The sequence below is a fragment of the Peromyscus maniculatus genome, chromosome 5 (assembly GCF_049852395.1).
Source record: "Peromyscus maniculatus bairdii isolate BWxNUB_F1_BW_parent chromosome 5, HU_Pman_BW_mat_3.1, whole genome shotgun sequence".
NCBI lineage: Eukaryota > Metazoa > Chordata > Mammalia > Rodentia > Cricetidae > Peromyscus > Peromyscus maniculatus.
In genome coordinates this window covers 79529222-79670949 of record NC_134856.1, presented here as the reverse complement: position 1 = coordinate 79670949, position 141728 = coordinate 79529222, and the positions used below count along the sequence as shown (strand labels likewise).

Sequence of the window (141728 nt, the reverse complement as noted above, 5' to 3'; positions counted from 1 at the left end):
ATTTGAAAATCAGCCTAGTTATTTTAAGATAAATTATTCAGAAGAATATATTAAAAGCAACACCAACTTCTAGCAAAGTAAACAATGTATATTATGAAAAACAACGAACAGAAAAGAGCATTACTGAGACACGTTTCTAAGGTTATATAGAAATACAAGGGCTTTGTTGCTTTTCTTTAAAAACGAAAATGGATCAGGGGCTGGTTAAGAGCACTTGCTGCTCTTGCAGGGAATCCAAGGTTGGTTCCCATCACCCATATTAGGTGGCTCACAAACACCTAAAACTCCAACCCCAGGGTTTCCAATACCCGCTTCTGGCCTCTGCGGTCACCTGCATATGTATGACATATACACAGACACACAGAGATACACACACAAAAATAAATAAATTAAATAAATAAATAAATAAATAAATAAAATAAAAAAATGAAAATTAAATCAAACTATTCTGTGTGTCTTGCTTTTTCTTTTCTTTCTGGTATTTCTCTTTGTTTGCTTTTATTTTTGTTTGTTTTGTTTTAAAGATGAGTCTCACTAAGTAGCCCTGGCTGGCATGGAACTCACTAGATAAACCAGGCTGGCCTCAAACTCACAGAGATGCACCTTCTCTCCTGCTTCTGCTCACCGGTATTGGGATTTAAGACATGCGCTACCACACTCAGTCAATGTGGCTTTCTTTGTAACTTATAAATATATCATAGAGATCTTTTTCCAATTGGTATTGATAAATCTACATCATTTTTAATTGCTGTATAAAATAACCATCAACTGATATTCTATAATTTTTAAGCCAATTACCTACCAGAAGATATTTAAGTTACTATTTAATATTAATATGCGGGGCAAGCTTATTGCCTAGTAGAAATTGCACAGCCCACGAGCCTTTGCAATGTATTTATAGCTGCCCCGTGACTAAGAAGCCAACATTTGATCTGTTCTTTCCAAAATGGGTTTTTAAAAATTCAAAAGGAAAAAGAGCAGGAGCCCGGTGAACAAGGTCTTCTGCAGCTGGTTGTACACAGTGCAGCCCAAAAGAATAACCGACAGACCGGAGACACCTTCTTATGAAGAGAGTGACGTTCTAAGGCTGCAAGAAGTGAGAGTGACTGCCCCCTCGGGCTTCTCGGATCTCGTGACCTACACAAAAAGCCATAGCTGATGTAGAGGCTGGGGACGGGAAAGTGACTCAGTGAGTGTGTTTCCTCTGTAACTATCGATGCTTAAACTTCTCAGAGTGCCATGAAAATCAGTGGCCAAAAGGACAGGACAGGCACCCTAATCCCTGGTTTTCTGGTGGTCCCAAGTACTTTTCAGCTCCTAGAAGCCTATGGGAAATGGGAAGTGGAGGTGCCCAATATGATACTTAATGATTGAGACCCACCCAGTTCAGAGTGACCATAAAAATGTTCTCTGTCACCCACAATCTTTTATCCAAGTCCCCTAGTCCAAACAGTTCTGATAATAGTAAGGTTCGTCCTGGCTGTCAATTGACAGCAAGCCTGAGCTGATCTGAATTCTTGTAGTGACACTATCTGGCCTAGATTTAAGGACGGTGTCACAGGGTGCTGCTTCCAGCCCCTAAGGGCGGGGAAATTATCAATATTAGTATATGTGCCAGGGCTGTACTATTTACCTAGCCTCTGAGTTCCATCTCTAGAAGTGGAAAAATATTATCACTACTTATGTGAAACATATCCTTTCTAAACTTAAAGAATATTTTTGAGTTTCTAGAACATGTTTCTGCAGAGTTTGGTAATGGGCTGTGGGACTGTGTGTTGTCTATGTGTGCTTTTTCATCCTGGGTCTAATGGGGGTTTATCTATCTATTATCCAGAGCGATCATTAATCTTTCATTGTCGCCTTGACTTGGTACCACCATGGAAAGACACCTCTGGGTGTGTCTGTGAGGGACTTTCCAGAAAGGCTTACAGAACAGAGACCCACCTTGAACTTGAGTAGAACCATCCTATGGGCTAGGGTCTCAGATGGAAGAAGAAGGAACAAGCGAGCTGAGCGCCACCTCCATCTCTCTCTGCTCTCAGACAGCGGATGCAATGTGACCAGTCGCCCCCGTTCCTTCCGCCATGCCTTCCCCTTCGCGATGGACTGCACCCTTAGACCACAGCCAAACGAAACTACCTTAAGTTGTCTTTGCCAGGTATCTTGGCGCAGCTATGAGATGAGAAACTGATGCTCCCAGTATAGACAACTAAACCACGTCTCTCAATGAGCGGGTGTTTGTCCACCGGCAATGCATCCCATATTTGTCAGCTTTCAAGGTCAACCATGAAACCTTGGGAGAGCCAAGCCACCCAGAGGAGCGTCACATACCAGGTCTCCTCCCTCCGAAGCAGCTGCCACAGTTCTGGGCAGAGTACTAAGGACAACGACTCCCCCAAGCTTAGCTTCACATTGAAAACACCTGGGAGGCTATACCAACTCTTGACACTTAAGATTCTCTCTTCATCCAAAGACTGAAAGGAACTGCTCGAAGGCACAGCCTGGCCTTGCAGATTATTAAATTATCTCCAGGTGCCTCTAATAGATAGCAGACAATTTTAAAAATCCACATTTAGAGCACATGCCTTAAGTAGATACCTTTCACCAACAACTAATGGTCTGCCATTGTCAACTACCATGTTCATTTCTTTTCCATTTTCATGTGTGTGTGTGTGTGTTGTGCATGTGTGTATATGCTCATTAACATGTGTGTGGGCATATGTGTGTAACAAGAATCTTAAAAGTTCTTATTAATAAAAAACTTGGGAGCCAGGTACTGGGGTGAACGCTGAAAGATCAGAGAGACAGAACAAGCCACAGCTAACCTCACCTTGCCAACTTCTCAGCTGATCTTGTTTCTTCAAACTGGAAGCCTCTGTGTCCTCATCTGAATGGATCTCAGCTGAACTGCTGCTCAAAAACCTAAAAGCTTAACCAGCTCTAGTTCCTGGTCTTCACGCCTTATATACCTTTCTGCTTCCTGCCATCTCTTCCTGGGATTAAAGGCATGAGTAACCCTACCTGGCTGTTTCCAGTGTAACTTTGAACTCACAGAGATTCAGACGGATCTCTGCCCTCGGAATGCTAGGATTAAAGGTGTGTGTGTGTGTGTGTGTGTGCCACCATTTTCTGGCCTCTATATCTAGTGGCTGTTCTGTTCTCTGACCCCAGATAAGTTTATTAGTGTTCACAATATATTGGGGAACACAATATCACCACATATGTGCATGTATAGGGGCATACATGTGGACACCCAAGTCGATGTCAAGAATCATCTTCAGCCAGGTGGTGGTGGTGCACACCTTTAATCTCAGCACTCAGGAGGCAAAGGCAGGTGGATCTCTGTGAGTTCGAGGCCAGCCTAGTCTACAGAGTGAATTCCAGAATAGCCAGGACTGTTTAACACAGAAACTTTGTCAAAAAAAATCATCTTCAATCTTTCTTCTACCTTATTGATTGAGACAGTCTAGTCTGGCTACCCAGCTTGCTCTAGACTTCCCTATACTTGCCTTCTGAGGACATACTTACAGGAGGGCCCACACTCGTGCCCCATATTTACATGGGTTCTGGGGAACCTGCACTGTAAACACTTTAACTAGTGAGCCATCTCCTCAGCCCCAGCCACCATATTTAAAATGTTATTTTATCAGTCCCATAATCCACTAGAGAGAGTGGTAAATTCAGGCCCAGCCAGTCCTGCCCAATCACAATTCCCCACATTTTTATCAGTGGAAAGAATAGCAAACACCTTCTAACAGCATCTACTGTCTTAACTGGGTTTCTATTGCTATAGAAAAAAATGCTGACCAAGAGTAACGTGGAGAGGAAAGGGTTTATTTTGACTTACAGATTATAGTTATCATTGAGGGAAAGTCAAGGCAGGAACTCAAGGGAGGAACTGAAGCAGAGACATGGAGCGGTGCCACTTACTGCTTGTTCCCTCTGGCTTGCTCAGCCTGCTTTCTTGTATACTCCAGGACCACCTGCTCAGGGGTGGTGCCAGCTACATTGGGTTGGACCCTCTCATATTAATCAAGAAAATGCCCCATAGTCTTGTCTACAGCCCAATCTTATGTAGGCATTTTCTCAATTGAGGTTCCCTCTTCTCAGATGACCCTAGTTCACGTCAAGTTGATAAGAAAAAAAACACAGCCGGGCGGTGGTGGCGCACGCCTTTAATCCCAGCACTCGGGAGGCAGAGCCAGGCGGATCGCTGTGAGTTCGAGGCCAGCCTAGGCTACCAAGTGAGTTCCAGGAAAGGCGCAAAACTACACAGAGAAACCCTGTCTCGAAAAGCCAAAAAAAAAAGAAAAAGAAGAAAAAAAACCACAGCATATCTATATATTCCCCTTTCTACTGACCTTTATGTTGCCAGGAAATATATATATGTGTATATATTTATATTTACATTTACATTTATATTTATATTTATATTCTTAGGAGAATAACTTAATGCAACTAATTTCCTAATTTCAGTATTTTTTGATACTACAAATTTAAGAAGCCCACACTGTAACAAAAAGGAAAAAAATGATAGCTAGTAAGAAAAAATATGTTTCTATATTCAAAATGATCATATGCCCAAGATTTTTCTTAGGTGGAATTTTTTTTTCAAATATATTTTGAGAGAACAGCCACCAACTACCCTTTCTTTCTGATGGGTGTCTTGAGAAGTCACTTGGGTGTCTGTCCTTGCCTCTTACCTTGATTTTGAGGCAAAGTCCCTTCATTGTTCATCACTGTGTACTCCAGGTTATCTGTGGCAGGAGTTTCCCAGAATTCTCCTGTTTTCAGCTCCCATCTCATCAGAGAGGAGCTAGAATTACAGATATGCACCCTGCCATGTCTGGGGTTTTTGTGTGGGTTCTGGGGATCCAAGCTCAGGGCCTCACATTTGTAGGGCAAGTGTTTCACCCACAGAGCCAACTTCCCTGGCCCCAACTCATTTTTATCACCTTTTTTTCAGATTGTGTAACTTTCACATATTCTGTGCTCACAGATTTTTTTCATGGAAAATGCACACACAAACACATGTGCAATGAGAGAAGCAGCAAGTTAAAATGAAGATAAAGGAGAAAAAGAATACTTCTTAAGCCAAAAACAATAAAAGGGAAAATATTACCACTTACATGCATGAATGATTGAAATACCTAGGAGAAGGGTTATTTAGAGTAAACAACCAGGAATTACAGCCTGAGAGGCATGGCCAGAGAGAATTTATACTGCTCCATGGAGATGGTTTGTGGACTCAGGGTTAGCAATGAAACCATCATTAGGATAGGAAGCAAAAAGTTTAGAGCTGAGTCTCTGGGACCATTGTAGCCACCAAATCCACCCTGAATTTCTGTCTACTTGACTTCTTCTCTGTAAAAGAATAAACTTTCTTCCTTCCTAATGTTACTGATATATTTAAATTCTATTTAAAACCTACCTGATTGAGGACTAGTGGATAGTTCAGTCAGTAAAGGTCTTGAGGGCCTGAGTTCAAATCTCCAGAACTCACATCAAAGCCAAGCATGGCTATGCATGCTTACAATTCCTGGACTGGAAAGAAGAGGTACGCAGACCCCCAGGGCTTGCCAGCCAGCCAGCCTAGCTGCAAAGTATAAGCTTGAGGTTCAGTGAGAAACTCTGACTCAAGGGGGTAAGGTGGAGGGAGACAGAGCAGGACGTTTGATACCCTCCAACCACTGCAGACATGAGCAACAGCATCCATGTGTACATATGCAATGCACATGCACATACACACACACACACACACATACACACACACACACACACAGCAGGTAACTGAGGTTCTGTCCCAGACTCACGGGGTATGAATATGCAGTGTAGTACACTTCCCCACTACTCTGTAGGAACAAACTTCAGAAGTCTGCAAAGCATTTGTGTAAAAACCTCTTTGAGAAAAAACAGACCATGGCTAGCACTGGGGGAAAAAAAGAAGACAACATCAGTGATCTGAATGGCCTACTAAATAATGTTCCTATTACCTAGATTCCTGGGGGGCGGGAGTGACACAGAAATATGACCTGATTTTGAAATCAGAGAGCTAAGCTTATTTCCAAATGATAAGTTTTATAAGTTCAAGTGCAAAATAGAAACACTGTAGTAATTTGAATAAGAATGTCCCCCTAGGCTGATATATTTGAATGCTTATTCACCAGGGAGTGGCACTATTTGAGAAGGATTAGGGGGTGTGGACTCTTGGAGGAAGTATATCACTAGGGGTAGACTTTGAGGTTTTAAAATCGCACGCTAGGCCCAGTATCTCATCTTCCTGCTGCCTGTAGATCTGGATATAGAATTCTCAGCTACTTCTCCAGCACCGCGTCTGCCTGCCTGCTGCTGTGCTTCCTACCATGATGATAAAAAACTAAACCTCTGAAACTGTAAATAAGCCACCAATTAAATGTTTCATTTTATAAGAGTTGCCATGGTCATGTTGTCTTTTCACAGCAATAGAACACTGACTAAGACACAGATATGTTTTTAGAAATTTTTTAAGTTTAATTTTGGTATTTTTGTTTTTATTTTCCGTGTATAGTGCCTGCAAGGACATCTTTCTACCACTGAGTGCCTGGTGCCTGTGGGAGCCCCTGGAACTGGTATTACAGACGACTGTGAGCTGCTTTGTGGGTTCAGGGGATGGAATCTGGGTCCTCGGGAAGAGCAGCTAGTTCTCTTAACCACTGAGCCAGTTCTTTAGTTTGCTGTGGATATCATTTTGTATAAATAAACACTGATTGGCCATTGGCCATCAGGAAATATAGGCGGGACAAGGAGAAAGGAGAATTCTGGAAAGTGGAAGGCTGAGGAGAGAGACACTGCCAGCCGCTATGAGGAGAAGCAACATGTTAAGATACCAGTAAGCCACAAGCCACGTGGCAACTTATAAATTAATAGAAATGGGTTAATTTAAGATACAAGAACAGATAGCAAGAAGCCTGCTATGGCCATACAGTTTGTAAGCAATATAAGTGTCTGTGTGTTTATTTTATAAGTGGGCTGTCGGACTTCCAGGGCTTGGCAGGAGCTGGAGAGAAATTCTCCAGCTATACCAATTCAACTTTGGTATTCCTTAAATACAATTCAAAATGAAGGAGGCTATTCCCACACAGTGAGAAAACTGCTAAAGTCCAGAAATAATAACCACCTCAGGACATTCATTACACTACTCCTTTATTCTCGTTTTTTTTTTTTCCAGTTACACAACCTACATATCTCCTTGGGGAGTACAAGCTCACTCATATCCCATTGCTCAGCTGAAAATGCATCATTTGAAAGTGAACAATATTCTGCCGATGTATATTTATTGTCTGAATAAGTTCTTCCACAGGTTACCAGTAAGTTGATTTGATTATTGAAATGAACAGTTGTTTTTAATCAATTAATTTTGGGTAATCCTCAAATAACTTTTTACAACTGTTTATTAGATAGAATTAATGTATGATAAAATATCCACATCTTAATTATACCTCTATATCAATATGATGACCATATCTCTCATCACCTGCCCTGATAAGGGACATTCCCATCACCCCAAAACATTTCAAGGGAATGCTTTCTTGAATATCCATACCCCGACCTATGACACAAAGGCACCCACTTCTACCATGGGGTTCTTAATCTTCTATGGCCGGAAAACGGAGCTGAAAATATTGCTTACTGCTTAAACCTGATAGAACAGCATTAGAAACCACAAGCATCTCTGCTGCCTCATGTGCTGAGCATGCTTCAGTCCGATATGTGACAGTGAAAGAAGACTCTGAGCTTGGGTCACTTGGCAACTCGAAGGTGACTATAACAAGGCCAAACATAGACTTAAACAGGGCAGGACCTTGGAAGCAGGAGCTGATGCGAGACCACAGATGGACGCTGCTTACTGGCTTGTTTCCCATGGCTTGCTCAGCCTGTCTTCTTACAGAACGCAGGACCACCAGCCCAGGGGTGGGCCGGGTGGGCCCTCCCCCATTGATCACTCATTGAGGAAAATGCCTTGCAGCTGGATTTCATGGAGGCGTTTCCTCAACTGAGGCTCCTTCCTCTCGGATGACTCCAGCTTGTGTCAGGTTGACACACAAAACCAGCCAGTGCTGTGCCCCATCGGTTCATTTTTAATGTGTGTTCCCCGGTTAGTGGTGATTAGGGGAGGCTCTGAGGTGAGGTCTAGCTGGCAGAAGTAGATCAGTCGGGCTACACCTTTGAAGGTCACAGCCTTATCCTTATTTGAACATCACTTTCTGCTTCTCAGTCCCCCAAAATGACAACCGCCTCTGCCGAGCGCCCGTGTCCGTGCTCTGAGCTGCTCTGCCATTAGCTACCCTGGCATGATGGGCTGAAACCATGAGCCGAAGTAAATATCCCTCCCCTGACTCACTTCTGCCAGGCACCATTGTCACAGGCATGCAAAGAGAACCACTGCACCTTCCAAAGGAGGGGGAGAAAGGCACTTTGAGGTCTCCGGACTCTGCAAACGTGGGTGACCAGCAGGAAGCATCAGTTAATCGGTTAATCGCAAGCCTAAGCAGTACAACAGTGAGTATGCCACCAGGGCAGTCCCTAGTTAGCCTTAACCAACATCCATGTCTTAGACCGTCGTTTCGCTCTAACTACAGTCCGTGTGCACCGATAGCTGAGGTCAGAGCTCTGTTTGGGGGTGCATCTCCGCATATTTGGGGGCCAGTTCTTTGATGAGGTTGACGTAGTCGTTTTTTTCTGCACAGGCCTTGCACTCTTCCCCCCAGCTGTGCAGGATCTGCTTCAGTTCTGCGACTCTCATCTTCCCCAGGTCCACCGATGCCAAGTCCAATTTCTTCTCTAAAGGTTAAAAAAGAACACACGATTGAACGACAAAACAAAAATTCATGCAACTCTTAGAAGGGCATATGGTGCTGACTTCGTTCTCCTTCAGTGTGAGACAATTCCCCTTCCCTGGAGATCAAGACATGCCCAGTGAAAATGCAGTATCACCAGGTGGCTCTCTACCCCTCTGGGTTCTGTGTCCTTGAATGCTACCAGTCATAGACCAATAATATTCAGGAAGGGAAATATTGAATCTACGTTGAGCACGTACAGAGATTTTCTTGTCATAATGCCCTAACCAATACAGTATAACAACTGTTTGCTGGCCAGCAAGATGGTGTAGTGGATGAAGGCATTTGCTACCAAGCCCAAGGACTTAAGTTTAATCTCCAGTGATCCACACAGTGGAAAGAGGGAACCAACTCCCACGGATTGTTCCCTGACCTTCACATGTGTGCTGGGGCACACATGCACTTACATTTTTATACATTCACTGGAGTGCAAGCACACAAGTGTGTGCACACACAAAGTATGCAACAGAAAACTATTTACATAACATTTACATTGTATGATGTAATATTAGTAATCTGGAGATGACTTAGAGTTAAGAAGAAGACGTGCCTGAATTCTATGCAAATGCTATGCCATTTTATATTAGGAACTTGAGCCCCTGAGGATTTGGTCACCCTCCACTGTATAAAGACACCAGGATAGTCTGCATTCCCACCATCCTCCTAAAGGGCTGTGTGGCTTCAAAACAAGGGCCTGGAAACTTTGCAGAGTTCTCCAATCTGCATTCCTGAAACAAACTTAATTGCTTAATTGCTTCTCCAAAGGTTGAAAAGACAGAAATTTATAAATAAAAGCCAGTGTCTTTGGCATGACTTTCATTGTGGCTAACTAAAAGACACAGGCCATAACTAACCAGAAGGTTATAGTCCAGTTTAAAGAGAAGATACATCTCCAATAATGCATGTGAGCATTATGGAGTCTCCATAATAATGTGAAGAATGAGGGCCGGCAAAATGGCTCTCTGGTTAAGAGCATACTCTGCTCTGCAGAGGGACCAAGGTCAAGTCCCAGAACCCACAGCAGGTACTTCATAACCACCTTAAAGTCCAGTTCCAGGGCATCTGACAGTAGGCTGAAGAGAACTTATAACTACTGATACACTCAAGAGAAGGGGGTGAAGGAGAAGAGAAACTTCAAGTAAACGGCGGCAGCTTCTCTGGCGTTTTTCCAGGGAAAGAAATGGCATCTCCCTAAATTTAAAAGGGAGAATGCACAATACTCTTAAAAGTACAAGAAAGAGGTCAATACAAAAATTAAAATTAGTTTATGGCTTCCCAAGGTTCTCTAATGGCCAGTGTTCACATGCACAAATAAATAGTAATTTTCTCTATAATATTTGATACTTTTTCTAATATTTAAGAAGCCCTTTAAGGTGAAACCACTCATTGAATGTACAAGTCTTCGAAAATGGATTTGTTGTATGAAATACTCAACACACAGCTGTCCCTTGTGTGAACATGTTTTGTATGGACTCAGGGCTTCCTGCCTCTACCCTACTCCTTTGAAATCAATAAAAAGGGAAGCTTACTCATAATAACTACCCTGGAAGTCAGGGCCTGGGCTTGGCAGACTAAGAACGAGGCTGTCCTTGGCACCTTTCAACCCTGAACCTGTTCCATGTTTGCCGTGTAGCTGTGGTACGTGCGCACATTACACAGCTGTGGTGGGAAATGAGGCTAAATGATTCAGGTCTGGATGCTAACTACTTAGGTCATTTACAGTAATACTGTGTGTGTGTGTGTGTGTGTGTGTGTGTGTGTGTGTGTGTGTGTGTGTGTGTGTGACAGAAAACAACTTACGCAAAAAGAAAGTCTCCATCAGTGGAATTTCAGGTGTTAAGGAGCTGAGGGAAAAGTTTTCCCAGCCTTTAATCACACTGACTCCATCTACGCAGAAGGCTGGCCCAGATACAATCCCTCAGTATAAGAATAGATTTAACCATGTGAAATTTATAAGGCCAAGGATAGTTTTAAATAGGACATCCCCTTCCTTTGCTGGCTGTTTATTTTAGGCCCCTCTGATGAGCTATGTCATCATGCAAGACCTGGTTTGATGGGACTAGCCCAGTTCCTGAAAGTGAAAGGTGAGAGAAGGGTGAACACACCTAGGATGAAAATGTAGTCACGTTAGGACTTCAGAGCCCTGCTGCCAGTGAACCCACGAGCTCATGTCTTCAGCGTCCCCCATGCCTGCTTCCTCTATTCATTTTCACACGCTGTCCAGACACACATGGCTGACATCACCTTAGTAAACTTAAACTCTGGGAATGGCAGTTCCAACTTAATGCTGATGATTCATTAGTGTCCAATATTTGCTATTAGGTTATTGTTAGTTCATTTCTTTCTCTTCCTTTATATGAGGTCAGCTGCCATAAAACACCATTCACCAGCTCAGCAACCTGTCAGTGAGTGGAGAATTCCTTCTCTCTAATGCTGGCTTTTTAGATAACCTGGCCCAGTGTTTCAAAGCTGGCCGACACATGGAACATAGTGGGAAAGACAGTTGAGTCTCTCGTACCATACTTTAGCTCACAAATCTGGCTGTCCATCTTCTTCAGCCTCTCACAGATCTTCACTACGGGCATGTGCACACTCATGGGACGTGTAACTTCACCTAGGATCTTGGTGGCTGCGTCGTTGGTGGCTCCCAGATAATAGCACTAGAAAGAGAATGACGGGAAATACGGGGCCGGTGAGATGATCTGGATGGTACAGGTGCCTGCCGCCAAGACTGACAACCTTAGCGTGATCCCCGAGACCCACGTGGTAGGAGGAGAGAACTGACTTCTGCAAGTTGTCCTCTGACCTCTATGTGCAGGCCACACGCATGCATACATAATAGATCAATGAAACATGACTGAAAAGACTTAGCATTCCCAATTATGAATAAAAGCAAGAAAAAACGGTATAAAGAAGGGAGAATGAGGCGGGGCAGTGGTAGTGCATACCTTTAATCCCAGCACTTGGGAGCCAGAGGAGGTGGATCTCTGTGGTGGTATTGTGTTCCCCAAAATATTGTATACCTTAATAAACTTATCTGGGGTCAGAGAACAGAAAAGCCACTAGTTAGGCAGTGATAGCACATGCCTTTAATCCTAGCACTCCAGAGATAGAAATCCATCTGGGATCTCTGTGAGTTCAAGGCCACATTGGAAACAGCCAGGCATGGTGACTCACGCCTTTAATCCCAGGAAGCAAGCCTTTAATCCTAGGGAGTGATGGTAGAAAGCAGAAAGGTATATAAGGCGTGAGAACCAGAAACTAGAAGCATTTGGCTGGTTAAGCATTTGGCTGGTTAAGCATTCAGGCTTTTGAGCAGTAATTCAGCTGAGACCCATTCTGGATGAGGACTCAGAGGCCTCCAGTCTGAGGAGACAAGACCAGCTGAGGATCCGGCGTGGTGAGGTAGCTGTGGCTTGTTCTGTCTCTCTAAGACCTTCCAGTATTCACCCCAATAACTGGCCTCGGGTTTGATTTTATTAATAAGAACTTTTAAGAATCCTGCTACAGGGCTGGAGAGAGGGCTCAAAGGTTAAGAGCACCGACTGCTCTTCCAGAGGTCCTGAGTTCAATTCCCAGCACCCACATGGTGGCTCACAACCATCTGTAATGAGATCTGGCACCCTCTTCTGTATACATAATAAATAAATAAATGTTAAAAAAAAAAAAAGAATCCTGCTACAGATCTCTATGATTTCAAGGCCAGCATAGTCTACAGAGCTAGTTCCAGGACAGCTAGAGCTGTTACACAGAGAAACCCTATCTCAAAAAAACAAAAAAAGGGGGGGGGGAGTCGGGGAGAAAAAGGTTAGATTTGGTTTCATAGTCCAGCTATTAAATTTTAACCCTGGCTGGCTGAGGCACCTGAAGACCAGTGATTCCAGCCTTCATCATCAGGCTGATTAGAGGCACCTGATAATTCCTGTGATGGTGACGGATGGATGAGAAGAGCTCACACTTAGTGTTTGCTCTGTCAGGCACTGCTCTCACTTCTTCAAAGGGATTAACTTATTCACTGCTCACAGTAATCCTGAGAAGCGAGTGCTATTATTATCCCCATGTTGTTTTCAAAACAGTAGAAGATCACCCAGCCCAAAAGTAGAAAAGACAGAGTTATGCAGTCCAGCATTTCAGCTGTCACATATATCACACTGCCTTTCCAGTTACCTGACTTAAAATTCTACAGATACAAATATAAAGTCAGGTGGTGATGGCACATGCCTTTAACCCCAGCACATGAGAGGCAAAAACAGAGACAGGTGAATCTCTGAATTCGAGGCCAGCCTAGTCTACAGAGCACGTTCCAGGACAGCCAGGGCTACACAGAGAAAGCCTGTCTCAAAAAAAAAAAAAAAAAAAAAAAAAAAAAAAAAAAAAAAAAAGGAAAGGAGAGGAGAGGAGAGGAGAGGAGAGGAGAGGAAAGGAAAGGAAAGGAAAGGAAAGGAAAGGAAAGGAAAGGAAAGGAAAGGAAAGGAAAGGAAAGGAAAGGAAAGGAAAGGAAAGGAAAGGAAAGGAAAGGAAAGGAAAGGAAAGGAAAAGAAAGGACTATTCCTAGGTATGGTGGAGGAGAAGGTTTATTGTAGATAAAAGGGAGAGTGTAGTCAGAGGCAGAGATGTCTGGAAGAGTCTAAAGTGGATGTCACCCTGAGCCATGTGAGGAGAGGAGAGAGGGTAAGGGAGAGAGGATAGAGGGGAACAGCCAGGAGGCCCCAAAGAGAAGGGGTAACCAAAATGGCTGGAAGGACATCTGGGGGAAGGAAAGCCCAGCCCCTGGCTGGAAAAGTTTAGGCTAGGGGACAGAGTATGCCAACCAGGAAGACCCTGTAACAAGGAGGGACTGAGGGATTCTGGGAGTACCTGGTGGACAGGTCCACTTTAATTTGTTAAATAGGCACCTCAGCCATCTGTCCCAGGGTTTGAGACTTAACACATAGGACTGTGTTTCCCAGAAGATTGACTTCTGCTTCCATCTACAATAAGCATGTTTGAAGTAGGCACTGAAGTAGGAAGACACCAACTCCAAGTGGAAAAGGGAAACTTAGTAGTTCTTTTGAAGCACACTGGAAAAATGAAATTTACCATACCAGGCGGTTTTCTTTTCCTTTGGCATCCATGCAAAAGTTGATCAACTCTTTCTCTATGGTGTTCACAGAAAAGTCTATTCCTCTGGTTAGCAAGGAGTTGTAGAATCGGTTTAAGAATTCTTTACATACTAGAAGGAAGAGAGACTTGGGTCTGTTACACAATTTTACCTCTGCCGCATCTATGACCATGACCCACCCACCAAGCGAGAAAAATATAGGTATGATTCAGGGCTGGAGAGGTGGCTCAGCAATTAAGAGCACTTGCAGCTCTTACAGAGGACCCAGGTTCAGTACTTGCCACCTACAGCTTACAACCATGTGTAACTTCAGTTCTAAGGATCTGATGCCCTCTTTTGGCCTCCATTGGCACCAGGCACATGTGGTACAAATGCATACATTCAGGCTAACACTTCTGTGCATTCAGTGCATTATGACCATGGATTCAAACCCTAAACATTATTTGGGGGTCTGTTACTAAAGCCATGAATGCAGTAGACAGAATCTACCAGTCAGTCTTTGGAACCAAGTTCCACCTAAAATGAAAACCTTTTGTATAAACTTTGGCAGACCCTAAAAGATAAGATAGCTTTTGTTTAGGATATGGTCTTGGGAATAACTTTGCTTCAGGCATAGAGAAAAATCTGTCCTGTGGATATCGCTCTATATAAATAAAACACTGATTAGCTAGTGACCAGGCAGGAAGTATAGGCAGGACAAGGAGAGAGGAAAATGGGGAAATAGGAAGAAGGAGGGGGAGACACTACCAGCCACCGCCAGGATAAGCAGCATGTAAAGATGCCGGTAAGCCACGAGCCACGTGGCAAGATATAGATTTACAGAAATGGGTTAATTTAAGATATAATAACAGTTAGCAAGAAGCCTGCCACGGCCATACAGTTTATAAATAATATAAGCATCTGAGTGATTATTTTATACGTGGGTTGTGGGACTGCAGGGCTTGGTGGGACCAGGAGAGAAGCCCTCCAGCAACAAATGGCGCCCAACGGCTCGAGTTTCCACCTTAAACCTGAGAATATTTAATAATCAATTCTAAACAGAGCCAAAACCAGGTTCCTGCTTCATGTCTCATACAGCAGCTAGACGCCACAAAACGCGGGTTTGAACTACTGGCGGGTTCCTGGCATGCATGTTTGACCTGCAGTATGGTGGGAATGAGGTGTCTGCCAGGGGCACATTACACTGTGTGGTAGATTTAGTCTTTACTAGTATTTAAAAAAAAAAAAAAAAGGTTTCTGGGCTACATGCTACTTTGATAAAAAGCATAGACCCACTATTTCTGAGACTTGATGACTCCCAGAGCTGGTGGAAAACGTACCACTGCCATGTTGGGAAGCTGAAGTGAGCAGAGCCAGCAGCCACAGCACCGTTTCAGTCTTAGAATGCTGCAGTTTAAAGCAATAGGTTCTCAATAAGACTGATTCAGATAAAAATGGTTTACAATGTGTGAAAAATATACATAGGCTTGAAAGAGACAAAAAAAGGTAAATTAATATAAAAAAGCCACGTAAAGATAAATATTACACAGAGAATCTGGATTGTGTTGTCTTTGGGATTTTAACTACAAAAAAAACATTTGATCAAAAAAGATGTTAAATTAAATCAATATGTATATTTTAAAGGTACCTTGACTTCAAAATTTGGATGCAAGGATATGTTGCTTTGGAAAAGAGGTTCTGCTTTTGTTTCCACAAAAAGCCAGAGGCTATGGATTTGTTCCAGATTAGGATACATCAGGTTTCACCAGCCAAGACACCCTGGAAGGTCTCCGATGACACCATGGCCCAGATAATCTAACATCCAGAACGGTTTCAAGGCAACTGGCTCATACAATACAGCCTCACAGACTACCCCATAAGCCTAAAATTTTCTTTGCATCCCCATAAGATACAGCGCCCCCCTCCAACAAGAAGTAGTAAGAGATGCCACGCCCAAATTCCCAAATATACCAAGCTGGCTTTAGAGGTGGAATTGGCTCACTCCCCCTCTAAACCCAGACACATTGCTTTAAAAAAAAATGATTAAGAGATTCTTGTGTCCCAAATCACAAGAGCCCTCTGGTGTGGGACAGAGAAATACCAATATTTTTATTTAAAACAGGTTGATTATAAATATGATCTCTTTCTAAAAAATAAAAGGGAATATGATATAGATATATAGGATATAGAGATGATAAGATAAAAGGGTAGATTAATAAACCTACTTTTAAAAAACAACTTGTTTAAAATGTTTTACATTGGTATAGATTTTAGTTTATTGATACAAACTTAAAGTTAATTTTGTTATACTGTATATATATTTCTATTCTTGTTTGAGGAATTATGTTTATGTAACTCATTTAAAATTGTAATGGATAATTAAGAAATAGATTAATAATTAGTCATCTATGATAATCATATTTATAGCCATGTTAGTTAAGTCTTCTAGGTAGACATAGATATATTTCAGATAGATAGGTAGTCTTGAAACACTTCAAAGACCTACAGAATATGACATTTAAAATGTTTTAAAAATTTAGACGTTCTGGACAGTGAGACATGTCTGCTCCTGGCAGCACTGGATTTACTTCGGAGAGGAGGATGGACATCAAAGACACTCCATATGGAGTTTATCTTCACCTTGGCAAAGATGGCCATTCGGGCAAGAAACTGTTCTTGCCTGGACTGCTTAATCAACTGGACATGCAAGACCCATGGAAGGATGACCACTGAGCTTTGCTTGACAAGATGGTCCTTCAGGTTCCTGCTTCAAAGAGAAAACTGCCAGACATTCTACAGGACACTGAAAAAAATGACAGAGAGACTCTAGCCCTGTGAGCTAAAGACAGATGCCCCAACTTTACAAAGGAACATTAGGTGACTGTCCAGGCTGTCAGCTGTCTCTGTCTACCCTACAAGACTCCCGAAAGTTGCTTACATCCTTCTCCCATTTTTCAGGTAATATTATATCCTTCTGAGGTCTTCGATGTGATTGAAGACTAGATAGTTGTAATTTCCTCAGTTATGATAAAAGATAAGTTAGATATAAAACCTTAAACTCACAAATATAAGATAGATAAGATATTTTTTTTAATATTGTAACTGTAATTCTTGCTCAATAATTGTTTTGTTATATATAATTTTATTATGTTAAAGCTAAAACCTTCCTTTAAAAAAAACAGGGGGGGGAGTGGATATTGCTCTATATAAATAAAACATTGATTGGCCAGTGACCAGACAGGAAGTATAGGCAGGACAAGGAGAGAGGAAAATTGGGGAAATAGGAAGAAGGAGGGGGAGACACTACCAGCCACCGCCAGGACAAGCAGCATGTAAAGATGCCGGTAAGCCACGAGCCACATGGCAAGGTATAGATTTATAGAAATGGGTTAATTTAAGATATAATAACAGTTAGCAAGAAGCCTGCCACGGCCATACAGTTTATAAGTAATATAAGCATCTGAGTGATTATTTTATATGTGGGTTGTGGGACTGCGGGGCTTGGTGGGACCAGGAGAGAAGCTCTCCAACAACAAATCTGAATAACTATAACACCTTAAATAAAGTTCCTTAGCATGCACAAGTATTTATGTTCCTCCCCATGAATCTGAGATTGGTGGAATTCTAATCTGCTTTTTTATACTTTATGTATAGCATAGTTAAATCCTAACTTGAAGAACATTATTCAATCCCAATTGTCTTGAGCTGTGAGAGATGGGACTCGGAATAGGCACAGCCGTGAGCAACCACCATATTAACGCTTGTCAGGGCTGGCAGGTGCTAGCTCTGATGCAATATTGCATGTATTTTAACTTCTTCAAATGTCCCAACAAAGCTATGGCATAGATACGTCACTACCCTCTTCATAGATAGAGACACTGAGCCAGAGAGACATCCCCTAACTTGCTGGGCAAGTAGTAGAGAGAGCACTTGATCCTCAGTGGCCCCGGCCCTGTGGGAGGAAGAAGAAATCTTTTCTTCTTTGAGATGTCAGGATGTATGTCCCAGCAAGGAGTGACATCACTAATGCACACAGCCTCTCTCCTGATCTTCTGGAAATCCAATGAACATATGCTGGGGTTTTCTTTATCTTTATTATCTCTTTCCCATCATATTCTTTCATCTCTCTGTGATACATTCTTAGCCATCTTTTCCCCCACTACTAGTAAGAGTCTCATGTATCCCAGGCTGGTCTCAAACTCCCTATTTAGCTAAACTTTTGATTCTCCTACTCCATGCCTCAAGAGCTAGGATTACAGGTGAATGCAACCATATTATGCAATATTGAGGCTCAAACTCAGAGTTTCATACATGCCAGGCAAGCACCCTGCCAGCTGAGCTACATCACAGTCCACCTCTTAGATCTTGTTATACACTATTTCTTTTTCTCACTGGTATCTATCTGATCTGCTGTTGGTCTTATCAACTTTATTTACAGAAGTTTAACTGGCTCTTTCCCAAAAGCCTCCTGCTCTATATTTATATTATTAGTCCTTTCACTTCTTTAAACATAAAATGAAATCGATTGAATGATTGATAATAACCAAATCTGAAATCTTTTCAAGTAGACTACTTCTGTCTCTGGTCTCAACTGACCATAACTTATGATACTCTCCTTCCCCATCCTGAATGAGAATGTGATTGGGAAGCCACTCACAGCACCCTGTCAACTTCACAAGGTTAAACACCACACTCTACAGTGTACCGTGTTCCAAACCTATGCTGCTTGGCAGATTAGGTGTACTGAATGCAGCTTGGCTTATGATATTTTCAATTTATGATGGGGATGTAACCTCATTATAAGTCAAAGACTAATACAAACACACACACACACACACACACACACACACACACACACACACACACACATTTGGTATTGGTTCTATTGCTCTGAAGAATTCTGACTAATTCATAATTCAAGTAGAAACAGTGAGGAAACCTCTTGGTACAGTCATGAATCACTTAATGATGGGGATGTGTTGCTTCTGAAATGTGTTGCTAGGTGACTTTATTGTAGGAACATCAAAGAGGGTACTTACAGAAACTTAGATGCTATAACCTGCCACACACCTAAGTCGTAGTGTACAGATCATTGTTCCTGGGCTACATGATTGGCAGGTATGTTCAATTTTTTTTAGCATTATAACACTACATTGTCATCTACAAAGTTTATGCTCAAGAACCATGCAATTGAGCTACAAGAAAACACACACACAACGAAAAAAAAAACCCATACACACACAAAATCTTACAATGTATTATGATTTTATGTTGAACTACATTCATAGCTATCCTGAACTATATGCAGCCTGCAGTCACAAGGTGATCATGCCTGTGTGTAGAACATGTTACATACTGAATGCTGCAGGTAAGTTTTGCTCAATTTTAGGTACATAAACGTAAGAAAGGTGCAGTAAAAACAGAATATTAATAATCAAGGTTGGAACAACGGCTCAGCGGTTAAGAGCACTCACTGCTCCACCAAGAGACCCAAGTTCACTACCCAGCACCCAAATCAGGTGGCTCGCAGCTGCCTGAAACTCCAGTTTCAAGGGATCAGGCGCCCTCTTCTGGCCTCTGAAAGTTTCTGCACACATGCATTCTATAGAAGTTTCTGCACACATGCATTCTACATACAAATAAATAAAAACAAATTTTCAGAAAAGAGAGTTTTAAAATAAGATGGTATGCCTACACGTGGCTCTTACTAGGAAAGAAGCCTGGAGAAGCAGAAGCTGAGCTGGGGGAGCCAGGAAGGGGGGAGCCAACGTGACGGTCCAGGGAGGTAGACACTGAGGTAGACACTATAGGCACCAAACACAGACTACATGAAATTTGGGGGGGAAATAGGTTTTTTTCCCCTTTCATGATAAATGAACCGTAGCTTACTATAAGTTTTTCACCATATAAATGATCTTTAATTTTTAAAGAAACTATTTGACCGTTTTGTTATGACACTTAGCTTGAAACACAAATATTGTACTATATCTTCCTTTTAAAATCTTTATTCTTTAAGTTCTTAATTTATTTATTACCTTTAAAATTTGTTTGTTAGCCGGGCGGTGATGGCGCACGCCTTTAATCCCAGCACTCGGGAGGCAGACAGGCGGATCTCTGTGAGTTCGAGGCCAGCCTGGGCTACCAAGTGAGTTCCAGGAAAGGCACAAAGCTACACAGAGAAACCCTGTCTCGAAAAACAAAAAAAAAAAAAAACTTGTTTGTTAAAAACTAAGACACAAAAACATGCATTAGTCTAAGCCTGCATGGGGTCTGTTTATTCCAGGATCAACACAAACAAATGATTAAAAAAAAAGACAACATCAGTGAGTGATAGAAAATTTTCATAACTCCATAGAACCATTTTTGTACACATGGTCCATTGTTGGCTGAAATGTTGATATGCAGCACATTGTTACAAATCTGAGAACTGGGATATGATCTAGGATGATACATAAATGTGTAATTCATCATATTCAAGCAATATTCTGAAGATGGGATCACAGAGAAAAGGGAGATGAAGAAAGTATAGGCCTGGGTATCACCTTCAAGAAACACCAACGTTTAGAAGTTGAGAATGTAAGACAGAATCAGAAAAGCACTCCTCGGAACAGCCAGCAAAACAGAGAAAGAGAAAGGACCAGTGTTCTCTCTAGAGGCAAATGATGAAAACACATCTAACTGATCAACAATGTTATGAGCCACTGATAGAGTGAAAAATGTCTCCTGACATATCAGCTTAATTATCAAACACATTAAGTCTGCAAAGAAGACAGCTGCTGTCATGATCTTGCTGCCGGTGAGCAGGAATTCATCAGTCTCTAAACAACTTTCCATCTTGTCTTCCTACAAGAGAGATCCAGTCTTGCGAAGTCTCCTATCTCTTCCCCCAACATGTCCTCATATGATTTCTTAACCTCAGCTGTCACCCTGACAAGGTATCCTTTATCCAAATGAGGAAAAGATAGACATTTGGCTCACCAAAACTTGCATGAAATTTTGCCACAGCACATTTATAGCCTTTTGTTCAATAATCTGCCTAGTATGTGCCATAATAGATTTTGAAAACCACAGGATGAGAGACATCATCTAGAAAGACTTTTTAAAGGTACATAGTTGAGCCAGGCGGTGGTGACCCATACCTTTAATCCCAGCACTGAGGAGGAAAAGGCAGAAGGATCTCTGTGAGTTCGAGACCAGCCTGGTCTACAGAGTGATATCCAGGACAGGCACCAAAATTATACAGAGAAACCCTGTCTCAAAAAAAAAAAAAAAAGTACATAGTTGCATGGCAGATAGTGAAATGATTTTTGAATCTTCTGAGAAACACATTAATTAGATGCTGTGGGAAAAGAAAGCAGGAGACACTACCTGGAGGAAACTGCGAAACCACTGATAGACTTTTTTAAACCAAGGAGCAATGTGACAACCCTCACCGGGGACTAGAGATGGGGCAAAGTGCAGGATGGAAGGACACTAGGACAGTAGAAAGTAAAAGCAGTGGAAGTCTGTAGAAAGGCAGAGAACCCAGCAGAAGGGAGAGTCAACAGACAAGCAACTGGTTGACAGAAAGAAGGAAAAAGAAATATGGAACAAACCAGTTAATAACTGACCTCGCAGCATAGGAACAAGCTCTGAAGGAATAAAAAGTGGGAGGATTACTTTTTAACTACGTTGAGTTTTTGAAATGCTAGCCATTCCATAATCACCTACTGGACAATATGTCTGGAACTGTGGGAAGATGGCATCTTGGCTAAAGAGATATAGGATTTACTAGACTGTCAGATAGATTGATTTTTATTGCACTGTATGTAGACTGATAATAAATATGGACAGAGGGCGCAACACTGAAAAATTCCAACATTTAAGTCATGGCTAGGCCAAGCATGGTAGTACATGTCTTTAATCCCAGCACTTGGGTGCTATATAGTGAGACCTTGTGTCAAAAGAAAAAGAGGGGGGGGAGGGGAGGGAAGGGGGAGGGAGGGAGGGAGGGAGGGAGGAAGGAAGGAAGGAAGGAAGGAAGGAAGGAAGGAAGGAAGGAAGGAAGGAAGGAAGGAAGGAAGGAAGGAAGGAAGGAAGGGAAAAGAAGGAAGGGAAGGCAGCCATGGCCAGAGGATTCAAAGCACATGAAGAAATTTGAAAAACGTTTGTAGTGACAAAAGGCAAAGACAAGAGAAATAGCAGCATCAAGGCCATCAGGGCAAGAGTGTCTGAAAGGAAAATAAAATTAACAACAGTGGCACGTGCCACAGAGAAACCCAAGTTTAATCCTTGAACTTACATGAGGTTATTCTCTAATAACTTCAGCAGGGATGATTGAAGCTAGTAGCTTAAGGTTCCTGGCTTGTGTTTGTTAGTGTGCTATCAAATGGCTACCTTTCTTTTATTCATGCTGCAGGGCTTTCTTTGCTTATTAAAGTAATTTCATACATCAGTCTATACTGATTTCAAAATAGTTTAAGTTCCATAATAAAATCCTTTTCAAGTTTTCTCAGAAAACCTCAAATTACCTAAGTCCAAAACTCACAAACTAAACTGTCTACAGGGACTAGTTAAGCAAAGTGAATAAGAAAGGCAATTTGAAAATCTCCCCAAACCAGAACACATCATCAGGTCGAAAGGGGCCCATGACCATATGTTGTTGGTTTGTTTGGGGCTCTTTTCTCTTTTGAGGGGTCCGCCACCCAGCTCCCAAATACATCACACACAGTGGCTTATTCTTAACTATGAATACCAGGCCTTAGCTTGGCTTGTTTCTTGCCAGCTTTTCTTAACTATAAATTATCCCATCTACCTTTTGCCTCTGGGCTTTTCCCATTCTCTTATTTCTGTAAATCTTACTCTTACTCCGTGGTTTGCTGTGTAGCTGGGTGGCTGGCCCCTGGAGTCCTCCTCCTTCTCTGGCTCCTCCTTCTTTTCACTCCTCCATCTGTTTTTCTTCCTCCTCCCAGAGTTCTTCTTCTATATATTCTCTTGGCCTGCCAGCCCCACCTATCTCTCTTCTGCCTTGCTATTGGCTGTTCAGTTCTTTATTAGACTATCAGGTGTTTTAGTCAGGCAAAGTAACACAGCTTCACAGAGTTAAACAAATGCAACATAAGCAAAAGTAGCATGCCTTAAAATAATATTCTACAACAACAGTGTTTTATCATGGCTATATTATATACAATATTATATGCTGTATTATTATATGCAGTATAATACATGCTGTGTTATATGCAATATAATACATTATTTTAATCTGATACACTTATAGGAAATTAAGTAACTAATAAATAAGTGCTCACAAGGGCTGGTGAGATGGCTCAGTGTGTAAAAGAGCCGGCTGCCAAGTCTGATGACCTGAGTTTGAGTCTCAGGACCCACACTGCAAAAGGAAAGGATTCTGTTCTCTGACCTCACACACACTGTGGCATTTGTGCCAGACACACAAAATAAATAAAATAAAAAGGCTAATACGCAGTAATAGAACACAATATAAATTCTAGCTCTTGCTCCATGATAATTCCCACGTGTGTGAGTATGTAGCCTCCTTACTGAATAAATAAGATACATTAGTGGGTTAGCCAGATGTGCAAACTAATAATCACAACAGACTAGTAAATTAGAAAAGATGACAGGCTTCTCCATTAATCCAGATGCACTATCTCTTCTGATATTTTCAGGCCAAAACTACAAAAAATTAATTATGAATGGCTCTTCAAATCGATAGTACATGCCTCACAAATGAAGCTGAAATGTGTTGGGAAATATGAGATCTTTAAAAATTATTACATGTATTTGTTTACTTACCTGTTTATTTACTTATCTACTTATTGATTTATTTCGTGAGTTAGCACACCATGGCTATGTGCGGAGGTCAGGGGACTAGCTGCAAGAGTAGCTTTTCTCCTTCAATCATGTAGGGTCTGGAGATACCAAACTGTAAGGTCTGAGGACCAAACTGAGATTTTCAGGCTTGGGGACAATCACCTTTAGCTGTTGAGCCATCTGGTTGCCCAAAATGAGATCTTTAACCGAAATTATAACTGGGAAACAACTATCTACAGAGTTTTAAAATAACACTTAACCTATTTTAAAATTTCTAGAGAAAGATTTGATAATTGCTGATAGAAAGCTGGACTCCAATTATGAAGGTTTTATTTATTTACAGTAGGACTACACACTCAACCACTCATTCCATGTGAATCTTGTGAGTCTACATTTCCCGTTTAGTGTGTCCACTCTCAAGATCAGAGGACACACATTTAAATTATTTCACTAAAACGAGGATGTTAAGCGCTGCAATGGTCCCAAAGGAAGGGACTATCACAACTCTCATCTTGGTTCTTGTTAACAGCCCTCTAAAATGTATGCTCTTTTTGTGAAACCTAGGTAGTACAACACCCTCAAAGCCAGGGGGTTTGGTGGAATGGATAAAGGTGTTCTGATCGCCAAGTCCATAAAAGAAAAAAGTCATCTTTCTATTTTATCTTTCTCTTCTCAAGGAATTAATGTGCTCCCTTGTAAAGCAACTTCCATCTATAAAAGTGCTAACCAGCGTTAACTTGGTCTTTGATTTCAGCAACCCTAGCATATTATCTTGTTTTACTTTCCTTCTGGGAGTGACAAATTAGTTTGCACCTCAAAACATGTCTCATGCACAAAGAGGCAAATCTCCTCAGTTCAGGAGCAACAGAATTAAGTGGGCAACGAGGTCATTTGCACAAAATCCAATACGAATCCTAACTCACTCCTTTTCCTGCGCCAACTTAATAACAGCAAAAAGCAGAACGTGTCCTCAAGCGTCACTGGACCCAAGTCAAGCTTTTGCTTAGGCTGCGAAAGGTGGGGGTAAATGACTGACTGGGCCGCATTTCTTGGGTGAGATGTTATTTACAGCCTGGGCCGGGAGAAGCTGCTTAGATAACAGCTGGGCTGAGCGTGGTGTCGCCGCCATGCAAGCAGGTCACACACCGCTCACCTTCACAGTCAGCCCCCGGCTGCACACCGGCCTCCAGGCCCTGCGTCAGCACCAGGTCCCAGATCCGAAGCCCGGCGCAAAAGGTCACTAGGGTAGGTAGGCTGGTGCACCGCATGCTGAGCCTGGGACCGGGGACGGCCAGTGCCACCGGCACTACTGTCGCCGTAGGCAACCTCGTGAGCCGGGTAAGAGGCAGGAAACAAGTGACGCGATTTCGCCAAGAGTTCCCATTGGCTCTCAGGAACTGGGCTCAGGAGAGGAAGGAGCTAATGAGCCTCTTCCGGTCCTGTCCTCCCTGCGCGTGCGCGTTACGGCATACACGCCGGGGCTCCAGAGGAGCGCGGAGTGATGCGCCAAGGTTATTGGCTCTCCGCTGTGAAGGGAGGCGGGATCGTTAGGATGATTGGCTGCGACTCGGGAGGCCGGCGCAGCGGACCGGACGCAGTAGGCGGGCGGGAACGTGGAGTCTCCGCAGTGCCTGATGGGCTTACTCCGAGGAAGCTAGCTGTGGCTGCGGCAGGGTCCCTCGTTGAGCTGCCGTGGTCTCCGCCGCCTCATGGCGGCGATCGGCGTGCACTTGGGCTGCACATCGGCCTGTGTGGCTGTCTACAAGGTGAGACTGGGAAGCTGGCTCCGGCTTTCGTGGCGGCAACCCTGTTCTCTGGGCTCCGGGTCAAAAGCCCCCAAACCTTTCGTACGAGCAAGTGGCGATGTTGCGGGTTCTCCGCTCGTCCTCCACGGACGAGCCCGCTGCGTGGAGGGAGGGTGGATACAGAAGGGATCTCGGGCACTCCGGGATTCCCTACTGGGACGTCGGGGCTGCTGTCTCCTTTGAGGCGTTCCGGGCACGGGAAGGCCATGGGATACCCAGAGGAGTCTCCGGCACCTCAAGCCTGCAGGGTGCATTTAGGAGGCCGTGGCCATAGGATGACCAGAAAGGTTCAGAAGATGTCAGGGCTCAGAATGCCTGGAGGAGTCCCCGGGCCATCGTTCTTATAAAGATGCCTAGAACAAGCCTGGATGTCAGGATCCCCTGGATGCCTGAGAGTTCTTAGTGGCTACTGACCGCAGACTCCCCGAGGTCAGGGTGACGTCATGGGCTCGGGATTCCCGCAGGTGGGAGGTCTTCGGAATTTCGGGCTGTAGAACTGCAGCCTAGAGAAGGGTACCCGGAGAGTACTTGGTTAAAAATTGGCACTGCTGTGCACACTTGATGATTCTGGAACTGAGAACTTGACAAGGAGCTGCGGCTTTTTTTCTCCTGAATATCGGGGCAGAAGGAACAATGACAAGGAGTTTACCCACTTCTAGCTCCGGGTTCAAGAGATACGTGATTTATAAGAGAAGTTCTAAGGGATTAGCTACTGCACTGCGTTTATAGGAAAGTAGGGGGGAAAGGTGTATTTGTGGGAGAGGCATGTGTAACAGTGCTTGCTAGTTATTGGGTATAGAATGTTTGATTCGGTTTACTGTGCAGAACTAACCAGGAAAAAAAAATATATGGAGTAGAAGCCTTGAAACTAATAGTGGCAGTTAAAAGATTGTTTTACCAGTTTTTTTTTTTTCTTTCCACATAGATGGCAAAGTAACAGTGGCATAAATGCCAAAGTCACCTGCTGTCGGTGTTCAGAGTTAAGCAGGATGATAGAAGAAAGAGACACTGAAGGATGGAATAAGGTTTTGCACGCAGCAGAGTGGACCGGTCTCTGAGGACTGAACCCAGAGTAGCCTTGCAGAAGCGCTTTTATTGATTGTTACACAAAAGGCCTTTTAGCAAGTCAATTCCGGACTACCAAAACCTCTTATCTGATCTAGGAGTTGTCTGAGGAGCCATGACCTAAGCAGTTCTCAGCCATTGCAAGAATTCCTGGTTTGCCAGGAATGTCTTGTGACTGAGGTCACGCAAAGGCTCTGAATTTCCCAAAGGAAGAGCAACCTCCTAAATCTCAGATAACAATCACTGATTATTTACAAAAGATTACTTCGAGGCCTAAATGACCATCACTCTGACACCGGCTCTTCTAAAATTCTACTACAACCTGCAGATAAGTTCAGTGAGATTGTTTATTCCAGTGTGAGAGAACTAACGCTTCGTATGTCATTTTAGGATGGCCGGGCCGACGTGGTTGCAAATGATGCAGGGGATAGAGTCACACCAGCCATCGTTGCTTACTCGGAAAATGAACAGGTACTCTCTCTTACGCTCATTTTTTGTACTTGAAAATAATGAAGAATTACATGCATTGTAGTTAATACGCTGCTCTTTTTTCAGGTGGTTGGTCTGGCAGCAAAACAAAGTAGAATAAGAAATATTTCAAGCACAGTAGTGAAAGTGAAGCAGATCCTTGGCAGAAGGTATGATGTAAAGTACTTTTTAAGATGCGGTAACCAAAACAATGTGTTTGTAAGTTCTAGGCAGACTGGAACTAGAGACACTACAGAGTGTGTGATGCTTGTCATCTTAGGGAGCACCCCAGTGGGCTTGCTCAGAAATTCCATTCTTGCTAACAGGTCCTAGCATTCATGAACGCCAGCATTCATTTACTTTTGGTCATTTGTGTCGTTCACAAGTGGTACTTCGGGCATTTTGTATGTTTATATGCTTTTGAACGGTGAACTTGAATAATTTTCTTGGAATTTGAAGATTTCTCTGCATGGTGATTGAGTTTTGCAAAATCTCTTATAATTGGTCTTAATTTCTGGAGCTGCTATTGATCCTCCTCCGTGGGGGCCCTTTGTGACTTTCTGGGAACTGACTTTTCCAGTTGACTCACAAATGTAATCATTGGAGAAACAGCTTAATTAATATCTTAAGAAGCAGGTCAATCATCTGTTGTGACTTTAATTAGAAAATTATAGAAGCTTCCTTCCCCAGACTTCTGTCTCCTCAAATTACGGATTACCATAATAACGAGGCCTTTTCATTTTCTCTGGAGTAGTGGTACTCAATGGCGTTTCAAGTGCCTTCACATCTGTGATTCTACTGACTCCTCTCAACACCCTCATAAAAATCTGTCGGGCGGGTACTCTCCTTTGCTGTTTATAGATGAGGAAGTCAAGGCACAAGGATTTGTGGCTTTTCCAAATTAAAGAGGTGAATTAGATGAGCCTGCAGATCGGGACTCAATCCTCAGCTCCACACTCTCTGGTCTACTTCACTTAATTAGAAGGCGAATATTAGACATTTCCTTGGGTTGATTTTAAAATTTAGAGATTGTTAGTTAAATTTAATACTTCATTTACCTATACATATTTATTTATCTAGTTCTTGCCTGTTTAGTACACTGAACTTGATAACAGAATATTTAGGAATGAATTCAGATTGTGTGTGTGTGTGTGTGTGTGTGTGTGTGTGTGTGTGTGTGTGTGTGTGATGATTATACTCCCATGTCCTTTAGCTTTGGTAGTTATTAGTAAGTATGTTAAAATGTCCTGCTAAGCATATTAAAAATAAATTGTCATCAAATGTTTTTGAGTCATAAATGAGGAGTTGTGATAGATCTTGAAGCCAGAGTCCATTGAGGAACCAGTAATTTTTTAGAGACCCCCCCCCTCCCCTTTGGGGATAATTCTAGTTTCATGTGAAAGAAAACAAAGACAACCAGTGTATTACTAGATTTACCATTTCCCCCATGCTACCGTCCCGCAACACTGTAGTTGAGTATCACTGCAGGGCACTAATGCTGACCCAGTCAAGACAGAACATCTCCAGATCTGTCCCCTGGAAGCCAGTGAGGTTCCGATTTGTTTCCTTTATGCTACCCTGACTGTCATTTATCATATTATGTACTTTATACTAGCAGACCAGCTTAAGCTCATTTTTCTGGCCTTGAAAGTTAAATCCATTTAGCCAGAATTCAGTAGTGAGTCAGATGGGTAACACATACACACACCACAGTAAATAAAGCAAAGTAGTAAAAGTCGAATACTATTCAGACATACCACTAGACCACACAGCCCTGGTGGTACTTCTGTAGAGGTAGTTGCCTCATGTTCGGGTTATATTCCTCCTCGGCCTAGCTACTTAACCAGACTGTGGTCATTTTTATACAGCATGGTCATATCAGGCCTTAGCCTTGTGTGCATTTAGCCCTTTGTAAAAGAGTCCATCCTTGTGTTACCAAGATGTTAAGCCCATAGTCCTGTACTTCCCGTGAGTGGGTGAGTTCCCCGAGTCTTGGCCATGTTCCTCGGTGGCTTACACACAGGTAGCACTACTTATCTTGCTGCCAGAATGATCCTCACACCTTCCCTATAACTCTCATTCCCCTGTGGCTTTCCAGCCAGAAGTGTTGTCCTCAGACCTGGCTTCTCAGCAATTAGCCCTGAGAGGAAAGAACCGGCTGGCTCCTCCTGGAAATATGCTGAGAGCATACAGAACTTCCCCACGCCTTCAAAATTGTACCCTGCTGCCCAGGAGCTTGCTTCAGTAGCCTTCCCAGCCCACTATGGCCACCACCACCAATAGCAGTGCGGGCATCCGTTGGTCCAGACAGGAGACCCGAACTCTTCTCTCCATACTAGGCGAGGCAGAGTACATCCAACGCCTCCATACTATGCATCATAATGCAGATGTCTATCAGGCCGTGTCTAAGCGGATGCAGCAGGAGGGCTTCCGCCGCACCGAACGCCAGTGCCGCTCCAAGTTTAAAGTTCTGAAGGCATTGTATTTAAAGGCCTATGTTGCCCATGCCACAAGTATGGGGGATCCACCGCACTGTCCATTTTATGATATGTTGGATCCGCTTCTTCGAAATCAGATAGTGACTGACCCAGACAACTTAATGGAGGCTGGTGCTTGGGCCAAGCACTGTGATCAGAATTTAGTGGCCTCTGACACCCCAGGGCAAGAGGGAAGCAGCATGCGGAAACAAAAAAGGACTCAGGCAGCTGGTCATCAGCGCATTTTGCAAACAGTTAAGGAATCAGATGAGGATTGTCAACTGAGAATCAGTGACCGGATGCCCGAAGCCAGTGACCTTGAGGACTCCTGGGATGACTCCTCGGGTGCAGGTAACTCCCAAGCATGAAAGGGACTGGGGCTTGGAGTCACTTGGTCCCAAATAGTACTAAACGCTTGGATAGCACCCTCTTTTTTTTTTTTTTTTTTTTTTTTTTTTTTTGGTTTTTCGAGACAGGGTTTCTCTGTGTAGCTTTGCGCCTTTCCTGGAACTCACTTGGTAGCCCAGGCTGGCCTCGAACTCACAGAGATCCGCCTGGCTCTGCCTCCCGAGTGCTGGATTAAAGGCGTGCGCCACCACCGCCCGGCTGGATAGCACCCTCTTGACCATAACTGATTTCTGTCTCATTGAACCCCCTTTTCAAGTTCTCCCAAGTTTTTAGCTATGACCTTACGTATGTAGTCAAACTCTTCACACATGAAGACATGTTCTTTCCAAGTATACTAGTTTGGTCATTTGTGCATGCTAGGCAAATGCTCCAACACTCGTAATGTCCAGCTTTGGGCAGTATTTTAATGGGTACTTAAGAATACATGGGGAAAGAGTGGGTTACATAACCACATGGAAAGGGTCTTGGGGAACTCACAGGGTCAGTTTTATAGATGATTAAAACCAAAATATCCACATTACAGAATCATTTCCTTGTATTCCCTTGTGGAAAGAGACCTTCCAAGAACTGCCCCACTTTTGTAACTGTCTCAACTCGGTTGCTGGCTGCAAGCATTCCCTTAGCGGGAATGTCCTCTCTGCAACACTGTGGCTTTGTTTTTCAGGGTGCTCTCAAGGGACCCCCAGCTACAACAGCTCCCACCACCTTTTCAGAGGGTCAGTTGCTCCCTGTCAGAGCAGCCCCTTGACCAGACTGGGTGTGTCGAGGGAATCCAGTCCCTGCACCAGCACCAGCCGAAACCCTCTTGGGGCAGCCTCCACACCACAGCCTCCAGGCTCCTCTTCCAGAGTTGCTTTTATCTCTGGCGGGGATAGACTTCTGACCAGTGAGCCCCCTCCACGGTGGGCAAGGCGAAGAAGGCGCTCAGTGGCCAGGACCATTGCAGCTGAGTTGGCAGAGAACAGGAGGTTGGCGCGAGAACTCTCCAAGCGAGAGGAAGAGAAGCTGGACAGGCTGATTGCTATTGGCGAGGAGGCCAGTGCCCAGCAAGACACTGCCAATGAGCTGCGCAGGGACGCTGTCATCGCCGTCAGACACTTGGCGACGGCGGTGGAAGAAGCAACTGGAGCTTTTCAGCTAGGGCTTGAGAAGTTGCTTCAGAGATTGATTTCAAATACCAAAAGCTAGGAACTGGCTGAAGGGACATGTTTTCCAGACTGTTACAAGCCCACATCGAACAACTACCTTCTGGAACCCTGGCTCCCTTTCTGTCTTCAGAAAAAAAAGAATAGATGAACTGCTGATACGCAGAACGGTAGTGAGTTCCTTTTCCTAAGATTCTCCACTAATGGAAAGGCCTTGAGGAACGGAAGGGTAGCCTAGTAGAAACCAGAAGGAACAAATTTATAGCTAGCTTGTCCTCTAGTGAGGCAATCCTCTTTACCTCTCCAGCACTCTCCTCGTCTGTTGAAGGGGCTCAGTAGTCACCCCTGCCCTGCCTACCTCACAGGGGTGTTGTGAGGATCAGGTGGCTTATAGATGTGAAAGGGTTTTAAAGTTTGGAAGCGCTAGACACGTGCCAGTTATCAATGCATCTGCCCTTGGCTAAGGCGAAGCTGGGGGAGCATACCGTTTACAACATACAGGAGCGTAGGGGTGCCCCACTCCGTTTACAACACACAGGAGTGTAGGGGTGTCCCACTCCGTTTACAACATACAGGAGTGTAGGGGTGTCCCACTCCGTTTACAACATACAGGAGCGTAGGGGTGCCCCACTCCGTTTACAACATACAGGAGCGTAGGGGTGTCCCATGACCTCATTGCTTGAATCTTGATCAGTTTAACTTGTCTGCCTCTCAGCCTGAGATCTTCAGTTCTTACCATCTCCGTGGTCACTAGTCTAGGGAAAACTGTATTTGTGTCTGTGTCTCTTACACTCTCACTGCTGTGTCTTTGACATCCCTACCAGCATGCACTTCAGTCAGACCAGCTCCCCTCCTTCATTTTACTAGTTCCTGGTCTTTGTAGAGGCGAGGATCTGATTGAGCGCTGGGGGGGGGGGGTGGTAAACGGTTCCTATTGGTGGGCTTTGATGTGGTAAAATAGTGACTGTTTTATAAAGCAGAAAGTGTAAGTAAATTCCTTGCATTTGGTGTTATTTGAGCCCCTTTAGATGGGCAGGTTGTATGTTTACATTGTGGTTGCCTTTACACATGGGAACCACCTGGATTATATCCATTGCCAATCCGCTTGTGGCCGATTGCTTTTGTTTCTATCTTTTTTTTTTTTTTTTTCATCTAAGTGATGTAAACAAGAGTTCATAGGGCTAATGGGTGTGGTGGAAGAGAGCAGCTCTGTTTGCCCTGTAGTTTTGAGAATACTCCCTAGAGAGAGTTCTAAGCTCAAGCCCTCGCCCAGACACACATCCCCGAGGGGAGGTTGTGGTGATACACTACTCTGCAAGAGCTGGTTCTTAGTGGGTCTTGTAGTACTTTAGGAAACACAAGGAAAAAGCTTGGATTTAAATGCCCTCCAGCAATTAGGAAGCTTGGGAGGAAATGAGCAGGTAGGTATGTTGAGGTTTGGGGGAGGATGCAGTGCAGCCAGGTGCTTATGTGGAAGCTGGAAATGCAAATTAGTAAAGAAAAGGACAAACCCGGGCCCGGACCTCCCTGGAACCATGACAGGTGACAAAGAGCAAGCTGCCTGAGCGGTGTGTGCTGTGGACAGACGCCACTGGAATCTGCTTAGAGCTCCCTCACTCCAGGCCTGTCACTGCCATTTCCGTTGGGTGGACCACTTACCCTTTTTGTGCCTCAATTTTTTAAATCTCTTAAGTTGAGGAATTATTGGATAATTTTTATAGTACCTGTTAGTTCTAGAATTTTAAATAACATGGTAAAGGTAAAAATGGAGGTGAGCTATTTATAATATTTTCAGTCGGCAGCTATTAATGTATATTTGAAATACTGTTTACAATTGTACTTAAGGACCCCTTCTATGGTATTGATATTTATTGATATGCTGGTGAAAGTTCTGAGCATCATACTGAACATCATAGATGCCTTTCTTTCATTGAAGTGGATATATAAGTGTATGTTGTTTCTTGTTTTAGGCCATGGAAAGATGCATATCTGTTGTAACCCAATAAAGCTAATACTGATAAGTTTTCTGGAAAAAAAAAAAAAAAAAAACCAGAGAAGTACTTTAAGGAGACTTAGACCTGTGCCATATAAATCTAATGGTGACAGTATGTAGATGGGCATGTATTCGATATGAGAGAAATGCTAAAGGACAGAAGTGGAGTTAAATTGGGGTGTTTTGAAAACCCTAGTAAGCAGAGTAACCAAAATAAGAATAAAACTCAAGGTCCTGAGGAGTTAACAAGAAAACCTGCAGAATACTAAGAGACAGTGCAGTGGTGGAGGCCATGTGCAAGAGAGGCCTGAGCTTTGGGCCTACCGTTACCTCCTCCAGCGAGCCTTTCAACGTTCTGTAACTCAGGTTCTTCATCTAGCGTGGGAACTAACACTGTCCGTCCTACCTACCTCACAGGGGTGTTGTGAGGATCCAGCACACAGATGAATGTACATTTAGATGTGTAGGCACTGGAATGTAACAGGGGTGGGGAAGGAGACCCCATAGCGCTTGAGTGCTGGTATTGGCAAACCCAGGGGCCCTGATAACTGTAAGAGATACTTGAGGAGAAAGTGGACATGGCATGTCCGGTAAAAAGTTGGGGTGCGATGGTAGGGTCAACACCTCCTGAAGGCGCAGAGTGATTGAGGTGCTGTCTGTCTGTGCCAACTGCCCACCACCTCTGTCCGTGTTACATACCTGAATCCTGGTGTGGACAAATAAAGTTGTGACTTGTGTGGAGTTGTGGGTCTGTCCACTGCTTTCTGATGCTAGGGATCCTTTGTCACCTCCACCCTGCTTTCTCTGTGTCTACTTGTGAGTCTCTGGTGTCATTGATGTATGTGTTGCTGCGCCGCGCCCCCCCCCCCATGCTACATGAGCATCCTGTCCTCAGATGAAAGAGGCCCTCTTTGCATGACAGTTAGGAGAGAGAGTTTATCAATTCCATAAAACACCCTTCCTTGAAAATAACTTTAACTCCATCTAGTAGATGTTCCTGGCTAACTTGAATTCTGTTCTGAACCCCTGAGAACTATGCAGAACTTAGAACACAGGTACAAAATCCCACTCTGGGGAAACTTTGTCTCTTCTTCTACTTCCTTAAAATATCTGGAATGAGGGTCACATGGTTCAGGAAACAGCAGGGGCAGGCGGTTTCATTTAAAAAAAAAAAAATCCTACCCTGTGGATCTGGTTGCTGGCAGTTACATCATTAATTAGCCGTGACACGTGGAGCTAGCTTACCTCTGGCCTCTACTAATTAATTCTCAGTTGATTTTTCGGTGACAGGAGAAAGGTAAGGTGAACCCACATGTGATTCCAGAGTTCCAGACCAAATTAGCCTATTTGAAACCCTTTTTGTCCCCTCAGATGGCAGAGGTTACGGTTCTCAAGTGACCCCGGGGCCCACCACTGGCCACTATTAATTTTCATCTGTTATTAAGCTTGTAACACATTGTATAGAGAATAGCCACAGCTCTTTAGAAGACTACTAGGAAGGTGCAAACTACTTTGTTGCAATTTCTACTTGAAATTAAGTGAAGGATCAGAGTTCCCATCTATCTTTGAGGGACGGAATTAGAGTGGTCATTTACAATGTTAGCGGAAGGCTGCTGAACTGTAGCTAGGGACAAGTCCTGGAAATAACCACCCCTCTCTGAATGTGTCTCTAAGATAATGCACACCTAACCTGGCCCACTTGGTGTTATGAGGCTGAATGGGTGGTAAGTTTGGAAATAGTGTCAACTGCATACATTGGTGTTAACATCTAGTGACATACCAGTACATTTTTGCCTTCATAGATGCAGTTATTTGTATTTTATGTGGGGTACTAACATAATGTCTATGGTACAACTTTCCATATAGAACATCCAAGCTTTTGCTCAATATTTTGGTTTTGGGTGTTAATTTTCATGTATAGAAACCTAGGAACAAATGTGGGTTCGGTCTTTACCCTGAGGTAACAGTCTTTCTCCTTTTGTCCTTTGTATCTCAGTGGTTGGGTCTTCTGGATCATAGGTGTGAAAGTGTAGGGTATAAGATCATTGATAGTATTCAGACTCATTCAAAAATGTATGGTAAGGTCAGAACAAGAGAGTTAATTACTTTCAAATGCAAAGAATAACAATTATAGCTGTTGTAAATCCTCCATTGAATTCAAGCATCTGTTATTATTGAGCAATTTAATAATTTTGTTGATGTATTTGTGTGTCTACTCAGTGATGTGAAAAGTACAGACTTTTAATTTAAGCCTTATGTGTCTACAATATTAATTTTTTAATGCTGAGGTATCTTTATATCTCTCTTTATGAACAGCCCTGCTGATCCACAAGCCCAGAAATACATCTCGGAAAGTAAATGTTTAGTGAGTATGATTCTCTTACTCTCTCCTCCTTGCCCAATGTAATTAATTGCCAAAGGTCATGACATACAATATTAAACTGAAATTCATTTTAAGTTTTTATTTAATTCTATATTTGGCATAATTGTAATTTTTCAGGTCACTGAGAAAAATGGGAAATTGCGATATGAAATAGATACTGGAGAAGAAACAAAACTTGTTAATCCGGAAGATGTTGCCAGACTGATATTCAGAAAAATGAAAGGTACTGCACAAAAGTTAACTGTTAAATTATTTTATTTTGCAACTTCTTTTATATAACTTATTTACATGTACGAGTGTATATGCCTACATATGTGCATATGCCTGAGGTTAGAGGCATCCCCTGGAGCCGGAATTAGAAGCACTTGTAAGCTGCTTGAGGTGGGTGCTGGGAATTGAACTTAGGACCTCTGCAAGAGCAATGTATGTTCTTAACTACTGAGCCATCTGCGTCCCCTAACTGTTAATTTAAATGGTTCCTTAACATTAAAGCATTTGGGATGGTGGTTCCCAGAGCGAGGGGTTGGAGACAGGTGCATGCTTGGGACTCGCTGGCTGGCCTTCCTAGCAAGTTAAAGCCATCTTAGCATACACACACACACACACACACACACACACACACACACACAAACACACACACACACACACACACACACACACACACACATACACACACACACACACACACACACACACACACACACACACACACACTTTGAAGGGGAAAACAGTGAGTGACTCCACAAACCAGCAGTTAGAGCTAAACTAGATTTTGTTTGGCTGCCAATTGGCTCTAGCCATAACCTTCCCTGTAAGAACAGGTTGAATATCTCGTATCTGAAATGCTTGGGACTTTCAGGAATTTTCAAATTTGGGGATGTTTATCTAGAATCTGCCAGTTAAGAATCCGTAATCCAGCCGGGCGGTGGTGGCGCACGCCTTTAATCCCAGCACTCGGGAGGCAGAGCCAGGCGGATCTCTGTGAGTTCGAGGCCAGCCTGGGCTACCAAGTGAGTCCCAGGAAAGGCGCAAAACTACACAGAGAAACCCTGTCTCGAAAAACCAAAAAAAAAAAAAACCAAAAAACAAAAAAAAAAAAAAAAAAAAAAAACAAAAGAATCCGTAATCCGCCAGGCGGCAGTGGCGCACAACTTTAATCCCAGCACTCAGGAGGCAGAGCCAGGCGGATCTCTGTGAGTTGGAGGCCAGCCTGGTTTACAGATCGAGATCCAGGACAGGCACCAAAATTACACAGAGAAACCCTGTTTCAAAAAAAAAAGAAAAAAAAAAGAATCCATAATCCAGAATTCTGAACTCCAAACCTTTCCAAAATCAAGAACTTGTTGAGCATTGCAGATTCCAGCTATTTAAATCGTAGTGTAAAAGGTTCAGGCCAGATTAGCAACTTCAGAACTTCAAGGTTGGCAATGCCCTCCCCATGGTGATGTGGGCAGATTGACACTGGCTTATTACCACTCCAGACAAAGGTTCAGTGAGTCAGTGGCACTTTGTAGAACAATTTGGGAAATTCTCTATAGATTCCTTACAAGGCTCAGTTCAGCTCTGCAGTCGTTAAGATCGTGTGAGGAGCCGGGCTGTGGTGGTGCACATCTTTAATCCCAGCACTCAGGAGGCAGAAGCAGGTGAATCCCTGAGTTTAGGCCAGCCTGGTCTGCAGAGCCAGTTCCACAGCCAGGGCTACACAGAGAAAAACCCTGTCTGGAAAACAAACAAAAATCTTGTGAGAGGCAAGGCAGTCTTTTAATGTCCTGAGCTCATGGTGGGGGGCAGGGGGACTCTTGAGATTAATGTCTTTGGAACTAGTCCCCTGGACCCAGTCTAATTTAGATCTCAGTCCAAGACTGAAAAGCTGGGCTCTTTGAAAAGTACCCGGTTCCGTGTCCATAAGCCATCATGAAGACCACAAGAAGCACTGCATGGCTTAGGAGCCACAGGAGGAGAGTGGACGGGGTGCACAGAACTGGGACTTGGGTATACTGAGAAAATCTGTGGCTTCAATTGGGAAACTACAGAAAGTGTCATCACTTAACATGTCTCATCATAATGTGTTTATTTATGTTTGCTTTTAAATGTACAGAAACAGCACATTCTGTCTTGGGCTCAGATGCAAATGATGTAGTTATTACCGTCCCATTTGATTTTGGAGAAAAGCAAAAATCTGCTCTGGGGTAAGTGTAACTAACTGTCTTAACTTGGTTAGTTAAAAGAAATGCAAATTGCACTCAGTCAAAAAAGGTAAAGTTACATTTAGAAATAGCTTAGGCAGTACAATGGCATTCATAAGTTATTTCATGGTAGTGTCATTAATACTTCTTTTTATGAAGCACCAAGAGAACTTAGTATTAGATGCTGTGTGCCCTCTTAACTGTTTTGATTGGGAACTGTTTATGAATCACTTTGCCTGTTTCATGTAATTGAAGTTTATGTGGGAAATACATAAGAATATTATAAAAAAAATATGGGTGATTATTGAATAAAATGGGCACACTAAAGAAATCAAAATAGCTACTCCGTGGGTAAAAGGGATGAGTTTATTCCAAACCACCAAGGCTGTCTGTCAGAGAAGCAGGGGGCGGGGGGAAGGGGGACATTCCAGGGCTTTAAAGGACATGGGTAACTGGGAGGAGGGGAATCTGTAAGCTGGGGTGGAAGACTTTGAAGTGTGTAACAGGTACTTGTTGAGTGAAGACTGAAGGAGTTTAGAAGCTAGCATAGACCTTGATGTGCTAATGGGCACCACAAGTGTATGTTAATGGAAGAGGCAGAGGTTTCTCTTGCCAGAAATAAGGAGAATGCTTCCTTTTAGCAGGTAGGGGTGCTGACTTTTGTCTAAACACTAGACTTTGGGAAAGGGGATTTCTTGGGACCAATTATAATTTATCGTAATTCTTAACACCTAAACAAAAAAAGGTCCATTTGGTCCTCACAGGTGTCATGAGATGCGGTTCATGAGCACGGGTGCCCTTACTCTGCTTGGTGGAGTTCTGCCTGTGTTTTGGGTAGCAGAATTGCTGTATTTATTTGTGGGCCCAGAGTAAAGAAATTGGAGACTTCCACGATGTTTTAGACATTTTTATCACTTCTAAAATGTGTTATCATGGGGATTTATTTGCTTTGTTCATTCAGTCAAAATTACTGACTTCTTTCACCTCCTAAGGTACGTGTATTGGGTAGAGTACATAGAGATGAGTGAGATGTGACTGACCTCAGAATTAACTAATTAGGACGGTGTGGTCATTGCTTCAAAGGGGGTGTTCTGAACTGTGTGGAGGCATGGTACTGATCCTAGACTTTTCAGAGCCCAGAGACCCCCCAGAAGACGTGAACTTTTTTTTTAACCATAGATGTATTTGAGAACTATCTTTTTCCATTTCTTTCTTTTTTGTGTGTCTGTCTGCACATGTACAGTGCACATGTGTTTGCTGGTACCTTTGGAGGCCAGAGGACCCCACCGGGTGTCTTCCTTGGTCACTTTCCACCCCATCTCTTGAGACAGGGTCTCTCATTGGACCTGGCACTCAACCATATACCTGGGCAGCCTGGTTATGATCCTGTCCTGTCCTGCCACACTGGTGCACAGTGTACCGCAGCACTGTGGTTACAGACACACACCACCACACTTGTGTTTTGTGTGGGTACTGGGGATTCAAACCCAGATCTTCATGCCTGTGTAGCCGGCCAGTTTACCAACTGAGGCACCCCCTAGCCCTGACAGTTTCATTTTTTCTCAATTAATAGTTTGTAAGCACAAACTATTTTGTCAAGAAAACAGGCTCTAAACAGTGTATTTTTAACCAGAAGGTGAATTCCGGTCACTTCCTTTTCACGTGTTCTACTTCTTGCACTCTTGTGGAGTATCATTTGCTAATGCGTGAACCTTTCAGCAGAGGATAGCTACAAGTATAGGACTGAGCATGTTGTGATATGAAATTCACTGAGAGCAAATTGTCCCCAGAGAAGCAGCTGGAGCCGCTGGATTTAATGTGTTGCGACTAATTCATGAGCCATCTGCAGCTCTTCTCGCCTATGGGATTGGACAAGACTGCCCTACCGGGAAGAGGTAAACACCAGAACTGTGGTTTTCAATGCATTATAGCAGTTGTGTCTATCAGCCCGGTGCAGACCTTTTCATAGGAAAGTCACGTGACACACTCACCTCACTAGTTCTGAGCAGGTGACAGGGAGATGCAGGGAAGCAGAAGCTGAGAGTCCTGTCACCCTCATTTTGCTGTAGAAATTGGACAGTTGTAGACTGATCTGGTTTCACACTTCACTGGAGCGCTGTTGGTCTTACTGAACCTCCAGTTTTTAGATGTGCTTAGAAACAGTCTGTATCACTTTAACAGTGATGGCCACACACGCTTAGAGAAATTAATTTAGATGCGGTGTTAACCTTTCAAATTGTTTGACCCTGTCCAAATTTCTCATGGCTAGAGAAACTAATGTATCTAATCACTAGGAAATTATTGTGAGGTAAACCAGATTGATGTAAAAGTATTATAAAGTATGGATTCTGGTGTACCAGAAATAGGGAGCTGGCTTCTAGTGTCCTTGTGTTTTGGATCCAGAGGCTGTGTTGTAGTAACTTGTATAATATTAACAGGATTTCTGTACTGGAGTCTATTCAGATTCATAATAGTCATGAACTCCTTGTTTGATTTACTTTGAAAAGTTAGTGCTTTGAAGTCTAATCCCTCCGAAAAAGTTTCTCCAGTGTGACTGGCTGAGAGGAGCATTGATTTGGTTTCAGAAGAGTGTGTATTCAAGGCAGACTTCAACCCTGGTGTCTAGAGACAGGTGATGCCCCATGCCAGCTGTGAACTTGCCTCATTGTAATGTAAACAGGTTCAAACTAATGGCTTCAGAAGTATAGTCTGGCTTTAAAATGTGTGATTCTCAGATGTGTTACTTTTTCTTCTTTGTTTCTTGAAGCAATGTTTTGGTATTTAAGCTTGGAGGAACATCCTTATCCCTCAGTGTCATGGAAGTTAACAGTGGGATGTATCGAGTTCTTTCAACCAACAGCGATGATAATGTAGGGGGTGCACATTTCACAGAAACCTTAGCACAGTATCTGGCTTCGGAGTTCCAGAGGTGAGTACCCACTTCATCGTCACTGAGGTTTCTCTTCAAGGGTTTGGTTTGGTTTTCCTTAATTTCAACCTTTCTCTTTGTCTTTCTCTTTTCTTTCTTTCTTTTTTTCTTTCTTAGAATTATTTAGGTGGCTGGAGAGATGACTCAGCCTCTTGTAGGGGATCTGAACTCAGGTATAACACACTAGTAATGGCTGAGCCATCTCTTCAGTCCCAGCACCTGCAGGAACAGTTAGTGTCAGCAGCTAGCTCACACCACACACACAGATTGTGTGGTGACTGTAAAGGCAAGGCCCGCAGTCGCCAGTCTGAGTGCTGCGCCTGTGATAGACTCTGATATCGAAGTACACTTTATCTTAGTTACTTAATACAGGCATTCAAAATAGTATAAAAATTGGTTATTTTTCCTGAAGGATCTAGACAGTATGCTTAGAAAAGTTTAACAGCATTAGAAGCTACATTCCTAGTATTTGATTAATTCATTATTGCTGTAATGGTATTTAGATTTTAGTGACGTTAAATTATAAATGACCTAGGACCTTTAAACTTCCAATGTTACATTTTTAGGTTGTTCAAACATAATGTGAGAGGAAATGCCCGAGCCATGATGAAGTTGATGAACAGTGCTGAAGTGGCCAAGCATTCTTTGTCAACCCTGGGAAGTGCCAATTGTTTCGTCGATTCATTGTATGAAGGTCAAGATTTTGATTGCAATGTGTCCAGGTAAAGCTGATGCACGAAAGAAAGTTCAAACATTCTGGGAGCATCTTGTGTGTATAATTTTCCAATGGGCAGCTTTTCTTTCTTTCCTTGGTTATCTGTAGTGAGGGAACTTCATTGTTCAGATTTAGGGCTTATTTTTATTAGATTAAATGGTTGTTACAGTTTGACTGCAAAGTTCTTGCTCTGTAATCATTACTCTTTATTGAAGATTGACATCTGTCTTGGGCTTGCTGTTTTGGTTAGGCTATCTGGCCAGTGAGCTCTCAGGAGTTATCTGTGGTTCCCCCATCACATTCCCTAATGCTTGGGTCCCAGACACACAGCCATGCCCAGTTTGTTATGTGGGTGCTGGGGATTCAAACTTAGGTCCTCACCCTTGCAGAGTAAGTACTCTTACCCACTAAGCCATCTCCCCAACTCTTAGTTTTGCTTTTTAAACAGGGTCTTATATAGCCCAGGCTAGCCTCAAACTCACAGTACCAGAGGATGACCTAGAACTCTTGGTCCTTCTGTATCTACTTCCTCAGTCCTGGGACTGCAGGCATGCACCACAGTGCCAGTTTGTGCTGTAGTAGAGCCTGGGACTTCATTCATGCTAAGCAAGCTCTCTACCAAATGAGCCACATCCCTAGCCAGTATTTTATACTTTAACCATCTTTATGACATTTAATAAAACAGGCTTAATGTGCATGAAATAGCTTTTAATAGCATGTCTTTTATGTGATCGAAGACATTGCTGACAAGTGATTGCGCCTTTATCCAGATGAGTGATGCTGCCCTTGCCTCCCGCGTTGCACCTTTCCTAGCAATAACTAGTCAGCCTGTTGCAGTTTCCCAGCCATCTGACAGCACCCTACTTTGAAGCACAGTTAGAATTACCCGGCTTCCCAAGTTGTGTTTTCAGGATTCTCTTGACTGAGTTTGGGCAGCTTCTCCATCTGTCTCGTAATTGAGGCTCTTCCCTTCCGTTAGCTTTTCTGAAAATCCCGCCCATGATGTTTAAATTAAAGTCACGTTGACAGAGGGAAACATTACAAACACTGCCCTTTGGTAGCCTTTGTGGTGAGTGGTTTAGCACAGTCCAAGGGACAGAAAACGTGTTCAAGTGCATTAAAGTCTCCTGAGAGGTGGAGAGTCTTCACATTGTTTCTCTTTCCAGAATGCCTTAGTGCCAAGTCTGTTCAAATACTCAGTGTGTACATGCTTATTCATAGCCACGCAAAAAGGAAATGAAATTTGTCATTTTTCATTAAGGAATTGATCTCAAAAATTTCAACCATAAAGTAAATTTAGTTTTTGTAGGTAAGAAAATTTAAGATCATTTACCTGCATTTGAGAAATTAAATGTGGGTCAGCGAGATGGCTCAGCAGGTAAAGGTACTTGATGACCTGAGTTCAATCACTGAAACCCACATGATGGGAGAAGAGAATCAGCTCCTCTAAGTTATCCTCTCTCTGTACTTATACACCACGTACGTGCATACACATAAATGTAAAAGAAATTAAACACACAGGGATTAAAGAATGAGCCGCCACTCTGGGCAAGTTGTAGAACTTGCCATGCATTTAATGGCGATTTCTGAGTTTTCGTTTTTTATTCATTAATAAAATGTGGTATCTTAAAAAAAAAAAAACAGTTGAATATGAAATGGAGTTCTCATGGAGAGAATCTGTCTTGATATTACATGTCAGTATACAACTTTCTTAGTACAGACTGGATAGTCTTATTTATAACATGATCTCAGGCTGTAAAGGGAAGTAACTAGGGATAATTGTTAAAGCTTGGACATGAAAAATAGCAAAATGGTCCAAATGATGGTTTTATTAGAGTCAGTGGACTTACTATTGGGCATACCATGTATTTGTGCATCTTAGCTATTTTTTTGGACGCTTTATGGGTCAGCCATGAGCAAGGCAACTCTCCCTTTGAATTGGATATTAAATGTTGTCAGATGTGTAGGTGAATAACTCGGATGGACACACACGCACACACACACACTGTTTAGTAACCCGCAAACCCGTTCTGAAGAGGTTGGCGTTCCTCTGCTGAGAAGTCAAATGCACTAAGCCTTTGCTCTGCCCTCTCTCTGTTCCCATGTTCCCATCCGCACGTCCAGAGCAAGGTTTGAGCTTCTTTGTTCTCCACTTTTCAACAAATGTCTAGAAGCAGTCCGAGAACTTCTGCGTCGGAGTGGATTCACGGCAGACGATATTAACAAGGTAACGCTCTATCTTTCCTAATCTGTTTTCGGGGCAATTTCACATTGAAAACTTAAAGAATACAGGTGTAGAAAAATGTTAGTTTCAGAACTTTTGTTAATTAATTATGATCTGGTGAACTCACATATGGAAGTGTGTATTCGGTTCCTCAACAAAACAATAGTTTCCTTCCAGTAGTGTTTTTCTGTGTGTGCAACAGACGGGTCTTGAAGTGTGTCCTGTGCCCCAGGCACATGTGCTTGCTGACCACTAACCATCAGCTCCAGGTAGTCACTGTCATCTGCCCCAATTTGATAAGTTGAGACACTCGAGTCCAGAAATGATTTCCTGAAGATCTCGAGGTTAGTGAGATCTAGAGCTTAGAAGCAAGATTGAACCCAGTTTCATTCCTGAATTTGGGGGAATGACTTGCAGGAACATAGGCAATTCCTGAGCTGCTGCATCTGGGAAAGGCCCCCCCCCCCCATGGATGACCCCTGTCTCCCTACAGCTCTCTCCTTGCAGCAGCTCCTTGCAAAACTGCCTTTTGTCCCCAGCAACTGTGTCTGTAACCTAGAGGTGGACCTCGAGGGTCTGGATCCTTCGGAGCTTAGGAAGTTTCCTTAGCTTCCGGAGTTTCCGGCTTCCCTCTTGGAATTCAGTGGAAGGAGCTGAATGGTGTCGCTTCATTGTCTGCACCTTACATTCTCAGAGAGGTTTGGCCACACTTCACCAGAGACTAAGTAGGCAGCTGATGCTGAGGGTTCTCGGGACCAGTAACTGGACGGTCACCTGGGGCACAGTCGGAAGCATACTGTGGATGATCCCTTAGTGTCCGTTCCCTTCCTCCTGTGTTCTGGGGCTCTGCCATGCCAACTGCTGCCCTTGCCACAGAGAGAACTCCACTCTCAGCGCTTGGCTAGAGCGGACATTTGTGTCTTGCCCAGGTTGCAGGTTAGTAGCTGCAAGGGCTGGAGCCCTGCGTTCATGGCTGTTCCCCGGCTTCACACAGGACGTAGGTTGAGGAGTAGCCAGCCATGTGCAGTCCCCACTCCATGGCGCTATAAAGAGGATGAACACTGAGAACATCTGCTACCTCTAATGCTTCTGTTTAGATGTGATCTGACAATGTGCTCTGTCAGCTCTAGACAGGCCTCACAATATGATGGCCAATCCTCTTACAGGGAAAGGAGAATGAGCCATTGAGCTATAGGCATTAAAACATTTAATCCACAGAAGCACTAACAGATAGGCACTATCTACATTTTCAGGTGTTTTTATTTTACAAAACACTGAAAACTAGTAGTAAGAACAGGTAAGTACCACCATGTGTAAGGGAATGTGTACAGTAATTCTAGTACTTAGGAGGGTGGAAGCAGGAAAATTAGGAGTTCAAGGTCATCCTTGAATGCATATAGAGAGTTCAAAGTGAGCCTGGGCTACATGAAACCATCTCTACCCCTTAGCTCCCCCCACAAGTCCAGCCTTCCCCTCACCCCCCCCCAAAAAAGACAGTTAACTATGTTACTGTACAGAAGGTGTATTACAAATTACAATATAAATGAAAAGTATTTTCTATTCAAATTTAAGTTGGGAGAAGAAATATCATTTCTCAGATTTAGTACTTAATTTTATCTAGATTGAAATCTACTCTTTACTGTCATATTTATAGTAACGCTGTCTTTTTCATCCTAAAATGAAAGATAAAAAGCCAAAATTTCCAGATTGGGGGGCGGGGGTTGTTACCTTATAGTTTACTAATATAGTTTACTATATAGCTTTTTGTTGAATATGAGAATTTTTAAAAGACATTTTACATTTGTGTTCTGTGGGTATTTACTAGGATCATAAAACTTTAGGAAAATATTTCTTTCTTAAAGGCAAACCCACTTTAAAAAAAAAACTTGTATTTCTCATACCCTTACCTGAAGGTTGGCATGGTATCCCTCATCTCAAACCTCATGTTCCAGAGCACTACTGTTCTAACTAACTAGTTCTGACTGCCCTTCTTTGTCACATCTAACTCGGAGAGCATCCATGGGATGAGTAGCTTTCCCTGCGCTGTGTGTGTGTTCAGCGTTCTGCATGTCCAGAGTCTCAGTTGCGGATGGATGAATCAAGGAGAAACCTGGAGGACTTACAAAGGAGTAGTTTTACATTAAGCTCTCCAGAGATGAGATGTAGTTGGACAGCATACTGAGAATTTAAATACAGCTTTGTACAAACATAAAACAATCTATAGTAAAGTCCTCTTATGGAGAAAATAGCAATATAGGTTACAAAAATGATGTAGATGTACATAAACATTTCTTATAAAGTGTTAGGACAGTACAGAATGTTAATTACTTCCTGTTTAGTTGACTTCATAATTAAACTTTGTACCATATTAATCATAAGCTCAATGTATATTTCTGTACTGTGTTTTATAGTGTGAGTCTGTATTTTAAATTAATTGGGAGGAAAGGCTATGTTCAGTACGTTTGTATGTTAGGTAACATACTATGTCAAACAAGGTCTCATGTGTTACAGGTGGCTCACTATATCTTCATGTTTTAGGTTGTGCTGTGTGGCGGGTCTTCAAGGATTCCAAGGCTGCAGCAGCTGATCAAAGATCTCTTCCCAGCTGTGGAGCTTCTCAACTCTATCCCTCCAGATGAAGTCATCCCTATTGGTGCAGCCATAGAAGCTGGGATTCTTGTTGGGAAAGAGAGCGCTTCAGTGGATGACTCTGTCATGATAGAGTGTTCGGCCAAGGATATTTTAGTTAAGGTGTGCTTAGTTTTCTATGCATCTCCATAAAGTTACTACAGATTAACTGCTTTAAGTTTTCATTTTTAATGTATAATAAGCCCTGTAATAAGTATAGTAAGGACTTTAAATTTAGACTAGTAATTTTTTTAAAGATTTATTTATTTATTATGTATACAGTGTTCTGCCTGCATGTATGTCTGCTCACTAGAAGAGGGAACCAGGTCTCATTATAGATGGTTGTAAGCCACCATGTGGTTACTGGGAATTGAACTCAGGACCTTTGGAAGAGCAGACAGTGCTATCTATGGAACATGTTAATTTCCTAAGAAAATGAAAGTACAAGTTTGAAGCACCGGCTTCTAGCATATGTAGAAAGAGCTTTGTGTCCATATGTAAGGAAACAAAGGAGGTGGAATGGGTGTTGTCCCTGTTTTCTCAGCCTACTCTGCAGACTGTCAGCGAGGACTGTCTATTTCCTGCACAGCAGGAGTAAAGGGCTGTTCTCAGTAGTAAAGGTAAAAACCAGAGTGCTCATCTTGCTTTCGCGCTTCCTAGGGGATCGATGAATCAGGTGCTAACAGATTCACAGTACTGTTTCCATCTGGGACTCCTCTGCCAGCCCGAAGACAGCACACCCTACAAGCCCCTGGCAGTATATCTTCCGTTTGCCTTGAACTCTATGAGTCTGAGGGGAAGAACTCTGCGAAAGAGGAGACCAAGTTTGCACAGGTAAATACACAAAATTGGACACTACAACTTTGTCACAGGCAAATAAATATTCAGCTTTTCCTTCTAAAGTCAATTCAGTTAATATCTCCATTAATACAAAATATATGTAGTCTGGTAATCTTTTTATTCATTTTTTTAAAAGTGAGAAGAAATCAATAATCTTCCAAATAAGAATGCAATCATTTTTGATTATACTGCTTCTCTATGCTCTTGGCCAGTCTTAGTAATTAGGTAACTGGAAAGAGGAGATAAAGCTTTCTGTTTGGTAATGCCAGGTGCGGTAGGAGGTAATGTTCAAACAGATCCACCTAACTCAAGTCATCCTCTGACCCCCACACGCATATCAGGGCTGGAGCACTCACATGCACACGCAAAATAAGTAAGAGAAAAACAATTTTTTAAAAAGAAAATACAGAAGTTATGTGGCATCCAGTTGAGAAGAGACTGTTTCTGTGCTCCCGTCCATTCTCACCTCCTTTCCCAAATAAGTCACAGGATGGTGACTTACTTGTAAGGTTATTAAACTTGATCTTGGCAACGTCTGGGAAGGCAATGCCGAACTCCTAATTTGCTTTATTGGAATACCTGTCTTTCAGAAACGAAGAAATTGTATCGACTTTCATAATACCTCTTACTGACAAATGTAACCCCAAAATTCTGTACATTTCTTTTAAATGGGTAGCATTCCAAGTATACACAGAAAGTATTATGGAGCATAATCTGTGTTACTGTTGGTAGTGGCTTAATATCTCCCCACCCCCACTCTCAAGTCTTTGTTTTTTGAGGACAGTACTTTCTTAGCAGCAATCATGTTAATGGGATGTGACATAAAAGAGGGACAGATACATTAATTGTCTTATATATCCTCCCTCTGAAGGAGATATTTGTACTTAACAAAGCTTAACTCCCCTAATCTCTGAATGTTCTTTAAATGGTGGCCTAGTTGAAAAATGCCCCGTTTTAAAAGGTTTGTTTTGATTAAAAACTAAATTTTGATCCTTTACAGCAAAAAGTGCTGAATCATCTTTTTGTTTTTGTTTTTTGCATGAACAGGTTGTGCTTCAGGATTTAGATAAAAAAGAAAACGGATTACGTGATATATTAGCTGTTCTTACTATGAAAAGGTACAAAATTCAATGCTTCTAATATTATGAAGACTGAAGCTCGGTTCCATTAGAGTGTGATTAACTTATATTCTAGGTAAATCATTTGTTAAGACGCTGCAGCAATTTTCCTAGTGGATACCATTCCCACTGAGAGCTGATGTATATACCAGCTAATTAGCATTGTGGGTCTTCTGTGAACCCTTCTTGTTGCTATGGAAAAGCTAGTCTAGGAAATTCGTTGCTAATTAAATTCAGCTGTTGCCATTTCTTTACTACCAGGCCATCTGACCACTTTATTTCAAGTAAATCTTTCCCATTTGACTTTAGGAACAAGATATTTTGTAAGCCATACTTAGAAAGGATATTGAACTCATCCAGATGGGCTTGCCATGACCTATCTTGAGCTTGTATAAAGTTTTAAGCTTGTATCATCTTGGATTTCCAAGAGAATATAGCTAGGGTCTCAGAGGTCTAGGAGGAAATCTAAGAGCCTCCTAGAAACAGCGCCTGCTGAATTTAAAGGCCCTGAACCTGTGTTTAATCTTTATCTTAATAAATTTCACTTCTTTTGAAAATTTCCAAGTCCTCCTTGCATGACTTTTGTTTGTCTGAACGGAGCTTATGAAATGTAATTGATTTCTTGTTTCTTTAGGGATGGATCTTTACAGGTGACATGCACAGACCAAGAGACTGGAAAATGTGAAGCCATCACTGTTGAGGTTGCATCATAACTGTTTTAGATAGACCAAGAATTTTTTAGAACTACAATATCAACATTATTTGATTTTGTGTATAAGTGATGTTTATAATAAAATGTTTTTTCAATGCTATAAGCTATGTTTCTATTAAAATACAATTCATTAGTAAGTACTGGAGTCTGTTTTCTTTTTTATATAAGATTAACCATTATTAATGGGACTTGTTCATGAAGCTATTTCCGATGTAAGTTGAAGTATTAAATGTTTTAATTTTAAAAGACTTCTGCTGATTTCTTGATAAGTAAGAGCATTTCAATGTCTATCAGGCTAACTGAAAACAGTTGCATACTGTAGTGTGTTAGCTTCTTCATCACTGTGACAGAATGCCCAGCAAAAGCTTACAAGGAGAAAACCATTGTTCATGGTTTCAGAGATTTTTGTCCATTATGATGGGGAGAACATGGCCCCATGCACATCATTTTAGACTGGAAGCAGACAAAGGAGTATGGGAAGGAACCAGAGCAAGGTAACGCTCCCAAGACACTTCCTTCAACCATGCCTCACCCCTTATTTTCCACCCAGTTCTCAATAGTGCCATCATATCATGAATCCAATCCATTGAGTAGATCCAGTCCCTTCCCACCCAGCAGCTAACTCCTAATATACAAACCTTTGAGGACTATTTCATATTTAATCTGTAACATTCTGCCCCTGACCTCAAAGGCTTATGCCATCTTACAATGAAAAATGCATTTAGTCCATCTCCAAAAGTCCCCATAGGTTTAACAATACCAGCCTTCTTCAGCCATGGCGAATGACTCGCTGTCTCTTGTCTCTATTTTTTTTTTTAAAGGTATGTGCCACCCTGGCCTGTTGAGATTGGCAGGGTTTTTTTGTTTGTTTGTTTTTGTTTTTAAGATTTATGTATTATGTATATAATGTTCTGCCTGCGTGTACGCCTGCTGGTCAGAAGAGGTCATCAGATTTCATTATTGATGGTTGTGAGCCACCATGTGGTTGCTGGGAATTGAACTCAGGACCTCTGGAAGAGCAGCCGGTGCTCTTAACCTCTGAGCCATCTCTCCAGCCCCTCTTGTCTCTATTTTTAATCCGCAGCCCTTTGCTCAGACATGGTGAACGGGTATCGATAATGCAGGCGTTACCGTTACAAGCCCACGAGTCAGAGCCTTGCCTGGACAACATGAGAGACCCTGTTTCAAACAAGCTAACAAACACTGTAACTTCATGGTAATTTTCTAAGCTATATTGTCTACAACTTGTTCAAACTCTATGTGTAGTAGCACGGGCCCACAGGGTAAAGAAAATTGGCTCAGACCAGTTGCCAAGGCATGCACATAACATACTCCTTATGAGCCAACCTGGAGTCTGCCTGAGGGCCTAGCAACAGGAGCTGTCAGGGTTCCTGGCCACTGTCAGTTCCTGATCGATGTCAGAGTTCCTGATCATGCCCAGCTAATGAGGATGACTACACAATGCCACCAGACTGCGACACAGACTGGGTGCTAGGAGGAGGGTATATAAGGCCTTCCCTGTTATTAAAGGAGTTTGTTATTTGCCTTCAACTGACTCCCAATGTCTGTGCCATTGATGCCACGCCTCCCCCCCAACACACACCTGACCCCCAAGGGAGCCGTTAAAACCCAGTAACATCTATGGATGTGGTTTATTATTAAAAATGTTTATTGTGGATGGCAGCACCCTCTAGAAGTTCCTAAAGACAAAGGAGGCAAAGGTAAATGTTTTCATGATAATTTTGTATCAAATTAGTGGTAAATTGAATAGAAAGCATATGTTTAAATAAGGAAACAGCTTCAAATGTATATTCTTGACTAAGTACTTTGCTATTTCTGTGTAAAGTTACATGCTATTTAAAGATGTGCCTGTGTGTGTGTGTGTGATCTGACGTCAGGACTAGGGAAATACCAACTGAACTAATTCAATTATTAATATAAAATATTTCATTTGTGGTTTGGGAAATGGTGTAGGATTTTACTTTATGGTTATTACCTTTAGTGTTTTAAAATAAATTGGAGGCTGGTAACCTTGAGCCTACAGGTCAGATCTATCCGACACCTGTTTTGATAAGTTAAGCTTTATTAGAACACAGGCTCAGTCATGCGTTCTGTGGCTATGTAACAGGGTGTTGTGACCTACAAAGTGAAATATTTACTGTTGCCAGGAGGTGGTGGCACACACCTTTAACCCCAGCACTCGGGAGGCAGAGCCAGGCGGATCTCTGTGAGTTCGAGGCCAGCCTGGACTACAGAGCGAGATCCAGGACAGGCGCCAAAATTACACAGAGAAACCCTGTCTCAAAAAAAAAAAAAAAAAAGTATTTACTGTCTGGGACTCTACATAACAAGTTTGGAGGCCTGTGAGAAGGCTTAGTGGGGGAAAGTGATTATGCCAAGCTTGGCCATCCGGTTTAGATCCCTGGAACCCATGGTGGAAGGGAAGAACCAAATCTTTCAAGTTTTCTTCTGACTTTGCATCATGGCATATGCATACCCACATATAAAATAATAATAAATACATAAGAAAAGTCTGTTAACTCTTGAAGTAGATTATTATTTCTAGAATAAAGTACCATGAGGACTTATTTGAAATTCCCTTCCTTCCATATTAATTTATTTATTCTGAGGTCAAACTAGAATTCTATTTGTGTTAGTGTGTGCCCCCTATGTGGATATCAGAGGATAAGCTGACATTGGGTATCTCCATTACTCTTTGTGTTATTTTTTGAAGTGAAGTCTCTCAATGAATCTGGAGCTCTCTAATTGGCTAGACTGGCTGGCCAGTGAGCCCCCAGATCCTCTTGTTATTGGCTCTCAGTGCTGAGATTATGGGTGTGTCTTAGTCACTGTTCTATTGCTGTGAAAAGACACCATGACTAAAACAACTCTTATAAAAGGAAACATTTAATTGGGGGCTTACTTACAATTTCAGAGGTTAGTCTATTATCATCATTGTAGGAATCATGGTAGTTTGCTGGCAGACCTGATGCTGGAGAAGTAGCTGAGGGTTCTATATCCTGACCCAGAGAGAGAGAGAGAGAAAGAGAGAGAAAGAGGGGGGGACTGGCCTTGACATGGGCTTTTGAAACCTCAAAACTCACCCCTAATGACACTTCCTCCAACAAAGCCATACCTCCTAATCCTTCTAATCTCTTCAAATAGTGCCACCTCTCCTTGATGACTAAGCATTCAAATATAGGAGCCTATGGGGGTTACTCTTACTCACCAAACTTGACTTTTTAAAAAAACATGGGTGCTGAAGATCTGACCTCAGATCCTCATAGCACTTTCCTTGTTAAAGCCATGTCTCCAGCCCATCAAATCATAATTTTGCCAGTGCATATGACAGACACTGTCTAAAGGACATAACCAAATACAAAACTAGGAGAAATATAGGTTCTGGTATCATAATCCAGGGTCCCTTTAATAGGGGTGCTAACCCCATTGGGGTCTCTACTTTTGTGATTCAGTTACCTCCCAGAGGCTCTGCTTCCTAAGTCCACATATTAGGAAGTGGGATTTCAGCATATGATTTAAGAGATGAAGGTATCCAAACATTCAATCCATATTTCATTACATGTTGATAGCTTTAACATGTGTGAAAATTTTAAATGTTAAAAAGAAAGTATGGGGCTGGAGAGATGGCTCAGAGGTTAAGAGCACTGGCAGCTCTTCCAAAGGTCCTGTGTTCAATTCCTAGCAACCACATGGTGGCTCACAACCATCTGTAATGAGATCTGGTGCCCTCTTCTGACGTATAGAAATATATGCAGACAGAACATTGTATACATGATAAATAAATAAATCTTTTTAAAAAGAAAAATAAAATAAAAAAGAAGGTATGATCACAAAACAGGTCATTTGAAAAAATGTCAGATTATCTAAAATGACAGTGAGTAACCATGATAACATTTAAACCTGTTTCTATTGCTGTGACGAAACACCATGACTTCTTTGGGAAGGAAAGGGTTTATTTGGCTTACACTGCCACAGCACTATTCATCATCAAAGGAAGCCAGGACAGGAACTCAAACAGGGCAGGAACCTGGAGGCAGGAGTGGATGCACAGACCACGGAGGAGTGCTGCTAACTGGCTTGCTCAGCCTGCTTTCTTAGAGAACCCAGGATAAGCACCACTCACAATGGGCTGGGCCTTCCCCCATCATCAACAATTAAGAAAATGTCCCACAGGATTGCCTACAGCCTGATCTTATGGAGGTACTTTCTCTTCTTTCTTTCTCCCCCACCCCCTTTCTTGTTTGTTTGTTTTGTTTTGTTTTGTTTTTTGAGACAGGGTTTCTGTGTGTAGCCTTGGCTGACCTGGAATTTAATTAGTAGATCAGGCTGGCCATGAACTCACAGAGATCTGCCTGCTTCTGCCTCCCAAGTGCTAGGATGAAAGATGTGTGCTGTACCCAGCATGAAGGCATTTTCTTAGTTGAGGTTCCCTCTTCTCAAATGACTTTAGCTGATGTCAAGTTGACATAAAACTATCCAGCACAATATTCAACAAATAATACTCTTTATTTGCATTAATTCATATCTCATGAACCTCACCACAACCCTGAGTAGCAATTCTGTATAGAGTAATGTGGTGTCTATTATTTCTATTTTCTAGTTGTGAAATAGATTTTAAAGTTTAAATTTTCTTGTGTTTCACAGTCCCAGGTATGAATGATTGGTGAGAGAGACCAATATTAAGAATAATTTTCAAGCTTACATTTTGACTGCTTAATATTTTAAGTACATTACATGCTTATTTAACTTCATATTTTTAATCTAGTGTGCATTGTACTCTACCTCTCATTCAAGTGGGAGAAGATAACCTCCACAATTCCCTGGAAATCATGTTTTCAGAGATGGACACAAAAAACTGAGAAGGATCATAATCCTATCCTTCTACCTCAAAGAATGTGGCGTCCCTCCCTTAGCAACCTTTGATTGTCTTCTTCCAGTGTTTACTGAGATCCTCAGTTTAATCTCAGGACCTTTCTCCACTTAAAAATTATTGTCACCAAGCAGTATGGCATCTCCTGCAGTCCCAGGTATTTAAGAAGCTGAGGCAAGAGGGTCAATAAACCCAGGAGATCAGAGACAGCCTGGAAAACATAGCGAGATTCTCTCCCTTAAAAAATGTATATTCAAGGGCTGGAGAGATGGCTCAGTGGTTAAGAGCACTGACTGCTCTTCTAGAGGTCCTGAGTTCAATTCCCAGCAACCACATGGTGGCTCACAACCATCTGTAATGAGATTTGGTGCCCTCTTCTGGCCTGCAGGGATACATGCTGTATACATAATAAATAAATAAATCTTTTTTTAAAAAATGTATATATAATTAATTACCCAAAGAGCTTTGTTTATAACATATATAACTACTTATACAGCTAGAGAAAGATTTTTTTCAAGTTATTCAATAGATTTTAAAAATCATTTTAAATGTAAAACGTAATTGAACATGATATTCATGGGAATATCATTTTATGAAAAATAACTTGAAACAAAAGCTTCACAGCAAGTGAGGTATTGCATAGGTTTTCAAGTCTCTTAACATCTGGGTTAGCCAGTAGACAGCTATATTTTGATATATGCTTTCCTCTGTCAGTATATGATACAAGTTCTATGAATTCTGGAAAACTCTAGTACACCAATGAGAAGAGACAAAGAGGGCAAATGAGAAGGCCTTCTTGGTATCTTCATGACAATGCTGAGTGCCATTTTGTGACAAGGACCTGGCTGAGAATTGTGTTTGGTGGCTAGTTGTTGGGTAAACACTAGAACACTTGCAGAGCTGGTTACCATGTCCCCGGGATACAAAGTTGTTCCACAGTGTAAGACTGCAGTTTTGTGCTCATGGGTTTCCTGAAGGGTCTCAGGCCCACTCTTCCATACTCGGAGACTTGATGTTCTGGAATAGATAAAAGACACTGACAAATGCTGAAATGCCTGGGTCTACTCCTTCTCTACTCTATGCCTCCAAATTGATGGGATTCCTGATGAGATAAACAAAGAAAACACTTCATTCATAAAACAGTAATTTATAAAAAAGAAAATTTTTTCAGCCCAGGCATTAGTGAAACACACCTCTAATCCCAGCACTCTGGAGTCAGAGGCAGGCGGATCCCTGTGAGTTCGAGGCCACCCTGGTCTACAGAGCGAGTTCCAGGACAGCCAGGACTCTTAACACAGAGAAACACTATCTCAAAAAACAAACAAGCAAGCAAAAAAATTCAGTGTTGTGATCACACCCAGAGTCTTGGATCTCTCAGATAAGCACTGTTCTTCGACTCAGCTATTGTCCTGCCCCAGCCTCCTTTCCTAAATTTGCATTGAAACTTAGCAAGGCCAAAAATAGTCTTTCAATTCCACAGACACAAATTTTGATAAATGCTTTTAAAGAAGAGAGAGACAGAGTGCCTGAGAGGCCTTTCTGCAGAAGTAACACTGGAGTCAAAACCTAGCTAATAAGAAGATAGCCACATGAAAAGGGGAAGAGCACACCCCCTGAGTTAGAAAGCGATGTCCAGGTTAAACGTTTATTTTGAGCAAGGAGTGTTGGCTCACACCTGTGGCCCAGCTCACACCTGTGGGCCCAGCTCACACCTGTGGTTCCAGCACAGCAAGGTGGAAGCAAGAGGATCAGGCAGTCAAGGCGATCCTCACACACAAAGCAAGTTTGAGCCCAGCTTCAGCTCTGTGAGACCCGGTCCCCCAACAACAATAGTATTTATTTACTTCTCTGCTTATTGCTTGTTCTTCCCACTAGGAAAAAGACTTCAAGGGGATACTCTTCTCCTTTCTTGTCTAGCAGGTACCTGGCACATTAAAAAATACACATGAAAATATTTTTGAACATGTCTATTACATTTGCGTTGTATATGTCTAATGTATTTGAATTGTATATGTATTATAGTTGACTATGTATATGAAAAATTGAAAAGCCATAGAGCATTGTGGGCAAAGGGGAGAATGGTCCAAAGTAAGTGAGAAAAACAGACTTCTAATCACAGGAGGTCTCACAGGCACGGGAAGGTGTGCCATGTGGGGAAGTATTTAAAGGAGCAGGAGGGGCATGTTTCACTTTATGTTTTAAGGCCACTTTAGCTACAGGGGAAGTGGCTGGAAGGGGGGCAATTGTAGAGGTCGAAGCAGTTCGGCTTCTTTGGCTGAGAAATGAAGACGTGGGTAAAGGTAATAGCAATGGAAATGGAGAGGAGACAGGCAGTGTGTGTTTGCTAATAGCATCGACATGACTTGCTAATGGAATTACAGAAGGGCTTTTGCGTATAATGGTTCCCCTTACAAGTTTTCGTATTTACAATGGTGTGAAAATGGTAGTGACCCAATTCTCCCGGAGTGTACAAGGCTAAAAACAGAGAACAGCTTAAGACTGTTAAGAATGCTAAAATAAGTCCTTGTTATAAGCATACCTCGTAAGTTTGCGTTAATTAAGCAGAACTGTTGGCAGGGTTGGATGGATTTTGACAACGGTCAGACCCTGCCTTTGAGTCCAGCTGCTACACGGCCATATCAACTCACCAGAATCTCTTGGGAGTGATGCAAACAGACCATGTCTCTCCAAGCGAGCCCACGTGCATCCATCCAGTCTCTGAGATCCTGAGCCGTAGTGGCAGGGAGCGAAAGGGCTTGGTGGGGTTCAAGGGCTGAGGAACAGGGGCCGGAAAGACGCTATCTGCGCACACTAACCCGCACAGCACATTTTGCATTTTATAAAGGGCATGCCATGCCTTTGTGAAGGGAGCCAAAGCACCGACTAGGGAGCGAACGGGGGCGGTAGGCATGCTTTAGAATCAAAGCCAGCATGGACCCAGAGGGGGCGGGGCCCCAGCTAGCTCCCCCCCCCCGGCCAGGCCCCGCCCCTTCGTGCTTCAGCGTGCCGCGCACGCGCACCGGCTCCGACGGCTGGGGTCAGCCTCCACTGACGTCAGGACGCCCCGCTACTTACTTCAAGGCTCCCGGCTCTGGAGTCCCTCGCGGGCCGGGGCGGGGCGTCTGGCCAGCTGAGCTATTCCGGCTGACCGCGCCAGTTTGAATGAAAGCTCCGCAAGATGGCGGCGGCCGGAGCCGAGGCCGAGAGAGGTGAGGCGGGAGCGCGGTGTCCCCGGCCGCCAGGTCCGCTCCCGAGGCCCAAGCCCCGCCGGACGGCGAGGTGGGCGGGACGCCGCCGCGCGGACACCCCGAGCGCGGGACGCTCGCGGCCGGCTCCGGCTCCGGCGGCTCCGGCTCCGGGCCCGGGACGCGCCGGCCCCGTGCGAGCGTGGTTCCGAGTCCCGCGGGCCCGCGTCCTCGTCGGTGGCGTGTGTGCACGCGCCGCCTCTTGGAAGGGTGAGCAGGAAAGCGCGCGCGCCGCCGCGGTCGCCACGGTCGCCGCGGTCGCCACCTCCGGAGCGGTGGGGAGCGGGGCTGAGGTGCGGTGCCCGCGTCCGAGCCGGCCTGGAGTGTCTCCGGGAGGAAAGGGGGTGTCTGCAGACTCAGCCCCTGAGCCTCCAGGAAACTTTGGGGAGGGGGGGGCCCGGCTGGAACTTGCGGGTTATTTATGTGGATGCTGAAGCCCGTGAAGGGGGCGGGGGGAGACCCGCAGTGCGCGTGCGTGCGCCCGAGTCGCGCGCCCTTTGAAAGTCCCGGGTTTGTAAAGCGTCCTGGAATGAAAAGGGGGTTCTTCTCCAGCTTTCCTTCCCCCCACCCCGCTCCACGCAGACGGTGACACTTTATTATCCCCGTAACTCTACTTCCTTGAAGCGAGGCGGAGGTGGGATGGTGGAAGGATTTTATAAGCGGGGTGTCATAAAAATAATCCGGACAATGAAACTTTTTTTTTCTCCATCGTTTTGTAATTTTGTAAACCAAGTGTTTGCAGATTAAAATACTTATGTTTATATAGAGATAGAGATGTATTCCGAAATGCTCATAATGTAGCATTTCTGTTGAGCGATGCGCCGTAATTAACACATAATGGGCTTCATTATGGCATTTTCATGCGAGTACGTATGTTACCGTGTTCAACACCACCCTCCATTATAGGGTTGTGTTTTTGGATTCTCAGCTAGGCGTAAAAATTTTAAAACAATAAACACCCTGGGTACGTAACCAAGAGGACGCCTCTTTGGAGATTAGCATAAGGAGATTAGCCTTACACAAAACACCCGTTAAGATTTTCAGTGGAAGCGATTTGTAAGATTTGTAAGAAGTGTTTTGTTTTTTTATAGCTGTCCTATCCTCAAACCACCACACCTAAGCAATCAATGTATTCTGGCAAATTTGAGGAAAAGACTTTGCCGTTTGCGTGTGCCAGAAATAGGAGTCTTTTGCAGTGACTGGAGTGGGGAATGATGCTTCAGTTTCCTGCAGTGAAGTCCTTGGGTGGTGAGGATGAGGAAGGGATTATGGGGGAAGCTAGAGCGATTATGTTCTCCCTTCCCTGAAATTTACCTCCAAATGTTTTGCCTACTACCTTTAATAACTGTTAAATACGGCGTGATGAATTAATGATACGTTTTGTTTGGTCGCCTCTGTTTTCACCAGCCTCACTTTTTTTTTAGTGAATCGGATACCCAGAAAGATTGGGCGCTTCCTAAAGTTGTGGAGCTAGGTGGCCCAACAGCGGGTAGGGCGGAAGGCTATTGATCATCTAGTATTTATCTCTATATTAGCCCTACAGTAAAGTTTTACATTTTCTAGACACCAGTTGTGTAATTGTGTTTTAAATTCGGATGGAACACAGTTCTTTTCTGGCCTCTGTAAGGTTATTGTTAGTATGTCTGACTTTCAGTTCTTGTTTATGGATTATCTACATTGAGTATTCTGTTTTGTAACTGCTGGCTTGAAAACAGTGCAGGATTACAAACAATGCAGAAAATGAGCATTACAAAACTCACTATACTCTCCATTTAAAGTAGACTTTTCTGGTTTATGCATGTTGATAATACATTTCACCATGGGCAAAATAAATGAAGCTCAGATTTCTTACAGTATTCCAAAGGATATGGATTTTACTACAGAACTATATTTCAGATTTAAAAATCTTACTGTGCTATTAAAAGAAGCAACGGTTACTTATAAATTGTGATTGTTTTAGAATATATTTTAATATATTATAACAATATGTCTTAGCTGTTTATTAAGGGAACAATTACATTCTGTGTAGAATATAATGGAACAGTAAAAAGTATTACCTCTTTTTACTTTTGCATTTATATGTAATCCTAAGAAAGGTTAGACATGAAGTATTTTAAGTGGTCAAGCCAGAATTATCCATTGTCAGTAAAACAGAAATTCGAGTCACCAAAAATAGTTCTTTATCATGTAACTTTTTCTTAAACACACATAATTGGCTTCTTGTTGTGTGTATTTCTAGACTATAAAATTGTCAGTTGAGAGGTTTTTAAGTTTTTGTTTCAACCTAGTAGCTGTCTTATTAGTAAAGAATTCTATTTTCTTATTGTAGCCTGGTGTGTGCCTTGCCTAGTTTCCCTTGATACTCTTCAGGAATTATGTAGAAAAGAAAAGCTCACATGTAAATCGATTGGAATCACCAAAAGGAATCTAAACAATTATGAGGTGGAGTACTTGTGTGACTACAAGGTAGTAAAGGTAAGGCAATATCTAGCCCCTTGAAAGAGACCTGTTCACACTGCAGTATTTCATGTTTCTCTAACATAAAAATAGCCTTAAAAATAAACAAAGCTCTCCTTACTGTTCAAGTAACACTGAAGGGATTTGGAAGTATAAAGTGCTCTTGCATTAGAATATTTAGGGTATTTATATCATTCTGCATCCAACTCTTGATTATCTCCATATGGATTACCAAAGCAAGTGTTTTATGTCAGATTGACTTTTCCTGTAATTCATGTTGGATCATATTTCTCATAATCATCTGGAAGGAACCAGGGTTTCAAGCCAACTGTAGAATCATTGAGTGTCCTCCAGAAGCATTGCCATTTCTATTTCCTGCCAGTCTGTCAAACTGTGTGTTTTAAGTTATGGCGTGATAAAATGGACTGGCTTTCATGGTCATTTCAAGCTTTTGTTTCATATCTTACAACTTCAGCAAACTTATTTAATTGCTTTGTGCTTCCCTTTATTCATCTTAAAATGAGTTGGTCTAAGAAACTCTTTGATCTAAACCCTATAATTATATTTTTGGTAATTCAGTTACTTGTAGCTTCCTCTAAGAATTGGCCATTAATCTCAGTTCTTGTAGGTAAACAATCACGAATCCTACTTAATGTGGTTTTCCACATTTTCTGTTGTGTAACACGAATCTTAAAAGGTCTTATTAATTAAAAAAAAAAACCTGGAGCCAGATATTGGGGTGAACGCTGAAAGATCAGAGAATCAGAACAAGCCACAGCCTACCTCATCTCGCCAACTCCTCAGCTGATCTTGTTTCCTCAGACTAAAAGCCTCGATGAGTCTTCATCCGAATGGATCTCTGCTGAATTTCTTAAAAGCCTCTAGTTCCTGGTCCTCATGCCTTATATACCTTTTTGCTTCCTGCCATCATTTCCTGGGATTAAAGGCGTGTGCCACCAAGCCTGGCTCTGTTCTCAGTGTGGCCTTGAACTCAGGGATCCAGATGATCTCGGCCTCCCCAGTGATAGGATTAAAGGTGTGTGTATGCCACCACTGTCTGGCCTCTATGTCTAATCTGGTGGCTGGCTCTGTCCTCTGATCCCCAGATAAGTTTATTAGGGTACACTAATAGGGTACACAGTATATTGGGGTGCACATATATCACCACACTGCTGGGCCCCTCAGTAAATCCATTTCTTCCTTTGAATGCCTGTCTTCCTATGGTAGCATTGCCTTCCCCATGCAGAGATCTTAGTCAAGCATCTCTATCAGCATCCTCAGCACCCTACTTAATCATGTTCCATCTTGGATTGCAAGCCCTACACTGATCAGCCTAGCTGAGAATATCATCTGATCATATGCATTAGCTCCACTAAAACATTCTTTTAAGCTGTGCGAGGTGGCATAGACCTGTAATCCCAGCTACTAGCAAGGCTAAAACAGGAGACTCACAAGTTCAAGCCCATCGTGAGCAACTTAGATTCCTTACAATTTATTTCTAAAAAGGTTGTTAAAGGGAACTACAGCACAGTGGCAGAGTATTTGCCTGGCATGTATAAAGCCCCAACAACCCCCCACACCTGAAAAAAAGAAACTCAGCAAAAGCCCAAACAAACCAAACTTCTACTGTTCTTATAGTGCTTAGTTCTACTTGACAGGATTTTTACTGGTTGCTTTGTTTTCTTGTTCATATCAGCGGTTTTCCCAACATTTATTACTGTTTTGGACCTTTTCCTCTCCCTTACTTTCTCATATTCAGCTGAAGACTCCCCACTGTCTGCCTCTGTGAATATAAGCCTTTAGCATTCAGTCTTTGTTCACCACTCATTATCTCTAGCTTTAGTCTTTCAAAGGTGTCACCATTTTTTCCTGTCTACTCCCCTGAACTTATGGTTTCTTTTTATTGATTGATTGATTGTGTATACAGTGTTCTGTCTGCATATATGCCTGCAGGCCAGAAGAGGGCAACAGATCTCATTGCAGATGGTTGAGAGCCACCATGTGGTTACTGGGAATTGAACTCAGGAACTCTGGAAGAACAAGCAGGGCTCTTAACCTCTGAGCCATTTATCCAGCCCCGTGGTTTCTTTTTAATTAATTTAGACAGGGTTTTCTGTTTAGTACCAGGCTGGCCTTAAACTCAGCCATCATGCTCTAGCGTCTTCAGTGCTGAGATTGCCTGCATAAACTATGTTTTCCAGCTTTGTGTCTTAAATAGGAAGGTCTTTTTTCACTCAATTGTGTCAGTCAGTAAACATATTCACATCTTCTCTAACCTGTAGATAGCTTCCTTTGGCCTCCGTCTACTCGCATAGGTATTTCGTGTATTTTCTTTCTTACTAAACTAAAAAACAACAAAAAAAACTTTTATCGAGATATAATTTGCTTATAGTGTACAGTTCAAATCTTAATATATTCCCAGAGTCAGTCAGTTTTAGAACATGTTTTTCATTACTGCCTAAATTTCAATTACCAGCCTTAAGCAACTGCCCAAGTCTGTTTTCTGTTTTTGTAGAGTTATGTGAGGCCTCTCCTTCCCCTTCTTCCTCTCTCCTCAAGCTCTGTGCACCAAGAGAAGGGCCTCAGGACCTCAGGTGTCCTGCTCTGTCACTGCCTGATTGCTTTGAGACTGGGTCTCTAGCTGAGCTTTGAGCTAGGTTGGTAGACAACAGGCCTCAGCAATCACCCTACCTCTGCCCCCCAATACCACTGGGATTACAGGTGCATGCGGCTTCGGCTGGCTTTTTATGACTGCTGGGACCTGAACTCAGGTCCTCATCCTTGTGGAGAAAGTGCTTTTACACAGTGATCTGTCTCATCCCAGTGCTCTTTATTGTACATACAGAGAATAATACATTTCTTAGTAGTGGCTTGACTGACTGTGAATAATGATTTTTGATGTATTTTGGAATATTGGGAATTAAACAGAGCCTCTCATGTACTGGGCAAGTGCCCTACCGCTGAGTTATGTTCCCTAACCCTTTATTTTTCATTTTGAGATGAAGTCTCACTAAAGTTGCCCAGGCTGGCCTTGAGCTTACTCTGAAATCCAGAAAAGTCTTTAATTGGAATCTGAGGAGCAAGATTACAAGTCTGTACCACTGGACTCACCCTTAGAATAATGTTTTTAAAGCTCATCTGTGTGGTAGTGTGTTTTGTACTTCTTCCCTTTCTGTTGCGAGATATGTTACATTGTGTGATACATCACGTTTGTCATGGGGCAGACGTTTGAGTTATTCCATCTAGGGGCTATTATAATTAATGCTGTTATGGATATTCATATGCTAGTTTCTGTATGGACAAAGTTTTCATTTCTCTTGAAGTGGAATTGCGAGGTCATAAGATATTTTTGTTTAACTCTTGAGAACTGCCAAACTTTTCCAGAGCTTTACAACATTTTACTTCCACATTAGTGGGGTATTAGAGTTTTAGTTTCTATGTAGCTACCCTTGTGAGAGTTGCATGGCTTTTATTTATATTTCTCTAGGGATTAATGATGTCCAACATCTTTTTATCATGCTCTTCCTGGACATTGGTATCTGTTGTGGTGAATTAATTATTCAGAATAGTTGCTTATTCTAAAAATATTTATTTATTTATATTTATGTGTGTTGTGTGTGTGTGTGTATGTGTGTGTGTGTGTACATGTGAGTGTGTAGTGCATGCATGTGGAAGCCAGAGAAAGACTATCCATCTTAGCCTTATTATTTTAAGACAGAATCTCTCATTGGGCCAGATGCATTCCATTTAGGCTAAGTTGACTTGCCGTTGAGTTCCCAGAGTCTGCCTCTCTGTCCTTCCAGTGGGTACTAGAGATTTGACTCAAGTCCTCACACTCTCTTAACAAGTGCCCTTGCCCACTGTGTCATCTCTCCAGGCCTCCCATCCCTTGCTCAGTTTTTAAAGTTGTAGTCTTTTGAATTGTTTAGTTATAATTAGTTATATATTATGCATACAAATCCCTTGTCAGATACATGATTTGTAAAAATGTTTATTTTATCCTGTGGGTTTTCTTTTTACTTTTAACTTTTTAACCCATTTTATTCTAATTTGTGTGTCCCTATCACTGACCACCTATTGTCAAGTGTGCAGACCTTAAAGTTTTCTGTACTGGTTTGTTACATTTACCATGGTTGGTTCTCTTTTCTTCTTTGAAACCCTCTTGTCTATGGAAGACTGCCTAGATTCAAATTCTGGGTTCTGTCATTTATTACATAATCTTCAGCAACTTAGCGTCTCTGTCCTTCAGTTTCTTTATGAAATAAGGGTAGTTATGGCAACCATCTAATAGTGTGTAATTAATATTAAATGGATTAATATTGATTACTTACAATAGATACTGACATTTAACAATTCAATGACAATCAGTATTTACTGTTACTGCTATTTATTTTTAATATATATTTATTTTTATGTTATGTACAGATGCCCAAGTGTATGTATGTGCATGATCATGCAGGTGCCTCTGGGAGGCAGAGGATGTCAGATCCCTTATAAGTGGAGTTACTTATAGTTGTGAACCACCTGATGTGGGTTCTGGGAACTGAACCCAGATCTTCCGCAAGAGCAGCAAGTGCTCTTGATTTATGAGCCATCTTTCCAGCCCCTCATTGCTATTTCTTGTCACCACTACCCCCCAGTCTATTTTTTAATGTTCCTCAGAATCTCTTTGCTTCTCATCTTTTTCCCCTCTGAATGTAGATAACTTCTAAGGGGCTGTTCTTGGTCCTCTCCTCACTTTACAGCTGCTCTCTAGGTAACCTTCCCTAGCAGTTTCTATTGGGGATTTGTTCACTCATGATAATTAGTGAGGCGACTGTACTCAGAGCAGAGTACTAAGTTCCTGTACAAAGTACTTAATTACTAGAAGGTGAGTGTTGGTGTAACAGAAGGACCTAATTGTAGAGAGACTAGGCAGTTATCTAAGAAACGTGTTTTAAACTTAGTTTTAAAGAATGAAAAGTCGAGGCCAGCCTGGTCTACCAAAAAAAAAAAGAGAGAGAGAGAATGAAAAGATAAGGGGTGGGGTCCTGATACAGAAGCCAACCCAACTCCTTCGAGGAATAGAAAATATGAGTAGAACATGGTCCAGAGTTAAGATGAGGCTAGAGGAGTGCAACTCTTTACAGGTGAAAGGATTTTAGAAAGCTTCCCCATCTTGAGGGAAGCACAGAACCATGGAGTCTTTTCAAGTACAGAAATGGCATGACAGGAGAGCATTACTCTGCTGTTGCGTCTTCAGTGGGTAGAGTGTCAGAAGGGTGTTATAGCAGTCAGAGCAAAACAAATGAAGAAGAGCACAAGGACCGGGTGAAGAATCCTAGGAGGCAGGCTTATGCCGTTAACTGGCAAGAAAGATAATAGGAAATCTGGAAGTATAACTCCTGGGAGCCAGAAGAAGGGATGATGTGAGTTAAAGAGTACTGAGTAGTTGATAAAAGAAAAACTCTGAAGAATATACTAAATAAAGTTAGCAGTCAAAGGGCCACTCATGCTCTGTGAGTGGCTTCTGTGTTAGATGAACAGAAGAGCCAAAAGAACAAAGTGAAGAATAAGTAGGAGGTATAAACATAGAGTCAAGTAAGATGGACTCTCCTAGCATCCTACTCTTGGAGAGAGAAGAAAAGGTGTAATGGTGTTTAAAGTTGTATTAAAAAGTTGAGTCATAGTTGTATGTTTTAAAACTATTTTTTGATGTTCTAAATTGCTATATGCTAAAATCTACTCAATGACTTCAGGGATTCCTTAGCTATATAAACATTTATATGCCCAAGGAAGCTAGGTTTTATGTTGCTTTTGAAAAATGGGAGGTGTTTAAATGTTACTTAGAACCAGTAGTGAGGAAGAAACCAAAGAGTTGCATCTCTTCTGTTACAGCTACATTGACTTATAGTTTAATATCCATAGGAGACTGGCAATTAGGAACAAAGGCCACATGCTACTGAAAATGAAGAATAGTGGACTGGAAGACCTTGAACCGAAAGCAATCTGAAGTCACCAGCTTTGAAATGGGAAAATGCTATCTGATGTCACTCAGTGCTGTAGATGAACTTACACAATGTAGACGGCAGTGGGTTTGTTTCAAGTGCTGTAGCATTTTTCTATAGCAGTGTTATTGCCAGGTTGCTCCTTCATACAGAATAATTGTGGATAATACTCTGGGTGTTTAACATACTTTTCAATGAAGAACAATAGCCCCGCTCAATGATAGGCATTGTCCCTGGAAAATTCTTTAAAGTCTATAACTATCTCGGCATGTCTACAAGTACTAGTATACTTACTACCTGGCACGAAGAGAATAGTGTACATCTAACAGATTAATATTTCTGAAAAACAGGGCACATCTAAAGTATCTGCAACCTTTATTTGTTTGTTTGTTTTCCTAAGAGGGTTTCTCTGACAGCTCTGGCTGTCTTGGAACTTACTTTGTAAACCAGGCTGGCCTTGAACTTACAGAGATCTCTGCTTCCTGAGTGCTGAAATTAAAGGCATGTGCTACCACCGCCCGGCAACCTCAATTTTTATTTTTTACTATTTTGTGTATGTGAGTGTTTTGCCTGCATATATATCTATAGCACATATGTGCCTGGTGCCCAAGTAGGTGGTGAGCCTCCATATGGGTGTTGGGAATTGAACCCAGGTCCTTTGCAGTAACAGTAAGTGCTTAACCTCTAAGCCAACTCTCCATCCCTATAACCCAAATTTTAAGGAGTATAAAAGTGGAGCTTTTAGAAAGGACTTCCCTATGGTTGCATAGATTTTTTTTTTTTTACATTAGGATCTATAACCCAGGTCTCATATTCCATCCATTCATTCATCCATCCATCATCTATCTGTCTATCATCTGATTTATGTTATATGTGTTTTGCCTACTACATGTATATGTGTGCCATGTGTGTGCAGTGCCTGCAGAGATCAGAAGAGGATGTTGTATCCCCTGAAGCTGGAGTTATAGACAGTTTTGGGATGCTGTATGGATTCTGGGAACTGAACCTGGGTCCTCTGGATGAGCAGCCATTGCTGTTGACTGCTGAGCCATCTCTCTAGCCCCTCAGAATTTCTTTTCTGTTAGTTACTGGCATGAAACCCTTTACCGACTTTCTGTTGATTATGCTGATTCTCAACTATTCATATAATACTACTGATGTTGTGGTAATGATATGAACTATGGTGGTTATCACAGAAAATGGCAGGAATAAGGAATGGAAATTGAGAAAATGTTTTTTGCTGGGCAGTAGTGATGCATGCCTTTAATCCCAGAACTTGGGAGGCAGAAGCAGGTGGATCTCTGTCAGTTGGAGGCCAGACTGATCTACAGAGTGAGTTCTAGGACAGCTAAGGCTACACAGAGAAACCCTGTCTCAAAAAGAAAAGAAAAAAAAAAAAACATTTTCTGTATTTAAGTGTATGTATACACTTAAAAGTTTAGGTAATTTGTTATGTGTTAGCCATAGTTAGTTAAAACTGATAAACACATTGAGAAGCCATGACTTGTTCTCATTTTTATTTTTTGAAAGTTCATAATATTGTTGTGGTTTTTATATTGCATTCATTCTAGTAATCATATTTTTGTTGCACATTCAGAAACATTTATTCAAATTTAGATAGTAGTGTTGTGCACGTTTTGAGGTTATGAAGAAAAGTTTCTTCACATCCCTTCACATGAATTGCTCATAGTTTAGCTTAGAAATGGAAACATAGGCAAGTTGACAGTTCTTGGGCAAGAGAGGCAAGATGGATATTGTGAAAGGTCTTTGAGCTATTTTAAAAAGTGAATGGTGGTTTGGAAAAATGGCTCGGTGGTTAAGAGCACCAGCTGCTCTTGCAGAGCATGTAGGTTGGGTTTGCTGCACTCAAATGGTAGCTCACAACTGCCTCTAACTCCAGTTTCAGAGGATCTACTGCCCTCTTCTGGCCTCTTCAGGCACTGTACGCACATGGTGCATATACAGGAACATAGGCTTATACACATGCTTATTTTCTTTTAAGTGAATAGGTTTCTCTCTATACATAAGATGAGATTAAAATAAATTCTCTAGGCAAATATCAGAAGGCATTCTAATCATGGAGAACCTGGGGAGCAAGCAGCAGAAAACTATGACTAGTCTGGTGTGTTCAGGTGAGTTCAATGTGTTGAGAGAGTCGTGAGTGAATGGGATGATAGTAGGAAAGTAGTGAGGACTATCACGGACCAATCCCTAAAAGGGCTTGTTTATTATCTGTTTTGTCTTTTACAATTATTTATTTATTTAGCATGCCGTGGGTGGGGAATATATCTGGAATGTATGTAGGGGCCAGAGAACAGCTCTGAGTTGGTTCTCTCTCTGCACAATGAGTCCTGGAGATCAAACTCAGAGCGTTAGAGCTCAAATTCCAGTGACCTGGAGTAACCCAGAGAGTTGCCTGCGTGACATATAGATTCATAGCTTTGCTCAGATTCTCAAAAGGATAAACACCCATTCAGTATAAAAAGGGGGCTAAGAAGCCATGCCAATAAGGAAAGTAGAAAAAATACAGAGAAAGTCATGCTTTGGACCCCAAGGAATGTAAAGTTGTGGCTGCTGCTACAGAGAGGTCAGATGAGCTGAGGACAGAAGACTCAATTGGTTTGGTAGTCAGATTGTAAAGTGAAGTTAAATGTGTATGTCTTCAGCCTCACCCAGACCATGGTTTCTGAGAATTGTAAGAAGTATTGGAGTGACCAACAATGAAGGTCAGCCAAGTGTTTAGGTTGCCCACAATTACTTGTTGGCATTAGCATTATAATTTTAATCTCAATTCAACATTCTCAACTACAAACTGGAAAGATCCATCTCTTAACTTTTTTTTATGCTTTATTACAAGTCACAGCTTTTGCTTTCATACACAAAAGCAAATGTTCCATACACACACACACACACACACACACACACACACACACAAAATTGTCAGTCTTTGACAGTAGTCTTTTCTGCTTTCTCTGTTCTCTCTTCTAATTATCTGACCCATACTGATTTCCATCTTTCTGTTTTAGTAATACTGGTTATGTTATTTTGGCATTTAAATTGAATTGCCTTCTGTTGATATTTATTTCACATATTGCCTTATTTACTTCACATATACATCCTAGGTATGGTAAAAGCCAAAAAACTTTTCGGCTTTAATTTTGAATTATAGGCTATTGAATTAATTAAATTTGCGTTATAAGTCAGTGATTTTTATAAAGTAATCTTATTTTTCAAAAATTGAAATCTTTTTTAGATTTTAAAAATGAAATATGCTGGCCTGGCAGCGGTGGCACATGTCTTTAATCCCAGCACTCGGAAGGCAGAGCAAGGGGATCTCTAAATGAGTTCGATGCCAGCCTGGTCTACAGAGCGAGATCCAGGAAAGGCACCAAAACTACACGGAGAAACCCCATCTCAAAAAAAAAAAAAAAAAAAAGAAAAGAAAAAGAAATATGCTTATCAAAGACTACAAACCAGAAATTAAATATTAATATTTCCAAACTGTTTTGTCGAAATCAATCTTGTTTTCAAAGTGTATTTTCTGTACAGAAATTGATTAGTTACCAATGTGGTTACTATATAAGCCTCAGTCATTTTAAATACAAGTGACTTATCCAAGATTAACTTTCACAGTTATTTGGGAAGTGAACATTAATGATGTCTGGTTTCATTCGGGTGGTAATTTAATCATGCAGCCTGTAGCTAGCACTTGTCTTTATCGTTCTCTGCAGTAAAAGGACCAGTGCTGTGATGCCGCCTTCTGGTATCAAAGGTCAAAACTTAAGAATTATGGGGAATAGATGAGCTCAGACAATGCCAGTTGGATCTCATATCTACTTTTGTTTAAGTAGATCTGGTACCAACAGTCCCAAATTATCATTACCTGACTGAAGGAAGAAATTTTACACTTTAGGCCCAATTTGGCACACTTTGGTGTATAACTAGGCTTTCTATTTCTCCTCTCTGGAATGACCATATATACATACATATATACATACATACATACATACATGTATTATATACATATAGTTTGGGTACTACATATCCTCAGATCATAATTAAACACATTTTAACAGAAAAAAATCATTTTAAACAGTTTTCAAAATGAGTTTTTAATTCATAGGAATTACTGATGGATGAATAGGACATAATAAAACATTAAGGTACTGATAATGAGGATAAAATTAGCTCACCTATGGATGTGCAGTTATTCTTGAACTGTACTTTAGCAATATGCCAAAGACTCTGGTCTTGTTATTCAGGACTAAGTCATTTGTCCTGAAGTCTTGGGATTATAACTTGTCTGGCTTGTGTCAGGCCCAGAGTTTGAGCTCTAGTACTGTGTGTGTATTGGGCAGAGGGGTGATTAATAGGTATTAAAACAATTATTATGTCCATTATGTCCATTCTTGCTTAATATTAAAATTACTCAAATTTTCATAGGCAAATTTATTGCAATAAGTAATGTTTTTATTAATATCCACAAATTAAGAAAACAACAGGCCAGCAAGATGGCTTTAGTGCATAGAGGCACCTGCCACCAAGCTGGAGCACCTGAATTTCATCCTTGGGACCCACCTGGTGGAAGGAGAGAACCAACTCTTACATGTTGACCTCAACTTGCATACATGTATTATGGTGTATACATGTGGACCCATGACAGTATACACATATATACAAATAGATGTCATGTAAAAAAAAAACAAATGATGCTTAATTACCTTGATATTTATTTTTTTAATTCTATGTGTATTGGTGTTTTGCCTGTATGTATGTCTGTGAGGATGTCGGATCCCCTAGAACTAGAGTTACAGGCAGTTGTGAACTGCCTTGTGGGTACTGGGAATTGAACCTGGGTCCTCTGGAGGAGCAGGCAGTGCTCTTAACCACTGAGCCATCTCTCCAGCTTCCCATTTTGATATTTCTGAGCTTACATTACCTTAGGGCCTGTGGATATGTGCTAGCTACTCTAAAATAAAAAAGTGGTTACTGAAAGACATCCCTTCAGAATTTACTCCTGTACACTAACTGCCTTTTACATTAGGCCCTTAGCAACAGTGTCTGCTGACGTCACTGTGTGTAAAGAAATTTCGGAAACCATGGTGGCCAATAACATTCTAGGTGATAAAAAGTGAATCTTTGTTGTCCTTTATGCCTCCTACTTAAGCTACTCATAGGTTTCTCTAAATGAAGTCAGCATTTATTAAAATATTAATGTCTGGTAATAATATAATGTGAACTGCAGTGTCACTTTTATTCTTGGGAACCACATACAAAGTAGTAATTGGTTTCAATAATATTTAATTCAATATCTGTAAAATATTTAACGTACAGTCGTTTTTAAAGGTAAAGATATTTTACACACACACACACTCCATTCTTGAAATTCAGTGTAGTATTTATGCACAAAGTATATCATTTGAGAGCAGCCACATTTCAGGTTCTCGGTAGCTACATGTGGCCAGCTGAGTTTTTTTATCCAGTTTATCTTTAGAACATCTAAGGGATGTGTGGCCATGACATTGAGGGTATAAGTTCCCACATGTCCAGTGACCATTATTAACTTATAGCCCTTCGAGACTGCCTGCAACTATGCTGGCCACGGGCCACTAGCCTAACGTTTGCTTTGGGACCACCTATTCCATGAACAAGGTAAATACTTTTTTGTTTGACCTAATACTATTTAGTAAAACAATCATAGGTCATTACTGGGTTGGGAGGGTCTTTTATTTTTTCCTTTGAAATAAAGCAGTGATGTTTTCAAAAAAAAAAAAAAAAAAAAAAAAAAAACAATCATAGGTTTCAGTCCCTTTATGTTTCCCTAGATAGGGCTTTTTGGCCTGTTGCCAAATGTCACATCTCACTCAATAGTATGTTTCTGATGACATACAAAAGTTGTTTGTCTGACTTTACTCTTAGAAACTTGTGGCTCTTCACACATTTTGAATTATTAAGAGAAATGCCATTTTAGAGATTGTCATAATCTGATTTGTATTTTCTTTCCTATTTGAAGGGTGTGGAATATTATCTTGTAAAATGGAAAGGATGGCCAGAGTCTACAAACACTTGGGAGCCCTTGAGAAACCTCAAGTGTCCACAGCTGCTGCAGCAGTTCTGCAGTGACAAGAGTAGTTACTTGTCTCGGGTAAAGAAAGGCAAGGCAGTCACTCCAAAAAACAGTAGCAAGCCCTTGCCACATGCTGTCGCTGAGTACATTGTAAATAAAGCCAAGCAAAGAATAGCTCTGCGGAGATGGCAAGATTACCTCAACAGAAGAAAGAACCACAAAGCCATGATATTTGTTGAAAATACCGTTGACTTGGAGGGCCCGCCTTCAGACTTCTACTATATTAATGAATACAGGCCAGCTCCAGGAATCATCTTAAACAATGAAGCTACCTTTGGATGCTCATGTACAAACTGCTTCTTTGAAAAGTGTTGTCCTGTTGAAGCTGGAGTTGTTTTGGCTTATAATAAAAAGCAACAAATTAAAATCAAACCTGGGACTCCCATCTACGAATGCAACTCAAGGTGCCTATGTGGACCTGATTGTCCCAATAGGATTGTACAAAAAGGCACACAATATTCACTGTGCATCTTTAGAACTAGCAATGGTTGTGGCTGGGGTGTAAAAACCCTTGTGAAGATTAAAAAAATGAGTTTTGTCATGGAATATGTTGGAGAGGTACATTAAATTCATCCTATGCATATGAACTTTATACTCTCGAAAAGTTACTTTTCTACCTCAAAATATATACTTGATATATTTTGATGTTCTTTGCAGATATGTAGAAATTCATTTTCAGGTTTAGGAGAAAGATTCACTGACATAGTTAGAAATGTAAAACTTGATATGAGCAAATAGATAATAAATTAACTTAATAGTTGGCATTCTTCATAGCCATTGACCAAGGCATATTTTTTATTAAAAAAAAATATACACACACATATATATTTGGTTTTTTTGAGACAGGGTTTCTCTGTGTAGCCCTGGGTGTCCTTGAACTCGCTCTGTAGACCAGGCTGGCCTTGAGCTCAGTGATCCGCCTGCCTCTGCCTCCGGAATGCAGAGTGCTGGGATTAAAGGCATGCACTACCACCACCTTGTGCCCATATTTTTTTAAGCGTAACAACTATATTTACACAAATGTCCTAAGAAGGAAATCAGGCCTACCTACAGACATGCTGACATTGAAACTTTGAAGTTACAATTATTTTATTATTTGGTCCAATATGATTAAAGTTTTTTCTATTTTGTATCAATATGAAGGACATTACTGAGTAGAAAATGTTTGAGTGTTGTCAAATGTGTACAAAAGCATTTACTGTATCTAAAAAACTACCCTAAACTTCAGCCACTTTGAACTGCAGATAATTCTCTAATTACCAAATACTAGCATATTTACTTTGATAATTATCATATGCATAAGTATCAAAGTAGTGGTCATCATGGGCCACAGCTAAGGACCTTAGTATATTAACCTCCAATCTTCAACTTTGTGAAAGAGGAGTTATCTCCACTTCTATGAATGAAGAATCTGAGGCACAGAGATTTTTAGCTTACAACAGCAGCCAGATTTAGTTGATAATATATATCACTTTGACTACTGTCGGTGTATTCAGTGAGCTAATAATCAAGCTGTAATCTTTTTTTTTTTAAAGGTTTACTTATTTATTGTGTATACAGTGTTCTGTTTGCCTGGACGCCAGAAGAAGGCGCCAAATCAATACAGATGGCTGTGAGCTTCCATGTGGTTGTTGGGACTTGAACTCAAGACCTCTGGAAGAGCAGTCAGTGATCTTAACCTCTGAGCCATCTCTCCAGCCCTAAAGCTGTAATCTTAAGATTAGCAGAATTACAGATAATACTGTGACAGATCCTGTGGTAATAGGGATGGAACCTAGCCAGTGCTCTACTATGGAGTTAGTGTCTCTAGCCCTGGGCGATGATTTTGAGTTGAAGCATTTCCTGAATATCTTCTGAAAAACAAAGCTTTTCAATTGGTTTATTGCATATTTAGCATAAAGTCTCTGTTATGTAACCAGTTTCCATTTGTTATTACTCATAGATAGGAACAATATGCCTTCAGAACAGTGGTTATCTACCTGTGGGTCATGACCCTTTGGGGTCGAATAACTCTTTCACAGGGATCACATAGCAGATATTTACATTACGATTCATAGCTGTAGCAAAATTACAGTTATGAAGTAGCAATGAAAATAATTTTATGGTTGGGGGTGACTATAGCTGGAGAGTTTTCTCTCCAGGTCCTGCCAAGCCCCGGCAGTCCGACAGCCCACTTATAAAATAAACACACAGACACATATTATTTAAACTGTTTGGCCTAATGGCTCAGGCTTATAGCTATCTAGTTCTTACATCTTAAATTAATCCATTTCTGTAAATCTATACCTTGCCACGTGGCTCGTGGCTTACCGGCATCTTCACATGCTGCTTGTCATGGCAATGGCTGGCTCCCTCTGCCTTCCTGTTCTCTCAATTCTCCTCTCTGTTAGTCCTGCCTATACTTCCTGCCTGGCTACTGACCAATCAGTGTTTTATTTATTGACCAATCAGAGCAACACATTTGACATACAGACCACCATCCCACAGCAGGTGACCACGGCATAAGGAACTGTATTAAAGGGTCACAGCATCAAGAAGGTTGAGAACTACTGATTTAGAGGATATTGAGAGTGCATCCTCTTATAAAGGTAGTCTTCTGTTCATCTCTGTACTGTAGAGCATTCATCTCTATCTTGTGGGTAGCTTCTTGCACAGCCTGATTATAATGAAGGTAGTACCTATTTCAGCTTACCTCAAAGTTCATTTTTAGTCTTTAATCTTACTTTCCCTCATTTTTATACTTTTTTTCTATCTAGCTATTAGTTTGTATGAATGTTTGTTTTAATGACACTTGAATTTCTTTTAAAATGTTTGTAGGTATGTTAACAGCTTAATGATGTTTCCTTGGTTCCACAATAGCTCCATACTGTTCTGTGGTTCTGCAGAACACTGTGTCACCTGTAGCTCCATTACGCAAGAGGCTGAGGTAGAAAGACCTATGGAGTCCAGAAGTTTGAGAGATCCTATCACAGAAAGAAAAACCTGTAAAACTATAGTTCTATTGTTGTTGTTTTTATCTCCTTAGGTAATCACAAGTGAAGAGGCTGAAAAGCGTGGACGGTTATATGACAACCAAGGAATCACATACCTTTTTGATCTGGACTATGAATCTGATGAATTCACAGTGGATGCAGCTCGATATGGAAATGTGTCTCATTTTGTGAATCACAGTGTAAGGAACATGTATAGATAAGACAAATAACTTAGTGCTGTTTTGATGACTTTTTCTTAACTGAAAGATAATCATTTTTATACAGCCATTCTCATAGTATTTTAATATAAGGGCTGCTCCTGTTAAGTCAGGGCATTATTGCTGTAATATGAACATACGTATTGAGGTTTAACAGCTACTGTGTTCTACCACAGTCTTTATATCTCACTTCATTTAAGCTTTCCAATAACTTTATAGGGTAGATAGATAACTTCACAACAGAAGAGGGGAGTTATTAAGCAAAGGAATTAAGTAAAAGTTTTAAGAATCTCAACAAAGTTATCTTATAGAAGTTAATACTACTAAATTTCACAGTGTGTGGTAAACCTTTACCTCATCCACATTTTATTCTTCATAGTCTCAGTTACCTAGTTAGCTGTAGTTCAAAAATACCCAGTGGGAATTTCTAGAAATAAATCATTCTTAGTTTTAAGTTGCTTGCTATTCTGATTAGTAGCTGAAGTCTCCGGCTGGAAATGTGACCCATCCTTTTGTCTACACTGTGTTTGCTACTTGTCAGTCAGTCAGTGGCTCTCTGCGTCATCAGCAACCATCATAGTATTTCTTATATTCAAGTGACCTTATTTTACTCAGCAGTTGTCCAGAGCCACAAGATTAGTAATGCTAGCAATTTGGATTTGCCAAAGTGTTCCCTTTAAGCCACAAGGTGAAAGTACAGTAAGATAGTTTCATAGAGCTAGACCACTCATATAACTGAAATTGTTCAGTTGTTAGTTGTTAATCTTTTACTGTGTCTGAATTAACAGTAACTTATCATAAGCATATATGTATAGGACAAACCCCTAGCAATATAGGGTTTGGTACTACTGCCAGTTTCAGGCACCTACTGAGGATCTTGAATTATACTCCCACGGATATGGGTGGGTTATTGTACAGCTTAAGGTAACAGGGTTGTTTTTTGTTTTGTTTTGAATGTCAGTGTGTTGACATTTTTAAATAAAATTTAAGGATTTCTAGAGCATTCAAGCATTTAGGACTATTTCCCTATATTAGTATTCTTTAGTTTTTAGTTTATGTTTGAGAAAGTTAGATCTGCAGTCTTTTTTTAAAGATTTATTATGTATATAGTGTTCTGCTTGCATCCTACATGCCAGAAAGGGACACCAGATCTCATTACAGATAGTTGTGAGCCACCATGTGGTTGCTGGGAATTTAACTCTGGACCTCTGAAAGAGCAGCCAGTGCTCCTAACCTCTGAGTCCCAATCTGTTTTTTGAAGATTTTATTTGTGTGTGTGTACATGTGTGCACAGGTGCCTGTGAAGGCCAGAGGGCAGGCATCAGACCCCCTAGAGCTAGACCTACAAGTGTTTGTAAGCCTCCAAATGGGGGTGCTCAACTAAACTCAGGTCCACTGCAAGAGCAACAAGTGCTCTAAATTGCTGAGCCATCTGGCCAGACCCTTAGTACCACAATTCCAGAATCTTCTACTTCATAAAACTTGTTTCCGGGCTGGAGAGATGGCTCAGAGGTTAAGAGCACTGGCAGCTCTTCCCGAGGTCCTGAGTTCAATTCCCAGCAACCATATGGTGGCTCACAACTATCTGTAATTTGATCTGGTGCCCTCTTCTGGTGTGTAGGCAGAAAACTGTATACATAATAAATAAATAAATCTTTAAAAAAACAAACAAACAAAAAACTTATTTCCAACTAAGGGAAATTAATGACTACTGGGCACCTTCTGAGTACCAGACAATAAGCCTAGTGAGGTTGGTACTTTTTTTGCCATTATATATACATGACAGATAATAAAGGAAGTATGTCTTAAATAGTACATCATATAGCTAATCTTAGAAGATGTAGCCAAGTTAAAATGTCTGGTGGATTGCTCACCAAGAGTTGTGTGTGAGTATCAGTGAAATGTAAGAGACTGTCTAGACTCCCTTTTTGGTTGCCTGATTTGTTTAAACGTTTGTGTTAAATAATTTCTTCTTAATGACAAATTTGAGATTTCGCTATCCCTCAGTTAGTTTTAGGACTCCTTACAGGTACCAAAATCCTTATAAGTTCCTTGTGTTAAATTTGAGACATATGTAAAAACCCATACAACCTCTTTTATACTTTAAATCATCTGTAGATTACTTCTAATTCCTAATAGATTGTAAATAGTTACATTGTATTGTTTACAGACTGAGGACAAAGTCACTCAGCTTGTACATGTTCAAGACTGTGGTGTGATCTTTCTTTTCTATAAATACTTTTATAATCTATAGTTAGTTGACTGTGCAATTGGTTGAGTCCAGATGTGGGACCCATGAATCCAGAAGGCCAGCTCTAATACCCAGCACATACTTCCTACTCAGGAATGATTAAACACCAGTTTAGATTTCTTGGTGGGACTCCCTAGATCTTTTTTCTTGCATATTCTGTAGTTTGGTGTTCTCAAAATCTTAAACAAGTCCAAAACGTTTAAGCATGAAACTATGTAAGATAAAATTTGAGTTCCATGGTACTGATTTTATTTTAAAATAATTATTTAAAATATATAAACACGCCGGGCGTTGGTGGCGCACGCCTTTAATCCCAGCACTCGGGAGGCAGAGCCAGGCGGATCTCTGTGAGTTCGAGGCCAGCCTGGGCTACCAAGTGAGCTCCAGGAAAGGCGCAAAGCTACACAGAGAAACCCTGTCTCGAAAAAACAAAAAAACAAAAAAACAAACAAAAAAAAAAATATATATAAACACACATATATACATATGCCTTATTGAAAGAGTTACAAGTGAAATTGTCCATGTTATAGATGGAAATTATATTAAAATTCTCCAGGAAAAAAAAAAAAAACTAAGACAAAAGCGACATATTGAATACTTGATTTGTTTTATCTTTTTGTTTTTATGTATGATTGATACCTTCTTATACATGAAAAGTGTATTTTGAATGCACATGTCATAGGAAGCAGCTTGATTTGCATGAGAACTTAAAGTGATCATGTGGGAAGTAAACCATGTGATGTGGTACATAGATGAGCACCTTTGTACCAGTTTCACTTAAATAGGCTTTATTTTTTTGTAGTGTGACCCCAATCTTCAGGTGTTTAGCGTTTTCATCGATAACCTTGATACTCGGCTTCCCAGGATAGCACTGTTTTCCACGAGAACCATAAAAGCTGGAGAAGAGCTGACTTTTGATTATCAAATGAAAGGTATGGTTTTCAAGAGTAATTCTATTGGTATTGGTTTCAGTATGACAATGAAGGCAAGTCTTTGGCTCACAAACCAAACTAACAGCGAAGATAAAAGAAATCAGTGGGGTGGGGTGGGATACACAAAACAAATTATATGTGGAGAAGATGAAACACTACTCTGTACTAATTTAAAAATCTTTAAAAATGAAAGAAATTGCCGGGCGTTGGTGGCGCACGCCTTTAATCCCAGCACTCGGGAGGCAGAGCCAGGCGGATCTCTGTGAGTTGGAGGCCAGCCTGGGCTACCAAGTGAGATCCAGGAAAGGCGCAAAGCTACACAAGAGAAACCCTGTCTCGGAAAACCAAAAAAAAAAAAAAAAAAAAAATGAAAGAAATTGGGGGTGGAGGAGTATCTGCCCAAAGCCTATCTGACAGCTAAAGCTAGCACATGGTCTACTTTCCAAGTCACTGCAGCCTGGTTTTTCTTAGGACTTCCATTTTGGAAGCTGACTTATCATAACATCTTTTCTCAATACAATTAGTATTAATAAAAGTGTAGTGTTAGTAAAAATTAATAAAAATAAAAAGGATTTGAACTTTTACTAATAGATAAATGTTGACAAGATTGAAAGTATGATTTCAATTACATATGAATTATTCTAGTCCTTCTTGAATCTAGCTTTTTAAAGTAATTATATTGACTGTACTGTGATTGTGAGTATTTTCTATGAACAATATGCTTTATATGCTGTTCCTACTTGGCCTCACTGCCTGTGCTCTTAGTGGTATATAAAAAGAATAATTGTGCATTAGACTTTCTCAGTAAACTTTATCATGGCAGATATTCACATTAGCCTAAACCATCCTTTCAAGATAACTCAGAATGAATTGTCTCAGGATGTTCACATAAGTACAAAACTATTTTCCTTGGAAGTTAACCAATACCTTAAGAAAGTAAGCACCATTGCTAGCTCCAGGACAGCCAGGGTTACAAAAAGAAACCCTGTCTCAAAAAACCAAAACCAAACAAAACAGAAGATTTAAAATCTGTTCTAAAGTATCTTTTTTTATTTACTTGTTTGTTTGAGACAGGGTCTCACTATGCATCCCTGGCTGGCTTGGAACTCACTGCATAGCCCAGGATGGCCTCAAACTCAGAGACCCACCTGCCTCTGCCTTCCGAGTGCTGAGATTAAAAGCGTGCCTGACCATGCCCAGCTAAAATATCTTTTTTAAGATAAAGATTTGTGTATGTGTCCATGTGAATACAGGTACCCACAGAGGCCAAAAGGGGGCATGGGATCCCCAGGAGCTGGTGTTTCAGGCAGTAGTAAGCTGCCTGACATGGATACTAGGAACTGAACTCTGGTCCTCTAGAGGAGCATAAACTATTCTTTACTTGCTAAGCTATCTTCAAGCCCCTATTCTAAAATATCTGTTTCCCTCTCTGTATTTCCAGGTTCTGGAGAATTATCTTCAGATTCTGTTGACCACAGCCCTGCCAAGAAAAGGGTCAGAACTGAATGTAAATGTGGGGCTGAGACTTGCAGAGGTTACCTCAACTGAAACTTCAGGAAATGGAGATCATGAATGTGTTTTGTTTTGTTCTAAGAACTGAAAAAGTATTTGGGATGCCTTTCTATTATCAAGATTTTATGTATATTAATGTACAACTTGTGTCTCAAGGTATTTACAAAGTACATTACTGTTGCTTCTAAAAAGGACTGCAGGACCACATAAACAGAATATATTTGGTGGTTACATACTAAATATGGAAAGTGAACTATTTACAAATCACCATATACTTAGTTAAGAAATCTGAATAGACAAGTGTCCCCTTTAGTGTTTGAAAAGCAACGAAAGCGTGGATGTTATGAAGCCTTTTACCATGACTCAGATAATTCAGTTTAGGCAAATGCACAAATTTTATTTTGTTTTACTATATTGTTCCTGCTTAATACTCACTGATCTTGAATTTGAGACAAAGAAGCAACACTGAATTTTTTTACTATATTTTCTACTTTTACATTAAAATATTGGCATCTTAATGATATATTTCAGGTATAAAAGTAAATATGAAAGATTTTCTTTCAGCTTGATCTCATTTTGAAGCAATAGATACCATTACAAAGATTGTATGTCTGAACCTGAAATTCTTAAAAGATTTTTTAATCCTGTTCAAGAAAAATCTCTAATCACCTTCTCTAGAAGTCCATAGTGGCTGGCCATTATGCTTCTTTGAAAGGACATAATAGTGTGACTAAGAGGACCCATCAGAGTGCCAGGCAGGGTACATGAGTACAAAGTGAGCCACAGCATGAACGAGGTCCACAGAGTACCTCATTGAAACTGAAGAGCAAGATCCCGGGGAGCACCTGTCCCCAGTGGCAGTGTGATTCACATCATGTTAATGTCACTGCCCGGCAGTTTTCACATTTCCTTTCTACTAAATTCAGTTATTTTCGCATTTTCTGCATGTCCTTGAAAAGTAACCTATATTTGAACAGATACTTGTTTTATACAAGATTTTTTAGATAAGATAAAACTAAGTTTGGCCAAAGTTACGTCTGATTGAACTTTTATTAACCTATGGGGATTAGATGGGATTTTTCCCTGTGTAGTAAAACCCAATAAAGAAAAAACTTACTTTCATCTTTCTGGGTCTGGGAGTTCTAATCATGGTGTCCAGTGTGAAGACCAAAACAAGAAAAAGAAATGTAGCAAATAATCCTTTTTTCAGTGTCCTGATCAAGATTTACCTAAGCTTACTGCTCTGGGCTTTAAGAGACATAGTAAGCTCCAGTAAAATGAAATGAATGCAGCACCTCCTTTATCTTCCTAACCTTAACCTGTTTTGGGAGAAGCTACAATGTTATTCAGAGTATTGCCTTCACAAGGCTGCTTGTTTACAATACATAGGATACACTGTTTGAATATTTGGAGCCTCATTGTATGTCTGCTACCCAGAATTTTCAGAATGTGTCAAGAAAATATATTTTTTTAATTGAACTTCTTTTGTTTTTCTTTGAGAATCTTAAAAACATTCCAGGTCTGGTGTTCTCTTCCCCCCCCCCCCCAATGGCCAAGCTCACTCTGAAGTATTCTCAGGTTTAAAGATGAGATTTAAAAAAAAAAAATCAGGTTTTGATTGTCTAGATTATTTGGTTTTATTTACTATTCAGGTTAAAAGAAAAAAGAGGGCAAATGGGGAAAGATTATGTTTTGTCCTTACTAATAGAAATTTAATGGGTTCTTGAGATTTTGTGGGGTGGGGATATGTCTTGAGGTAGGGTATTGTGTAGCTTAGGCTAGCCTTGAATTTGCTGTGTCACTGGGGATAGTCCTGACAGGAACTTTAGCAGAAGCAGAGGCTGGAACCATGGAGGAACACTGCTAACTGGCTTGCTCCCAGACTCACACTCAGCCAGCTTTCTTACACAGCCCAGGCATATCTGCCTAGGGATGCTACTCCCCACAGTGGGATAGACTCTCCTATATCACTTATCGATTAAGAAAATCCTCGACAGACATGATACAGGCCAATTTGATGGAGACAGTTCCTCAATTGAGGTTCTCTCCTCCTAGGTGTCCCTAGTTTTGTCAAGTTCACGGCTGAAGCTAACTATGATAATGTATATACATGCATTTTGCATATGTGACAGGGTTCTTGCTTGGCATTTTGAAACTCCTTAACCTTCGATAATTTATAACCTTTGAAGAATGACATAGCCACTACAATTCATCCTGCCTGTCTCTCTGCTGTTTGTAATGAGGTTTCATCATGTAGCATAGTGCTCAAAAGCATGGGCTCCAGAAGCCGGGCTTGTGTTTGAGTCCTGGCTTGGCCGCTTGCTAGCTGTGTGAACTAATCTGTGTGCCTTAGTCTCATGCCTACCTCAGAGTGTGGCTTCACGGATTAAAGCTTTATAAAGTGGTTTTATCACAGAATAAAGGCCATATATAAATATTTCCTGTTATTCTGTATTCAAAACATAAGCTGATCAGGTAGATTGATCTAAATCTACTCTATTGTTCTTAGCTCTCTAACTCACTTTAGCCAGTGTTCATGCCAGGCTTAAGACCTAAAATGTGAACATTACAGTTATAAAATGTTAGCAATATGTTCAGAACAATGTGCAGGCATGTTTTGAATGCTTGCCTTGGATCATGAAATATCCTATTAAAACTCAAGTCTTGGGCTGAGATTATGGCTCAGTTCAAAAACAAAATAAAAATTAAGTCTTGAGTATTTATATACAAATAAATATATACAAATTAGTATATATACAAATGCATAGTTATATATACATGTATTCTAAGTCATATCACCCAGTAGGTTGGGTCTAGTAATTCCTTATCTAATTGCCATGTAGCACAGTGATGATCTGTGACATTCAGTTTAATCTGCACATTGTGAGACTCCATTTAAACTTATTTTAAGTGGTATGTCTACATCTTTTTCCTTGATATATAAAATGTCAGCATAGTAAAGTGCTTAGGAAGATGTTTATAAAGCTTTATTAAATCCATACACATCAATACAAAAGCATTGTACTTTAAGGCAATTTGACAATTGACAGAGCTTATATGTTAACCATTCTAAGTGTTTTCCTTTATATTCTAATTGTTGTAGTTTCAATTTATCATTATATTGGCGAAATTTTTATTTATTGAAACAAGTTCTTGCTAAGTTGCCCAGTCTTGACCTCCAACTCAAGTCCTTCCTGTCTAAGCCTCTAAAGTAGTTAGAACACAGCCTTCCCTAGCCTCTTGGTGGTTTTTAAGATTTTTGTTTTATGTCTGTTTAGCCTGCCTGTATGTATACGCACCGCACGTGTGCCTGGATCCCCCGGAATGGAGTTACAGACAGTAATGAGCCACCATGTAGGTGTTGGAAATCAAGCCTGGGTCCTCTACAAAAATCAGCAAGTGCTCTAAACTTCTGAGCCATCTCCCCAGCCCTGCCCAGGTCTTTATGTGATATAATATCTTTTGAGGTTCCCCGTGCTGTCCATTTACTTTAATAGAGCCACCGTTACTCTTCTAGCCTGCTTGTCATGACTCAGCATACAGTGGATCTTGGTGGAATGGTCTGCTTTTACTTGAAGAGATGTATTCTGCTGTGAAGTAAAGTACTCTTGTTTATCAGATCCAGTTGCCTGGTGGTGGTCCGTTTTTGTCTTACTGATTTTCTGTCTATATACTCTTTCTCTAAGAGAAGCATGTTAAAAAATTTTTTATTTGTGTATTATCTGGTCTCTTGTGGAGGACAGTACTGGGGATTGAACATTTGGGCTTCATACATGCTAGGCAAAAACTCTACCATTCCATCTTGGTGAGTTAGACACTTTGTCCAGGATAGTATCTGCTCTTACTATAGCCTCTCTGGCTTTCGTAACATATTTACGTTGTCCTTTTACTTCAACTTCCTATCACTTGAATTGTATTTTCTGTAAACAGGACACAGTTGAGTTATGTTTTTCCCCGAGGCTCTCTTTTTATGAATGTCTTGACATCATTTGGACTTAATGTGATTATTAATGTGTTCAGATTTAGCTCTACCATCTCATGCAACACTGGTTTTGACCCTGTTTCTCTTTTAGGTCATTTGAGTATTCTTTAGTATTCCACTTTGATCTGTTGTTATACTGATGTATCACCTCGTGTAGTTTTAGTGGTTGCTCTAACAGGTGTGTCTAACCTGCAAACCATATATATATATCCACAGCTGTGAATGTTGCCCAGAACATTTGTGTATGACACTGTTGCACCAACAAAAGATTGCACATTCTTGCTAGAATGAGGGTTTTAATTCTTAAATGTCTAAGAGTGATCATTTCCTTTTTTCAACAACTATACTCTGACCTGTTGCCAATTTTCCATATAAATACTGTAAATGCTCTGGTTTAGGAAGCTCAGCCTCTGGAGTTGAGGGGATTTCAAAATCGGAGGAGCTCTGCGAATCCGCATGTGTGCTAGTTAGTAATGTTTTCTCAGGTGGGGATTTCCTGCCACTCACAATGTCTGGTTCTCCAGTGTGAGGATCTCCATTTACTTCATCTCTGCTTTTCAAATCACAGTAAGTATCCTGTGGACAAAGTGCATTCTGTTCCATTTGAGAGGCAGAAATATTCTCTCTGCTTTTTGGTCTGTAGGCACCCTTGTTCAAAGATGGACTATCCCCACCACTTCTCTCTTGGGAAGATAACAAGACAGTATCACACTGGCTGTCCCAGCCTTGACTTCCTTGATCTGTTATGTGTGTTGACTGAGATGAATTCTGGGAAGAGATGTGAGTGGATTCTCCATCAGAGTCACTGAAAAGCTTTGGTGAGTCACTGAAAAGCTTTGGTGACTGAGATCCCCCTGTCTCTATAGAGGAAGGTAAGTTTTCCAAACACTCATCATCTGTGATGTCATCTTTTCTTTTGAAGAATACTTCCCACTGTGGTGTGTCTGCATCAGCATGTTGCTGGGGGAGTGTCACAGGGCCCAGACCTCCCTGCAGTGAAGGTAGGGTTTCCAGCTCTTCTTCACTGTCACTGTTAGATTCTTCACAGTCTACAAAGTTGGCCAGAGAAACATTCTGCACATTGTCTGCTGTGTAGCATCCAGGGCTCTGTCTCAGTTCAGACTGGCCTTGTGGCAGTGCCTTCATTGAAAATACCTCAGGGTGAAGAGTTAGCTGGTATGGAACTTTGTGCCTTAACAGTGTTGGTAGAGGGTCATCAAAGAGATCATCTTCCTCCTCTGAAACAAGCAAAACAGGCATGTACGGAACAAGGGAAAGAATACTTCACTTCAGTGAAAGTTGGAGCTGTAGCATTTACCTGTTTTAAATCTTGGAATTGTATAAAACACAGGTGCCAGTCTACAAAGAGAAATTAAAAGGCTGCTATCTGTTGAGAATATAGGTCAGTACATCTCAAATCTGAGTGACCACTAGACTCACAGGGTGACCTGTTTTTTTTTTCTCTTAAAGGATTTTGTTTTCAATTATATCTATGTGTGTGTATCTGTGTATGAATACGTGCCCATGAATGAAGTGCCTGAGAAGGCCACTGGAGCTGGAGTTAGAGGCAGTTGTGAACCAACTAATGTGGATGCTGATTTAATATTTCCTGTGTGTGGACAATCCATGGAACATTTTAAGAACTAAGGGATATGAAGGCCTGGTCAATAAACTTGTAAAAAATGATCAGTAAACCTACAAGTCTAGTTCTACACCCTCTGCCCTTGAGCCTTCTTTGTGCATGAGCCACCTTTCTTGATAAGTGTAGCTCCAACCCATCATCAAATAAGCCTCTCTTCACAGTAAATGGAGGCCATCGCAGAAAACCACAACTGAACACAATGCAGACATCAACGGACCATGAAGAGCACAGCCCCCCAACCAATACATCTACATCATAGTTTCTGCATCTATGGCTCAGACAATATAATATTGGGGAAGAGGGGACAGAAAGACTGTAAATGAGCCAAAATAGAAGTCTGCTGAGAAAGTCTCTCCTAGAAATGTCTGTATAAACAAGATGGGAACATTGACAATATGAATCGACATGTTAATGTGGAAGGGGGAAATTTTCCTGAGTTCCAACCCTAGACAGAATTACAAGCAACTAATGACTGCTGGGAGGAGAATTAGCCTCTCCAGGGATGAGCCCCCTTACTAGTCATCCAATGCAAAATTATCAGCCCTGAAACCATACATACAACAAAAACAAGTTGTACTTCTGTATGTTTGTGCATATACATATGTCCATGTGTATATGTGTAATAATAAAAGAGATTATCAACTTGGGGAATATGGGAGGGGCTAGAGAAAGGAAAAGGAAGGAAAGTCATGATCACATGTTAAAACCCACTCAATAAAACCAATGACATGCATGGACTGAAATAGATATTGCTTATAAAATACACCATCCTTAACTCTAGTTCCAAGGCCAATGCCTTCTGACTTTTGAGGGCACCAGGTACACGTGCACAGATATACATGGGAGCAAAATTCATATACATTAAAAATAAAATCTCAAAAGTAATCTAAAATTAGATTCTAAATGAGTAGAAATATAGAGAGGTTAAAATGCGAAACAGGCCTGGGTTCAAATCCTGACCCTATCATTTCCTGCTAGACTTTGGGGGATTTTCTAAATTGTTAAATTGTCTAAATTCCAGTGTTCTCTTTGGTAAAGTCAGGTTGACATCACTTGTAAGATTGTTTACAGGTTTAACTGTAATATGTGTAGAAGATGGAGCCTAAGACTTGCCCTACGTAAGTGTTCAATAAATAGCATCCTTCTCCAGTAAGGATTCACTTATGGTACTCCACCAAGGGATGGAAATCTGAAGTCGTAACCACCAAGTGTGGGTGCTATAAGCCAACAAGACTTTGCTCAGAATCTGAAGTTCTCATTTCTAATCAGAGCTTATCTGTGTTCTTAACTACAAAACAAAATAGCAATATAAGAAGGGTAGGAATGAATGGAGAAGCATTCTTTGTATAACATCCCTGCTCGGTCTGCTCAGAACCAAAGGCAACCAAGTCTCTTCAGCATCTGCTAAAGCCCTATCAAAAACATCCCAGGGTGGGTGACAACACAGCCCTCCTTACAGCCCACACCAGTCACAGGGCGTATTCTGGGAAGACCAAAACCATTCTTACCTGAGTCTAGATGGATTGTTCTGGTTCTCTTCAATTTTCCAAGTGGTTTGTATTTTGGTTCAGCACTTTGGGAAGATCGGCACAGAGGCTTTAAACTGACATAAATCAGAATATTTGACTTTTCCTTTTGGGAAAGCTGCTGAAGCATAAACATCACTTATAGAGATTAGAACAAAACCATAGGGAGATCATGTGAGCATTTGTGGGAGAAGGGGGAGATATTTAGTAAAGATCCTGCAACTTAATAAAGTGGCCAAGTAGAAGCACTTACAGACACATAGTAGATACTGATCACCTACAGAGGGAACTGACTGCCTTAGCAGATTAAAGACAAACTTGAATCTTTGCTCTTAGAACATGTAGAGCATGACCAAATGCTATCCCAAGACAGGATTAAGTAACCCATGCTGTGGAATGGTCTGTATGTCAAATTACTCTGGTCAATACATAAAACACTGATTGGCCAGTGGCCAGGCAGGAAGTATAGGCGGGACTAACAGGAGAATTAAGGGAACAGGAAGGGAAAGGGAGTCACTACCAGCCGCCATGACAAACAGCATGTGAAGATGCCGGTAAGCCACGAGCCACATGGCAAGGTATCGATTTATAGAAATGGATTAATTTAAGCTATAAGAACAATTAGCAAGAAGCCTGCCACAGCCATACAGTTTGTAAGCAATATAAGTCTCTGTGTTTACTTGGTTGGGTCTGAGCGGCTGTGGACTGGCGGGTGACAGAAATTTGTCCTTGTGGGCAAGGCAGGAAACTCTAGCTACAAACCCATTGACAGCATCTAGCATCCAGAGAGTATAGGAGAGGTGCTGCTTCCCTGTTTAATGGCACTTACTTACCTCTCCCAAGAATCCTACAAATCTGATCAGATTCCAGAGCCACAGGCTGAAAGCTAGCACACACAAATAAAATCTGTAGGGGGTCCACCCTCCCTGAGGGCTGCACTACCTACTCTCCTGCCAGGTTGCTAGAAGCCTTGAGGATTAGAGCCAACAGAGCAGATAGTGACCCCCATGAAGCTCCCAACCTGACTACAGTCACCTTTGTTCTCAGGTCTGAGTCCCTGGCTCCGTCCCATGTGAGCCCTCTAGAATCTGCTGTGACTGCTTCTCTCTGGAGCCATTTCAGGCATTCTCTTTAGGGTAACTTTGCCAAGTGAGGCTCACTCTCCACCCACCCACCTACAACAGATTGCCCAATAGAAATGCAAGATAGGAGAATATACATTTTAACAAGCAATCCAAATGATTCTAAGTACATTCCCATTTAAATCTACAAGACAGTCTTCAACCTCAGCTATCAGGATCAAATTCTTAATGCTTGCCTTGCTAGCCAGCATGTTGCTTCCTTTACACTTCCATGCTTTCTGGCTTCTAACAAGTCTACTAAAACTGCTGTGAGCAGGCACAAATCGTCTCATTACCAAGCTAACCAGAGACATCACAGTCCCTGCACTAGGTCACTTTAAACAATTTTGTTTCTATTTCTGTATTTGTGTGTCCATCACGTTTGAGGTGAATAGGTTCCATGGAGGCCAGAAAAGGGCATTGGGTCCCCTAGAGCTGAAATTACAGCCAGTTGTGCACCTCTGGATGTGGTTACTGGGAACCAAACTCGGGTCCTCTGGAGAGCTTTTAACCACTGAGCCATCTCTCCAGCTTAGCAGTCTTAAGAATTGCTCACCAGTAACTTCCACTTTCCCTCCTCCTGCTATCAGAACTTGCTTTCCAGCTCTTCCTTAGTTTGCTACTGGAGTTCTGGCCTCAGCCTGGCTATCATTCCTCATATTCCCTGGTGATTTTTGTCCTTTTCAGTTACTGCCCTCACTGACAACTAGAAATCTGTGCCTCCCACCTGTCTGGTTCCAAGAAATCTTTTTTCCCAAAGTCTGGCATTTAGACAAAAGCTAACATCCCCTCAGGGACTTGAGAAAGTAGCTTTTACATGCTAAATGAAGCATTGTCCTTATCTCTGGCAAAAGGGACTCTCTGGCTCTTCCATTAACACACACCCTGTGGTGCCTACTAGCATATCAAGCCTCTAGGCACCTTCAATCCCTACACTTCAAAGACCTCCACCCCAGTTTATAGGTTCCTCTCTGCCCAGGTACCCCTCCCTTTTAAAACCCTGGAAATACCCCACCCCCAGCCCCTGTCTTGCTCTCAGATTTCCCAAGAGACAGCCTTGGCAGTTTGGAATAAACTTCCCTTTTTCTCCACTGAGTGGATTTGGGTTTCTTTACTGCACCTATTTCATTCTCCATAGCCTAGAGCCTGTTTTCCATCTATCTAAGCTCAGTGCTATATGTCTTCATCAGTTTCAGGTGGATTCCCTGACACTAGGCTAATTTCCTTCATGGCCCTGGCAGCTTGTGTGCATGTATACCTCCACACACCAGCCTTTCCACAGAACCCTAAAACTCAGTCAGCGTGGATCTGCCCCACATAACTGTTGAGTTGGCACTAAATGTTTAATGAATGGACTTAGCCGGGCAGTGGTGGCACACGCCTTTAATCCCAGCACTTGGGAGGCAGAGCCATGCTGTGGATATCGTTCTATATAAATAAAACACTGATGGCCAGTGACCAGACAGGAAGTATAGGCAGGACAAGGAGAGAGGAGAATTGGGGAAACAGGAAGAAGGAAGGGGAGAGACACTGCAGCCACCGCCAGGACAAGCAGCATGTAAAGACGCCGGTAAACCACCAGCCACGTGGCAAGGTATAGATTTATAGAAATGGGTTAATTTAAGCTATAAGAACAGTTAGCAAGAAGCCTGCCACGGCCATACAGTTTATAAGTGATATAAGCGTCTGAGTGATTATTTTATAAGTGGATTGTGGGACTGCGGGGCTTGGTGGAACCTGGAGAGAAGCCCTCCAGCAACAGAGCCAGGTGAATCTCTGTGAGCTCGAGGCCAGCCTGATCTAAAAAGCGAGTTCCAGGACATAGCCAGGACTGTTACACAGAGGAATCCTGTCTTGAAAAAACAGAAAAAAAAAAAAAAAATGAATGGACTTAAAGACATTATGCCAGGAGTGGAAGCACTTGTCAGTAATGACAGCACGTGAGAGGTAGAGGCAAGAGGATCACAAATTTCAGGCCAGCCTGAGCTGCTTAATGAGATGGCGAGATGGCAAGATGGCTTAGTTGGTAAAGGCAACTGCTACTAAGCCTTGAGGACATGAGTTCAGTCCCCTGGCCCCACCTGTTGAAAGAGAACTTTTTGTACAAGGTGTCCTCTGACCTTGATGACATACATCAACAATAACAGTAACTCACATACACGTGCATGCGCCCACAAAAATTAATGCAATTTAAAAAATAAAAGACAAAGCTGGGCAGTGGTGATGCACACCTTTAGTCCCAGCACTTAGGAGGCAGGGGCAGGCAGATCTCTGAGAGTCTGAGGCCAGCCTGGTCTACAGAGTAAGTTGCCAGGGCTGTTACACAGAGAAACCCTGTCTTGAAAAACAAAAAGTGGTAATAGTAAATGACAACTATTGCACTGCCTTGCTCTCGAGGTTCACTCACTCATTCCATAGACACCGACTGATGCCTATTGGCTCTTTGTCAAGTGCTTTTCATAGCTCTCTATTCTCTCTAGATCCCTGAGAACCCCAACATGTAGGCATGAATGAACATTCCTGTAGTTTTTCCATTGGCACAGAGGCTGCTGTTTTAGCCAACAAGTATGACTCCGCACTTCTCTGGCAGTGGCCTGGCCGCTCAGGCCACGGCCTGGCGGGAATTCTGTTCCTGTCGGTACTGACTATGTAGCTGCTGCCAAATATAGCTTTTAATTAACTCTCTATCCTTCTATTTACCAATAAGACTTGGTAGTCAAAGGCTGGGGTGAAAACCTGCTAGCTCAGAGAGGTTGAGTAGCAGCTAGCTGACCTTCTCTCTTTACCTGCATCTCCGAAAGAACTTCCTTCTCCTCCAAATAAACCCAGCTATAGTAAGTCCCCCCACTACTTCCTGTGCATCTCTCTATCTTCTTACAGACACCCTATTATTCTTTATGATTACTGTCTGTCAATTAGTTGTTAACTCGGCCTCCTGACCAAGGTTGATTTTATTTAATTAATGCAAACATGGGGTTCACAGTGTTATTGAATATCCCACAACATATTCCTAATTTGTTGATTTGCTGGTTAGTTATGATTAGTTCAGAAGCAATCTGGTCAAATGCACATTGTAAGCAATTGGTGAACTTTGTTCCACTTAGGACAAACTGATATTACTTGTACATTCTGCTCACTAGAAATGCCAGAAGAAATGGAAATAGAGGGGAAGCTCAAAAAAAAATGTTATGGGCTGGAAAGATGGCTCAGAGATTAAGAGCACTGATTGTTCTTCCAGAGGTCCTGAGTTCAATTCCCAGCAACCACATGGTGGCTCACAACCATCTATAATGAGATCTGGTGCCCTCTTCTGGTGTGCAAGCATACACACAGAACACTTATACATAATAAATAAAGTCTTTTAAAAAATTTTTTTAAATGTTACAATAGAAATGGGTTCTCGATCTGTAAGTTTTCAAGCACAGCACTCCCATGCCTCCCAGCCAGAACTACCAATAGCAATAGAAGCCCCCAAACAGAAATTACTCACACGTCCATGACCTTATCCACGGTGAGGCCTACTGGAATGACATTTGGATATGCATTTGCTGGACAGATGTAGCTCAAAAAATCTTTAATCTAAAAGGAATATAAAGTGCATAAACTATCTCTATGATGGGAAATTGAGGTGTTAGTCCATTCACAGTTCCTAATACATAGAACCAGTCTAGACGCCTCTCCATGGGTGAATAAATAAAGCGGTGACATACAGACACAATGGAGTTTTATCCAGCCATAAGGAACAATCTTATGTCACTTGCAGGAAAATTGATAAAATTAGAGATCATTGTGTTAGGCAAAACAAGCCAAACTCAGGCAAATAGCCCATTTTGTATCATGTGTGGAGCCTCTATAGATTCACACATACATGATACATGTGCAGACACGTGACAGAACAGCAGGAACTGGGGGGCGGGGTGGGGATCAGGAGAGAAAAAGATAGTCTAGTCTGTTTTCTCTCATTTGTGGGAACTATATTTAACAATCTATAATGAAAAAGGATGGGGGGGGGGGTTTTGGGAGAGGAAAGGGACCAGTTAGGGGGAGGAGGGATGAGAGAGGGGAATGGTGGGCAAATGTGAACCAAGTATGAAGATATATTTGTATGAAAATGTCATCACAAGATTCATTATTTTGTATATTAACTAAAATATTCATTAATAAAAGAAAAAATGAGGGTGTCAGAAAAGATAGAAATATGGGAAAGGGCAAAGGAGCTTCCTTATGATGATCCTGCTTCAGTGCTGGCTGCATGTGGGGACCACCAGGGATCTGTCAAGCCAAAGACACATGTAGTGCCTTGGCCTCATCCCACAGACCCTCCTGCACTGGGTGAAGAGAGCTCTGGGACTCGCACATTTGAACTTTGTTCAGTTTCTGCTCCACAGAAAGAACTTGAGTTCCTGAATAATGGGATCTAAAGATTGTCTTTTTACAATAGGATATCCATTTCTTTCTTCTTTCTTTTTTTTTTTTTTTTTTTTGTTTGTTTTTTTTTGTTTTGGTTTTGGTTTTTTGAGACAGAGTTTCTCCATGTAGCTTTGGTTCCTGTCCTGGATCTCACTCTGTAGACCAGGTGGGCCTCGAACTCACAGAGATCTGCCTGGCTTTGCTTCCCGAGTGCTTGGATTAAAGGCGTGCACCACCGCCTGGCAGGACATCCATTTCTTTGTCCAAGACCAGTTGCCTACATTTGGCAAACCCTCTTCCATGTGAGTTAGAATACAGCTGAGTATGAACCATAATAGACACAAGAAAACAAAGTCTTGTAACTACACCACTTTCCACGTCTAGATATCTAAATAATTCATTACCAGGGCAACTGCATCTTGGAGATGACTTGGTTTGTTCTAATGCCTATTCTTGTGGAGTCGAATAGCACCCGGCGGTTACTACCCTAGGAAGACTCAAAACTCTCTTCTTACATCTTAGGTTGCAGTCACTGATGTAAGCAGTGCAGTCAATCCTGGATACAAGAGCTCTTTACTTAAGGAGTCCAGGGCAAGATCGGGTCCAGTAGTGACCACTGGCGGCCCAAGGCCTGCAGGTCTCTCCTAGCAGCCAACTAAGGACATCCTACCTCTGTGTACATTTCTCTACTCCCAGAGAAAGAGCCCCTTACCATAAAGTCTGAAACACTGGATGCTAAGGTGTCTGAAAGCTGTTCCCACATAGGTGGATGCGGACAAGGAGCACGCAAGGCTCAAACAGGAGGGCCTTCCCGAGCAAAGCTGCTAGTTGGTGCAGGCTGTGGGTACTCTGACTGGGACACAAAACCGGGAGGAAATGTTCTAGGCCCAAGATACTTTGTGTGTGTGTGTGTATGTGTGTGTGTGTGTGTGTGTGTGTGTGACTTGAAAGACTACACATACAAATTCCTTTCCTAACAATTCTAAACAATCATAATTTAAAGCCTTCACAAGTATGTTGATTTTTTTTTTTTTTAACCATGTTCAGAATGCTAAACAGAAGAATTCTGTCACAATTCCTCTTAAGAGTTCTACAACCTAGGCAAATCTCACTTATTAGATCTTGGAAAGCTGTGATCTCAGTAAGTCTAAGGCTCAGATTCTTCATTTACAATATAAACAAGACAACACCTGTAAAATGCTAGCTCTGGGACCCACTGGCCAGTACCTGGTACCTGGTGAAACATCCACTGCCATTATGCAGGACAGAGTCGGTAATGACAATGCAAAGGCTTGGATCCCCTCTGCAACACGGGTGACAAGGACACAAAGCCATCAGCATCTAACTCTCACTCAAAGGATCAAGTGAGGAAGGACACAGAGCCTCGGGGATTTCCAGTAATCATGAAAATGGCCACTCTAACCTAAAGAACATCTACTCTTCGGGCACTTTTCACAGACAACTTCTTTATACCTTTAGGGAGGCATGCACACAAAAACCATCACTTGCCCCTAAAGTGCCTGCCTTGCAAGTATAAGGAACTGAGTTTGATGTCCAGAACCATGTGAAAATGTTGGGTATAGTGGCACACACTTGCATCCCAGTGCTGGGGAGGCACATAGGAGGATCCCTGTGACTGGGCAGACAACCTAGCCTAATTGTTGAACTCCAAGCCAATGAGAGGTCTTGATGTAGATGAGTGTGATGACCTTCCTGCGGATGATACCTGAAGCTGTCTTCTGTCCTCCACTCATCCCTTCCCCCACATGTGCACATGTATATGTACACCCCACACACATGTACCCTGCCCCATGGTGATCAACCGCAAAGGCTGCAGACAGCGATGAGAGAGCTGACAGATCCTCTTACCTCACTGTAGGAAGAGTGAAAAGAAAAACAAGCTCTGTATGAGCTCTCTCCCGTCCTAAGGGGGAAGCAGAACACAAAGGACACTTAGCAAGACTTAGTGTGTCACAAGGTCGAATTCCCACTTAGGCTGTTTGGGTGGGAATCCGCGTGGCTGTGAGGAATTGCTTCTTAGGACAGGAGTCAACTTTTTCAGACATTCTAAATAGCCCAAATCAAGGAGTGTTGCTAAGGTATGAGGGTCATTGTGGAGGCGCTCTACTGCCCCAGGTGCTTCCATTCTTTCCAATACCAGTCTGGGATACACGGCAAAGCCCTCAGATGCCTCCGAGTCCAGCCATCTTGCCACTCACAGAGGAAGTCCCTGGATATACCAGCTAATGTCTTGTCATAGTTTGGGAGAAACACCCCTTCATTTTAAGTAATATTTAAATGAAAAGGATAGTTTCCACAATGATAACATCCTCTCCTTAGGCTCATGCTAATCTCAGTTTAAACCACATTAAACTCAGCATTTCACCTCCGGGTTTCTGAAGACCCGGGGCATCGATCCCTTACCTCACTATCACGTTTGTTTTTCTGGTTCTCTCTCCGAACCACATGGTGGATGGCTTGATGCTGATTGTGTGGAGCACAGTTTTATTTTGGGAAGTAATCCCACAGGGTAATTTATTCCATTGAAAATACTCTTCTGCCTGAAAACAAAACAAACAAACCAAAAAACACGTTTGTTTTCGATTCTAGTTCTGTATCCTCAACAAAGCTGCCTGTAGACTAGTGTTCAAAAGCAATCGCAGGTGAGTTTCTGGACACGAAAGAAATGAAGACAGGGAAGGAAGCAGGCTATTCCAAACTGAAAAACAGTCGACAGAATGCCTGGCCTGGGTGCTCCAATATCCTCAATATGAGGACAGAGAAGCAAAGTGCTTGAGAACAGGTTTGTGTCAAGAGAACTCTCAGGCTTAGTGAGGTGGCACATGGCTGGAAGATCATGAGTTTGAGCCCAGCCTGGACTACAGCAGCCCGGCCCTGTCTACAGTGAAGCATTCAATAAAGAAAATCAAAACCATCTACTCTTTGGGCTGGGTAAGGTGGCACATGACGACTTGGGAAACAGAAGGATCCCAAGTTTGAGCCTGGCCTATGCTACAATAGCCCGAATCAACCCACAATGTGAGACCTCCTGGTTTATTATCTACGTTCTTTTAGCCACCCAAGAGTCACTAGATGTGTGGCTACAAATGATTAAATAAATGCATGCAAGTTAGAATATGTAGCCTATCTATCACCAGGAATAGTTTCTAATGTGCAGCTCTCATTGAAAAAAAGAAAAGATTTTATTTATCTCTTTCTCTCTCTCTCTCTCTCTCTCTCTCTCTCTCTCTCTCTCTCTCTCTCTCTCTCTCTCTCTCTGTGTGTGTGTGTGTGTGTGTGTGTGTGTGTGTGTGTGTGTGTGTGTATACATATATGTGTAAATCCAAATCCCTGGAGTTGGACTTACAGGCAGCTGTGAGCTGGGAACCAAACTCAGGTCCTCTGAAGGAGCAACAAGAGCTCTGAGCACAGAGCCATCTCCCCAGCCCTTCTGATGAGCTGCTCTCTTACACAGGCTAAGAGATCAGAACATCACATGTCATTGATGAGAAAATGCATTTTCATGTATTGCTCTTAAGGGTTTGGTCACATGGAGCCATGCGACTATGTTCTACAAGTGTTCTCCATATATAGACGCATACTGCTGAGGGTTCTACGCTGAGACAGTTCACATTTTAGGGAAAAACTGTGATCAGGCACACAATTGTATTTGAAGGTAAATAATTCAATTGTCTTAATTAAATGTCAAAGACACTAGCTGGGAAGAGAATGGAAATCAGGGGAGTAGGAGAGGAACAGAGGATATTCAAGAGTAAATGTAACTAAAAATACATTGTAGGGTGATGGTGGCACACACCTTTAATCCCAGCACTCGAGAGGCAGAGGCAGGTGGATCTCTGAGTTTGAGGCCAGCCTGGTCTACAAAGTGAGTTCTATGACATCAAGGACTAAACAGAAAAACCCTGTCTTGAAAAAAAAAAATAGAAACAAACAAACAAAAATATTGTATACATGTAGGAAAATGTTGGATAAAAAAGACATTATCAAAGGAAAAAAATGTCAAAGGCAAATTCAAAGCAGCAGCCTGGCATTTGGTAACTTAAGAGTCCACAGTAGAATTACAAAGAAAAATTGCCAGTGAACAGCAAAGACAATTGGAGGTTCTTCCGTGGGCTTACACCACTATGGTAACTCCTTCCGAGCTGGAAGGTGGTTATGTCTAGACATTTATTTTAAGTGAGTAAAGGAAAAATAGAGTTTACAAGCATACACACGTTTTTGAGTCTTAGAAACAAATAGCAACACACTATGAACATATTCGCTTAAATTATACGCTGGACATAGTATCGAACTGGCCTCCATATTAGCATCTCTAGCCATAGACCAGTGCAGCTCTTGGACCTCATTAGAAGTCTCTTTGTGCAGTGGACAGTGGTTAACACAGAACCTCACAACTGGTCAAAGTACAGAGAATAAGTGTGAGTAGTGCTCAGCCACATGAGACATCCATATCACATCCCCACCCCCTGAAGCTCAGGGATCATCGTGGAAGTGGGTACAGAAAGACTGTAAAGTCAGAGGTTGTGGGGGACAGGAACCAAACAGTGTCTTCCAGACATGGCAGAACTGCTGTGCACATGAACTCGCTGCAACTGTGGTTCTCTGCACAAGATTGAGCCAGTCAACACTTGAACACGGAGTGGGAAGGTGTCCTGAGCCCCAACTCCTGAGAAGCTATGGACAGCTGATGGCTTCTAGAAGAGGGAGAGTCAGTTTTCTTTAAGGCTGTGTGCAGTGGGATGGTCTTTCTGTATGCTGTGATTATGTTTTGCTACCATTGGTTAATAAAGAAGCTGCCTTGGCCTATGGCAAGACATGTTATAGCTAGGTGGGAAATCCAAGCAAAGATACAGGAAGAAGAAAGATGGAGTCGGAGGTGGGAAGGTGGGAGGGTGGGAGGGTGGAGATGCTTGGGCTGGTGGGGGAGCAAGAAGTAATGGAACACAGGTAAAGCCACAAGATATGTGGCAATATATAGATGAATAGAGATGTGTTAATTTAAGACTAAGAGCTAGTTAGCAATAAGCCTGAGCCATAGACTAAACAGTTTGTAATTAATATCAGCCTCTGTGTGTTTATTGGGGATGAAGCAGCTGCGGAACACAGGAAAACTTCTGGCTACAGTGTGGCTTTCTGGCAGCTCCACTGTGCTCGAGTGGGTGGCCCCACCCCCAGGAAGATATGGGCAGCACAAACTGAACTCTATGTGTTATTAAAACAAACGAACAAAAATAACAGCGCACACAGGTAGATGAGTAGGGAGATGTGGGTGCATCTGGGAGGAGTAGGGGATAAATATAACCAAAAGAGACCGTTGCATTCTTCAAAGAATTAATAATCTGCTTAAATTACAACTAGCACAGATCACTGACTTCATTACAAAAAAAATTTCATTCCCATGTAGAAGAAGTAATTCTTTGTAAAGCATGTTAAGAATCTGTGCCTGTTACTCGTTATGAAGTAACACGCTCATGGAATACAGGTATGGATAAGTGCACAGCCTCCAGCTAACAGCTTAGGACCATGAAAAGCTTCAAAAGAAGAATTTCTGAGCTGCCTTCTTGATCTCAATCTCTCAGGTCCCACAAACAATAGGGCGGGTGTTTCCTCAGTACCTTCGGGTGGCGGCAGGCATGGATCTGGGTGTTTCGGTCCGTGGTGAGATGGTGGAGGATATTAGGCATGTTTCTAAACATGTCCATCTTGTCCACATGAACCTGTGCATAACAGCGGATAGAAGCACACTGTTTGAAATGCAGTCCTAAGAATACACTCTTCCAGGGTGTATTCAGGGGGACACTGTCCAGTTAGTGGATCAATCTTCCCTCTGGCAGTCTTGTTCTGGACTGCCGTGCTTAGTAATATCCTGTGAGAATGTCTCTAGGCAAAGGACTCATCTCATAGGTTGCATCTGATTGTGTTATTACTGTCCTTCAAGAATCACTTGGTTCATACTGGCGAATGCATCTACAGTTTAAAGTATTAAAACCAATTATGTCGGCTTTACTCAAAGCTTGTCTTCTGGGTCTTTCAAAGCAGATGATATCGGTGCCTAAACTGATGTTAGGATCACGAAACAAAATGAAAATTGTAGCACTCTCATGTTGGTGCGGGACTAACAAACATGCTGAAATAATGTGCAAGTGCTGTGCCGGCTGCCACCAAGGCAGGGCACCAAAGAACACAGGCACACCGCTTACTCCCCCGAGTGGCCCATTCAGTTACAACTGATTTACTTAGGGCCGATCAGAAGGAAAGGTAAAGAAAAGGGAGATGGAGCAGCCAGGAAGCGTTGCCTTGCAAGCATAGGAACTAAGTTGGATCCCCAGAACCCATGCAAAAATCTGCTCTGGTGGCCTGTGCTCGTGATCCCACTCGGAAGGTGAGGCAGGTGGTGGATCCCTGGGGCACACTTGCCAGCCAGTCTACCTACTGAGTCCCAGGTCAATGAGAGACTGTCTTTAAACATACACACACACACACACACACACCACACACACACACACACACACACACACACACAGAGTATCTTGGGCCTCTAACAATGCACTTACATGCATAGGTGCTGTGTACACCCACGCATCTGCACCGACACAGACACACAGAGAAAATGTAAGCCAGGTATGGTGACACATCTATTATTGCAGCACTCAGAAGGCTGAGGCAGGAGGATCATGAGGTGGAAGCTATTGTGGCTACAGCTTCAGACCAACCTGGGCCACGCAACCTATTCTCCCCAAAAACATAAAAGAAAGTAAGGAAGAAGTAAGTAATAGTGAACATGACTTTCCAGACTGTCTAAGGAAAACAGGAAGGGGATAACGTGAACTGTATGAAGTAATGCGCATAGAAATGACTGGAAAGGTAGCTGCAGATCGTCCCGGAGGCACCTTGGTGGGAAACCTCACCGTTTCCCTTTGTAAACTCCTGATCTAGGTTGGCAAAGGGACTTAAGGAAACTCTGGGGCCACCATCAAAAGCCTCTCCCTGAACCTGCCTGCCCCTGGCTTCTCCCAGGGCTCAGAGCAGAGGCTTCCACTCTTCACACACCCCTGAAATTACACCCCAAGTTTAGGGGAGGCAAATAACTGTCACCTTTATATATCATAGAGACAAAATGTGCAAAAGAACTTAAAAGACAGGTGTGTGTGTGGACATGTGTGAAGATTATCACTACTGTGATTTTAGTGTAAAAGGCCATTTTAACTCAAACACATAGGCCGAGTGATCACAGATAAAAGCAAATCTTTCTCAGGCTAGAGAGATGGTTCAGAAGTTGAGAGCACCAGCTGCTCTTCCAAAGGTCCTGAGTTCAGTTCCCAGCAACCACATGGCAGCTCACAACCATCTCTAATGAGATCTGGTGCCCTCTTCTGGCAGGCAGAGATACATGCAGACAGAACAGTGTATACATAGTAGATAAATAAATCTTTTTTTTTTTTAAATAAAAAGCAAATCTTCCTCAAAATGGACTATTAATGACTTTACATCAAAATATTTGGCTAGAAGGACTTACAGAAATAGACAGGAATAGGAAAAGAGGGACAGACATTTAGGGAGAGTGAAGGTTAGAATTTTATAATTTCCAACACAGAAAAACTAGATCTTGCTCTCCCCAGTGCTGGGGATAGAACCCAGGGCCTTGTGCATGCAAGGTGAGTGCTCTGCCACTGAGCCAGATCCCCAGCAAAACTACAGAATTTTAACATTGCTGAAGTACACTGTGGATCACTGTTAAGTTCTGAGCACAGGTTTGTCTGCTGGTGGATCTACATTTAAAAACGCACAACTAAAAATGTCCATGCGGTCCCAATACTTCGTTTTGTTCAATGATTCTTTCAAATCCATCTTCTCTTAGGGACAGAAGTCCCAGACACTTTTCAATGCCCTGGAGGGGGAGGTGTTTGCTCAACAGCCGCCACACACACTCCAGCTCTTCTGCCCTGAGTCTGTGGGTCCAGCCTCAAACAACTGAGAAAGAACGTCTAAAACGGACAAGTGAAAACTCCCAGCAAGCCCAACACTGACCCATTGACTAGATGCAGGTCAGTGTTCTTCACGTGCTGTTGACCATGACTCGAAGCAGGAAATACGATTTCCGTAACAACCTGGTCAGCACACAGTCATGGAAAAACACAGATACAGACATGTGTATATGTGTGTTTCCAACCACCTACGTAAAGATTCACTGTCAACACCTTAACTGCAAGCAGTACACCCAGATACCACTGGGTTCAAAGTCACTTTTACAATTGCTATATTTACTTTATAGCCCACACTTTGGAAAAAAATACTTTGCCTCGGGGGAATCTTTTTGAGCGGTGACTGTCCTTTTGTGAGGATGTGCACCTGTGAAGAAGAGGTGATTTCTGGGAGGCCCAGCCTCTGCTGCACCTGTGTTTGACAAGCTGCCCCCACCCTCCCTGTCTTCAGTTATTTGGGGGAGGAAAGGAGAGGGAGTAGGGGAGGGGGAGGCAGAGAAAGGGGGCAGGGGAGGGGAAGGCAGAGAAAGGGGGTAGGGGAGGGGAAGGCAGAGAAAGGGAGCAGGGGAGGGGAAGGCAGAGAAAGGGAGCAGGGGAGGGGAAGGCAGAGAAAGGGGGCGCAGGGAAATGGAGAGGTACCTGGACTCCCAGCTCCTCACTCAGGTTGGTGAACAAATACTCATAGCCATAAGCTGCTTTACAGTTCAGCCACACAACGTGGTGTGGGCTCCTAGTGATCCAGCTGCGAACCAGCTCCAAAATTCCCCTCAAGCACTCCTCCTAGACGGCCAAGGAAAATTGATCCTTTGAAGGAACTCACTGCCCTTTTTCCTCTTCCACATTCAGAGGCAATCAAGCCCAAAGGGACAACTGCTGGATTAGCCTACACCCACCCTTCCAACAAGGCAGGAGCTACACCACAGCTCACCACCCCAGCAGACCCATCACCCCTGATAGACCATCACCCCAGCAGACCCATCACCCCTGATAGACCATCACCCCAGCAGACCCGTCACCCCTGATAGACCATCACCCCAGCAGACCCGTCACCCCAGGCAAACATACACGACTTGGAATTTGATAAAACCTTGGGTCACAGAATGTGGTGTCCAAATATACACTTTGGATGTCTTTTACTCTGAAATGAAGAAAAAAAATAGTGTTAGCTTTCTCATGGGGCATAATTCTGTCTAAAATGACGCAGACCCTCAGTTATTTTCAAGGGTGTTCTACTCCACTTCCAAATCTCTTGTTCATCAACTTCACTGGAAAATGACTTCCAGTGAATACAATAAAATACATATTTTTGAGCCAGATGGCAGTGGCACACACTTGTAATCCCAGCACTTGGGAGGCAGAGGCAGGCGGATTTCTGTGAGTTCAAGACCAGCTTGGTCTACAGAGCGAGTTCCAGGATAGCCAAGGCTATACAGAGAAAAACCCTGTCTCAAAAAACCAAAAAGAAAAAAAAAAAAAAAAGACAAACCATCAGATTTTTGAAGCAGAGAAATGACTTGGTGGGTAAAGGACTTACCTCCATGCCTGAAGCCTGAGTCTGATCCCCAGGGCCATGTGGAGGAAAGGGAACTGACTCCCACAAACTGTCCTCCGACATACACACACACACACACACACACACGCACACGCACACGCACACGCACACGCACACGCACACGCATGCACGCACGCACGCACACACACACACATTTATTCAAACTGCACAGCCAAAAATTATAGAAGGTCCAATACCTGCCCCCAGAGTGCAGAAGCTCCATTCTGGAAGCTTCTCCTTTTGCCAGTCTGAAGTCTCCTGTGTATAAGACAGTTCCATTTCTGCCCTGAAATAAAAACCTGAAAAATAAATGTATCTCAGTGACTTCCAAATCACAAAGTCCTAAGAATGGTAAAATGGCAGCAAAGGTCTCCTGCCAAACACAACCCCTACAATGTAGTATTAGAATTTGGGGGTGCTAAGTCCAAGTAACTGCCACCTTTCCCCATGAGTAGCAAAAACAAATATAATAAAAATAAGATAAACAACAAGATGGTAACATTACTGAATCTGTACCAGGAGTGGCCTGGAATATTCTAGTGCTTCCTAATATACACTCAAATCATTTCATTCTAGGCAGAGAAAACCCCGTGTGATAAGACAGTGCAGAGCCACAGGAGAAATACCAGTTAAAGGTATGTGTGCTAAGAAAGCCACAGTTCATGGGTCTTCATCTGAGTTTCCCAAGCTCGATAGTGCAGTAAAGATTAAAGACACAGCCAGAAAAAGAAAATCTATTTCTGTACACATACTACCTAAAACGCTGTCTCTACAAATATAATGCATATTTATGTATAGAGAAGTGGAAACAGATGGGCCCCCTTACATAACTGATCCTGGGCAGTGACCAGCCGGTAAGAGAGTCACGACAACCTCTTCCTTCTAAAAAGAAAAGAAAGAGAACAATAGCAACAGAAGTTCCCGTGAGGAGCTGGCTAAATTCATAAAGTGTCGTTCAAGGGCGTACCTCTTCCCAGTCTCCCACTGCTCAAACCCTGGAAGAAGTGGACTTGTCCACTCCTTTTTCCAAACAGAGCTATGACAGGACCCAGCTCCTTTTGTAGGTACACACTCAGGAGAATGTCCACACGAAAAAATTTGTTCATGGACATTCACTGCATGATTACAGCAGCCCTCAAGTGGAAACGCTTCAAAATGCCTAGCAACCGATGAATGGATAAGAGCGCAGGTTTGCCCACACCATTTGGCCATAAAGATAAGGTTCTATATGTGCATGCCATTTACATACAGGGATGGCTCTTGAAATACACTCAGAGAAAGAAGTCCCATGATGTGTAATAATTCCACAGATAGGCAAGTCCAAAAAACAGTAGCTGAGAGGGAGCTGTGACTGAAGGGACGGGCGTGCTGTAACAGGCACAGGGTTTCTGAGCACTGAAAATATCCCAAAATTGACTATGGCGGTGACAGCTCTGTGAATACATTAGAGCTACCAGGTCTTCAAATGAGGGACTTGTGTGTGTCGATGAATACTGCAATAATGCTATTATGAAAAGAAAAAAGGAGTGGATGCAGCCCAGTCCCAGCCCATCACAATGTACGCGCCATTGTCCCTTTAGGACAGAGCCTGCTGGGCGCCACTGACTCCAGCTCTCAATAGGAGGGGCAGAACTCTGTCTGCAATGGTTCACTGCTCAGTAATAATTCCTCACCCACTTCTCACAGCACTCATCCTGCAGGCCCCTTTCAACGGGGGCTTCCCAGCTGGGGCTGGACACACACTGTACAAAAGCCAGGTCACAGGACGAGACATGTAAGCAGCGGTTCAGCACGACCCCAACAAAAGCCTGCCCTGCCGCTCAGGGCTGGGCTCGGAGGCAGCATCTGCAGCTGACAAGGCCCTGATAACACCCCTCCCAAGCCACACCTGCAAAGATTCAGGCCTGCTTTCCTCCTTCTCCTTCCCTCCTTGTCTCCACCGCCACCCAAACCTGGCTCTACCAGGATGAAACTGATGAAGAATACGTCTGATCTAAGAAAAACCATCTAAAAGGTTATGTCTCTTCTGATAACAGTCACACACACAGGTCACCCTCAGCGTTCCACACTGTGAAGCCACAGACTATGGAGCAAATGCTAACTCAGTTGCCAGAAAAGAGTAAAATTCCCTTGGCCCTTGGTGTCATTCAGATGGGTTTTTGCTTTGTTTTAAGGTAGGCCTACAGTCTTATTTACTATTAAACAATACATTCATAAAGACTTAGCTCTAAATTTAAGGTTGAAAAAAATTTTATCCAGTTGGGCAGAGACTTTATTTGGAATTAAGAAAATGATTCAAAAAGAAGACAGCCTTTATACTTGAGTTTGCTTAAAAAAAATATTAACTAATCACTATTTTATATTCCAGGTACAAGAAACAATAAATATGACAACAACATCGTATAGTATTAACGAGTAACATTCTCATCATGAGCAGGTAAAACTAACTAAATAAATAAGTTGGCAAAAAATTTAAAAAATAATTACACGACGTTTAATCCTTCTAAAGTTGGAAATAATTTTAACATTCTATAACAGAATGTCTCCAACCTCTGAAACTTGGGGGTTGAAATGGTGACCCCTGGAAATTTAATTAAGAACCTTTTGACTGGTGATTAGTTCTTAAAGTTAAGCACCCCCAAAACAGATTAATGCCTTTAAAAAAGAACTTTTAATTCTCCCACTGTGTGAGGGCACTGGAAATGATAGCTAAGAATTCACAATGAGAGAACCCCAGTCCGCAGTGAGAGGACCATACCCTACAGTGAGAAGACCCCATTCTACAGTGAGAGTTCCCCAGTCCACAGTGAGAGTTCCCAGTCCACAGTGAGAGTTCCCCAGTCCACAGTGAGAGTTCCCCAGTCCACAGTAAGAGTTCCCAGTCTACAGTGAGTTCCCCAGTCTACAGTGAGAGTTCCCCAGGCCACAGTGAGAGTTCCCCAGTCCACAGTGAGAGTTCCCCAGTCTACAGTGAGTTCCCCAGTCTACACTGAGAGTTCCCCAGTCCACAGTGAGAGTTCCCCAGTCTACAGTGAGAGTTCCCCAGTCCACAGTGAGAGTTTCCCAGTCTACAGTGAGTTCCCCAGTCCACAGTGAGTTCCCCAGTCTACAGAGAGAGTGCCCCAGTCTACAGTGTGAGTTCCCCAGTCCACAGTGAGAGTTCCCCAGTCTACAGTGAGAGTTCCCCAGTCTACAGTGAGAGTTCCCCAGTCTACAGTGAGAGTTCCCCAGTCCACAGTGAGAGTTCCCCAGTCTACAGTGAGAGTTCCCCAGTCTACAGTGAGAGTTCCCCAGTCCACAGTGAGAGTTCCCCAGTCCACAGTGAGAGTTCCCCAGTCTACAGTGAGAGTTCCCCAGTCCACAGTGAGAGTTCCCCAGTCCACAGTGAGAGTTCCCCAGTCTACAGTGAGAGTTCCCCAGTCCACAGTGAGAGTTCCCCAGTCCACAGTGAGAGTTCCCCAGTCTACAGTGAGAGTTCCCCAGTCCACAGTGAGAGTTCCCCAGTCCACAGTGAGAGTTCCCCAGTCTACAGAGAGAGTTCCCCTGTCTACAGCAAGAGGACCCCAGTCCACAGTGAGAGTTCCCCAGTCTACAGAGAGAGTTCCCCTGTCTACAGCAAGAGGACCCCAGTCTACAGTGAGAGTTCCCCAGTCTACAGAGAGAGTTCCCCGTCCACAGTGAGAGTTCCCCAGTCTACAGTGAGAGTTCCCCAGTCTACAGTGAGTTCCCCAGTCTACAGTGAGAGTTCCCCAGTCTACAGTGAGTTCCCCAGTCTACAGTGAGAGTTCCCTGTCTACAGTGAGAGTTCCCCAGTCTACAGTGAGAGGACCCCAGTCTACATTGAGAGGACCCCAATCCACAGTGAGAGGACCCCAGTATACAGGGATCAAAACACTCATAAATGTTGAGGTTGTTTTTCTAAAAACTTACTTATTTCATAAATTATTGTTTATTAATAAATGAGTATTCTAAATTAAAGAGAAAGTTAAACAATCATTTTAGCACTAAGAAAAAAATATGTATTATGTAATTACCTCACCCGATGCCTCGTCAACTAAAGCTATCTGGGTAGGCGTTTCAATTTCAATGGCTCTCTGAAAAGAGATTAAGTGAAGAAGTTATAGACTCCATGTAACCATTTCTGATTTCAGTAAAATTAACAGTTTAAAAAAAAAAAAGACATAACAAAACGAAGTACCTTGAATGAGCTTGGGTTACAGCTCAGTGTCACAGCCCTTGCCCAGCATGTACAGGGAGGGCTTAGGTTCCAGGCTCAGCACACATACTCACACAACACACACAGAGCACAGATACACACATTCAGTACCCACATATACACAACACACACACACACCAGGGACAAATATTAAAATATCACATTTACAGATGAAAAGCATCTTACTCATGTTGCACCATGAAACCACCTGGGCTGGAAACTGTTTTGAAGAGATTTTGATAACTTTAATTTTCCTTCTTTTTCCTATTTGCATGTGTATGTGTGTGGTGTGCACCCATGGGGGCCCATTCAGCACTCCACCACTGGGCTGCAGTTCCAGCTCCAGATAGAGCTCCTTGTAGGAGAAAATTCCTAAAGCCATGAACACCAGAGTGTTGGGATTGTTTGGGGGCACACTGAAGCCCTGGGGAAATCCTTTCTATCTAATCAGTGATTATTTTCTGAGACTTATGGAGTAGTTTTTCTGAAGGAGCTTTACAGCCCTTACAAGACTTTAAGTCACAAGATGTCCTGGCAAACCCTGAACGTCCTGTATTACTGGGTACAGCCAACAGTGCATGATAAGGACTAAAGTTGCAGGGGTGTGATGTAAACGCGCTTCTTCCGGGCTGTTTGAGGTTCAGTTTGTCAATGCTGGATCTCCCCGCTGCCTCAGTGCCTGATTACATTCTGGAGTGACCCTCTTTCTTTGATGGTCCCTCGTAATTCAGAACAGTGACACTTCCTAGGTGTGTATGCATTCCTGTGTACATGCATGATGACCTTCACCTGAACCTGCAGCTGGCCAGTGAGCATCGAGGATCCTCCTGTCTTCAACCCCCCCATCCCCCATGCTGGGATCAGAGGCCTTTATGTACTTCCCTGAGTCAAGGCCAACGTGACTATAACTCACATGTAGTAAGTACCGAAGCAGATGATCATTATCAAGGCTGAAGGAGATGCTGACATGGCTTGGTTGACCTCCAGAGTCTAGATGCCTTTGTGAATTCCAGCTTGTGCCTACTCTTCCCCATTCTCGACTGCCCCACAGAGACTAACCTATAGCAATACATGCCCAATCCTAGAAGGCAGAGAAGGCAGAGCAGTCTGGCTGCTGTGACAGATCTGCAGAGGACATGGATGGACATCCTTCGCTGGCAGGTGGGATATCACGACTAAACATGCATTATGGAAGGCTGTTCCCAGCACGGGATCTTCTGGGTACAGCACCCAAGCAGGATGAAAGGAGCTGTTATGGCTTTAGAGACAGCAGATGTTGCCTATCTCTATGTTATTGAAACATATTGTCCACACATAATTATTGAGTGCAGAACAATAATTTGGTTTGTATGTGTCATGATCAAATTGAGTTATTATAATTTTGTCTCATTAACTATTTCTCACTTCCATTCTTTGGGAATCAGTGGATTCCTTATTATCACAGACTGTTGCAGTCTCAGTCTATCTAAAGTTGTTTCTGTCTTTGTTTTCTTTTTTAAAAGTTGTTCCCATTTAGTTAATTATTGTGGAGTGGAGGGGGAAGCGAGCATGTACGTAGAGGTCAAAGGCTAACTTGGAGTCCGTTCTCTCCTTGTATCATGGAGGTCCCAGGGATCAAACTTGGGTCATTAGGCTTGCTGACGAAAGCTTCCCCCACCGAGCCATCTCACAGTCTCTCGTCTTGTTTTCTGTTGTTTTGGCAGCACTGGGGATCAACACGCTAGGCAGACGTGCACCACCTCTGAGCTGCGCACCTGGCCGCTGTGGTAAGGGGGTGGGCCTGGGCTTGCTTTGATCTGGCCACTTTTCACAGAGGCATGCCAGATGTGGGGCAGAGGGGACAGAAGAGGTGGGGCTTGAGAGCTGTCATCTGTCAGACATCAACAAGACACCACCCTTCATGCAGACTTTTTTTTGACAGCTACCGGTTACTTAATTACACAGTAATTCCTAACTAATCCTACTCTCTATGGTCACCACCCTTCTTTGGTGGAGCAGTAGACACAACAGATTCCAGCAGGCACTACTTTGAATGAGAGGCATTTTGTTGACAGCATATATGCTCATGTCCTCTTGATCTGGGGCTTCTCAGAACCGTGAATAACGTCCCCCTTGGATCTCTCGGTGCTCTGGCTTTTTGTTTGTTTGGCTGGCTTCTTTGGCCTTCTACTCTATGTGATAGAAAAGTACTATTCTGGCACTTTGGGCTTCTGTTTGGTTCATGCTCTTCCTTCCTTCTATTTTTCCTTTAAAAAAAAAAAAAACAACCATCCTTTTGCTTTATCTAGATCTAGATTAATATTGGCCTTCCTTTGGGCTTTCTTAATTTTTTTCACCTCCAAGGAAAAATCTGTTCCTACTAAGGGTAATAAGGTTCATAATAGGACTTTTTCTGCCATGTTTATATTTTATGTGTTGCAGTAATTTTCTTTTGACTATCTTCTGGAGGAGAGATCCATTTCATTTTTCCAGAATAAAACTTATCCATTCTAGGCCAGGCATGGTGGCACACACATTTAATCCCAGCACTTAGGAGACAGAGGCAAGTGGGTCTCTGAGTTTGAGGCCAGCCTGGTCTATATAGCAAATTCCAGACCAGCCAAGGTTACATAGAGAAACCCTGTCCCTTTCTCTCTCTCTCTCTCTCTCTGTGTGTGTGTGTCTCTCTCTCTCTCTTGCTCTCACTCTCTCTCTTGCTCTAAGTTATGCACTCTATTTCTCATTCTTTTTTGTCACGTAGGCCAAGATGACATGGAACTTATGATCTGGGGGCTGGATATAGGTCAGTCATTGAGGGCTTGCCTGGCACACACAAGATCCTACGTTTAGTCCACAGAACCTCAGAAAGAAAAAGAACCTTGAGATCTTCTTGGCCCAGAATTTCAAATGCTGGGATCTCAGGCCTGTGTCACTGTGTTTAGCTCCATTCTATCTTTTAATATCTAGTACTCTGCTTGTGACATTTTCTTTCTTTCTTTCTTCCTTTCTTCCTTATTTAAAGATGTGTGTGTGTGTATGTGTGTGTGTGTGTGTGTGTGTGTGTGTGTGTGTGTGTGTGTGTGTGTATGAATGTCACCTGTGTATGAATACCTGCTGAGGCCAGAGGAGGAAGTCAGATCCCCTGGAGCTGGAGTTACAGGTGGTTGTGAGATGCCTAATGTGGGTGTTGGAAGAACATCAAGTGCTCTTAACCACTGAACCATCTCTCGGCCCCTACCCTTTCTTATTATAAACTTTAAATGATGCTTTTCTTCCTGAGGTAGTCTGCGATTTAAAAATTATGAACATGCACATTTTGTTTACACTTTGATACATCTCAGCTAGGCAGTCCATGAGAGTAAAGAAAATGTAAGACCTAAATCACATTCTTGAGGAACAAGAAACAACCAATGGCTGACTCCTAAACTGCCGAATTACACATCAAATACCACTGTTCTAATTAATGATGAACCTATAATGTATGGAGAAAGGAGTTAGACAAAGGATAATTTCAATGATTTTTTTTAAAAGATGTCTCTAAAAATACTCCCCATGTACACAACAAAGTAGTGCTATTCAAAAATTACAATTTTTTTTAATTACAATTGACTTACAACTCGTTTTTCCCAAAATCTGTATTTCGGACTAGTTAACAACAGCTCCTTGGTAACTGGAGAACAGTACAGGAAAACCTTCAAGCTGAAAGCAAAACACAGAACAAAAGAAAAAAGCTGTTTCAGCACAATTCAAGACAAGCCCCTTTGGTGAGTCAGCAACTCATTTCATGGGATATCATTTTTCTCCAGGAAATCCAATCAGCTAACATGGAAAGTATGACAGCATCTCCCAACACACCTGCCAGGATTTAGATATAAAAGTCTCTCTAAAACCCATGTGCTTAGGCTTGGTCTCCAGTGCAACATTCAGAAAGAGGCGGGGCTTTGGGGGTATACAAGGCCTCTCACCTAATCCGTGGATGAATCCTGTGATGGAGTCATGGATTGACAGCATTGCTGGAGGTGGGGCTAACTGGAGGAAGGACATTCCTGGGGACCCATCCTTGAAGGGCATACCCTACCCCCGGTCCTTCCTGCCTCCTGCTTTCTGCTTCACGGCTGCTGGAGGTGAGCGGCTTTCCTCTGCCGTGTCCTTTTGCCATGTTTCTGCCTCACTGGGAGCCTAAGAGCATTGGAACCAGCCACCCACAGACTGAAACCAGGAAGCAAAGCAGCTCTTGCCCGCTTTGAAGTTGTTTTTCTCAGGTGCCTTGCCACAGTGACAAAAAGCTGGCTAACACAGTACCAGTTTACCATCAGCCATTTCGGTCCTACCACCGGACAGGAGTGGGGGACCTGAAGGGTCCTCCCACTCCCTAAGAAGCCCATCACTTCTCTCATGTTGAAACTATGTGCTTGGGGCTGAAAGTGTAGCACAGTAGTAGAGCACTTGCCTAGCAAATGATCCCCCTCATGAGAAGAAAATAAAAACAAACAATGCTTGTATACGGTCAGGTGCAACTGGGAAGGACACCACCAAATGTTAAGCTACTTCTAGAGGACAGGAAAGGGGTGCTGGGAACAGAAAATTCTGCTTTTTGCTTCATATAAATCTACTTATTTATGTATGCTCACGAGCAAAGCCTTGAACTCACAATCCTCTTGCTTCTACAGTGTTGGGATTACACCATGACATCAAGCCTTCTAGTTATAACCGAAGTTAGCTCATCATGACAAAAGGTCAAAATAGGAATTACTTCTGGGAGAAGGAACAACAGCGATTAGACAGGGGTCTGGGATATTGGTAGTGTTCGTTTTCTTATTGGTGTGGAAGCTACATATATAGGCTTATCAGGCTACCCCCTTAGGGTGTAGGTACTGTTCTGTCTAGGCGCTCTCAGTTAAGATGTTTACTTATACATGAATAAGTAGCAAAAATCAGTTACCTGCATTCCAGCCTTCTTTTCAAGGAAGGAGCCCTTAATCCTTTCATGTGATCTACAAGGAAAAGAATCAGAAGTCATAAACATATTTTGTTTAATTTTTTAAAAAGAATTCCTCAGCCAATGACAGCTGGGCTGTCTTTATGAGCTTCCTATTGATATTCATATTGAGGCTCACTGTTATGAGCAAATTGATCCCATAGGTCTTTGGTTCTTCTGCAGATGATGAATGTTTCAGAGTACAGAACAGGAACCACTGAACGTTGTCCAACCTGAGCTGATGAGAACAATTCAAGTCCCACATGGTTGAGGAGACTGAGGCAGTCAGGTAGTAAGAGAACCTACGTGAACTGATTTGATGACACCTGGATACATGAACTCTGCCCATAACATAAAATAAATGAATAATTTTAAAAAATGGAGGACATCTGACCAAGCTTACAGATTGTGTGTGTGTGTGAGAGAGAGATTAGTGTGTGTGAGACATTAGAGTGTGTGTGTTTGTGTGAGATTAGTGTGTGTATCAGACAGACTCTGTATGTGTGAGAGAGAGGCGGGGGAGGGAGAGGGAGAGAGAGAGATATCTTAGGCTCTTGCCTAATGTCTCGGGGTGCAGGAGAAGTTCTGAAACGTGTTTTCTTCACGCGTGACAAACGAGAATTAGGGAAGTGTGGGCAAGAGCTAACTAAACCTACCAAACCGATGCTCTCTGCTGGGCTGGTAACCAGCATTTCTAACAGCTCAGCCTTACCACAGGGTCCAGGGTCAGACTGCAACCAGAGTTGGGGTTACAGAGGTGGTACAGACCTGAAACTCAATAAAGCCAAAGCGAGAAGAGCCGACTGGGACAAGGGTACTTTCCAGTTCCTCGCTGAGTCCGCAGCCTGCTCCTCTCCGGTCATGTCTCCTCCAGCCCTACTGCCCCGGCAGCAGGTGGCCAGAGGGGCTCACTCACCCTTGTGGCAGTGCGAAAGGAAGTAGGCGCGGGCTTTCAGGTTCTCCCTGTCAAAGCGGTCAATAGAGATGGTTGGATATTCCGCCATCTGTCCCTGGAAGGAGCTCATAGCGCCCAGGAAGGATAGACCCTAAGCCCACCACGGAAGCAGAGCGGCACACTGACCCTGGGCGCCACCACTTCCGGGAACCTGCGCACCGCCTCCTCATAGGCCGGCTGAGCTCAGCCACGTCCAATCAAAGGAGCCTTGCGGTAGGGGCGGAGCCAAGGAGCAGCCAGTCTTGTTCCCGCTTCCCACGGCCCTCGGTTTAAATAGCTGCAGCAGTTGCACACTGAGATCCCGCCGAGCGAGCGCAGCGAGTGTCTACCGCTGGCTCCTCACGGAGAGTCGCGATCCTGCCAGGAAGCAACAAAGGAAACCAAAAGTGTTTGATGCAGTGGTGCAGAGTTGCGGCATCTGTGGCGTAACCGAGGCAGGAAACAAAACACAGCTGGAAATGGTGGCCAGGGAGCTTCATTTTTCTAATCACACTGCCTTGCATTTCCTCCTGTCTACCGAAGATCGAGTTGTTTTTTTGTTTTGTTTTGTTTTGTTTTTGTTTTGTTTTTTTCCCTTTTTTTCTCTTTTCCCAGTTTGTATTTTATAGGATAACCACGAGGACTGGATGAGAAAATTACCTCTGACTCTTGGTTAATAAATTCTGTTGGTACTCGTTCCCTCTCCCGTTTGTACATAAGCTAACTATATCTTGAAGGCTACAATTCAGACATAGATTCTTAGAGGAAAAGGGGGGGGGGGAGTAAAGATCCTGTTGATCTACTAGCCTCCAGTAATCCCTGGAGATGTGTTTCTAGAAAGCCAGAAAGATAAAGAAACGGAGGGCAAGAATGATGGGGGGCAGGAGTGGGTGGGTGGGGGGAAGTCTGGGAAAATTCATAGTAACATTATTAAGATCCACCAAAGACTTCTGTCAGTGGTACCTGTTGTCTCCTTCCTACCAAGCTCTCCTTAAGCACTGCTGATCACAAACAACTGGAACCTCCAAATCGTGCTATGCAGAACACTTTGACAAGCCTTATGGAGGTGGGAAGGAAAGCTCCCTAAAAGAAGCCGTGTCTGCAGAAACGGATTGACTGGTTTCAGTACTGTGGAGAGATAAGAATGTTGCGGGCCCAGAAGCTAATTACCTTATCTCAGGCTTCTTCTAACCCTTGGGAATAGTTATTCCTTGTCCAACTCTGTGTTGGAACTAACATCTTGTGACTAACAGATGAAAACCTTTGGGAATCTATTAATTTAGCACACCACTAGTTTCCACCAGCCCCAAAGCTGAGAATGTCATCAGATAGCATCCTGGACCTATAGAAAAGCTTCCCCATTTTTGCTATATCTGTCTCTCTGATGTACCCAAAACTGTGTTTTAAACATGCCTTAATTTATGACTTTCTTGGTTCTGCCAGAGAACATTGGCTTGCTCTTGCAGCCATAATACTCAGTTCTATTCACATACAGATTTTCACAAAGAGGAATGGGGGAAGAAGGAAGGCGGGCAGTGGAGGGAAGCGGCTTAGACATAGTCACTAATTTATACATTTTACCACAGTAGTACTAGTAAAGCCGTGGCTTTGTATAAGATGGTCTGTCCTAGAACAAGGGAGGACTATTGCTGCGAGTGGGTTGTCCAACAGAACAAGACATTCTGCCCTGAGTCTGGCTATCTACAGAATTGCTCCTAAGTTGAAGCTCCGAAAGAGGCAAGACAAAATAAGATTCTTCCTCTTATTTATTTGTTCACTTCTTCCCTCTTTATAATGTACACAGTAGGAAATAATGGTAGGAATCAAGTTACAATGTAAGCAACATGCACACTTAGATTCTTACAGCCTAGCTTTTTCCACTCAGTACTCTCCTTCCTTTTAGAAGTTTTTACACAGCACTGGACACATATAAAACAGGCATGCAAATCAAGCACTTGCTGATAATGAATCATGAAGAGATCTGCTTGAAAATAATTCTTTGATATACGTATTTCGGAACATCGTCAAAGGAATGACGCATGGTGAACAATACTTGGGGAACTGGAGAGAGGCTCCAGGGAAAAAGGCAGAGGGCCTTTTACCTCAGCTGCGATTTGTTCCCTGGATTGATTTGTTCCCTGCAAATTGTTCTTGGATGTGATTTCGTGCCTCCTGTGACAAACACTTACATTCAATTTATAAAACATTTTTATTCTTGGATATCAGAACACAGCTATAAAACCCAATCTGGCCAGTGTACCCTGGATCTGATTATGGTCTTCTGCCTTGCTCTCAAGCTTTCCCAGATGTAATCTGTAGTATACGCCAGGCAATTGTGTTTAAACTGGTCTCTCAGCCGGGCGGTGGTGGTGCACGCCTTTAATCCCAGCACTCGGGAGGCAGAGCCAGGTGGATCTCTGTGAGTTCAGGCCAGCCTGGGCTACCAAGTGAGCTCCAGGAAAGGCGCAAAGCTACGCAGAGAAACCCTGTCTCGAAAAAAAAAAAAACCCAAAAATAAATAAATAAATAAACTGGTCTCTCCTGAGAAAGTTCTGGGAAAGGGCTTCTCTGTTAATATTTAGCATGTGTTTATTTGCATTTATTTATATGTTTTTCTAATCATGTTTTTCTGAATTCAAACAACCTTCCTTGGATCATTGCTTTCTTTGTTACATTTGTGTAAAAAAGTACATAAACTGAAGTAAAGTTGTCTACAGCATTAGACTGTAGCCCACCCCATTCTTTCAGGGCCTCAGATCCCAGGGCCAGCAGACCAGCCTTGCACAGGTGGGCTGAAAAATTGACATACACACACATATGTACACACACACACATACATATAATCAAATTTGTCTACTAATGGATGGACAGGCCTGTTTCTTTTCACATAAAGAATTCAGTCTTGACAATATTTGGTGCTTCAGTATGCAGAACACCTTCAGCATTTTTTAAGAGTTGATCGATACTAATTTTATAATCATTAGTGCTGAGAATGTCACTTTTCATAAATATGACAACATCCCAGTGGCAGAAAGATGTTTACATCCATTTCAGAAATTGTTGAAAATTCTGTTCCATGCCTAGGCAAAATTGACTGTTTCTTATAAAGCTCAAACCAGCATCTCAAATGGCAATTTTTGAAATTAAACATTACAACATAATACAATCCATACATGTATTAATTTAATACTTAGATGCTGAGGGATAATGGTAGGAAAATATTAAAAGTCTTTTATTTCCATTATTAAACTATTGTTTCTATATTAGCAAAAAATTGCATGTACAGTAAAAATATTGCAATTCTTGAATCTGAGGTATTACTTCAGGCAGTGTTTGTTGGTGTTGTGTGGCATGACAGCATGTGTAACACAGAGTGTGTGTATTTTAGGTTTAGAACTGAGACGGCCAGGCATGGTGGCACAAACCTGTGATCCCAGCACTCTGGAGGCAGAGGCAGTCAGATCTCTGTGCGTTCAGAACCAGCCTGGTCTCCACAGCAAGATCCAGGTCAGCCAGAACTACATAGTGAGACCATGTCTCAAAACAACAACCAATATTAGAACAGAGACTTCAGGGAACCTCAAATTTGACACAGGTACACCATGGTACAATCACCTCGTGTTAATCACATATTTGCTTTTGAGTTTATCTTTGGCCAGTGGGGGTTCAGAAATCTTTTACTTTTCTTACAAAAACAAGGTGGGGAGAGAAGACATGAAGGGTGAAAGTGAATTGCTGGGGTGTCTGGGGAGAGTGGGAGGGAAAGTTGGAGGTGGATATTATCAAAGTACATTGTCATGGCTAGAGAGACAGCTTAGCAGTTTAAACTTCATACTGCTTTTGCAGAAAGGCCAAGTTCAGTTCTCATCACCCGCATTGGATGACTCAAAAATCACCTATCATCTAGTTCCAGGGGATCCACTGCCCCTGGCCTCCATAAGTATCTGCACTCAGGCTTAAAAAAAAAAACATTATTTACATGTATGAAATCTACATATGGAATAATATATACAGGTCTCAGGTAAGGAACCAAAGAAGCTACTGCAATATCCCAGGAAATCTGATGGTCAAAATCCATTTATTCCTTTGACAAATAGTCACCCACTCTATTATGTTACAGACGCTGGGCTGAACACTAAGGCGTAGTGGCGAGTAAAGTAGTCAAAAAAACCTTTGTTCACAGAATGCATATTCTAGTGAAGATTGTCACTGTCACTTGTGTGGTTCCAGACGCTGTCAGTGTTCTGTTTGCTATTTCACTTTCACAGCGACCCTAGCAGACAGGTTCATTTTTGTGGCCATTGTACAGTTGTGAGCATTGCTATGTAAATTGTGCAAGGTCATGTTCTCAGTAAGCAGAGTCCAGATTTAAATTCAAGGCCACTGTGTTCTGAAGCACCTCTCTCAGAGCTACCTTGTCATCCTGCGTCCTTCATAGCATCAGAGCGGAATCAGCAGCAGTGAGGTGATGATGTGTATGTACTCCTGTAGTGGGTAGCCATTCCAGCTTTGATCTGGAAATTTCAATCCCCATTGAGGCTTTGGTAACTGTCATGCCTACAAGGCGGGGCCAAGAAAGGACCCTGAAGACCCGAGATCCAGATATGGGGGCTCTCTAGATGCCTAGACCCTGGAGGTAGAGCCGAGCAGAGTGTTCCAGAGAACACTGCCAGACTGCACCATACCTTTTCCAGACCCTGTAAACGATCCCTTCATTTGTAAATTACCCCACAAAATAAACCTCCCTTTTAACAACGTGGAGTGGCCTAAATAATTTCACCAATATACTCCCTCGAAGCACACTGCATTCATATCTGGTGCATGCTAGGCGCTGTTAAACCAGGTGTGGCTGGAGAAAACTGATCCAGGACTGTAGAGGAAGACGACAAATCCATATGGGCAGTGTGCAGATTTCCTAAGTCGTTACTGGCCTTGTAAACCTCTGAGGTTTTTGTTTTTAATTTTACTTAATGTTGTTTTTACTGAGAATAAAATGGAAAAGTGTTGCAGGGTCACAAGCCAAGCCCAAGACTGGCATCATCTGATTTAGGTTTTTTTTTTTTTTGGTTTTTCGAGACAGGGTTTCTCTGTGTAGATTTGCGCCTTTCCTGGAACTCACTTGGTAGCCCAGGCTGGCCTCGAACTCACAAAGATCCGCCTGCCTCTGCCTCCCGAGTGCTGGGATTAAAGGCGTGCGCCACCACCGCCCGGCCTGATTTAGGTTTTAAGTGGGCTGTGCTGACTATTGTGTTGAGAATAGGCTATGGGTATGGGGAGAGATGTTGGGAATTACTAAATCACCAGAGAGACTGCAGAGAGATGGCTTTTTGGACTCGTGTGGGAGCTATTAAAGTCAACAAGTCTCCCTGATGGGTGCAATAAGAGAAACAGAGGACTCTGGGCGACAGCTATTCCAAGGGAAGATGTGCAAGCCACAGGATTTCCTCTGTCTGGGGGAAGAGGTTGGCTTTGGATGTAGAATACAAATTGTAGAGATAAATCTAAAATTCAGAGATATATCTTGGCTAAGGAAGTTAATTTGGGGGCTATAAATAGATCCTTTTTATTTTTAGTATTTAGTGACTTTCCTAAATAGAATTTTGCAGAATTTAATCTGTAAAAAACATGGCTTGCGTAAAACTGGCTCACAAAATTCCTACATTGTTAATGTTGGGGTCTGAGAGAAGCCTCCAAGAAAGACCAACAGTCACGTATTCAATTTAGCAAGAGCGTTTATTTACAACAGGTTGGGGTGGCAAAGAACGACCTGAAGGAGGGATTAATCTGGTGCTGATTGGTGGAGGAAAGATTAGTCTGGGGCTGATTGGTTGGAGGCTGTAGTGGTTAGGGGCTTGTTGACTGGAGGGTAGGAAAAGCTATCTTTAGCAGGCAAAGGGCTTGGGGGTGGGGGATGTGCTGAGCTAGCAGAAGCTTTGGGGCGCCTGCTGAGCCAACAGAAGCGGGGGGGGGGGGGGGGGCGCTGCTGATTGGCTGCCCAAGTTGTGGTCTTCCACAACTGCTTGCTTAGTTCCAGTAAACTGAAACTAAGGCCTGGTCCCTGGTAGGGCTGTTAGAAATCTGTCATGGCTCTGGTCTGGCTCCCCAGCCCTCTCAGTTAACTATCGGTTCTGGGTCTTCTCATTGAGCTGGCTCCCACTCACCGCCCCTTTCCCTTTCGCCCTCTATTTATTAGCAAATCATCACGGCTCTGCGCTCAAAAATACTGATCTTGAATCACTTTTCACCAAAATAGGTGATACATTAACTATTACTGAAGATACTGATGGGAAAATAAAGCTATAGGTGTTCGTTAACTTTCGTTTAGTTATTCTCAGACACGATGCTGGACGGATTCCTTGAATCCACACACACACTGACACTTATCTTCTATCAGGATCCAGAACCTCTGCGATCTCTAGTCTTTCAAATGCTTTCATTCAACACGTCTGGAGTCTCCGCCTCATCCCAGCAGTGAAGAGGGCTCAGCTGGGGCGCCCTCTGACTCCAGAACACCGACCTCCTCAACCCAGGCTAGCCCTTTAAAGGGCGCACAAAGACCCAGGAGCAGGGGGCGGGGCCGGCGGGAGCCGGGCGGCGCCGACGTGAGCGGGCGGAGCGGCGTCGCTGCGTTGCTAGGAGACGCGCGGGCGGCAACAGCCGCAACAGTTGGCCTCCGGCTGACTCAGCCCACGATCCCGAGTAGAGAACACGAGCACCGCTGCGCCCTCCTGCGAGGCCGGCTGAGCGAGGGTAACCGCGGATAGCGGGAGCCGGGCCTGAGCGGATGAGCAGCGAGGACCTGGGCCCTGACCGCCGTACCCCTGGCTCCGCCCCGCCCCGGGAGCGCAGGACCCGCCCCTTCCGCCCGGCCGCCCTGGTACCTGGGTTTTCTCTTTTAGGGCGGTCTTCCTTTGGCCCTTCCTACATCTTTGGATGGGCTCCCCAGCTAAATTCTTCCGCTCCCCAAATTGGCTACTGTAATGGCTCTGCCCTGTAATGCCTGGGTTCAGAGGATTGTCTCTTGCCCAGCTTCTTCTGGGCAGGTTATACCTTACAGATATCGTGATTTATGGCAAAAAGAAAGTGGTTTCTGGCAGGCAGAGAACGCTAGCTGTGGGAAACCCTCGTAAGGGTGGCTTTATTGCTCCACAAACGCAAATTGTCACATATGGACTGTGGACCGACCATAACGGAGTGCTTAGGGTCGGGGCGCGGGGCGGCACTTTTGTCTTTAAAATGAACACCCAGTGTGAAGACTGGGTTTGGAGAATGGTGTTCTGTTTCGAACCCAGTGTGAGAGCTGGATTCAGAAAACAGTCCTGGCTTTTGTTCATTGTCTTGGCCAAAGTTTACATGTAGTTTAAAGGGATCCTCAGTTATATCCCGCCACCTGCTTGGAGCACAAATAATGAAATAAGGTGAGGAGAGTTGGGGTTTGTAAGATTAGGCATGTTATCATGTTATTAGAGTTATGGGACAAAAGCTTCAGCGACATCCATCCCTAATACACCAATTTAAGAGACGCTCAACGTGAAAAGTAGAGAAAGAGGTAATTAAGGTGGCACACGGGCAAAGTAATAAGGAAAAGGGTCCTGGGACCCAGGTTTGTGTTTGAGACGCTGAGATAAGCTTTAGGGTTAAGTAGAGGAAGAAACGAAATGGGACTTAAGAGGTATGCACAAACAGTCTATTTAAATTGTCAGTTCCTTCTTGTAGAACGCGAGGCGGCAGGTCACAGGTGTCTGCTGTTACATTAGAACTTAATTTGTCAGGGACTTGAGATTGGTGGGGTTTCTTTTTTTCCAGTGCACATATAGCCCTTCACAGTGCTTAATGAAATTCAGTTACTAAAACATAGACACTCAAGCATTGCCACTTCCTGTTTGTAGTGATACACATATGTATTATAGAAGTGTGTTTTTATTCTATAACAATTTTTTATTTACTTTTAAAAATATTACGCATAGGTATTTTTATCTGAGCAAAACTGGAAAACAAAAACGGAAAAATGTATAATTGTTATTGTGGTAGTGTATTTAAAGAGCAAAAAATTAATGAAAAAAATCTCTTTCACAAAAGATTGGGGATTATTTTTCTGGCAACAAGTCAAATATCAAAGCATCTATATTTTCATACCCCTTACATCTGATGACCCAGAGGTCAGACCCAGAGGTTGAGAGCAAATGGCTGTGCAGCACCTAAGGATAGTCCCGGATGGCGTTTGAACTGCAACACCTGAAGTCACTCAGCTCTGGTCAGGCAGTCTGGCTGCGCCATCTCAAGCACAGAACTTCACAAGACTCACTTGGTTTGTTTTTAATAACTACAATATAATTTGCACCACCACTTCATAGCATAGTTAATGCAGGCACTAAATTTACTTTTTCTGTTATGGTGAAATTCACATTAAATTCCAAATGTCTGGTAATATCCTTAAGATGGGCATTCCTGCCAAGAAAAACTGTAATTTCCTGCAACATCAACTGCGTCAGCATCTTTTCCACCCTTCCATAACATGCAGCGTTTTTAGGTGTCTAGTTAACACAGTTGCTTAACCTGAAAGTGACATGACACTCAGGAAAATAGTTTTGAACGACACAAGCAAATCGAAGGATCTTATTGCATATCAAACAGCTAAGTAAAAATGACGGGGAAACAGAACTAACCCTGAACCACTGCCCTGAGAATACAAGCTTTGGCTGTAGAAGCAGCAAAGTGATTCAGCCACCAACTTCATAGAAAGACGTGACTAATTTTGAATATTTTAAAAGGTTTTATTATTTTAAAATTATTTTTAATGACCTGTGTTTGGGTGTGTCTAAGAGGGCATGCACACATGAGTGCAGTGCCCGAGGAGGCCAGTAGAGGGTGGTGATGGGTCTCCCTGGGGTTGGAAAGGCTGGTGGTTGTGAGCACTTGACTTGGTGCTGAGAATCAAACTTCATCTGTACAAGGACAATAAGAACTTGTAAGCACTGGGCTGTCTCTCTAGCCACTTGAGTGGTGTTTGTTTGTTTTGTTTTGTTTGTTTTTGAGACAATCTCACTGTGTAGCTCTGGTTGTCCTGGAACTCAGAGAGACTCATTCATCTCTGCCTCAAAAGTGCTGGGATTAAACATGTGTACCACTGCACCCTGCTTGAATGTATTTTTAATATAATGAATTCCCATTTTCCCTCTCATGATTCTTCATATCATATTTTCTAATATGTGTGTGTTGATTCATCTCCCTTATATAAATGGATTACCAAGCTCTACTACATATTTCCAACTCACTTATTAGTCATCACTAGTGTATGGTGCATTGGCGATGTGACAGACTTCACAGTGAAATGAATGAATTTATAAAATAAGAAACTGGGTTGTTTTAGAGGGCTTTCCAGATTTTACAAAAACTCTTACAATACCATAACAATGAAATCAATAAGATGCAACATGAGCCTGAATCTAAAATACTGAGACAAAAGTTGTTAAAAACTCATACTCTGGGACTGGAGAGATGGCTCAGAGCTTAAGAGCACTGCTTGCTCTTCCAAAGGTCCTGAGTTCAATTCCCAGCAACCACATGGTGGCTCACAACCATCTGTAATGAGATCTGGTGCCCTCTTTTGGCCTGCAGGGATACATGCAGAAAGAATACTGTATACATAATAAATAAATCTTTAAAAGAAAGAAAGAAAGAAAGAAAGAAAGAAAGAAAGAAAGAAAGAAAGAAAGAAAGAAAGAAAGAAAGAAAGAAAGGAAAATTACATTTATTTATTAAAAAAAAAAACTCACACTCTAACAAAAGCCTAATTTTCCCAAGTCTAACCAATGTGCATGTCAGTTTGCACACTGGAAAAAATTGCAAAAACCAATACTGATTCTTTGTCTGGTATGTGGTTACTATTTTTATCAGAATTAGAATTATACAATTCCAGTGATTTCATTTAAATTAATTTAAATCTGAAGCTAAACTGAACTACGGTGGGAATATGATTTCCAAATGGAATGTAAACAGACTTTTATTTAGATATAATAATGTAAGTAATGTAGCAAAAGATCCAGAGGATATAGAAAGAGCATAGGCAAGTTCCTCATCTTTCCTAGGCTGCTCTTAGTACTTGGGTGTGACTGATACTGGAAACTAAACCAAGGGCCCAGCCTCCGGATAGTCTCCCTTTTACTAACCATGAGAAGAGACTTGAAGGCTACATTTTCCACACTGGGGAAACAGTCAAGGAGGTTCAGCAAGTCCGCCATTCTTTCCTTTTCTGATTTTTCCCTCTGTAAAAGCTAAATGTATTCCATTTGTAAAGGCATTTGCTGTGAGCCTGCCCATCTTTGGGATGATGTTCACCCACTGTCAAGGAGAAATATTTCTAATTGACATGAGGACAATTTTCCATTTTCTATCCATTGTATTTTAATGTATTTGTTGACCTTTTAAAAAGTTAACCTAATGAGAATTTGTTACCATGATTGAAAATACATAAATTCCCTTTAGGATCATCTTTATGAAGTGTGACAATGAATTTTAGACAAACAACATTAATAGAATGGATTCAAGGAATCCATGGTGAAAATTTTGGGTACTTTATGTCAGTTAAATGACTTTTTGTAACAAAATAAGTATTTGAGAAAAATAAATACAAGACAATGCCTTGGAAAAACTGACTGGTGTTGGGCATGCAGCTCAATGGTAGAATGCTTGTCTGGCACTCACAAGGTCTTGAGTTTAATCCCAGGAACCAGGAGAAAAACTCAGCAATGGAAGTTTGGTAAGTAGACAATGTAAACTAGGCTTGGAGAGCTGAATGTCCTGGATCAGTAGTAACCACCCACGCCATTTCAAATCCATAATCTAACATAACAAACAATTAGCATGGAACTTGTCCAGTTGTCTTCCCACATTAGTCTACCAGAGGACAGTGTGACACTGGGAGCCAAGAAAATAATGGAAGGTGTGCCTCGGGAACAAGAAAGGGGAGAAGAAGAGGGAGGGCCTTTTCTTTTTTGATTTGTAAGCAGCCCAGGCTGGCCTCACCTCCGCTGCTCCTACTTCAGCCTCCCAAGTCCATCACCATGCCTTGCTAAGAGTGATTGTCCTTACAGTCCTTTTTTAAAAGAGAAGGAGAAGGAGAGGAAGAGAGAATATAAATCAATGGAATAGTGGGGGGATATTTTGAGAGTATATTGATAAATACAAATGACAATATCTTTTCATAAATGTACACTATTAGTGTCCAGAGACCAAGAATGGCTATTTAGAACATTAATTCATAACTCCAAATGCAATTTTGATGATGAAATTAACTATTCTCTGTATGTCTCCTAGGACTTAAAAGTATTTTGGGTGCATCATTTTGTTTTCCCAAAAATAACAGTCTTAGAAATGAATGTTAAAATGTGAAATGTTTACTGAGGTTCCATATTTTTTTCTTCAGTCATTTTTGTTCACTCTAAAGGTTTTGAAAATTATAATCATGTTACCTATGAAATTGTTCTAACCTCTTTCAGAAATAATTGCTAGGAAGGCCTCCGTAGCCATGGCGAGTTCTGATGTGAAACCGAAATCAATAAGTCGCGCCAAGAAATGGTCAGAAGAAATAGAAAACCTGTATAGATTTCAGCAAGCAGGCTATCGGGATGAGATCGAATATAAACAAGTGAACCAAGTTGCTATGGTAAAATTTACTGCTCTTCAAACTTGATAAAAAAAAAACAGTTTCGCAGATGGTGAAATGTATTTTAATAACAGTAACGAAGTACAGCTGCAGAGAAATCTCTGAAACTCTCATCTGAAGGGAGGGATACTGAAGCCTATAAAGGTGGTCTACAACTTGGGGGACAATGTGGTCCCTTGGCTGGGCACCTGCACACTTTCTGAACTACTGTGCTCTCACATACGTGATCTTCAAACAGTCCTTTTCCTTACTCTGCTAACTATTATCATGTATTCAGTTGTGGTAAATGATCCATTCCCCTCTGCTTATTTTGACAGTGAATTAGAAAGAGGCTGAATATATTGGTGTCTTTTGTTTTTCTTTCCTTTTTTTTTTTTTTGGTTGTTTTGTTTTGTTTCTTGAGATAAGATCTCTATGACCAGGCTGGCCTTGAATTCACTATGTAGATAAAAGCCTCAAATTACGTCAATCCTCCTACATCCACTTCCCAGACAGATTACAGATGCAAACACCATATCCATTGTAGCTACACTCTACAATTAACTCATTTTACATTAGGAGATAGCAAGCTAGATAGCTTACACCATTGGGTGCCTCTCTATTTGACCTTCTACCCTCCTATATAAACCTTGAATTTTCCCTCCTGTATAAACCTTGAATGTGCTGCAGATCTGGTGAGTGCACTGTTTATACACTAAGAAGGGTGTCTTTGGAATCTGGAGAAGGGATAAGAACCTGTCCAGGCATCTTGAGGACACTCCTTTTCCCTGCTGGTGGCAGCTTTGGCTTAAGTATTAGAAACATTAGCTGCTTTCCTACAAAGTAAATGCAGCTGGACCTGCCGTGCAGATCGGATGTGCTGGGGTCTGTTTCTACTGATAAATAACTGAAGCAGACGAGAGAAAATGCAAGATCCATGCATTGTGGCACATGCCTGAAATCCCAGCGCGCTCAAGACTGAGGGAGGAGCTTAGGTTGAAGCACTTGGGCTTGGGCTGTGTCAGGAGGCTTTGTCTCAAACAAAAGCAGGTGAAAGAAATGGAAAAGGAAAAGGAAAAGGAAAAGGGGCAAGTTGCTAGAAAATAATAGACACAGGTCCCCAAGTCATGTACTCTTTTCTTCCAGTTGCACACTGTGTTATAGGAGGAATGTGAAAGGGGAGGGCAGCCTGTATTGGTCCTGTTAAAGAAAAGGGTTTGATTTTCCAGAACCGGATTTGGACTTTTGACAATGATAAAGTGCATTTCACAAATTTCAGAAGGAACATTTTTATCAATAAAAAGAACACATTGGGTTCCAGAATGCACTGTGATGAGTTATGGCCCCAAAGAAGTTATTACTTTTGACTTAACAAGTTCCTAAAAGAACACACACATACACACACACACACACACACACACACGCACACGCACACGCACACGCACACGCACACACACACAGAGCAGCAGCAGCTGGGGATGTGGCTTTGTTAGTAGAATGCTTGCCTGGCATGCAGGAAGCCACCCTAGGCTCCATTCCCAGCACCACATAAACTGAGCATGGAGGTAATTGCATGCCTGTAATCCCCAGGTGGAGGCCAGATGGTCAGAAGTTCAAGGTCATCCTTGGGCTATGTAGCACAGACAGCAAATACATGAAACACTGTCTGAAACAAACAGCCACCACACATTAACCTGGCCAAGAGAGCGCAACACTGAAGTTGGAGAGGAAGAAAGTACATACAAGTTAGAGCAAGGCAAATGATAAAGAAATCAGAGTAAGAACAAGGAATGGTGGGGAGAAGGGAAGGATTTCTGAGGACTGTGTGAGTTCAAGTTTCTATTAAAAATTGGGCTTGAAACATCAAATTAAATGGAGAGAAACTCAAAGTGATACCACTAAAATCAGGAACAAGACAAGGCTGTCCACTCTCCCCATATTTATTCAATATAGTACTAGAAGTTCTAGCTAGAGCAATAAGACAACAAAAGGAGATCAAAGGGATACAAATTGGAAAGGAAGTCAAACTTTCACTATTTGTAGATGATATGATAGTATACATAAGTAACCCCAAAAATTCTACCAGGGAACTCCTACAGCTGATAAACTCCTTCAGTAAAGTGGCAGGATACAAAAATTGGACTTGATGGTGAACTTGAAGCTTGGGTAGAAGTGCATAGGTACTTCCTCAAGTCCAGTGCCTGCCTTTAGTGCAGTGGTTCTCAACCTTCCTAATGCTGAGACCCTTTCATACAGTTCCTCATGTTGTGGGGACCCCAACCATAAAATTACTTTCGTTGCCACTTCATAACTGTAATTTTGCTACTGTTATGAATTGTAATGCAAATATGAGATATGCAGGATATCCCGTATGTGACCCTGTGAAAGGGTCCTTGGACTCGAGACCCACAGGTTGAAAACCACCGCTTAAGTCCTTGCAGAAAGCCCATGATCAACATAGTGTTTCAGCAGGGGCCCTGGGCTCTCTCCCAGCTTACTCCTGCAGCATTTATTTTTGAAGTTACAATGTTTTGAGTCACTTAGAAATATATAAAAAAAATGCATCTTAAATTATTTGACACATATCTTCAATCTTGGCCATAATGTAGACACTAAAACCTGGAGACTTGACTGTGAAGAGAAGCACTCAATTCAGTACGTGTTTTCCAGAATAAGGTTGGAAACTAATATTTGCTTTATGTGTATGCACACAATGCTCTCCCTAAGAGCACAGATTTTAAGTTATCTCAGACTTCATTATGTATAGTGTTCTGCCTGCATGTATACCTGCAGGCCAGAAGAGGGCACCAATTCTCATTATAGGTGATTGCAAGCCACCATGTGGTTGCTGGGAATTGAACTCAAGACTGCTATAAGAGCAGCCAGTGCTCTTAACCTCAGCCATCTCTCCAGCCCCCAGACTTTAATTTTGATGCAATTGTTTGATGGTGAAATATGATATAAAATAAAACTGGCATTACAGCATTCTCATCCTTCCCATGCAGGTAGACCGTTGGCCAGAGACAGGATACGTGAAGAAACTTCAGCGGAGGGACAATACTTTCTATTACTACAACAAACAGAGGGAATGCGAGGACAAGGAAGTCCACAAAGTGAAAATTTATGCATACTGACCTTTTCATTACTTTGGCTTGGCAATCCTATTTTAAGAATTCATTGTTTACACTTTCCATCATGTAAATGCCATTTTACAAAACAATTTAAGATGCTGTCTTTAATTCAATGTCTTACAACATAAACACCATGAAAGCTGGCATTGACTAGTCATCCTGTCCAGTTCCGAACACTTCTGCAGCTGCAGAGAACCTTAGAATTGGGCGCCTCCCCTCTGCCTCCTCCTGAGCACTTTAGTGGCTCTCCTAGGAAACCAAGCCTTTGGAAGCCACTCGGGGCTTAGACGATGTATTTCCTTACAGCAGATCAGTACTCCACTCAAAGCCCCCTCCCAGCCTTTCTAAATACAATAGTACTTGCATTTTCTGGCCTGGGGGTTTTGTTTTCACCTCTTGGGTCTTTTGCCTCTTGCTGGACATAAATACAAAGAATGATACCCACTCTGGAGGAGCCCTCCACAAATGTAGAAAAGGAGTATCTAATGTGCACGAAGCTATATGTAGGATTAGTCCCCAGCACCACAAGAAGAGAGAGAGAACACACACACACACAGAGAGAGAGAGAGAGAGAGAGAGAGAGAGAGAGAGAGAGAGAGAAGAGAGAGAAGAGAGAGAGAATGAAACCAAAGAGCCAGAGAGAGTAAACTATATTTCATTACTATATAAACCAAGTATTTATATTTTTAAATTAACATTTAATAATTTACCTACCAGTGCTGGGGATAAAACACAAGACCTCACAAAGACCAGACAATCATTATACTATTAAGTTACATTCCCAGCCCTGGCTTATTATGTCAGCTAGTTAACTGTGAAACAGGGTCTTGCTGTCTATCCAAGCTGTCTTTGAACTCATGACCCTCTTCCTTAACACTCCTCCCCAAGTGCTGAAATAACACCACCATTTCTAACCCATTAGGCTCTCAGAAAGCAATTGGGTCTTGAAATTTGTGCTGATGGCACCCAATGGACACCTCGATGTAACCTGTTTTAGGCTGAATTATGTCCTTTCTCCAAAAACATCTAAACCCTACCTCCCCAGTACCTTTGAATGTGATGGAAATTGGAATAAGGTCTTTAGAGGAGAATTCAAGTTAAAACATGGTCATATTAGTCCCTAATCTTGTGACTGGTATCGTTAAGATCTGAAGACACGGCAATCTAGGGAAGGAGTCACTGAAACTATGGAGATCCAAATCGGAGTGATGAAATTTTGGGTGAAGTTACATCATACATTGCCAGCAACCAGAAATGACAAGGAGGAAGCAGAAATTATTATTAAAGCATTCAGAGTGAACTTGGCTCTCTACAGGTAGCTTGACTTTGGAAAACTTGCCTTCAGAGCTGAGAGGACAATGTTTCCTGTTGCTCAAGCTGCTTGGTTTGTGGTACTTTGTCACAGTGACCCTGGAAAATTAACACATCAGCCACATCATCCAAGATTTTGGTTTGAGGTTAAATGGCTTCCTTGCTCCGGGGCATGAACATCATGATAGGAATTGCATGATGGAACAATACAGCTCACCTCGTGACAGCCAGGAAGCAGAGAGGAGCCGAGGACAAAATAGCAGACTTCCTCCAACAAGTCTCCACCCACCCATCCTCCCACTTCCTAATCACCTCCCCATAAGGCCATCATATTACAAATCCATCATGGGATTAATCCATTGATTAGGACAGAACCTTCAGGATCCAGTTACTTCCTGGAAGTCCACCAACAGACAACCAGACCCCTTGCATATGGATCTGTGAGGGGCATTTCACATTCCAGCCGTATGTGTACACAGCGATGCCAGGGAATGTGAGACAATGGTTTGGGTGCTTTCTCATCCCACATCTCACCCATCAGTAGGAATGATGAAACGTCTCTTACCCAGTGGTCACAAGTTGCTTTTGCATGTCACTTAATGATGTGGACCTTATGGTGAGAATTGTCCCCCATAGGCCCAGGTATTTGAAAACCTGGTCCTCAGTTGGTACAGTTTGGGGAGATTAGAAAGCCTTTAGGTAGTGAAGGCTTCCTGGAGGAATTCCATCACTGAGCCAAGCTTTGAGAGCTTAAAGCCTTGAGCCACTTCCAGTTTGCTTTCCCTCTGCTTTGTGTTTGTTTCTGAAGATGTGAGCTTCCTGCTCTGGTCTCCTGTTGCCAAGCCTTCCCCATCATTATGTACACCCCCACACCCCCCCCACACCCCTACCCCACCCATACTCCCCACTCTGAACCATAAGCCAAAATAGGCTCTTCTGTAAGTTCTTTTGGGTTATGATATTTTACCACAGCAATGGAAAAGTAGCTAATACAGACCACCACCCGTTAGTGCATGGATTCAACTCCTGACCCGACTTTCGATTCACTCAGGCAGCCTCTAACGAGGATTATTTAACTTTACTTCCAGACAGGCATCTTCTCACTCTGTTTACATGGCTCTGTTTACATGGCCTTTTTTTCTAGAGGCCTAAGCTGAATCCACTAAAACACTAATCTCTCTCTCCTCTATCTATCATCTATCTATATCTATCTATCTATCTATCTATCTATCTATCTATCTATCTATCTATCTATATCTATCATCTCCCCCCCCCCCCATCATCTATCTTTCTAGTCTGCTGTTTGGTTTGACCACACTGATAGTCAATTCTAGGAAGCTGGGGCTTTGCCTTTCATGTTTCTTGCATGATGGATCTAATAGTTAATGACCCCACTGCTTGCTCCGTTAGGGGGCACTTTTTTGCTCCATGCTACACAGTTCTGTTTCTGACACCATTATGACCATCCCAATCAGCTTGGGGGGGGCGGTGCTTGGCTCCATGGCAAAAGGGACCACACCTCATTGTGACCCAGTGTCCTAAAGTGCTTTCAGCAAGGGTGCTTGTCAGAGTCCTCCACCTACTCCTTGAAGTATGTCACAATATATTGGTGCCTCCCCCAGAAGACGCTGGGAACCCATGGGCCCCTTTGTCACAGGAAAGAGTTGAGTCCGGAGGATGAGTTTAGTAAGGTGATTCTAAGTTTTCCAACCCAACTTGCATTCATATCACAAAATCTATCCCGGTACCATCTCCTATTTCTTATTTCTAATTGTCTTCCATTTGCCAGGCTGTCTAGTGCTTAAATATTCAAAGGCTTCAGAAACCTCACGGGACTGTTTCAAGATACCAAAGAAAGAACTAGGAAGTCTCTATGGGTGTTTGGACATTTCCTTAGTTCTTGACTGGGAATGCCAGAAAGACAAGGCCCCACACAGCGCCCACCATGTGCGACACTCACACTTGAAAAAAATGAAGAGAAGTGGAGTCCATGCACTCAAAGCTGTATTAACTAGTTTCCAATGGGCATTCTCTGCATGTCTGTTAGACATTATCATCCTCCTAGGTCTCACCATCTTCAAAGAAAGGAAGTGGCTGGGAATGTACCTCCCACACTAGCACCTACTCTTCCAGTTGGAGACATTTGCAAGGACAAGATCACTGTGACTTCAGACACTGACATGTTTCCCATGTTCCCCTTCAAAGGCTGATGCCTTTCTTGTGCCTTCTAGACTCACTCTACTCTGCATCTTCCATGAGACAAGGCACCAGGCAGCTGTATTTGGTTGCTACAGCAGCAGTATATATAATTCATCACAAGAAAAGCAGGGTTAAATCTATCAGGGGACAGAAAGAGAAAGGAGACCATAGGGAGGTGTGACTGTCAAATTTTATATATGTCTTTGCCTAAATCGTGATAGACCGTTTTCACAACATGGTAGAGGACAGTTAAATTTAATGTCTAACCTGGTCCTCCCCTCAGGGAGCTGATATTGTGAACTATCCAGGGCTGGTTCAGACTTCCCCAGGGCCACATCAGGCATTCTGTGTCTACTGTTCTATTGGTTGTATCCATACGTGATGAATTGCTGTCATGTCCCTGCTCTGGTTTGAGGGATCTTTCCATTTTAATTTGTCGTTTTCAGGCTGGGAACTGCAGTTGGGTGATCATGGCATTGCTACGAGCTTGTCTCTTTGAAGCCTTTCACTGAGACTTCTCAAGGCGTAGTCCACCTCACAGAGAATAGGAGCGGGTCTGGAAAGCCTGCCTCAGTAGCTCTCCGCCGGATGAAGCCTGCTCCTGTGCGACGAAAACAGCAGGTAGAAGGTCCATAGCATGTCTCAGGTCACTAGCTCATTGTTGTCCTTCATGACTTGTGAAGTGGGTACTTTGGTCACTTTCTATTATTTGGGGTGTTTTATACCTCAAGTTCAACCTAGTAAGTCCTGGTTTTGTCATCTTTGAGGTGGCTCTTTTACTGGGAAAATCATGAAAAACATCTGGCATCTGGTAACAGTGTCCGCATCTGCCAAAGCACGCCAGGCTTTCCCTGAATGTGGTAGAGGACTGGTGTGGTCTCCCTGCCACCACTGAAAGGATATATTTCCTCTTTTTTTTTTTTTTTCCAAGACAGGGGTTTCTCTGTGTAGCTTTGTGCCTTTCCTTTCACTCTGTAGCCCAGGCTGTCTATATTTCCTCTCTTTATGTCATTCTCTGCAACCGCCAGGCACTCTGGGTATCACTGAGCACACATGGCTGGCAAGAGCACATGATGTCTATCACACTGACGTGAACCCACTGTTGCAGAGCAACTGTGTGGTTTTCTAGCTTCTGTTACACTTAGCTTTGCAGCCAAGCAGTGACGTCTTCAGCTGGGCTCCTTCAAGCCATTTGATCAGCTTCATCGCTTTTAGGTGACTAAGGATTAGTAAGCCACATAATATGACACCAAGTGTTTGTATGATCTCGTGATGTTTCCACGAATCTTGCCCCCACGGACTGTACCTATGAAGGGACCCACTGTTGAGTCGGCCCCTGAGGAAACTACAGAATAGGGCTGTTGTAAATGACCCAGCTGTCAGGGCATTGATTTGGGGTCGTCTTTCCTTGTTATTAGGATCCAGGCAGAATGGAATTTGGCCCCCTGTCTGCTGGAACCTTCGCTTTGATCACTGCAGACATTCTCTTCCATTGGAAGTAGATTACTGCCCTCTGCTGCAAGGGACTTCCCTTTACCCACCATCAATGTACAATGCTTCCTTGGGGATCACTGGCTCGCTTCCCTTCACTCTATATACAGTCTAGCAGTTCATGGAGAAGATCACCCCATCTTCTGCCTCATTTGTGATGAGACCAAAGAGTGTTCCAGCTCTACTGAGAGGAGGTTTTATCCACCCATCATTATCAAAGACTCTTCCTCCAGTTGACCGAGGCACTCATTTGGCAGTGCTTATCCATGGATGAGTTTGTATTTGGTGGATCCAACCTTCAAGAGAGTCAGGTCCTTCTCCTTCCCACACAGATTGCACACTGGTACTGAGCAGAGGAATTTTTTCAGATATCTATGAATGGGCCAGTTCCATCAAAATTAGAAAAATGCAAACAACTTTTTTTAAAAGTAAGTTTATGTGGCCTTCTGACTTGAAAATCTGGTCCAAGGTAGCAGCCTTCCAACTTGGATACTTAGATCTGGGACCACCTCTCATCACATTCATAATATTCTCATTATATAGGGCATGTAGCAGGAATCTTAGAGAGTCTTTTTAATAAAATCAAACCCGGGGCCAGTTATTGGGGTGAAATGCTGGATGGTCACAGAGACAGAACAAGCCACAGCTAACCTCACCTGGCCAACTTCTCAGCTGATCTTGTTTCCTCAGACTGGAGGCCTCTGTGTCCTCATCCAAATGGCTCTCAGCCGAACTGTGCTGCTCAAAACCTAAAAGCTTAACCAGCCAAATGCTTAACCAGCCAAATGCTTCCTTGTGTAGTTGATGCAACTTAAGAAAAAGCTAACAATTAGAGGACTTGGTAGGCCAACCACCTCATTTAAACTGGGAACCAGTAGATGCTTGTTCCTGGAAAAAGAAGAAAACAAAAGCAGGAGAAACATCATTGTGGGAGGTTTTTTGCTTTGGGAAGGAGAAATGATTCCATTCTGTTGGGAGCACATGACTCTCCATGCTTAAGTTCAGGACTCTGATTCCAGTAGAAACATGGAGAGCCAGTGCAGGGCATGTTTCAGCACAGCCCCCGGCCAACAGTCATCAGGATGCTACACTGTTTTGTCAAGAGAAGTTCAAGCTCTTCATGGGCACACAGGTGTGGCTGTTCTCTTCTGGGTCTTGCAGGGTGGTGCATCCTTTCGCTTTATTCTGGAGGGGTGTGGATATACACAGCTGTCAATGACCAGTGATTTGGTGACTATGGAGGGGACTTAGGACCACTTGGAAAGGTCCATTCCACTGAGGACTCAACTGTTCTGTGGGTCCATCTTTCACGGTTTTAAGGAGGATCCAGTTTCCAGAGTCCACAGTCTTTCAGGCTCCACCCTTTTGTCCGAGTTGTTCCCGTATTTGTATAGGGCCTGTTGGATTTGCCTTAGGTTTATTCTGTACCTGCTCATGTGAGAAAGGGCCTACTATACAGTAACTCTAGGGGCTGCCGCCAGCATTAGACATTGGCACTGTTTTAACTCTCCCGAGGGTGATTCCTAGAATCTGTTTAATGTTTTGGTTAGTCATTTCAATTTTGCCTGAAGACAGTGATCTCAGAGCAGAGTGTAGATAATATTTTCTTTGCAGAGCCCTAGGTATAGACTGAGTCACCTGTGATGTAAATGAGGGCCCATTGTCAGCCTGTGGGTGAGTGGGTGAGGTCAGACCCTGGTGTAATGCTTGTCACTGTAGTCATCCTCTCAGCCTGGATCCAGCCAGTGACGGTGTCTATAAACACTGACTTGAAGCTGGCACAAGAGGGCATATGAGTTAAGTCTATTTGCCTGTCCTCATGTGGCAAGGTGCCTTTCCTCTGAGTTGGCTCAAGAACTGGGGGAGGATTAGGGTGGCTGGAGTTGTTACGTATGCAGAGTACAGGCCTGACCCCCACGTACATTTTTCACTGTGTCACTCAGGCTTGTTGGAAGAACAGTTGAGATACCATTCATTTAGAGTAGCACCTTTTTCCACATGAAATGAGTCATGTATTCCCTTCATTATTTCCCACGGTGGGGCTTGGGGTTGCAAGTGTTACAGCTCCGGAGGGAAAGGTATCCTGACTGTTGGGAAGTCAGGCTGCACCAATAGCTGAGTTCCAGTGGGGGGGGGGGGGTGGTCTCCCTGAAGAGTGTGGTGGCAATCCTGCTCCTCTCCAAGAGAACCATTACAGCTCAACTCTTCTCCACTCTGCTGAGAGAGTTTCCCAGCAGAGATGTCCATTGCTCCTTTGCTCTGGCAAAAGCTGTTTCTTCTTCCCTTCTCTCTGTTAAGGGGGAACCCTGCAGAACTGTAGCCCCCCCCCCGACTCCTTCTCTGGTGAAGGTTACTTCTCTTCTCTGTTCCCCTAAAGGAGTTTCCCAGCAGAGATGTCTGTTGTTCCTCTTCTCCACTCTGGGAAAGAAGGTCTTAACCCAAACCTCATTCAAGAGATTTATTGGGAGGGAGGAATCCAGAGAGTGGCTGCCTCAGCCAGGGTAGAAAAGGGCAGTGGCCAACTGAATAGGCTACGGGCTTATATAGGGATTTTTATGAGCAGAATATTTTTTTCCAGGAAGATTTTCAGGGTGGGAATTGGTTGAATTTCAATCCCTAAGCTTAGACAAACTCAGAGATTGGCTGGATTTCATGCCCAGGGATTGGTTGGTTTCATGTTCAGGAATTGGTTGGTTTTCCTGCTCAGGGATTGGTTGGTTTTATGCTCAGTTGGTCAAGGGCAGATTGTATTTCTTTGGCTCTGGTTTCAGGGTCAGGGTGTGTTTCTTTCACTGGCCCTTTTTAACCTTTTGGCTCCAGTTTCAGGGCCAAGGTGTGTTTCTTTCACTGGCTCTGGTTTCAGGGTCAGGGTGTGTTTCTTTGGCTCTGGTTTTGGGGTCAGGGTGTGTTTCTTTGGCTCTGGTTTTGGGGTCAGGGTGTGTTTCTTTGGCTCTGGTTTTGGGGTCAGGGTGTGTTTCTTTGGCTCTGGTTTCGGGGTCAGGGTGTGTTTCTTTGTCTCTGGTTTCAGGGTCAGGGTGTGTTTCTTTGTCTCTGGTTTCGGGTCAGGGTGTGTTTCTCTGGCTGCCCCTTTTACCCTACTTTATTCTCAACATAGATGGATGATCATCTTTGGCTGATTGCCCCATTGATTTTGAGCCCGTTCCTCCTCCAGGAGTAAATGGTCAAAAGATTTGCAAGGCTTCATTTTTTTTTTTTGAAACAGGGTCTCCTTATGTAGTCCTGGCTATCCTGTAATTTTCTATGTAGACTAGGTTGGCCTTGAACTCACAGATCTTTTAGCCTTCTGCTCCCAAGTGCTTAGCCTGGCTAAGGCTGACCTTTTTTTTCTGCTTTTCTGTCTGCCACTCTATTTTCTTAGGCAACATCAGACATGTACTTCTGATGACCCTTGCCATAGATGGCTGTCACTTAACTGGAGATTTGGATGCTGCCCATATAGTTACAATGGCTTGCTTGTGTCTTACGGGTAAATCGTTGACCATTAACAATCTTGGATTCTTCCAGATGGCATGATGGCCACACTTAGCAAAATACTACTACTACTACTACTACTACTAATAATAATAATAATAATAATAATAATGTGTGTGTGTGTGTGTGTGTGTGTGTGTGTTTGCACATGTGCCACGGCGGTCAGAGGATAACTTGCAGGAGTCAGTTGCCTCTTTCCATTGCCTAGGTCCTGGGGATTGAACTCAGGTCAAACGGCTTGATGGCAGGCACCTTCACCCATTGGGCAATTTTGCCAGCCCATGAATGCATATTTTGAATCAATGTAGTGTTAATCATTTTGCCGTTCCCTCAAGTGACTCACCTTGTCAGGACTATTGCTAAGTCAGCCTTTTAGAAGGAGGTGGAAAGAGGTAATGGGGATGCCTCAATTTTTTTTGGGGGGGGGGTATCCAATGCATGTTCATTTATTTTACACTTAGAAAAGAAATTGCCCTCCCCTTTGTCCCATCCCCTAACACACAAAGTGTCTCTTTTTACAAACATTTAAAAATTAAACCAAATGAAGATAGACAAGTTAATTTCAGTACAGTTCTTTTTCAGTGTAGCTGTCATAATTAGAATTTAAATTTCCTACAAGTGACCAATGTCCAAATAACTTATAGGGATATCCTGATCGACCAAAAGAAACTCCACATTCCAAGTTAGCAAATTCTAGTATAAAAATAGTCCATGTGTTAGAACGGCTTCGCTTTCACACAGGCGTCCGTCTGTCCATCCGCTGACTGCAGACTCCTAACGCTCCCAGGCTCTTGCTCTCACAGATGGCTCATTTGTCAGAGCTGAAGCAGCATGGCACCCGCCAGGGCAGGAGCCAGTGTCTCCCTTGGGGCCGAGCCTGAGACAGGCTCAGGAGACCGCTGCCGGCCCCAGGGCAGCGAGGCAGAGCCCCAGTCCCAGCCCCAGCCCCACAGTTGGGCCTGTGGAAGGGCAAGCTGCCCCCTTTTGGAGTCATCCCAGGCCTGGGACATAGGGTATGTATGTCCACCCAGGGAACTGGGCCTGTGCTGGTGCAGCCCAATATACCTTCTGCCAAGTTCTGTCTTTCCACTACCACCCTGACAGGTGGGGGCTAGCCCCTGGCACCCGCCAGTGGCAAGAGTGTGGCCATGTCCCTGCCGAGGCTGGGGCAAGCCAGGGCAGGCTACCTGTCTCTCAGGATGTCCAGCTGTTCCTGGCACTCAGTAAAGAGGCGCTGGAATCGAAGATTCTGCCCGATGACTGGCAGCAGTTCCTTCAGCAGCTCCCTCTTCCGCAGGCCCACTACTGTTGACTCCCACTGGCTTCCAGTGGAGCAGTGAACTGGACCCAGCAACTCTTTGCATAGTTCTCGGAGTCGGGATTCAAACCCTTCGTTCACAAGGTACTGAGCATAGAGGAGGAGCCAGTGGTGGTACTCAGGGCTTGACTGCAGGGTAAGTGCCGCGGCAACCTGGTTCTCTAGGAAGGCCAGTGTAGTCTCCTGCTGCACCACACGAGGCACAGAGAAGAGCCGGGCAGCTTGCCTTCCAGAGTTGGAGCTGCGGCCCTGAATCATGGCTAACGGTCCTGAACACAGCATGGCGTCCTGGGATGGTGGGCTGCTCCTGAAGTCTGCACACTGGGCCAGTGAATCTGGCTTGTCAGAAACCAGGTTCCACGTGGAGAGGGATGGATTAAAGCAGTATGCTTTCCCATCGGACAAGCTCACCACTGGGACTCCATGCTGTGTTAGCAAGACCTGTGACACCGTCGTCGCGTCACTTCCTGACAAGATGGAGTGCAGAGACTCTTCTTTCACCACAACCACCTGCCTGCGAACATCCCAGACGGAGAGTGTGGCTGCAGCGGTGAGTGCCATGACGAAGGGGCCGGTACAGCGCAGAGTTGAGATTGGAGCTGGAAGGAGGATGGGAGGGAGAAGACGGCGGCCACAAGCAGAGAACAAGGACAGCAGCCTCTTTTCACAGGCAACGCATACCACATCACAGCTGCCAGCAGCAGTGAGGACTCGGCTGGTGAGCACCGTCTCCCACTCCTTCCCTTCTCGGCCGCACTTCAGGCGGCTGAACCTTATCCCCCCCGCGGCGGCGGCGGCGGTCACTTCATTTTCCACCTCAATGTACATGGAAGGGTCAGAGCTCACCTGGAGGGTGAACGCTCTCTGCGGGCCTGGAATCGGCAGCCTTGGTGCAAGAGCTGGTGCAGACAGACACACGGCCTCCTTCTCTGCAGACAGGGCAGCTGGAAACTGGACAGGCAGAGACATGGGCAAGAGACGAGAATCCTTCTGAGGGAGACCTTTCTTCTTCCTCTTCTTCTTTTCCACCGTCTCTACCTCAAGCTCAAGTTTCCGCTTGGGTAGTGAAGAGGGCTTGGCCAGGTGGACCTTCTTGTCACTGTCACTACTACTGCTCTTCAGGAGGTCCCAGGGTCTCAGCTCTCCCCCAAGGTTCTGCTCTTTGAGCCTTTCAATAGCTGTTGGGATCACACTGGTCAAGGGAGGAGCACCCGGTGTGGCTTTGGACCGCTCTGCGACTCGGGAGTCAACTGCGTTCATGGGTTCGATCTTGGATGGGGTTGTGAACATGGAGGGTGATGGTGCAGCAGGAGTAGAGGCCACACTGTCCTCACGGACAGACTCGCCTGTAGGCCTGGCGCCAGTGGCTGCCACTGGCTCTGTGCAGGGCTTGGAGGCGCCCAAGGAGGGGGTACTGGGATCCAGTGGCAGTAGCTGCTGACCGCTAGGAGAGGAGAGCATGGTGTCTGCCAGGGAGCTGGAGAGTGGGATGCTGTTAAAGCATGCCGCGGAGAAGTCTCCAGTGTCCAGCTGTGCTATGCAGAGAGGCGTGATTCTCCTCCGACCATCTGCTGTCCGTGTTTCCACTTGTTTCTTCAGAAGACTCTTCCCGACATCTCCCAGACTTTCTCCATTGACCACACCGGTGACGGAGGATGCCGAGCTTGTCTCCCTAGCCGTGGCATTCTTCTGGTCCGACTGTTGCTGTCTCCGCTGGTACTTGAGCACTTCGGGGTTCTCAATTACAGCTGTGGAAAGCTGGGCCTCGGTCATGATTGCCAGGCTCTTGCCGTAGGTGGTCCGGTGAATGTGGCCCTTTTCCTCCTCACTCAGGGGGTCTCCAAGTTCATCCTGGGAGAAATCAAGGAATGCCACAGAGCCGTCCATGGAACATGCCAGGAGACCCATCCCGTTCAGAGTCCAGGAAATATCCATGATGGACTTGTCGAACAGCTCATGGATGACAACCAGAGGCCGCTGGAAACACGTGAGCCAAACAGAGAGGGAGCGGTCCTTGCTGCCAACGGCACAGCAGCAGTATGAGCCGCTGGGCTTTGCAGACCTCCCATTCTTCTGCTTCCTTTTGAAGATTTTGGGGTTGAATTTCACAACAGTCACAGCTTTCCGGTGCCCCACGAAGTCCATGTTGGTCTTCCAGCCCTCTCGTTCAATGATCTGAGCAGTGGGGCCAGAGTTATTCATGGCATGGGCAGATACCAGGTAATGGCCATCAGGGGACCAACTAGGCCGGAGTACGTGGGTCGTCCCTCCACACTCATCAAAGGGTTTGGTGATGCTGGTCTCCAGCTGCCAGTCTAGCGTTCTCCATACCTTCAAGCTTCGGTCATCAGCTTGAGAGGCAATGTATTTACCAACAGGGTCCCAAGTCAACCCTTTCACCAAGCCAGAATGACCCCTCAGAGTTGCAAGAATTTCTGGGAACTTCGCGGCATTCCAAATGACAACAGTGTTATCCACGCTGCACGAGGCTAGCCAGGCGTCATGGGGAGACCATGCTACATCCATCACATCACCTGAATGGCTCCGAAGGATGGAGACACACCGCCATTGCTCCACATTGGCAAGCTCACCCCTGGAGCCAAACACAGTGCTGGGCCCGATGTACGGAGCCCGCTTCCACACCATAATCAGTTTGTCATCTCCCCCGGAAGCTAAATACATCCCGCTGTTTGACCACCGCACACAGTTCACACAAGCTAAGTGATTGTCCATCTGGCAAAGAATCTTGGGAATGCTTTCATCCTTCTCGTCATCCTCCTGGAGGACTGGAGACATATTCCAGATCACAACCTTCCCAGAACCCTGCCCTTGTCCTCCAGTTGCAAACTTGGTCCCATCAGGGTGAATATCAACCGAAAATATTGGCTTGCCGTCGTGGTTGACCCAGATTGGCTTCAAGAGCTTCATTGTTAGGCCGCCGCGGGCCCGAGGCCACAGCCGAGTCCCTCAGTGCGCCTGGGCCGTGGAGCTGCTTCCTCCCACGCCGCCCACCCTCTGGCCCGCCCTTGCCCTCAGCACCTCGCGGGCACCATCGCCAGCCCGCGCCCCCAAACGCTGCCACAGCCGCCTCCTGCTCTTGGCCACCTCTGCCGCCACAGACGCATCCCCTGCGCCTCCCCCTTCTGGTCTGGTTTTTCAAGACGGTTTCACTGTGTAATAAATAGCCTTGACTGACCTGGAACTACTTCTATAGCCTAGGCTGACCTTGAACTCAGAGATCCGCCTGCCTCTACCTCCCAAGTGCTGAGATTAAAGGCGTGCACCACCACCACCGCCCAGCTCTCAATTTCTTCTTTTGGGCTGGCCACTCTCTTCTGGGAGAGCCTCACGCTCTCCACTTAGAACAGAACCATTTCCATCAACAAGTGATTTCTCCACTGTGTTGTCCAGGGTCTGGTTACATAGGTCAAACCTATGGGAGAAATGGCCTCACCACACATGCATACCAAATTAGAAGGCGTTTCCATGGGAAACAACGAGGCCGACATTAGCGCGTCTCAAGTTTTAATAGTTCCCTCTGAGTTGTCTGGGATGATTGCTTCATATTTTGTTAGCATACTTCTGGTCAATCACTGGTGCTCCCTGGATTCTAGTACAGCCTTTGCCTGGTGGGATCTAAGGCTCTGATGGCTGACCCAGACCTTTGAGAAGCTTCTCCAGCTAGCCGTACTTTAAAAGCCATGGTTCTTGTCAGGAAGGCCACTCTCATGCTGCCATGTTCAGTTTCTCTAAGAAATAAATCAACCTGAACACCAAGTCAACAATTCTGGGACTTGCTTTCCTGCCACAAATAAAAAATAAGACCTCAAATACTGAGCATGCCCAGTGCTGGTACTTCTGTGAAAGACTATTTTATTTGATAAAGAGATTTTTTCCCCCAGTTGAGCATTCTAGTTGAGAGTCTGGGAATCTCTGCCCTTGATGACCTCATAGAGAGGTTTCACCTTTAGTCCAAAATTAGAAAAACATCCCAGCAGTGGTGGCGCACGCCTTTAATCCTAACACTTGGGAGGCAGAGCCAGGAGGATCTCTGTGAGTTTGAGGCCAGCCTGTTCTACAGAGCGAGATCCAGGACAGGCACCAAAACTACACAGAGAAACCCTGTCTCAAAAAAAAAAAAAAAAAAAAAAAAAAAGTTAGATATACAAGCTCAAACAAAATTCAGCCATCCCTGTAAAGGACTGAAGTTGTCTCTTTGTTCTTAGTAGAACTAATTCAATCATGCCCCTGATTCAAGATGAGGATTGTCATGCCTCAGGAGTCAAGACAAATCCTAAATATTGTATTTCCTTTTAAGTTATTTGGACCTTTGAGGACAGAAATCTGACAGCCTCAGGAGGTCAGGAAGTTTAAGGCTTTGATGGTATTTTGGTCTAAGATTTCTGTAGTAGGAATATATATTAATATAATGTCATCATAGAATGATTCCTGTGGGAAAACAATTCCCTAAAATCCTTTTTCTTTTTCTTTTTTCTTTTCTTTTCTTTTTTTTTTTTGTTTTTTGAGACAGGGTTTCTTTGTGTAGTTTTGGAGCCTGTCCTGGAACTCACTCTGTAGCCCAGGCTGGCCTCAAACTCACAGAGATCCGCTTGCCTCTGCCTCCCGAGTGCTCAGATTAAAGGCATGCACCACCACCACTTGGCCTAAGGTTCTTTTCTAATGCTCAAGAAAAAGGGTGGGATATGCCCCTGAACCCTTGAGGGAGGACTGGCCAAGTAGATTGTTGACTAACTCTAGTAGTTGGGCCCTCCCAGTCAAAAGCAAATGAGTACCAAGTGTAGGGTAGAAAGGAGTGAAGCATGTCTTTCAGGTCTAACGCTATCGGGGACCCACATGGAAGAACCTCATTCATAGAGTTCATTGTACTTGGTCTGGGGTGAAGAAATCCAGTGAAGATGAGTTACATAGCTGTCTCCTCGGCTTGACTACTGGAATGATTGGGATGTAACAGGGTTGGGATGGTAAGGAAACATTAGGCCATGTTTTAGAAAATTCTTGATGATTTAGCCTCTCTCCCTCCCTCCCTCCCTCTCATTGATTTTTTTTTTTTTTTTGAGACAGGGTTTCTCTGTGTAGCCTTGGCTGTTCTGGAACTCACTCTGTAGACCAGGCTGACCTCAGGCTGACCACAGAGATCCACCTGCCTCTGCCTCCTGCGTGCTGGAGTTAAAGTCAGGTGTCACCACCACTCAGCTGGCCTCTCTTTTCAATGGATGCTATTTTTATTGAGATAACCTTTTCCCATGATAATGGTTAATATTCATCATCAACTTGACAGAATCTAGAATCACCTAGGAAACAAGCTTTGGGGTATATCTGTGAGG

The 141728-nt window shown here is 42.9% G+C and overlaps 7 protein-coding genes and 1 pseudogene across 19 annotated transcripts; 4 read left to right on the top strand and 4 right to left on the bottom strand.

Annotated features, from left to right (window-relative positions):
- Positions 1-7181: 7181 nt before the first annotated feature.
- On the bottom strand, positions 7182-25363 carry Cdnf (cerebral dopamine neurotrophic factor). Of its 2 annotated transcripts, none has more exons than XM_006985913.4 (4): positions 24920-25363; positions 13961-14088; positions 11395-11536; positions 7182-8820 (listed from the first exon to the last, which is right to left on the bottom strand). In XM_006985913.4, exons 1-4 carry the CDS (start codon positions 25032-25034, stop codon positions 8642-8644), a joined length of 564 nt encoding a protein of 187 aa, XP_006985975.2. In that variant the 5' UTR covers positions 25035-25363; the 3' UTR covers positions 7182-8641. The 2 variants fall into 2 exon arrangements, with proteins under 2 accessions (XP_006985975.2, XP_076428837.1); XM_076572722.1 differs by having other exon boundaries at positions 11400-11536; positions 24920-25161.
- Positions 25364-25392: 29 nt separating this feature from the next.
- Hspa14 (heat shock protein family A (Hsp70) member 14) lies at positions 25393-48999 on the top strand. Of its 3 annotated transcripts, none has more exons than XR_013051453.1 (14): positions 25393-25532; positions 27027-27107; positions 27192-27274; positions 35444-35492; positions 35628-35733; positions 37609-37699; positions 39487-39591; positions 40464-40625; positions 41192-41347; positions 43465-43567; positions 46103-46315; positions 46853-47026; positions 48080-48226; positions 48785-48999. XR_013051453.1 is itself a non-coding variant. In XM_006985914.4 (14 exons), the coding sequence occupies exons 1-14, from the start codon at positions 25476-25478 to the stop codon at positions 48861-48863; spliced, it is 1530 nt and encodes a 509-aa protein (XP_006985976.3). In that variant the 5' UTR covers positions 25393-25475; the 3' UTR covers positions 48864-48999. The 3 variants fall into 3 exon arrangements, 2 of the variants coding, with proteins under 2 accessions (XP_006985976.3, XP_042134040.2); XM_006985914.4 differs by having other exon boundaries at positions 48080-48150; XM_042278106.2 differs by lacking the exons at positions 25393-25532; positions 27192-27274 and having other exon boundaries at positions 27028-27107; positions 48080-48150.
- Positions 27050-32128, top strand: Msantd7 (Myb/SANT DNA binding domain containing 7). The gene is made up of 4 exons (XM_042278108.2): positions 27050-27107; positions 27192-27274; positions 29203-29932; positions 30654-32128. The coding sequence occupies exons 3-4, from the start codon at positions 29368-29370 to the stop codon at positions 31175-31177; spliced, it is 1089 nt and encodes a 362-aa protein (XP_042134042.2). The 5' UTR covers positions 27050-27107; positions 27192-27274; positions 29203-29367; the 3' UTR covers positions 31178-32128.
- A 2793-nt stretch (positions 49000-51792) lies between the features above and the next one.
- Positions 51793-56717, bottom strand: LOC121829519 (uncharacterized). Of its 2 annotated transcripts, XM_076572723.1 has the most exons (4): positions 56402-56717; positions 55598-55677; positions 54662-54770; positions 51793-51882 (listed from the first exon to the last, which is right to left on the bottom strand). In XM_076572723.1, exons 1-4 carry the CDS (start codon positions 56662-56664, stop codon positions 51876-51878), a joined length of 459 nt encoding a protein of 152 aa, XP_076428838.1. In that variant the 5' UTR covers positions 56665-56717; the 3' UTR covers positions 51793-51875. The 2 variants fall into 2 exon arrangements, 1 of the variants encoding a protein (XP_076428838.1); XR_013051454.1 differs by lacking the exon at positions 51793-51882 and having other exon boundaries at positions 54632-54770; positions 56293-56430.
- A 60-nt stretch (positions 56718-56777) lies between these two features.
- Suv39h2 (SUV39H2 histone lysine methyltransferase) lies at positions 56778-80933 on the top strand. 2 transcript variants are annotated; one of them, XM_016004507.3, is made up of 6 exons: positions 56778-56962; positions 59328-59473; positions 71456-72127; positions 74595-74741; positions 77813-77942; positions 79384-80933. In XM_016004507.3, the coding sequence occupies exons 1-6, from the start codon at positions 56932-56934 to the stop codon at positions 79488-79490; spliced, it is 1233 nt and encodes a 410-aa protein (XP_015859993.2). In that variant the 5' UTR covers positions 56778-56931; the 3' UTR covers positions 79491-80933. The 2 variants fall into 2 exon arrangements, with proteins under 2 accessions (XP_015859993.2, XP_076428836.1); XM_076572721.1 differs by having other exon boundaries at positions 56804-57208.
- Positions 80934-82419: 1486 nt separating this feature from the next.
- On the bottom strand, positions 82420-111981 carry Dclre1c (DNA cross-link repair 1C). 7 transcript variants are annotated; one of them, XM_042278105.2, is made up of 15 exons: positions 111780-111980; positions 110828-110879; positions 109500-109584; positions 105725-105784; positions 102517-102572; positions 101888-101989; positions 101204-101276; positions 100778-100918; positions 97772-97873; positions 94560-94696; positions 94005-94059; positions 91216-91304; positions 86587-86681; positions 84755-84795; positions 82420-84674 (listed from the first exon to the last, which is right to left on the bottom strand). In XM_042278105.2, exons 1-15 carry the CDS (start codon positions 111886-111888, stop codon positions 84630-84632), a joined length of 1242 nt encoding a protein of 413 aa, XP_042134039.1. In that variant the 5' UTR covers positions 111889-111980; the 3' UTR covers positions 82420-84629. The 7 variants fall into 7 exon arrangements, 5 of the variants coding, with proteins under 5 accessions (XP_042134039.1, XP_015859992.3, XP_076428832.1 ...); XR_006072422.2 differs by lacking the exon at positions 84755-84795 and having other exon boundaries at positions 86587-86722; XM_016004506.3 differs by lacking the exon at positions 84755-84795 and having other exon boundaries at positions 111780-111979.
- Positions 111982-118434: 6453 nt separating this feature from the next.
- Positions 118435-126661, top strand: Meig1 (meiosis/spermiogenesis associated 1). Of its 2 annotated transcripts, none has more exons than XM_006985917.4 (3): positions 118435-118674; positions 123296-123462; positions 126447-126661. In XM_006985917.4, exons 2-3 carry the CDS (start codon positions 123325-123327, stop codon positions 126573-126575), a joined length of 267 nt encoding a protein of 88 aa, XP_006985979.1. In that variant the 5' UTR covers positions 118435-118674; positions 123296-123324; the 3' UTR covers positions 126576-126661. The 2 variants fall into 2 exon arrangements, with proteins under 2 accessions (XP_006985979.1, XP_015859995.1); XM_016004509.3 differs by lacking the exon at positions 118435-118674 and adding an exon at positions 119011-119215.
- Positions 126662-136060: 9399 nt separating this feature from the next.
- LOC102918493 (protein HIRA pseudogene) lies at positions 136061-139311 on the bottom strand (annotated as a pseudogene).
- Positions 139312-141728: the final 2417 nt, after the last annotated feature.

Excerpts from the sequence above, each read along its gene's own strand:
- Cdnf (XM_076572722.1), bottom strand. The coding sequence starts at position 25,034 with ATGCGGTGCACCAGCCTACCTACCCTAGTGACCTTTTGCGCCGGGCTT. Across the intron at positions 14,089-24,919 it reads GCCGGGGGCTGACTGTGAAG|TATGTAAAGAATTCTTAAAC; the intron begins GTGAGCGGTGTG and ends TCTTCCTTCTAG. Across the intron at positions 11,537-13,960 it reads AAGGAAAAGAAAACCGCCTG|TGCTATTATCTGGGAGCCAC; the intron begins GTATGGTAAATT and ends TTCTCTTTCTAG.
- Hspa14 (XM_006985914.4), top strand. The coding sequence starts at position 25,476 with ATGGCGGCGATCGGCGTGCACTTGGGCTGCACATCGGCCTGTGTGGCT. Across the intron at positions 35,734-37,608 it reads GATATTCAGAAAAATGAAAG|AAACAGCACATTCTGTCTTG; the intron begins GTACTGCACAAA and ends TTAAATGTACAG. Across the intron at positions 40,626-41,191 it reads CTGGCTTCGGAGTTCCAGAG|GTTGTTCAAACATAATGTGA; the intron begins GTGAGTACCCAC and ends TTACATTTTTAG.
- Msantd7 (XM_042278108.2), top strand. The coding sequence starts at position 29,368 with ATGGCCACCACCACCAATAGCAGTGCGGGCATCCGTTGGTCCAGACAG. Across the intron at positions 29,933-30,653 it reads GGATGACTCCTCGGGTGCAG|GGTGCTCTCAAGGGACCCCC; the intron begins GTAACTCCCAAG and ends TTTGTTTTTCAG.
- LOC121829519 (XM_076572723.1), bottom strand. The coding sequence starts at position 56,664 with ATGCCTACCGCCCCCGTTCGCTCCCTAGTCGGTGCTTTGGCTCCCTTC. Across the intron at positions 55,678-56,401 it reads ATCACTCCCAAGAGATTCTG|GTACCTGCTAGACAAGAAAG; the intron begins GTGAGTTGATAT and ends TTAATGTGCCAG. Across the intron at positions 54,771-55,597 it reads AACAAGCAATAAGCAGAGAA|AACATCAAGTCTCCGAGTAT; the intron begins GTAAATAAATAC and ends TATCTATTCCAG.
- Suv39h2 (XM_076572721.1), top strand. The coding sequence starts at position 56,932 with ATGGCGGCGGCCGGAGCCGAGGCCGAGAGAGGTGAGGCGGGAGCGCGG. Across the intron at positions 57,209-59,327 it reads ACGCGCCGCCTCTTGGAAGG|CCTGGTGTGTGCCTTGCCTA; the intron begins GTGAGCAGGAAA and ends TTCTTATTGTAG. Across the intron at positions 74,742-77,812 it reads CTCATTTTGTGAATCACAGT|TGTGACCCCAATCTTCAGGT; the intron begins GTAAGGAACATG and ends ATTTTTTTGTAG.
- Dclre1c (XM_016004506.3), bottom strand. The coding sequence starts at position 111,888 with ATGAGCTCCTTCCAGGGACAGATGGCGGAATATCCAACCATCTCTATT. Across the intron at positions 109,585-110,827 it reads AAAAGAAGGCTGGAATGCAG|CTTGAAGGTTTTCCTGTACT; the intron begins GTAACTGATTTT and ends TTTTGCTTTCAG. Across the intron at positions 91,305-94,004 it reads TTCACTCTTCCTACAGTGAG|ATTAAAGATTTTTTGAGCTA; the intron begins GTAAGAGGATCT and ends TATTCCTTTTAG.
- Meig1 (XM_006985917.4), top strand. The coding sequence starts at position 123,325 with ATGGCGAGTTCTGATGTGAAACCGAAATCAATAAGTCGCGCCAAGAAA. Across the intron at positions 123,463-126,446 it reads AAGTGAACCAAGTTGCTATG|GTAGACCGTTGGCCAGAGAC; the intron begins GTAAAATTTACT and ends CTTCCCATGCAG.